This window comes from Salminus brasiliensis, chromosome 10, assembly GCF_030463535.1.
Source record: "Salminus brasiliensis chromosome 10, fSalBra1.hap2, whole genome shotgun sequence".
NCBI classification, from domain to species: Eukaryota; Metazoa; Chordata; class Actinopteri; order Characiformes; family Bryconidae; genus Salminus; species Salminus brasiliensis.
The window spans coordinates 29162719-29284614 of NC_132887.1; the positions used below are offsets into that span (position 1 = coordinate 29162719).

The following is a 121896-nucleotide window of genomic DNA, read 5'->3' on the forward strand; positions in this document are numbered from 1 at the left end:
ACAAGTACAATATGGACTGCAGTCAAGCATGTAAGGAGGTACTTAAAGGCTTCATCTGATCATGGACTGTTTTACCAGAAGAGTGGAGAGAAACTGAAACTTGAGCCACACAGTGATGCAGATTCGGCATCAAATACAGAAGACAGACGAAGAACAACAGACTTCAGTTTTAGTCCAACTAAAGACGGTCCTCTTACTCTCTGCTCGGTCTACATGTGAAGCAGAATATATGGCACTGGCAGTTACCACTCAGGAAAGCTTGCATCTTGCGCAGCTACTAAATGCCATGGACAGTAATTACCAATATGCTTGTGAAAATGCCTGAAGACAACCAAGACGCAATTGCTCTTTACAAGAACCCTGTATGATGACAAAGATGAAGAAACGTCCACATTAGACACCACTTAATTCAATCGTAAAATAACTGAACACTGACCCACAGCAAATACGGTTATGAGAAAGCCCAACTATGCGAACATGTGACCATCGAGTCTATAACGAACACCCTGAAAACAGGAGGATCATACTGATAATCTGGGTTGAGGATCTCATGATCTCAAAAGAGGTCAACAACATTCAAGATGAAGAATCTAGGAACACAGAACCATTTTCTAGGTACTGATGAGTCAAGGAGGAGTAAAGAGGAGTCAAAAGAAGTTCACATCAAAAGTACTAGAACAATTAGGTGTGTCTGCCAAGGTCAACCCCATGTGAACAGAAGTCACAGTGTAACAGGTAGTGATTCTGTTGATCCTACAAGATCTCACAAAGCAGCAGGCAGACTGACTTATGGGAAGAGACAAAAAAAAGGGGGGGGGCATTAGGTAGGTAGCAAGGTGGCTTAGTAATGTGGCTGAATTCAGGCCTCACTGTAATGAAGACTCTATTCGAGGAACTTACGGCTCATGAACTTGCTCCTCAGATGGACATTGGTATGAACTTTACACACAGAGGACTCAGTGGGACAAAGGCATCATTCCTGAATCAACTTACAGTAACTAAAACCAAGGACTTCCCTGGTTTAGACTTTCCTTTCAAAAGGAAACACCAAGGATTCATAAACGGTCTTCAGAAAGTGCGTTACTGAACACCAATCCCAGACTGACCAGTCAATAGCAGCGTATTTCCATGGGGAGATGTGTACCCCCCCTTGCAACAGCTAACCGTGTTGATCAGATTCCAGAAGAGATTCAAGTACATGGTACACACTATTCAAAGAGAGACAGGACAGCAGCTCAGTATTTAGCTGACTGTGGGTCAGATATTGAAGACCAGACACTGACCAATACTGACTACTAGAGGTCTGTAATGTACCACAGAGCTTCAAAGAAGAGTTCAACAAAATCACAGTTTTGAGTTGATGCAGATGACCTTGACCTCCACCAGATGGATGATACAACAGCCTACTTGCAGGCACCTACTGATGACAACTAAGGGTGCACCGATCCGATATTCCAGAGGTATACAGATGGTCAGGAATGGTATCGGGAATCGGCCAACATGCAAAGTTTATGTATTGGAACTGAAAAAGCCGGATCGGTGCTTCCCTAATGGTGACATGTACATGGATCAAACAGAGGGATTTGAAGGGAAATCAAATACAGGTGAAAAGGTTTTCTGTAAACTCAACAAGTTACTGTATGCTCTTAAACAGTCTGGACGAACATGGAACAACATGTTGCCTGATTATCCAGATGAAAATGGCTTTACACAGAACCTAGATGACCACCGGGTCTACAACAAACCCCCTGAACACAGGGTTAGATGGTCCTTCATGAAGTACAGTAAGCTAGCTGTGATGCTGTTGGTTATTATGATCAGGTGTGTATTTATTGTCTCAGGAACAGACTGACTCCTTTCCGAGTGTGTTGCTACAGTATCTGTACATAAAGGCTCTATATAACAACATGACATTGAGGTCAGAAGACCATCATGAACGCTAAAAGCCTCCACAAACTTCCAGAGGGGCTGATTCTATGTCCCCCACCAATGTGAAAATCACTCCTAGGCCCTTGATTCAGAGCTCTGTATTCACTAGGTTTTGATCAAGTTTCACAGGAACATCATGAATTAAGGAGCTGATCAGTCAGAACTTCACTGACCGTGACTTCTTTAGGGGCTAGAGATCCTATATTTAACAGCCTAAATTCAATACAGGAGCTGCTTGTATTCAGAAAGCTGAATGAATCTGGATCAATTCTAATAAAGTTGATAAAGAGGATTTTCTACTTTACGATTATAAATCATGCGGGGACACAGACACAGTCTCCATACTGCAGGTTAGTCTGAAACAATATGAGTGACTCTGATATATTACTGTTTAATACAAGCAGAGAAATCACAGAATTAATGCTTATAAAATGGAGGAAATCCTCTTAATCTAACCTGACTGGTGGGACTGGGAAGGGCCGGTCAGTCCTGGAGCAGCAGCTTCTCGATGTTCCCGAGAGAACGACGGACCCCAGGCAGCTCGGGTGAACCTCTCTGCGGAAGAGGACCTGCCGCTCCCCAAAGATCTCCCAGAAAAATCAGCGCCGACGCCCCTGTCCGACAGCCAGCAGTGGAGCGAAGAGCCGGTGAACCTCTCTCTTACTCGTTGGTAGGTGAGCCGAGGGCCGAAGACGATGATCCTGGAGTCTGTCTTTTTCCAAACGGGGCCGAAGCCGCGACGCTGCCGCTGAGGGATATCCAGGACACGGGCACCCGGAAAACAGGAGACCGTGGCGCTGCTCTTTGGGCTCCGATACTTTGAGGTGTTTTACAGTAGAGTCTCCAACAATGAGAGCACCGCCCTGAGGAGCTGTACTCTGCCGGAGCAGGTGAAGGAGAAGTCGAAGAGCTGTGGTGGTGGAGGAGCCGTCGACTTTCCCCAAACCACGCCGACGCTCCCAGACCCTCTCCGTGCGGGAGCGGATGTGACGAGCCTCGGTGTCTTCCGCTCCGGTAGCGCTGGAACTGAGACCGCCACGTTAGAGACGTCGCGGGCTGCCTCTGGCCTCGTCTTCCGTCGGTGGAACTCGGACTGCCGGTCCAGCTGGATGAGCTCCAAGCTGAGCGTCTGGAGAGCTCGTTCCTCCGCGGTCTCCATGTTCCCCCACAGTCAGACGACGGTCAGTGAGACAGAGGACTGTACAGTAACACAGCCAGCTGCTGTGATCCTCGAGCTCTCTGCTCCCTCAGATCAGTAAGACAGAGCTGAGAGTAACGACTATAAAGGAGAGTCGGTCGGTCGCTCGACGCTCTGAGTCGACTCACGTCTCGAACAGCGGTTCAGAGTCTCGCTCTAAATACCGGAGATCACGTGATCGGTGGAACCGAAGCTTCGTTACGTCACTGAAACGCAATCACGTGTCAAGGCGCGTCAGTTTCCCGGTCCCGCTGTAGACCCGAGCACAACGAGCTGAATATAACCTGAAATATGTACTTAAATAAAATATTAATGAATAAAATGAGTGAATCTGGTTAACTTTCATTTTAAGAGAAAATAAAACATGAAGATAGTTTTTGCTTTGATTTCTACTACAGTTTAGAAGTCGTCAGCCCTTAAACTCAGGTCTCTAAATGAGTTTAATGAAGTGGAGATTTGGAGTCAGATGAACTTCACACTGTGAGGTATGGCTGTGTCTAACAGTCCGACTGTGTGTCACTGTATTAATGCGCCACAGGAGGAGCGCTTTTTTAGAGACAACAAATGAGTAATATATTTGTCCTTTCTGGTACAATACATCATCTTACAGATATTCCACAAACAATACTAATTAAAAATATAGAGAGCTCTAAGTGAAACACTGAGATCTGCAGAAGAACAAGTAACCGAAAGGAACTAGACCAGGCGGCGGAGGACTACATTTTGAGGACCCGCTGATGAAGTTCAGCTCAATCAGGCTGGAGGGAGAAGGTCCGCTATCAGAGAGAGGAGAGTGAGGCTTTATCACCGGTGGAGGAAACTAGTCTGAATCCCAGCACTTCAGTGTATGTAGGCTACAATAATCACTTCCATGATATTAAAATATTAAATAGTAAGATAAAGCTCCCATTAGTTTATTGTTGTTGTAGATTGTTAGTTAATTAAGAAGGACGTTGGCAGATCTATCTAGAAAGTTAGGTAGCTCGGCTAATTAGCTGTTAGCTTTCCTTCCTCCACAGTTGATTCAGGTCAGAGAGCTTCTAGCCAACAAATCCTCGCCCTTCCTTCAGAGTTTTATACGAGTCTCTAAATGTAGATTTTGTCTCCTTCAGCAGCACTAACTCTTGATGAGTCTGTTTTTGTTCAGCAGTAAGAAGAAAGTAAATGAATGAAATTAAAACACATTTAGTTCAGAATAAACTGCTTTCAAATCGGTGCAAAGGGAACAAAACTATTGAACTTTTTTGTGAATAGAGGATAGAGGTAAGCTTTAGTGTTTTAGGATTCTCCGATATGTCCAAAGACATTTAGTTATTTCCAGCATTTTTCTGTATGATGGTGAAACAGTTGTTTCATTGGAGAAATGGAGCTGAGCTGCTAATGCAGGTGAGGGCTCTTCATCTCTGTGATAGCAGCTTAGCTTGAGGACTAGCTAGCTAGCTAACTACCATGTGTTCAGTGAAAGGTCAGCATTTTTATTAATGGAGACACAAATAACTAAATGTGACTCATACTAAGAGTATTACGGTAGGAGAAGAGCTGGTACCCCTTTCTAAGGCTTACCTGGTAGGAGGGGGGGCGCCTTTAAGACGCTCGGCTCGTTGTGGGCTCGTAGGAGCTCCGCCTACGAAGTCTCGTGATATTTGCCCAAATCTCGTTTGGTTCATTGTGTGGGGCGCGTGCAGGCAGCGTGAGGAGCTGTTTTGGCGCCGTTAAGACGCTTTGCGCGTGTAGGCGCTGCTTTAAAAGTCTCGCGATATTTGCCCAATTCTCGTTTGGTTCATTGTCAGGGACATGTGCAGGTAGCAGGAGGAGAGCTCTCCCTAAAGTTCAGCACAGCTTGGAAAACTTCATTCGGACGGTTTGGAGGATGTGGAGGAGTGAACTGCTGTACAGGTCAGGGAGTCCGGTATGCAGCATTGAAGGCCAGGTGCAGGTATTTACTGTTTGCTGGTTTTAGTAGTTGATGCTGTAACGTAGTCACAGTATACGGCTGCTGTTCAGCTTGTGTGAGAGCAGGTGTCTGTTGGTTCTAGTGTGCAGCAGCTTGGACTGCAGTTTTAGTGAGGCTTTGAGGGCTTCATTTAAAATGGATGTTGTTTGTGGCATTGAACCCTGTCTGCAACAGTGAGGCCGAGATACAGGTCCCTACTGTTTGTGTCCAAGTTAGCATGTAGCAAATGTAGAGTCTGCTCGCTAATGCACTTGTCTTTACAGCAAACTCTTACTGACTGCAGCTTGTAGCAGTGCCTGGGGTTTGGGACTGAGTCTGATAAAAGGATAAAGGTGCACGTATTTGTCACTGTACAGTGTGGACTGTACAGCGAAATGTGTCCTCCGCATTTAACCCATCTGGTAGTGAACACACACTTACACACACACATGTGTTAGGGGCAGTGAGTACACACACACCCAGAGCGGTGGGCAGCCAACTCCAGCGCCCGGGGAGCAGAGAGGGTAAAGGGCCTTGCTCAAGGGCCCAACAGTGGCAACTTGCCGAGCCCGGGAATCGAACCCACAACCCTGTTATCAATATCCCGGCGCTCTAACCGCTGAGCCACCACTGCGTCTGGGTTAGGCAGATGTACTAAAGCTTTGGTTACAGGTCTGTAACTGTATGTAATTGACTGGGGCATTAATGTAGTGTGTTTCCCCTTACAGGAGTCGAATCCCCTGCTAGTTTAAATGAATCACTGCTCTTTCCTTCACCTTTACATGCTTTTATAAATGAGTCTTAATCTCTGTTTTATTGAGTGCCAGTATCTTAGACCAGTGTTATATCTTTAGATTAGTTGTTTTAATGTACAACCGATTACTAAAGTCATCATCTTAATTCTCCTCTGGTAATTACATACCAAACCTGAGTGGGAACTGGTGGGATTGGTTAACCTTTGATGATCATTAGATGGTGTGGTAGCTCAAATGTGTTGTGTGGCCGGCCGGTAGCAGGGCCTACACAGGGCCTACGTTGAGCTCGGGTCTACAGCGGGACCGGGGAACTGACGCTCCTTGACACGTTTCAGTGACGTAACGAAGCTTCTGTAAGACTGTAAAACACTTTAGAGTATCGGGCCCAAAGAGCAACGCCACGGTCTCCTGTTTTCCAGCTGCGCGTGTCCTGGACGTCGTCAGGCGGCAGCGTGGCGGCTTCCCTCAGCGGCAGCGTCCGAGTTCTTTAGGTAAACTGCTCTCTACTAACATGTACCTTTCCAGATCAGATAAGGTTTTCCAATTTCTCTCTGCTGTATCATTTTGCCCCCTGAAAGCTGAGGCTTTTTGCATCATGATGGACTTTTGACCATGGAACCATGAAAAACTGTGCAATGAGTAATAGAACCGTAAGTTCCTCGAATAGGATCTTCATTACATTGAGGCCTGAATTTAGCCACTTTACTAAGCTTCCTTGCGACCTAATGCTCTAAGAAATTCCACAAGTCTGTGTTAGAGGACTTTTCCTGTATCTGGATAGTAGACTAGGTATCATGGCCTGTTCTTGTTGTACCCTTCAAAGATTCCCTTTAACACGTTTTGACTCTAGCTTCTATCTGTCATGTTTTGTAGTGTTGTATACTGATCCGAATACTCTCATCTTTGCATAGTTTGGCTTTCTCATAATCGTATCTGCTGTGGGTCAGTATTCAGTTATTACACTCATGGAGCGCTGATCAAATGAAGTGCTGTCTAATGTGGACGTGTCTTCATCTTTGTGGCAATACAGGGTTCATGTAAAGAACGATTGTGTCTTGGTTGTTTTCCAGTGTTTTCACAGGTGCATATTGGGGATCACTGCTCATAGCATTTAGTAGCTGTGTGAAGTACAAGCTTTCCTGAATGGTTGCAGCCAGTGCCATATATTCTCCTTCACATGTAGACCGAGCAGAGAGTAAGAGGACCGTCTTTAGTTGGACTAAAACCGGAGCCTGTTGTGCTTCGTCTGTCTTCTGTATTTGATGCTGAATCTGCATCACTGTGTTCCTCAAGTTTCAGTTTCTCTCCACTCTTCTGGAAACACAGTCCATAATCAGTGGAAGCCTATAAGTACCTCATTACAGGCTTGACTGCAGTCCAGTGTTGTGCTTGTCTGAGCAAAATGAACTATAACAATTTACTGATCAGGTCTTGTACACGTTGTAACGATTACGGCTTTGTAAGTCTTCTTGAATTCAAAAAGAAAGGAATGCAGAGAGAACCATCCACTAAGTGTTTTTGTTTGCTACACTACAAACCCACTGAAAACACAACAAAACATACAAACATCCACCAGTTCTTTTTTTTTTTTTTTAATAATTCTTTCATACTTTGTCTATTGGAACAATCCAAAAACAGGACTTGCATAGCTCTCACCCAGGTGTTTGTACCTTCTTTCTGAAGACCGTTTATAAATCCTTGGTGTTTCCTTGTGAAAGGAAAGTCTAAACCAGGGATATCTTTGGTTTGAGTTACTGTGAGTCGTCTGTATAAAGTTCATCTCAATGTCCATCAGCAGCAAGTTCATTGTACAGAGCAAAACCTTCACAAAACGTGGCTAAATATTAAAAAAAATGGATCCATGAAAAACTTGCAATGAGTAATAGAACCGTAAGTTCCTCGAATAGGGTCTTCATTACAATGAGGCCTTCTTGAATAAGTCATTGTCTCTGGCAGCAATGATGAGATCTTAAACCCAGATTATCAGTATTAACCTCCTGTTTTCAGTGTGTTTGTTGTAGACACGATGGTCAGCTGGATTCTGTGTAAAGCCATTTTCATCTGGATAATCAGGCAACATGTTTTCAGTTTCTTCCAGATGGTTTGAGAGCCTACAGTAACTTATACTGTTTACAGAAAACCTTTTCACCTGTGTTGTCTTTCCTTTAAATCCCTCTGGTTGCTCCATATACATCTCACCATCAGTCCTTGCATAGAAGTAGGCTGTTGTAACGTTTATCTTTTGGAGCTCAAGGTCCTCTGCATCTACCCAATACTGTGATTTTGTTGAACTCCTCTTTGAAGCTCTGTGGTACATTTACAGACCCTGCAACAGTAGTCTGTATTGGTCAGTATCTGGTCTTTAATATCTGACACAGTCAGCTAAGTACTGAGCTGCTTTCCTGTCTCTCTTTGAATAGTGTTTACCATGTCTTTAGCATCAGTTTGAGACTCTTGAACCTCTTCTGGAATCTGATCAACATGGTTAGCTGTTAGTTTCCTCTCTCTCTGCCTCTGTTTAAGCACCATCTTGAGCAGCTTGAAACTCTTGAACCTCTTCTGGGGTGGATCACCACATTTAGCATTTGGCTTGGGGGTACACATCTCTCCCTATGGAAATAATTAGCTGCTATTACCTGGTCAGTCTGGGTTTGGTGTTCTGTAACACTCTAAGACATTTCACCAGTCTGCGTTTAAGGACTTTCTCTGTGTCTGGAAAGGAGACTAGGTATGATGGACTGTTGTCACCCTACAAAAATTCCATTGAACACTTTGACTCTAGCTTCTATCTGTCATGTTTATAAGTGTTGTATACTGATCCAGATCCAAGTGATGGTGGAAATTTGCCTGGTGGGAGCGGTTGGCCCCCGCTCTCGCCCACGCATAGTTCCTCATTTTGTTAAAGATATAAGGGACGGGATCCCCTTTTTCTGGTGAGAGTCGGCTGAGTGGACTTGCAGGTCCAGCTCGGCGGTTTACTGAGACTGCTGTCTCTTACCAGGATCGAAAGGGCTCTCCCGATCCAGTGAGTGGTAAGTAACGGCAAGTCTCAGTGTGAAACTGAAAGCGTTCTGCCAGGTATGCTTTCGGTTTGCTTTTGTTGATTTATGAAATAAATTTTCAAAATCAAGATTCAAAATTTCACAAAACAGTTGTCTTCCAATATTTTCACTGTCTGTTTTCCTGTCTGTCTTTGGATGGTGTGTGCTATGTCTGTCTCCTTCTGTTTAAAAGCCTTCTTCTGGAGTCTGATCAACATGGTTAGCTGTTAGCATGGGGGTACACGCCTCTCTTCATAGTAGTCATCGGACATTGCCTGGTCAGTCTGGGTTTGGTGTTCTGTAACACGCACTAAGAAATTAGATTTGATATAGATCTGGATAGTAGACTGGATAGTCTACTATGTAGTAGACTATGTATGATGGACTGTTCTTGTCGCCCTACAAAGATTCGCTTTACCACTGAGTCATTTTGAGTTGCTTCTATCTGTCATGTTGTTTGTAAGTGTTGCATGATGATCCAAATACTCTCATCTTTAAAAGATTAGGCTTTCAGAGTACAAGCAGCTCCCACATTGAATTTAGGCTGTTAAACATACATATTCTCTAGACCTTTAAGAAGTCACTTTCAAGAGGGCATACAGTTTTACAGACAACCTTTTTACATCTGTTTGATTTTCCTTCAAATCCCTCTGGTTGCTCCACATACAGTTCACAATCTGCGCGAGCGGCTGTCGTAACGTCTGTATTGTGGAGCTGAAGGTCATACTCTGCTGTCATCTGCATCAACCTAAAACTGGTTTTGTTGAACTCCTTGCCTCTTTGAGGCTCTGTGGTACATAACAAACCTTCTAACGGAAGTCAGTATCTGTGATTATCTGGTCTTTTATTATCTGATCTGGTCTCATGTTGGACGTGTTGCATCGTGGTTAACATACAGGGTTCTTGGAAAGAGCAATTGCTTCTTGGTTGTCTTCAGGTATTTTCACAGGTGCATATTGGTGATCACTAGCTGTGTGAGGTACAAGATTTCCTGAATGGTTGCAGCCAGTGCCATATATTCTCCTTCACATGTAGACCGAGCAGAGAGTAAGAGGACCGTCTTTAGTTGGATTAAAACCGGAGCCTGTTGTGCTTCGTCTGTCTTCTGTATTTGATGCTGAATCTGCATCACTGTGTGCCTCAAATTTCAGTTTCTCTCCACTCTTCTGGAAACATGCTTGACTGCAGTCCAGTGTTGTACTTGTCTGAGCCAAATTAACTGTGATAATTTACTGAAGGTCCAACTTGGTTCAGGTCTTGTCAGTTGTAATGGTTACAGCTTTGTAAGTCATCTTGAAACTAAAAAGAAATGAATGCAGAGAGAACCATTCATGAAGTCTTATTTTGTTTACTGCACCACAAACCCACTGAAAACACAACAAAACATACAAACATCCACCAGTTCTTTTAACGGTTCTTTCATACTTTGTCTATTGGAACAATCTAAACAGGAGTTGGATAGCTCTCACCAGAGTGTATCTACAACCCTCTTTTGCACACTGGATCTGTAGGACCAGGTGGTATTTTGAGCAAGACTGTTTTGATGCTGTCCTGCCTTGAAAGCTTGTGATGTAATTGGATCCAGAGAGTCGAGCAGCTCTCCCTACTTTATAGTCTTAATATTAGCTTTGTCTTATTTGTCTTGTAATCCCTCTGCTGTCTGCTGCCTGTGTTACTGTACAGTACTTCTCACTAATCAACGTTTGCATTTCTGTCTGTGTTTACATTCTCGAGGAACATGGCGACCGCGGAGGAACAAGATCTCCAGACGCTCTGCATGGAGCTTGTCCTGCTTGAACGGCAGATCTAGTTGCTGTTGTAGAGGCAGTTCAAACTCCACAGATGGAAGACGAGGCTGGAGGCAGCCTGGGACGCCTCCAACATGGTCTTCAAAATACCAGAGTCATCGTCTCCGTTGTGTTGTCATTGTTGGAGATTCTCCTGTAAAACACTTACATTTTGGGCCCAAAGAGTAATGCCACGGTCTCCTGTTTTCTAGGTGCCGGTGTCCGTGATGTCTCCTGGCTTCCACTGGTGCTTCAGTAGCGTGACTCCTTCAGCGTCATCGTTCTCCTCTATTCTCCACCTGATGCAGCGAGGCCCTGAAGGAGCACTGCCGCACACTTCTGGACACCTTTTGGAAAAAGGCTGCCTCAGGTCCGTTGTTCATGCTTAGTGAATTGGATAGTTGGCAGGCAAGTCATTTAACGTGTGTGTGTGTGTGTGTGTGTGTGTGTGTGTGTGTGTGTAAGATTATTAGAATTATCCTCCTCACTTCAGTGTGTTTGTTTTGGATACAATGGTCATCTAGGTTCTGTTAAGCCATTTTCATCTAGATAACAATGCACCCTCGTTCCTGGTTCTTTCAGACTGTTTGAGAGCATACAGTGACTTGTTCAAACACTGGTGAAAAGGATGTCTTGTAAACTGATTTTCCCTTAAATCTCTCTGATTGCTCTATGTACATCTCACAATTAAAGCATTCAAGTAGGCGGTTGTAACCTCCATCTGCTAGAGCTGAAGATCGTACTTTGCTGTCATCTTCCTACTCCATGACATCTATGTGGCAGTATATCAGTGGTAGGGTAGGTTACAGGCCAAAAGATGTTTAGGCCTCACTGTAATAAAGACCCTTATTGGAGGAACTATATGGTTCTAATACTTGTACGTTTGTGATCATTTAATAGTTTATATATTGTCAAGCTTTGTGTGTTTGTGTTTTTCATATGTTTTGTGCTGTTCTTTTTCAGAGGAGTACTCGTTTGTTTTTGTTTGTTTGCTGTCTGACTCCGGACTGTTTTGGACTCTTCCTATGGACTTCAGGTATGTGCCGTTTAAAAGAACTGGTGGATGTTTGTTTGAATGTTAGGTTATTGATTGGGGGGTTGTGGTGTAGTAAACCAGCAGTAAACTCTTAGTGGATGGTTCTCTTCTCACTCTTTCTCTCTGTGGATGAGCTACAGAGCCATGATCGTTACAGTGTGATTGGAAAAGGGTTTATGGGTCTACACTACTGCATGCTTCCAGACACCATACGGAAGAAGACCGTTGCCAGGATCGTCGTCTCTAGCCCCATGCCCACCTACTGACGAGGGAGCAAGCTGTTCAGCTAACTCTTCGTGCTCCACTATGGCAGGACTGGCCCTACCCAGACATAGCAGTCAGGTAAGTGATTACATGATTTACTTTATTCCAATCATTCATTATGCCATTTCTCTGCTTGTATTAAAACATTTATGTCCCTAGCTCATAATATTTCTGACAAACCCTGCAGTATCTAACGTGTCTGTCCCTCACATTGTAACCAATCTTTATCAATGAAGTTATTGGTGATGGCCACCTTAGTTCACCATGTCTAATGAATCCATATCCCTGAATGAATCCACTCCCCTAGGTTTTAACTATGACAGTTTCCTTCGCAGGTCTGGTTGTGGCGGCAGTGTATCTTTATTTATTTCATCCCCAAAAGTGTGTTGTCTGTCTGTTCTTTGTCCAACTTTTTTTTTGTCCAACTTTTAATCAGAGGTAGCTCTCTCTACAAATAAGGCACATAATCTCCCTACCAACTAACCCTAAAGTTCTGATTCATGTAACAGATGATCTAGCCTGCACCACACTCCCTAACCACAGCTGTTTGTTAATGAATGGTGCACCAGCTCCAAAGCATACCTGCTTTAGATACTGAAAAGGACTTGTTTAGCACAGTTCCTTCAGTTTTTAAAACTCTTTTTTTTGCCTAGGCTCTTTCTCAATCCGTCTGTAACTCTGTGGCTGGCTGTCTTTTTGACTGTGCGTCTGCAACTATATTTGGCTGTGTCTATGTCCATGATCCATGCATGTGCAGTTCAGTGGCTTGTTGTCTAACCATGTGCAATGTCTGGCTGTCTTTCTGACTGTTTGGCAGTGTGTATGTCAATCTGCAACTCTGGTGGTCTGTCCATCTGCAACTGGTTGACTGGGTGGCTGTCCATTTTAAACTGTGTATGTCTGCAACTGTGTGTGGCACTGTCTACATGTGCAACTTTGTGGCTGGCTGGCTTTCTTTGCATGTGAAATTCTGTGGCTGGATTGGCTGTCCGTGTGCGGCTCGCTGGCTGCTTGTCGTTCTGCATCACTGTCTGTCTCCATCTAAAACTCTGCAATTCGTTCTGCTAACGCTCTGGCACCAATTCTGGCTTCCTTTCCATGTGCAACGCTGTCTATCCATGTGAAACTGTCTCACTATCTATCTGCAACTCTGGCTGACAATCTGTCTGCAACTGTGTGGCTGTCTACATGTCCATATGCATGTGCAATTCAATGGCTAACTTTCCATGTGCAATTCTGGCTGGCTGTTTATCTGACTATGCATCTGCAACTATATTTGGCTGTGTGTATGTTCCTCTGCAACTTTGTACACCTTTCTCTGGCTTCCTGTTCATCTGCAATTCATTCTGTTTAGACTGGCTGCAACTCTGACTGGCTGTCAGTCCATATGCAATGCTGTGGCTGGCATGGCTGTCTATCTATGTGAAACTGTCTGATTCTCCATCTGCAACGGTCTATCTATAAATCTGTTGCTCTATATTTGTTATTCAGTCCATCTGCAACTTGTTCTGTTTTACCTGTCTACAAGACTGTAGCTCTCACTCTGGCTGGCTGTCTCTCTGATGTGGTAGTGTGGCTTCACTAGATGGACACAGTCGAATACTTCCAGGCATGTTCCAGTAATGTTTATTTGCACCAACTGACCCTGGATTTCTTTTTACACAGTCCTTCTAAGCCAGGCGCTTGTCCTTAGCTCAGCTTGGAGTGAACCAAGTTCACACTAGGGGTGGTCATCTTAAAATGACAATACGCCGTTATTTACATGTCTTGTTTTTACATGTCTTGTTTTTACATGTCCATGCTGATGTATACTGGTAAGTTAAGCTAGATGTAATTATTTGTCTTATCCTAATGTTATTGGGGTGTTTTTTCCTCTTTATAGGTTAACTGTGCATCCTGCCGGTTCCTAGAAGACCCACTCACCAGCGCCCTCATTCCCCTAGGATCACCAGGTCAATAACCTGCTTAGTAATTGTCTCTAGGTACAGGCTGGTGAGCGGTCAGCTACCAGTGACTAAATCACACTGTCCTTCTGCAAATCTGCCTGCCTGGATGGCTGGCTGTCTATGGGCAACTCTGGTTGGCTGCCTGTTCTTTTTCATCTCTGGCTGCCTCTCTGTCTACAACTCTCAGGCAGACAGCCACACGGCAGATAGAAAGCCAATTAATGTGCAGCTCTGGCAGTTTTTCTGACTATGCGGCTGCAACCATGTTTGGCTATGTATGTCCCTTTGCAACTCTGTCTGGCATCAACACTGCAAGTCATTCTGTTTTGAATCTGGCAGCAACACTGACTGGCTATCTGTCCATGTAAAACTGACTATCTTTCTGCAACTGTTTTGACTGGCTCTCAGGTGCAATGATGGCTGTTTATCGGACTATGCGTCTGCATTTCTGTGGCTGTTAATCCATGTGCATCTTTATGGCTGTCTGGCTTTCGGAACTTCTGCATCTCTGGCTGTCTGTGAATCTATACCTCTCTGGCTATAAATCTGTAATTCATTCTGTTTAGACTCTGTCTGCAACGCTGTCGGTCTGTCCTTCTGCAACTGTGTGGCTGTCTGCATGTCCATATGCATGTGCAATTCAGTGGCTAACTTTTAGTGTGCAACTCTCTGACTGCCTGTCTTTCCATGTGCAGTTCTACTTGGCTGGCTGGCTGTTTTTCTGACCATGATATGCATCTGCAACTATGTTTGGCTGTGTGTATGTTCCTCTGCAACTCTGGCTGTCCATCTACACCTTTCTCTAGCTGCCTGTTCATCTGCAATTTATTCTGTTTAGACTGGCTGCAACTCTGACTGGCTGTCAGTCTATATGCAACGCTGTCTGTCTGTCTACCTATGTGAAACTGTAATTCTCCGTCTGCAACTATTTAGCTATAAATCTGTTGCTCTATATTTGTTCTTCAGTCCATCTGCAACTTGTTCTGTTTTACCTGTCTACAAGACTGTAGCTCGCACTCTGGCTGTCTGTCTGTGATGTGGTAGTGTGGCTTCACCAGAAGGACACAGCTGAATACTTCCAGGAATGTTCCAGTGATATTTATAGAATTTGTTCACATAAGGCCTCAGTGGCCTTCCTCTGAGGGCTGCAAAGCCTTACATCTACTATGATTTCAGCTTAATCTGCACGAACTAACCCCCTATTTCTTTCTACACAGTCCTACTAAGCCAGGCGTTTATCCTTTGCTTAGCCTGAAGTGAACCAAGTGCACACTATAGAGGTGGTCATCACATCCTAAAATGACAATGCAACATTATTTACATGTCTTGTTTACATGGGCTTGTTGAAGTATACTGGTAAATGAAGCTAGATGTAATTAATTGCTGTATCCTAATGTTACTGGTGTGTGTGTGTTTTTGTTTTTTTTTTTTTTTTTTTTTTTTGAGGGTTTTTTTCCCGCCCCTTATAGGTTAACTCTGCCAACTCAGCTAGGGGTCAGCTACCACTGACTGCATCACACTGTCCATCTGCAACTCGGACTGACAACCAGCCAACGAGCCAGGCAATGTGCAACTCCGGCCAGCTGTCTGCATGTCCATGTGCAACGCTCACTGCCTGGCTATCAATGTGTTTCTCTGTTTGGCTGCCTGCTCTTTTGCATCTCTGGCTGTTTCTCCATTTAAAACTCTTCTCTTCATCTGCAACTGGCTGCTCTGACTGGCTTTCTATCCATGTGAAACTGACTATCCGTCTTCATAATAATCCCTCTGCAACTGTGTTTGGCTGGCTGTTTGGTGCAATGATGGCTGTCTTTCTGACTATGCGTCTGCATTTCTGTGGCTGTGTGCTGCTCTGATTGTTTATGCATGTGCATCTCTGTGGCTGGCTGCCTTTCTATCCTTCTGCAACTGTGTCTGTCTTTAAATCTGCAGCTCTGTAGTTGTTTTTCTGTCCATCTGTAACTTGTTCTCGTTTACCCGTCTGGAGCTCGCCGTCTGTCCACCTGTAACCATGTATGACTTTCCTCTAGTCTCCTCTACAGCTGTAGGTGGTTTGACTGCCTCTAGTTCACGTCCAGTTTGGAAGCTTAAGGCCCAGCTGATTCACAAAATTCACCAGGCACCACTTCTGTGCAGGAGTGAATGCAGCTGGACTCTGAACTGGACTGTCTGCTTTGTTGGTGCTCCTGACTTGGCTGAAGTTCTAACTTCAGCAGATCTTTAGCTTCATTATCTGCTGAACAGCCTTCAGCAGTTCTGGGGCCGAGTTTGTGGAGGACCTGGACTTCCTGATTCAGTCTGTGAAACAGTCTCTGTGTGTGGTCTTAAGACTGGACTGGCTCTCCTCAGCAGGAGTAGCATCTCTGCAGACAGATCACCCTGAGCTCTGTTCTCCTCCTCCTTTCCTCTTTTTCACCTTCCTCTCACTGTCTGTCTCTCTCCTTCTCAGTATTCCTTTCCCTGTCTGTCTCTCTCCTTCTCTTCTTGCTCTTCTCACTGTCTGTTGCTCTTCTCACTGTCTGTCTCCCTTTCTCTCTTCTTGCTCTTCTCACTGTCTGTCTCTCTCCTTCTCAGTATTCCTTTCCCTGTCTGTCTCTCTCCGTCTCTCTTCTTGCTCTTCTCTTCTCATTGTTCTCACTGTCTGTCTATCTCTCACTCGTCCTACTGTCTTTGGCCTGAGCCGCTATCGTTGCCCTCAGTTGAGCTTCGAAGTTTCCTGGATCTTTCACATCAAAGCTGTATCCTGGCTTTTGCTAGCTGGCTGTCTGCCAGGATGGGGGGGGATGTACTCAAAGCTCATGTTTAAAGGAGCAGCTGATCTCCAACAGTAGAAAGCTGTGAATGAGCTGAGTGAAGATGCTCCTGCCATTTATACACTTCCAACCCTGTGATGTCATAATGTACCTGTCCATGCCCTTTGTTCTGTCGTTAGTAACTGTTGCTATGGTGGACAAGCTTTAAAGAACACTGGTAAAACTGCCTGTTCTCCTCACAGTATATTTATCTTACTACTGTTTCATATGTCTATAGTCTACATTACATTTCCACTGTCTCCACAGCACCAATGCTAAAGCAGTACAATAGATTTCTATATGAAATGTCTGCAGATTTCTGTGTTTTAAGTATGTAAGATAAGACAGTTGTCTCTGGTGAATATTTTATTTTAGTTTACTTTCTGACAAAAACAACTGAACAGTGTTGGGCTGTAAGCACAAGCCCTACTTGTTAACGTCAAGCCCTTATACCACCCTTGTGGAGTCTTTCTGACTCCTGGTGTACTGGCCTGTCTCCAGGTATCTGCTCCATGCTGTGGACACTGTGCTGACACACAGCAAACCTTAATGCACAAACTCAGCTTGCACTGATGTCCCATCCTGGATGAGCTGCACTACCTGAGCAACTTCTGTGGGTTGTAGACTCTGCCTCATGCTACCTCTAGGGGTGAGAGCCCTGACAAAATGCAAAAGTGACCAAAACATCAGCCAGAAGGGAAGAGAACAGGTCTGCCTGGTCTGTGGTCTCCACCTGCAGAACCACATCTTTATAAGTGTTCCCTTTTATCTTTAAGGAACCCAGTGGTTATCCTGTGGTACTGGAAATGGGGAGTCCCAAAGGTCATGCACTTATTAGTATCGAATGCTTCGTAGTGGCCAAACAACTCCAGAAGGCCTTTTCTTTGTCCATGTGATCAGCTACAAACTGCAACTTGGGTGAGCCTAAAGGTGTGGACTGTGGAGCAGGGGCTTCTTTTTTGGATGGTAGCCTCCCAGTCCATGGAAATGTAAAACTCACTTGACCATAGATAGTGACCCTGGTGTTCCAGAGGTTTCCAGTTCATGGCAGGGCCTGAGCCTGGGAGGCTCTTGAGTTGTTTAACAGTTCAAGTCTTCCTTAAAACCATGGCTAAGTGTCTCTGCCTCCCAAGAACGTGGATGTTGCAATCTGTTTGAGCAAATCTATAATGTCCTGGTTAAACCCTCATAAGCATTTGAGGTTATGCTCAAAAATTCTGAGGTAGTCCTCCTTCATTATTCCATCAACTTTGGGCAATGTATCCGGTCCAAAACAGCCCCAGTGCACGATGCTACCACCACCATGCTTAGCAGTTGCTCATCTTTTTCAGAACTGAAATTGCATTTACTAGATATCCTTCTGGTATAGACAGGAGAAGCCCCTAAATGCCGCATTAGCTTCTTTCATTATTAATTCATTATTAATTCCAAACTGTGTTACGTACTTATATACAAGCAAAATACAGTTTCTACCAACTTCTAAAGAAGCAGAGTACTTCATCCACGTGAGCTTGCCGTTGTCTCATTCGTTTAATTCCTTTTGTCACAATAAAAATAGCCACTAACAAAGACTTCATTTGGATTACAATATTTACAGATGCAGACAAAATAATCAGTCAACTCCTTCACCTCATATTGGCTCTTGTTCCAACCCCAGGAATGCACAAAAACATGGGCCTATTGCTGTCATAAACATTTCTGAGGTATAGAGGCTACTTCAAAGTATTAGTACACGAGCTCAGTTAATAAAAGTTCACCTTTATGATCATAAACCCCTCAGGAGGAGCAATAATTGTTCCAAAAAAAGTGCACAAGATCCATTGACCGGAAGAACTCATCAGAGAACGCACACCTTTCTCTAAAGTCAGTAGAATCCATGATGAGTTTCCACAGATTCCAGTGAACAAGTCGGAACAAAGAAACAGGTTTCTTATTCCGGTCAGCGTGAATGTCCATATGCCTTCGTCTCGTGTGTGGATATGGTCCCTGAGGGGATATTATGGAAGTGGTGTTGTATGTGCATGTGTTTTGAGTCCTGATGAAGTATGAGCAGGTTTGCTTGCCAGTCCACCGTCATGTTCTGTGTGCCATTGTATACAGTACCCGAATTCTCATTCATTATGTACCATTATATCAACTAGTAAATGTTCATTAGACTAGATGTTGGAAACACAGCAATTACACTATTGTAGGGTATTGTATGCTAAGTACACATACAACAGATGAAGCCAACACAGTTGTTGCATAAACAAAAAACAGTGAAAAAAATAAAAATAAAAAAAGGCAATCACATGTAGATCACAGCTTGAAACCACCAATACCTTACTGCATATACTGATGCAGATACTCTTGCATGAAGAACAGCTGTATTCCTGCAGTCCAGAACCTCAGAGTGGGAGCAGGATTAGAAATGTGAACAACAAATAGTGGCATTTACAGTCTTTTTGGTCTAGATGTGTGTAGATTTGTGCCAAAGTTCGAAGTTACTTTGAAAGTTAGAAGTGTAGATATTTGCTTGGTGTCCGATTCCTGCAGTCTATCTCTCTATTTGTCTCCCAAAACCTCTACCAAGGCTCTAATCCTGAGCAAACACACTGATCAGCCATAACATTGCTTTTCCTGTCACCTGACAATGTGACAATCTTCATCTACAGTGGCATCCATCAAGCCGTAGATATGGGCAGTCAGTTCTTGAAGGTGATGATGTGTTAAACGCATGAAAACTAGGCAAGCATAAGAATCTGAACCACTTTGTGATGCTTAGACGACTGGGTCAGAGCATCACCAAAACATCAGGCAGGTCCTGCAGGGTTTCTCCTGGTTTGCAGTGGTCAGTACCTACCAAACATGCTCCAAGAACAGACATCCGCTGAACCGCTGACAGGGTCATGGGCAACTCACTGATGCGATCCATGGATGCGCCACCTCACAACTCACAGGAATTAAAGGATCTTGCTGGCGGATACCACAGGACGACGTCTGAGGTCTTGTGGAGTCCATGCTTTGAATGGTCAGACCTCTTGTGGTGGGGGGGAAAAAAAAAAGGGAGGGGGGTACTTAATGTTATGGCTGACCTGATGTGTTCTGACTGAAGAACACACCACCCTCCACCTATTGAAGATAACGGTGCATGTGACGGCATGACCAGCTGACAGCTGTACCAAAAACCTGGCAATGTCTACGAACACTGGTGACCCAGATAAGCATTGAGGTCCAACATCACTACATTCTTCAGTGGAAATCTCGCACAGCTTTGTTCAAATCTACTGAGTGTACTACCCAAAGCGCATGAAATAAAAGAGCTGTGTACGGTTTAGAATATGTTGTGTCTATTACCTAAAAGAAATATTAATACAGGTTTCACCAATAAATACATTGTCACTGCATTATTTCAATTACAATGACCTTTACCCAATAGATTTATTGTAAGGTTGACATTGGTTGTTGCAGTGTGGGTTGTGCTAAGGTGCTTGATGAACCTGCAAAATGAAATTTGAGGTTTTGCTGGATTTTGAACTGCCAGACGGTACATGTAACTGCATTTTCCCCAGCCTACTCCTCGCTGGACTGCTGCACCTTAACAATCCTCATTTCACACATTCTGTTGCAAACCAACAGTAAGACTTGACTGTACAGTTCATCAACTGTGTGAGAGACATACACTCTTCGAGCACTTTGTCAGGAACACTTGTGCACCTACTCATTCATGCAATTATCTATTCAGCCAATCCTGTGGCAGAAATGCAAGGCGTAAAATCATGGGCCAACAGCTTACATTGACCTCAACCATCCGAACCAGCGGAAAACCACATCGGGTTTCACTACTGTCAGTCAAGAACAGAAAGCTGAGGCACAGGCAGTGTGCACAGTCTCATAGCCTGGTCTGATCAATCTTCTGCCAAGGTACACAGATGGTCGGGTCAGAATTCAGCACCAATTTAGATCCATAGATCTAACCAGCCACTTTAAGCACATTAGTACTAAGCATAGCTTTTACCCATATTTACCCATCTCCTAACTACTACTTCCAGCATGGTAATGCACCATGTCACAAAGCAGAAGCCATCTCAAACTGCTTTCATTATCATGATATTGAGGGATCCTGAATTCCTGAATAATCTGCAGGAACTGTGTTGCGCAGTCAAGTTGACATGTTTTGAGAGCAACAGGAGCACTTCCTAATTAAATGTTCGTAATAAAGTGCTCAGTAGGTGTAACTAAGCTTTTCAAAGTAGACAGTCTGAGTACACATACTGAGGTCCAAATAGTAGAAGGGTACTAGATATATCGTACATCAAATGGAGATGATTCTCTTACTGCAGGTCTCAAAACTGTCAACGGCCGATGATCTATACTCTGTGTTTGGAAGAATTTCGAGCGGTGGGTTTTTTTTCAGATATGGCTGTCAGGATCGTCTTCCCCTGAGAGACTTGGTTGAACACAGTGATTGCAGTGCCATCCACTGTGTCACTTCCAATTATTAGAACACATTAAAAAGTAAATTTGTGCAGCAGGGCCATGGGAAGAAATATTAGAGACATGTTCACACATTTGCAGAAAAACGCCTGTCGATGGACTTTTCAGTGTTGCATTAAATCACTGTGCCACAAAATGTCCAAAAATTACCATAAAAATACTTCTTAGTAAAGGCCAAAAGGGTAGATTAACTGCAATGGTGGAGGGCCATAGTTTGATGATTTTCCTGCGGACCCTTCAGGTTTAGTTTTAGCTCCAGGTGTGTCATGTCAGAAATCACCAAACTTTGGACTACCAACCCCTGCTGTGGATGAATACCAGCCATGCAATTAGGTAAAAGATAAACATGTCTAGAGCACCACCCTACCAATCAAAACAAACAAGATGTAGGTGTGGTCAAATTTAGCACAGCTAGACAACTGGCTTGATGGCTTTACACCTTCACTTACAGCTGGAGGACTTTGCTTATTCACTTGGGGTAGCAGCAGCTCATTTTTCCTCAAATGTGTGAATGCAGCAGCACATGGGTGGTGCTTCACACTCCATGTTTACACTTCACAGACATTGTACATTGTCTTTATATTCGGTTTCATTCTCTTTTTTCCTTTTACCCTTAAAGTGACGGTTCAACCCTTTCAACGGAGGCAGACACCGTAAAGCTATGACAAGTACTTCTCCTAGAACTGTGAGTCACTTCTCACAGGGATGGAAGGGTTCCATATGGCTCTAATCACTTAATCACAGTCTCAGATTCACGCTATTGACCACACAGGGGGGGCAGCAGCAGTCTGAGGAGGGGGGAGGGGGGCGTTGGGAAGGATCAACAGTTGTCCAAGAGTCTCAAACAGAGTCTGGTGTTTGTCTGGCTGAATTAAGGGTTCCTCAGTTTCACTGGGTCTGACATTCAGAAGACTGGATAGGTGAATTCGGGTTCTGGAACCACCTCCTAGTTTCCAGTAGCAGCACAGCTCTCCTGCTCCCTTTATCACAGCTCCTTCTCTCTGCTGTTGGGAGAATAGTTGAGCACAATTAGAAACCTCAATCATAAGAGACAGCCTGCAAACAGCAAAATTAGGATGAGATGCTTAAATAGTTCATAATTAAAAATGCCTATTACAAATCAGCTGCCCTTTTACAAATAAACAGGACATACACAAAATATGCTGATTCATTGTTTCTACTGAAATCAAGGGTATTACTGTTAACGTAATAAAGTAATAATAAAAATTATTATTAAAGTTGAGAGTTGGAGTATCTGTCCCTACTGTCCAAGGTAGGTTTTCTACTAGATAATGGATCATTGCTGCGAGGATCTGATTGGATTCAGCGACAAGAGTGTTAGTGAGGTCAGGATGTTGGATGATCACCACCCTACCTCATCCCAAAAATATTTTATAGAGCACCATCATTTCAGAGACCACAGATCCACTGCTCAACGCATTAGACATTATGTGAATAGGTTAATGTTTATCTGCTCCAGAGTGTCCTATTCTACTGGCAATACTTTTCTACAGGAACTAGACCAGCTGTGTCAGCAATGGGTTTATTAGAGGGGGTGTCTAATATGGTATATGATATATTTTTTTTACCTCCACAGGCAGAAATAATCCAAAACAGTCAAGCATGATGGAGGTTGCGTCATGACTTGAGCTTGCATGGCTGCATCAGGAACAGGCTCGTTATTATTGGTGATGTTGGCAGCAGCAGAATAACTTATAAAAGCCTACAGAAACATTCTGTCTGCCAATTTATTAAGAAATGAATCTAATAATCTAATAACAGAGGAACTGCAAAACAGAAACGTTGTGCCAACACATCAAAAGACTTTAGACTAGCCAAGTCGACCATTTTCAAACCAAAATAAGATTGTAATCCTTTTCAGACACCCTGTCCTTTGACTCCTCAACCCTTGTACTAACTATTAACATCCATGGGCTCCTCTAAGCAGCTTTAATTACATAATGAATAATGAAGAAATTAATGTTTCTAATGTAATTAAGAAATGGCCTACTTCAATGACAATCACACCCAACATGCAATAAGCTGGAGTCACATGTTGCACTTGTTAGCAAAAAATGAACAAAAGTCTAAAGTCAGAGTACTCTGTATTGTAGTATAACCGTTATTCAAGGCAAGGACAGACATTTTGGGGAGATGGGGAGTCTTACCTTTGTATCTCTGGTGTCGCAAACTTTTACAGTTGATTTACATCATCAGCAACTTTTTATCTGAGCAGGCCGACAGACAGACATCTGCTACTCCTCTCGTATTCCAACTCCAATTTGGCGCAGTCATAATCCGCAAGAGAAAGTATTGAGTTGACTTATTCAAGTTCTCACTTGCATCCTTGGCAATTCCAGTGACATAAAACGCTACCAAAAAAATTCATTATCCTCATTGCCTTTGCCTTTTTGCTGTAATCAAGCTAGGCTTTACATTTTTTTTTGTATTGTTTAGTTTTAAGTGTGAGTTCATTTTCCTGGAAAATAGTTTCCAAAGTAAGTCAGAAATTCATAACTGTCCGTTCCAGCGTTTGTAATATACGATCTTTTCCCCTCAAGGGGAAAAAAAACAAAATGAAGAGTAAAAAAAAAAAGGATAGAAGAAGAAAAAAAAAGGCTGTTCCTATTTACTCTCAATGCTTAAATAATAATAATAATAATAATAATAATAATAATAATAATCAGAATAACAACAACAATAATAATAATAATATTAGCATTAAACACATCTATAACTTATTAAATGGTGTAAGCTGTCCAAGAAAGTTAACACTTTCATATATCTTCTTTTTGATATAATGACTTGTGCTTTGCTTTCCAAAAAGGGAAAAAACAAACAAAAAGAAACTTCAAAAAGTAAAAAGAAGCAGCAGAATTTTTGCAGGGGGGGAGGGCTGTTCTTTAGATAACAGATTAAAAAGACCCGCAAGTTATTTTCTATCTGCACTTTGGGGAGGCTTCACTGCCGTTGGATAAAGGATCTTCCAACTCATCCTCCTCAAATCCATGAAATGTGGAAGTGTCGCTCTCGGAGGTTGTACCAAACAGCTCCTCAGCTCCAACGAAAGTCTTCTCATCTTTCTCCCCATCACGCTCACCTAGTAAATTCATTACATAGTTTTAAAAATACATAATATATAAAGCAAAGCAACAGACCAGGGTGCTTTCATTTATACTAAAATACACAAACATTTTAGTACATGCAGTTAAATGTAAACCGTGAACATGTACTTTCACACAGACCATATTTTATTTTTAGGATCATAAAACAAAGCAAAAGGCAAACAGGTCACAATTACATTAATATGTCATAAATAGAACAACAAAAGACACAAAGACTTTATTTAAACATTCAAAGCTTAAACCCTTCTAACTCCTGTACGTCATTTGAACACGCCAGTCAGATGGCAATCAACTTGAGCTAAGCTTAGCAAGGCATGGTTAACATCTGGTTCCGCATTATGTTAATCAATCTATTTACTTCAATAAACCTTGCAGAGCAAATAACAATAAGGATATTTTAGGTGTATAAATTTTAGTTTGGAGCACTAATGCTGCAATTTAATAAATGAAATGTATTTAGAAATTGTGGACATTTTAGATGTGCTGCGTGTGGAAGATTGAAATGAGACCAAACTGAATGGAAGACTTAAATATTAGTTATTAGATTAGATTAGATTAGGAATTGAAGAGGCTGAGACTGAGAGGAAGTAACAGAGCAGCATGCATGCACTAATAAAAAGCACACGTACCTGAGCGACCACATTTAAGGCACTTGCCTTCTTTCAGTTTGGAGCCTGGATTTACTTGACAGACATCACAGAAATTGTTGTGTGTATGACCTGCTTCTGAATTCTTTTGATCTAGGGGAGGAACAGAACAATTACAAGAAGACATTAGGAAAAAGTTGTATGTTTCAGTTGTTTTTGTGAGCGTCTAACAGCAACATTTGCATGTGGCCAAAAAAAATAAGCAGTCATTCAGAGTGCTTACGTTTGCGACTATGAGGACGGTGGTTCATGGGTGGGGACTGTGAGGGCTCAGAGTCTCTGGCCTGGGGCTCCTCCTTTTCAGCAATGTGGGTGTGGCCATAATGGTAGCTTAAGCCAGTGCGATTTCTATAGCGCTTCCCACATACTGAAACACAACAGAAAGAATATCACACCTACGGCACACCAGCACAGAATATTCAGCATATACAAAACCTGTAAGCCAATTTGTGAAACCTCTTAGGACTTTAAGAGACTAACTGCATTTACATGCACACCAAGGGTTTAATATTAGTCTGATAAGCTACGCTTATGGATCATAACATGGATCATAACAGTCTGACAAGTCTTAGTCGAGCAAAGCTTCGCCCAATTAAGGCTTTTAATTCTGACTGATATTGGCAGAAAGACAGGGCACAGGGTACACACGAGCGTATATCTGGTTATGTAAACACTTAAATTAGTTCATGATTTGCAAACTGAGCTTTGACATTTTGTAGTTGTTGTGGTAGTAATGCAAGTGAGATGGCAGCTTTTGTCATTCTTTCAGTACTGTTTTATATGCGCCCTCTTTAACATTTAAGAGGAATAGCCACATTGACATTTCTTAATCCTGTCTTTGAGTGTCAATTTCAAACATATAAAAACTTCAATTTCACATACCTGAGGCTCCAGCTTTGGAGTTATGCTTTTGTTTGTATCTGCCTAAAACAGAGCAAAGAATCATATAAAACAAGAGGCAACATTGAACAAACATGAGCAGAAATGTCACCCTGAACATGGAATTTTTGCACAATTTAGGCAAAGTAAGCATAGACGTGGCAGACACACATTTCATAAATATATTTTTCAAATAAATTTTTCTGTCATTTTTCCACAACAATGAATCTGAAATAAAGCAACCACTATGTTACTGAAGTGTAGACTTTCAGCTTTAATTCATTAGCCATATAGTGAAAAAAAGGAAGAGTTAATGGTCTACAGCACATCATCTGTCAAACACGGTGGAGGCAGTATTAAGGCCCCATGCTATAATATTTTCATTTATTGCTGCCAACAGAACTGGGCTACTGGTGTTTATTGCTGGTATGACGCCCAGAGGAGTAGAATGATGAATTCTGAAGTGTATAGAGCTGTGCAGAAATGGAACATCCCAACTGAGCAATGTTCTTCACTTACTGAGGACAGACCTGAAGGCAAAAGATCCACAAACAAAATGCAACTGAAGACAACTGCACTAAAGGCCTGGCAAAAATCTCAAGCGAAGAAACTCTTGAGGAAGCATGAATGGTGAATGGTCAATGGGTTGCAGACTTCAGGCACTCACTGACTGCAACATTTGTTTTTTTAAATACTTAGGTTTATGTTAGTCTGTCCAATTACTTTTAAACCTGTGAGATTATATAAATTTTTTATTTATGTCATTCCTAAATGGTTAATGAAATGTTTTTGGCATTGGCCTAGTGGGTCAACTGATTAATCCATTAAACCACTTTGGGATAATTGTCTGATGCCTGTGGTCATGCAATCAATAAACAAAAACTGTCTGCAGACACATCAGTGGGTGAACTTGCAGTCAGTGTGGCTGCAGTGGAATAATGTTAGAGCTCCCCCTTGTGTCAACTTCACCATTCTACAGGCTGAGAGCAGTGGATGCTGTTGAACTGTGATATAAATGCTTGCCTTCCTGAGGTACCACCTCTTCTAAATGTTCAAATGTTTGTCTTATCCTAAAGCACAGCAAATCTAACCTAAAACCATTAAAATAATAAATATTTATAAGTTATGCATAGAATAATGAATGGCGCCGCTTCTGACATACTGTACCCCGCATAGTTTAGTGTAGTTTTAGGTTACCTGTGAAGATTTATGTTGTTGATACTTATTTAAAATACCTGCACTGTAGGCAGAGTCTACTTAAGTAAACCGATAATGCAGACAATAACAGTGAGTTGTTGCATTTTATCAGATGCAAAAAAACAAAAAATTGTTTTTGTTGATCAGCTGTTCTGCTCTCTGAAAACTCACATTGATTGACCACTAGTGTTGGCATCACACTGTTTGTCCTTAATGGGTTAAACATTTGGGAAGGATTCTAGTACACTTCAATCACAATTCACTTTTTCCAAATCTTAGCACTAGGGGTGGGCAGCATGGTAAAAATATTCACATATTAAAATCTGCTGCAAAATCTCTTAAAATAAACAGCACTAATTACACTCTCTGTAATTAACCATGTCATTGTCCATATAACAAAAATGCATCATGATGTATTTGATAAAATATTATCTTATTGACCACTTCTATTTGGCACCTACTTTCATAGACGTATGGCTTGTCCTGGTCATCCAAGTCTGCCCTCCGACGTCCTACACCTCGACCCTGCCAAACATTTGTTGAAAACAATTGATTAAATATTTTTCACAATTAACAGAATTTTAAAAAATAATAATAATAAAAAATAAATCATTACTTACAAAAAAAAACAAAAAAAAAAAACAAAACAGACAGGGGACCATAAATACAGACAACAATTAGAAAATCATATAAAATAATGAAAATTTACTGAATTAAACATTTTAAATAATTATAACGAGTATGCAGGCACAATTGTACAAGTTCACAATTACCCTTTTTTGTTTTTATTGAATTTATACAACGGGTACCAGTAACTCACTCTGCCTTTGCCCCGATGTTTCCTTTTCGGTATGTCCACTTCAAAGTCCTCATCGTCATGGAAACCGTCTTCATTGGCATCAGCCTCCAAAACTCTCTGTAATTGATAATGAGGTGAGAGAGAGAGCAAGCGAGAGAGAGCCATGAAGAGAACAGTATTAATAGAGCCTAAACAAATATGCAGATTTATACTATGTCCAAATATTTGAGGACATCCCTTCTAATGAATGCATTTTGCTACTTTAAATTTAAGTAATAAATTTCACCTATTGATAACACAGATATGCAAATGCGCACACACACCTTGTCTAGTTCCTGTAGAGAAATATTACCAGGAAACAATAAATGAGCAGGTGTCCCAATACTTCTGACCATATGTTGTAAGTCAGGAGCATGTCTATAAGAATGTCTTTTGCTTGGTTTCTGATCAAATAATTAACAGCACCATTTACGAGGCATGAGAACAGCCCAAACACTAAAACAAGTACCACTCTATACAGCACTGAACACTACACGACTACCCCAAGATGCTTTAAAAACATCAGTTAGCTGAACTGGCCAGGCCTACAGTAGCTGCAAGTTTAGTGAACTGTTTGAGTCATTCCAAATAAAAGGGAGAATAAGCAAACCTGTTTGAAGCTGTGCCTGAAAATGCTCTCATGGTTGTAGCCAAAGATAAAAAACACATCCGATAAGCTTTCATGTAAAAAAAAAAAATTAAGCATTACGCTGGTTGTACGTCATACTGTCATTAGATGAGAATTGTCGAAGGCCAAAAAACTCAGTATTGGCAGTTAATCTGAGCCTCAGTTAGCTGGAACATAGTTAAGCTTTGTTAGCTGGTTAAACAGCACAGCGGAGACTAAGCTGAGCCTAGCTTTCTGGGTACAGGCTGCCTTTTAACTGTGTCACTCCAACACTGGCCAACACCAATAATACAAGCCAATGGTAGCTTTAGCGAGTGGGATACAGATCCATCGCTAAAGAAATGTGTTAGAATGAAACATAAATGTCTACTACCATGTAGTGTTTTCTCTGCAACTGTGGCCCATCCTAGCTAACCATACAGAACAGAATGCAGCCCATGCTCCTCCCAGGCTAATACTTCCAAGAGTAGTTCCTTACCTGAATCTCCAGCAGACTCTCCTCATCTCTGGAGTTGTTCCTCTTGTCCAAGCCATCCCCTCTTAGCAAAGCCTCCAGTGTAGTACTCGGTGTAGGCAACGCCTCTTTACCTGTCAGGTCCACACCAAAACAAAGGGACACAAAAGTGTAGTCAGAAGGGGCACACAATGCAAACGTCTCATCTGTGAGAAGATTAGTAGTAAACTTTGTGAACTGTGTAACTGTTAACATCATAAACATATGGGAATCCAATCTAAGATCAGACCTCTGACTCAGGACTTTCAAAATACTGAAATCATACAGACTTGTTTTAAAGTGAACAGCAGGAGCAGTCCCCGGCCTTACAAGTGATAATTCTCTTCCAAGCCACCACAAACAAAACTGAACAGCTATGTTTCTGTTGAGGCTCCTAATATAACAGTAGTAATGAAATCAGTTTTGCATGTTCAACTAACTGACTTTTTGAGCTACAAATGCTACACGTAATGATGCCAAATCCTCCACTGTAAATTATGTACCGTGAGCTTTCCTGTAATCTACTTATTAGAACATTATGAGAGTGTTTCTGTTGTTTTGAGCTGTTTGAGGTAGCATTCCTTTATAAAAACACTCATCTCCTCCTCAATCCAACAAAACCCTCCACCATGCTGGCTGTGTTTGTTCTGCTGCGTTCTAAACACTTCTATACCATGCACTATTTAGAGTTTGGGGTGCAACAGAGGGGATATGAGGTGAGGAATACCAACAAACAAAAACAATAATATTTAATAACGTTTTCACCTTTATTACCAGTCATTTCTGTTTTCCTGATTTCCTACTATTCCGTTACATATATTTTGCAAAATTACTGCCTCCATGCTTCAGATTTTTATGAAATGAGGGCTTTTCATTTGAAACGATGTATACAGGAAATGGAGACATATGATTACGCCCCAAGCCGGTCTTCCTATCTCTATTCACCCGAAAAGAGGGAGGGATAAATAAAGACAGGCAGAGGGGAGGAGAGAAAGGTAGAGAACACTAGCTAACGTTGAGTTAGTTAATGGAGAGATCACACGCCGGGGTACACAGGCACTTCATGACTCCCAGCATGTTTCAATTCCTCAGCACTACATTAAATTAAAGCCGTAGTGAGAACACAGATGACATTTGATTTGAAATTTACAAACAAAGACAGTCTTCAGATAAACAAATACATTACCAAATGACCATGTTGCTAGCCCTTTACAGCTTGTATCTTTCAGCCAGTTAACAGTTAGCAGTCTAGTTTCACCGTATTTCATTTCATCACTGAAGCTATATATTTTTCATGGTTTTAGAAGCCTTAAAACATCTGCTGTAATGGATGGAAATGTAATGTGCGTTACTGCATTCCTGCTGACAGTTCTGACCTTAAGTTACTTAACTGCACAACAAACTGACAGACTGTCATGGGAAACCTGCTCGCTCATCGTTTCCTTTAAAATCAAGGTATTCCACCAGAATTTGGAGCACTGCTGCGAGTATTTTATAGCATTCAGTGACAAGGGCGTTAGTGAGGTCAGGATGTTGGACAACCACCACCCCACCTCATCCCCAACTCATTCCAAAAGTATTGGCTGAAGCACCATCCATCATTCCAGAGAACAAAGTTCCACTGCTCCACAGCTTAATACTTGGGGTATTAGTCATGGTGCCAATAGGTTCCTGCTCCAGAGAGTTCTAGTCTATTGGCAATATTTCTCTACAGGGAGTAGACAATCTGTATGTGTGCACGCATTTGCACATCTGTGTCAGCAATGGGTGCAACCTAGTGACCACACTGAAACACAGCCGAAGCAGGGTCCACTTATCAACTCATAAATAACCGTAAAATAGTAAGCATTTTTCTGCAGGCACAACCTTTCCCCAATCTGTGACCCAAACCTCAAAGTGGTTTTTAGACTGGGCCAATCATACTGCGTTTTCCTACTGCCTGACCAAGTAGCACATCTGCATATATTTGTTTTAGCACAGTTTGTGTACCTGCTGAGAAAGGCATCAAATTACATAAAGACGTTTTTAAATCCTGCCCCCTAATCACCTTTTTAACGTGATATTTTATATTATTATAGGTTACAGAGAACCCTACATAACCATAGCAAATGACAGTCTACCTTAGGTTGTATATTCATTAACTGTGAAATCAGGCCGTCCCACATGACGCAGTGTATGCACCCACATCACAGAACCTCTGAGGTTACAAATGCTGTTTGGTGGTGGGGAGAAGGAGTAAGTTATGATCTCCATGCTCAACAAGACCTGACTAAAACAGCAGTAATTTCTTGGTAAAATAAATTAAATATCTGCCTTTTTAAATAGTCAACTTCAGTCTGGCGAGCCTACACTCTATCTGAAACTAAGCTGGAATGTCTCACACTAACATGGTGAAAAGGAAAAAATAAAAAGGCTGACCGCAAATAGACCTCTTAATGGCATTCTGGGGAACTTCTGCAAGGTGACAAAGGCATGCAAACGACAGAAATGAAAAAGCAACTGTGCTGGGTCTTTAACGGACACATAGAGATAGTAGAGAGCTGCATCGCAAGCCAGGGTGTGAATGTGTATCACACTAGGCTGCTAGCTGCCACTGAAGTATGGCAGCAGTTTTCTTTCTTAATATTATTTGAACGTTTACTCAGTCGTCATGTCCTTTGGCAGAAATGGAACCTAGACATACTGAATATTGTACTGTAAAGCACTCTGAATAACAATAGTGTTATTTCTGAGTAATTCTATTAAGATTTTAAGATTTATGAAGACTTATAATTATTTAAGACATATCAAGATGTTTCCATTGTCTCAGTCCTGCAAGCATAAACTGAATCAGAGCCGATTTCAACGTCTAATAGTGATACAGGGACAGACATTGATTTTAAAGGAGAAGCTCATCTTCTCATTATCTTTTCAAGTTTTCATTTTCATGTCTCGACTGACACAGACACAAATGTTCAGAAGTCATTACAATATACAAGGCACTCAATGAAAAGTCATTCTGAAACCCTGTAGCATACAGTTGTTTTAACTCCCTGTCTGCGGTACTACTATTAAATACATTCAGCGGCCATGTCGAGAGTAGTATCCGAGTTTTTATAGTTGGGCTTAGCTGAGACAAAACTAAGCAAATTCTGAGCATGATCAGCGTTCAAAATGGCTTCATTTTGACAAGCTACACATGGGAGGCAAATATGTGGTCATCCTTAACCTAGAAACATGGCTGGCAACTACAGGCCACCAGAGTTATCAAGCTGTACAGGTTTCTGATGAGACTGGTGCCTTTGTAATCAATTAATCAGAGTTGTGCTACGCCTACTCAATAAGCTAGATCTACTGAACAGTGAACAGAACACCACAAATAAAGCTAACCAGAAAGGTAGCTAACAAATCATCTTTTTATCAAATACCTCCAGAACAAATTAGCCTCAAAAAAGTGGAAATCTGTTCTGTATTCTAAGTCCAAACCCCTGGTAATCTGCTGCCACAATGTGATCACTGTACACTGTCCATTTGATTTAGTATTTCTTCAATATCAGTATTAATCTTTGTTTCACTGACTTTACACCCAAACAAACAGTGCACACACTGCTAAATCCCATATTAAGTCTTCTTTGGGTGCAGAAGCCCCTACTTCACATTATTTTGCACCACATATAGAAGAGTGAGCTGTCTGACCTTCTGCTCAGCGCGACAGGATAACATTAACCCGAAGCCACCTGAAGCCCTAGATTACAGGTAGACTCGCTACAATTTGGGCTGGCACTCAAATCTGTCCGGAATTAGAGCACTGATCTCAGATCAGTTTCCTCCATGTTTATGATGCACTACTCTGACTAACTAAGCAAAGTTCTCCCAGGCTCTGAACTCAGAATGTACCAGCTTCTGCACTGCGCTTCGCTCTCAAACCATGCAGTTTTAAGTGTTCCTATTCGTCTTTTTCGAGTATCTTCTTGAAAAATATTACTTCACACACTATTTCAGCAGCGCCTTTATACTTTCTGAGGGGTTTTCCTCAATCTCTTTCTGTAGCCTTGCGTTCACTGTTTATCTTACTCATTTGCTGTCAACAGGCTTTGTCCTGGTTGGTGGCATTTGTGTAACTGGGCAGATGGTCACATACAGAGGACCACTAGCATATGTGCACTGCACATATCTCCCAGTACATGCCTTTTGACCTGGGCGGTCTCCGTTTTGTGCAAGACTAGATCAGAAGTGACAATGCCACACCAAACACAAGTTTGAGTTTCTGCCTTTTTCATGCTTTTTTTAAAATGGCTGATAATCCAGAGTAGTCTAATTCACAGGGAACTAGCAGGGTGACTGCAGGGCACCTAATTGCGCTAACCAGCTAACCACAGACTGTAAACCATACAGAGTGTGCTTTCTGCTGACACTGCTGTAACTCCCTTTCTTAAAACCAATCAAAACACAGGAGAGCTTTGTGGGGCTATATAAATAAGGACCTGCATAAAACAACTCCGCATACAGAGAGAGATAAATCAATCTCTGCATATTTAATTGTAGCAAAACAAATTAAAACTTACATTCAGACAAAAATGGACATGATTGTGGGTAAACTCCCCCTTTAACCACTGCAAGAGTAAGATCCTCTTACCTATATGTAACCCATAGAGGTGAAGGCTTGAATCCATCGAAGTGTGCAACCTCCTCTTCTTTCTCCAGCAGCGGGCTGGGTATGTGTACATCTGGCCAGCTGCCAAACCTGCGCATGCAACCGCACAAAAACACACAGAGAAATATCATCAGGCTACTTGAGCTTTAATAGTAAGCCCACAAATAATTATCAAGATTTTTTCAATATCAATAACACTAATATATATATATGCAGGAATCACCCACACATAATTCCTGATTGAACAGTAAAAGAGAATAAAACAACATTAAGTGAAATAGCAAGTAAACTATAAGTAAACAAGAAAAAGAACTAGTAACCCACCAGGTCCGCGATGATGACGCTCCATCCAGATGTAGCAGTTGTTCTGGGCAACACCAGTTTGGGAGTCAAGGAAGGGCAAGCGGACGCTGCGCTCGGCACACAGTCGAGCATTATAGCTACGACAGTGCTCAATGGCCTCCCTGTAGAACTGGTCGCCCAACCTGAAGAGACATCAAGCGTGTCAGAGTCTGTCTTTTGGTATTCATGTGTCTAGCCAATGTTGATTCATAAAACTAAAATTAATCCTGTTTTATTTGGCACATCTGAGTTGATTCTTTAGGTGAAAAATTCACATCACAAATGACATTAACCGTGCTTGAAATGTCAAAATGACTGAAATGAACAGCGCTCAGTTCTTCTTCTGTGCCACTCTGTTTCAAACAAACATGAAGTAGCTCAGGATTACAGAACTACACTATGTAAATCAGTCAGCCAATATTACCATCCTCCAGCACTAACACTGTTCTTACACTGTGCTCCAGAAGTGCGTATGAAGTGGTTTGAAAATGAGACGAAGCCTGCGAGAACACGGTCATACAAAAGCCCCATGTACTTTTACCTGGTATTTATTGGTAATTAACTCCCGGTAGATGACCCGACAATTTACCTGCACAAGGCCCAGTGCAGTTACCGGGTAACTTTCAGAAATATTCTGGGTATTTTACCGGGAAATACAGTGACCTCTAAATTACAGTCAGCAAAGTGGAACGCACGAGTGAAAGTGCCACAGGAGTGTCTATGACTTAGTCAAGTTATCGTCTACAACCTACATTAAAATACCACAGCAAATCGATCAGACATTCTGGGGTTAAACTGACCAATGGAATGCATTGATTTTATCCTCATTTATCTCCTACAATAACAAAGTTCGGCTTGTTGCAACATGTAAATTCCAATGGTGTACTTTCGCTTTTACACACTGGGTATAATAAACCCATTTCTACCCTTCCTGATCGACGCAGTGGACGTTGTCAAAGTAGGGAAAACATCACATGTACAAAAGTGCTGTTCAGACGGGTTTAGTTTTACATGGGGAGGAGGAGTAATGTCATTTTACTACAGGACGTCTGATAAATTTATGACCGATTTGCACAAGCTAAGAAATCTCGGCATAAACAAAATGGCAGAGTCTACTCAATTTACACAATGCAGTCTCCAAATCTCCAATAAAACCTGATGACAACTAATCTTATTACCCACTTATAGTTTATAACATGTATGTAGACTATAGGCTTTGCTATAGAATGACTTGCCTAAAGCTGACAGAACCGGCACGCCTCTGAGGGGTCCTCTATATTTTACTGGGGTTTTCTACAGACCTGAACGAACCGAGGTATCTGTGCCATGAATGACAAAACTACTACATACATACAGCCACAGGTTATGATGTCCACAGAATATGACTGAATAGTTACCCACATGTCCATTCAAACAGGATTAATTTAAACACTGGTTATTTTTATGGCTCAGTTTACAGATGGTCTGTATAGATTGTCTGCTTATGAGCCTTCTCTCTCTTTCTCGTTGATCTGCAACACAGAGTTTGGTCTGTAATCTGCTGAACACTGTTCAACACAACATTAATTACATGTTCGATAGGGGGAAGAAAATCAAGTTAATAAGTAAGTAATGTTAAAGAAAATAATATGATCAAAACACAATGACCGACTATGCGCACAATATTAGTAAACAAAGGCTAGATGGCTAGAATTTAATGTTAGGTGACCTTGTGGGGTAACTCGGCATGAGAAGTTAACACTGCAGCCCTTGGCAAGATTGCGCCGCTCTACGAAACAAGGGTGTCTTTGGACAAAATGACATCACGACCTTAAAAGCGATAAAAACACCTTTCATGAACTCCACCCTTTGTGTAACATTTTCTTTACTGTGATGACTTTCGCCAGATCAGGAAGCATTAAAAAGATCTGCATTTTCTTAAACAAGGGTTCGGATTCCCGTGCATTTGAATAACCTCATCCATCTCTATTTCCTGCATTTTAATTATTCTTTTTAAATACATTTTTGATGTTTGTTCCTTTCTTCTTTGTGTACGTCTCCAGAAAGTGTAAAGTAAAATATCCAGGAGCGTTTTCTCTAAGAGTTCAGTGTGTTTGATCAAGTGTGAAAGCTGGGGGCAGCCAAGAGAAGCGACCTCCGGCCCTCCTGAAACCAGTGTTCTGGGGTTCGCTTCAAACCACTGGTGTGGTCTGCTGCATGTGTAGAAGCTACCTGCTCCCAGCGCCGTGTGTGGGGTTGTGTAATGAACTGGTTCATTTTGTCATGCCAATGCTTTGACTTATCACCTGCATGGCTAAAAACCTTCTCCTATGAGAACAGCTCCATGATTGCAGGTGTTGATGCACGGTGAAATGCCATGACTCCAGAGAGTGTTTGTATCCAAGGAAAATAAAGAAAATCAATAAATGGATGAACCTAGGTCCTAGCGTTTGCGAAATTGTGCAACTGATCCACGGTTTGTATGGAAGTCTTCTGTGTGAAAGCGAACACGTGATTAGGAGCCCCTCCCCCAAACAAGCCCAGAATCGGTCCTGGGTGTAACAGCTTTCCTGTAAATATGCTGAAATGCTTTTTGTAGGAAGTTGTCCAAAGTAAAGTTTTTTAAAGGCGAACTAGGGGTGGACTTTAGACTTGGGGGAGGTCATTACTCTTTAAAACAGTAAAAGTATTACATCTAATATAATCCATGTGCCAGCAACAAATTAGTCTGCATCAACCAAGTCAGTCATTCGCCAATTTCAGAAGACATGACAGACTAATAACGAAATCATATTCACAATCAGTTGTTTCTAAATTAATACTGATGCCCTGAGGTTCACTATTTTTATCATAGCAGCGCCAATCAGCCCTTAAATGAGTCAAGCATAAAGCTGGGCAACAAGACAATATTTTATCGTATCGTGATCAATTTTGTTATCGTGGTAAACAATACACTTTTAGGAGTGTATTGTGGATATCGTCAGTGCTTAAAGAGATTTCATTACAAAGAGTGTAATCAGTCTTATTTAATTCAATGGAGTGAAGCATATTTAAGCAGAAATCATGGTACTCAGTATGGAAGAGTATTTGGTGTTAGTGCTGTTGATGCATTGTCTCTACATGACCATATATTGCAATAAATATCGTATATCGTAAAAAAATGTCTTTAAATAATGTGATGTATATATTTTTTTCATATCGCCCAGCTCTAGTAAAGCATAAGATCCCTTTGCAATGCAAAACCCTGTAGCAACAATATTCGTAAAGGCACAAACAAATTCCCACAACATAACTAGAATGGCATAAGGTCAGGCTAACTGAAGAAACCCCAAGAAACAGACAGAGAGAAAGCACTATTCTGCACAGTGTTTTCACCCTGGGTTGAAGAAATGTGACATCCCTGGTCTAAACTGCTCGGATACCTGGACAAGCCAAGGGAAATCTCTTTAATAATAGAAACTTGGCCAGCTGAAGTGCAGACACTGTCCATTAATCTTTTCCACTGACCCTTCTTCCAAGAGCCATGGTCACTTTAGCGTCTGACAGATCCCTCAATGACTTGTTTTCTGAAGAAGCAGTGTGACAGCCAACAGGGGTTCATATGCTGCATTTCTCCTGGATGTGCATGATGACAGACAGGCTACATGAATGAGTTTGGCAAACTGAATGAGTGTGGTGGTTGGCTGGGGCCTCCACTAGCAGAGCATTCTTGTCAACTGTCTACTGCGTCACATGCCAGAGTCCAATCTCCCCATGCTGGAGTTACATAAATTTGTTTTGCATGTTTTGAGGCGTGCACACATCCACCCACCCTTCTGGACCATTCGTTTTCAACCACAGAACCACAAAGAACCGGTAGATAACACTTTCCTAGAAGAGGACGAGTCCTAAGAGTTCATAAGAATGCTCTGGTTTTTGACTATTTCTGGAACCACGTCAACCATGTCAACAACCAACTATGAGATAAAACAGAATACAGACTTTTGTAAAAGTACACCAAGACTTTTTCTGAGAGATTCAGGTTGGTCCAGCCTTGAATGATTTACCTACATGCTCATTGCTATTTGGTCCAAGTACTGTTACATGTTTGTTGTAGGGCTGGGCTATATGGTAAAAATACTATATCACGTTATTATTGCGATGCGCAATATTGATCATGATAAATGTAACCACAGACTAAATACATCACCATCAACAGATTCTTAAAAACTACTATACAGATACTCTCCCATACTGAATACAGTGATTTTTATTCTACATCTGCTGCGCTTTATCTAATAAACCTGTCTAATTACACTGTTGGTACTGAAACCTGCAGCTGATCAGTGTTTATTAAGCGCCAACAACATCCTCGATATACTTAGAAAATCATATTGTTATCACAATGTGATAAAATATCACCATGCTGCTCAGCAGATCCCAGCCATGTACATTTACATTTACGGCATTCAGCTGACGCTCTTATGCAGAGCGACTTCCAAGGTTACTCTTATTACAGAGGTGGGCCAATGTAGTGTTAGGAGTCTTGCCCAAGGACTCTTATTGGTGTAGCGCAGCATAGTCACCCAGACCAGGAATCGAACACCACTCTCCCACATGGTGTGGTAGCTCAGTGGCAGGTAGTGGTGTTCTGTTGCGCCACACCAACCTTGTATACAGTTTTGCAATATATCACCTATAATATTTTGAATATAAGAACCATATCGCCAGGATCTTTCCAATACACAGGCCCCAATTTTACAGTAATTTTCTTTCAAAACTGTCTGGTTGGATTTACATCTGTTCACATGGCAGGCAAAAGTGGCCAAAATCCGATCTATCCGATTTCAATTCTGATTTGGGCCACTTTCATATGTGGTGTTGAAATCCGACACATATCCGATACGTGATAAGACTCGGAAAAAGATTTAATGCGAATTTTACATCAGTCCAATTCAACATTTGCTGAGGACATGGGAAAATGGACGAAAGGCAGCAGTGAGGGACGTTTTCAATGGAGGCATAGCGAGATAACAGACCTCAAATACTTGGGCTGATGTCCTTTGAATTAATTATTTAATCTGAAGGCACATAACACAATCGCCCCATGTTTAATGCAGTTTCAAGGGAAATAGCTGAACGAGGCCCCAGGAGGACATGGCTGTAGTGTTAAAGGAAAATTAAAAGCTTAAAAGTGAAGCTTAAAGAAACCAATGACGCAAACCAAAGAAGTGGGCGTGGCCAAAAACATGCCCTTATTACAGCCACCTTGAGCACATTCTGTTGCACTATTGCACATGCGCAGTTTAGGAGCATAAACTGTTCAGACAAATCTGGGATGTAGGTTACATTAAAAAGATGCTGTGAGCAGCCTACACAATTTGGGATTTGGGGCACGTTCCCTGCTGTGTGAACATAATCAAGTTTCGTTATTGACCCTTTTAAATTTTCTTCGTTGTCGTTTGTGTTTACTGAATGCTTTCACTACTTTCTGACACGTCACGCTCGTAAGAGTAGCTTCTCTACTCTCCGACACATTGTGCATGTGGGTGAACTATTCAGTTTGTGGGAGATCCCGCTATGGTTTGCTGTTGCTATGGATACCGCCCTGCCGCCCTGATGCAAAGCACACATGGACTGACTGTGATTGACCAACAAGTTAGCGTGCTCTCCTTGAGGCTGTGATTGCTGGTCCAGAGTGTGTTTAATCAACGAGAAACGGAGCAGTAGTCAAATCCGTCTAAAGGATTTGAACGGAATATAGAGGTCGTTGAAAAATGTGTGAAAAATTGCAAGTGTGTCCTGAAAGCGTGAGATTAGCATACACACTGAACAAGCTGAACGCACCCACTGAAAGCACTGCTTAGGCACATGAGAAACTGACACTTTCTGTATCAGTGCAAGCAAATCTCCCACCAGTGAATTCAGTCGGGGCTGTGACACTCGGGCTGTCTGATCTCTTGAGACCGTGCAGGTGCACTCTAGCGTTTTAACAGGAAGTCGGTCTAGCTGCAGCAATGAAAGCTGACGGATAACGCATACAACGTCTCCAAATGTGCAACAGCCGGAGAGCTGAGGAAAAAGTGCAAAATGAATGAATAAAAGAGAAAGCAGTCTATAACAACTACTCAAACAACAGGGGGGGGTGAGATATTTAACTTGCAATGCTCCTCATTTAGCCCTGCACACCATAGAGCAACCTGGTAGCAGTGCAACCAGCGATTGTGATATGACTCAGCCAAACCCAGTGTGTCAGTGCAAAGACAATGTAACTAGCTTCAATCTGATAGTGTGAAGTCCATCCCCCACTCATACTAAAATAGAAAGCCAACAAATCTTCATAAGCACCCACTGCCCTGCATGTACGCTGAACGTTTGAACCGTATACATCTAAGATCAGTTAATAAGAACTGAACTTGCAGGTGGATCTGCAGATGCTTGAGCGAGGCTGGAAAAGAAACCAGAAAGCAAAGCTCTGAGTGCAAGAGGTCTGTGCTGCGGTGTGTTCTAGCTGAGGCCGTTATAAAGACAGATAAGCATTTAAATGTGTGACGGTTACAGGTATGCTGAAGAAACAGGGCCTACTTGACCACAGGCCTAGAGACCTCCTCAAGCATCAGGCCGAGCCATCTTGGCCTGCTTGCTTTCGTCTTTGCCTCTTCCTCCCTCTTGCTGACCGTCATTTTGAAAGTTGCTCCCACTCTCGCAACTTGTAGAGAACTCCTCCATTTTATAGGTTTCCATCACTGCAGTCAAACGGGCTGTTTACACCTTGTCCCAATATGCGATTCTGGGGATGGGATCAAGTTCAGATTTTTGTGCATTTTACTGCTTTGACACCACCAGGCCGCACTGTGATCGGATTACAATCAAACTCACATTTCTATGGAGGGCTTCTCAAACTCAAATTGATAAATAAATACATATAGATGGTGCAATAGTGCAAGGAACAAAGATTCAAATTAAAAGTGAACAATAAATGACATTAATGTCACAAATAATACATTTAATTACTGACTTTTTTATTCCATTCAGTGACGCAACCAGGAAAATTATAAACTATCACCTATCAAAACAGAGAGAGTCTGGTGATTGGCTGAGTACTGCCTTCAGTATCTGCAGTTTAAGAGGAGGAAGCTGCTGCTCAGTTCAGAGCGTTTAGAGGTTTAGCTTAAATAAAGTTCCTGTCTGGTTTGTTTACTTTAACTTCATTTTACTGACATTTACTGCCAACACTACACAATGAATTTCGCCAATAGCTCGGCTATCCTGTTAGCCTAAGCGGGTTAGCTTGTGTGCCTGGGAACAGTAGTTATGCTTGATGGATGTTGTCTGTGTAAACCTCACCTGATCATTTATGAGTGGGAATGTTTATGCTGTGCTATGGGTCAACCAATACATTTGTGTGTCATCCTCAGAGAGAAAAGTAAAACTGTAAACTGATCAACACCCTCAGCTTCTTCTGTGCTAGGAATGCCGTTCAGAGTTGCTGCTCGAACCACACTGCTAGCTGACTTTACACTAGCTTACTTGTTGGCTAGTTACGTCCATGTCCTTCACATTAGCGGGGTTGCTGTTTAAACTATTCAGCTACAGCTGCCATATCGGCGTTTAATTTTAGACACTCAGAAATAACCTAAAGATTAAGCCAAATCATGAGACAGAATTTCCTGGATTCTGCCTTCTTAGCGTTAATGGGCACTAGGGACAGTTCACTGGCACGTAATCATTTAAAATCATTTGTCCTAAAAACCCTCCATACAATAGGGGTTAGTCAGAGACGATTACATAAGTGGAAATGCACAACAGAAGAATGGATAAGGAAAGGCTAGGCTAAGTAAAAACTGGGTCTCGTCCGTTCACACTAGGGAAGAGTTTCACTGGAAAGGGCAAATGTAATCAGCCCAAAGAACATCCAGATACAATGCAAGCACAAAATACATGGCAGCTCAAGATGTAAACAAACTCAAAATCTCAATAAGTTGACTTGGTCAATGCAGAGGCCTCTGGTTCATGGTGCAAAAAGCAAAAACAATGGACTCTTGTACCAGAGCATGCAGTCAATACCAACTACACACTGTAGGCATCTCTTGTCACGAAATGAGGGGGGCAGGGGCCCAATTAAACACAATAGACGTGACTGATTCACATTTCTTAGTCATGGTTGTTAAAACACTACAACAGTACCATTTTACCAACCTTCTAATGTAACGCGATGGTGGCCCGATTAACCAGAGAGTGAGTGGCCTACAGCCACAGTTAAAGACATGGTAGGATGGCTCTCTATAGTTTTCACCATGCCACTCTATGGCATTCTCCTCCAAACACATTGAGCTTGAAGTTTGAAAAGATGTCCCAATGGCTTCATGTCATTCAGCAGAAGCCATGCGCAGCCTTACCCTGCCACCTTGTAACGTGGTGTCTTGTAGGAGGAAACCTAACTAGTGAGAGGACTTGGCAGTGTCTAAAACGGCAGAGAAAATAGGGTAAAAGTTCAAAAACTAGAAGAAAAATATAGAATTCTATGGACTTCTAATTGCTGTGAACCTTGTAAAAATAATTTTGAAGGAATTTCAAAAACAGTTCATCCACCGTCAAGCAGCATTTCACTCTTACACCACTCTAGGTTTTTGAGGCCAGTAGCTTTCAGACTGTCCTTACCCTCAGCTTCCCTTTATCTTTTTACTACAAGAGATGTTTAGGTCCCTACCCTGAGATCACATGATCATCACTTCACAGCTCTCATTCTGTCCAACTACAGAGTGCCTGGGGAATGCTGGCTAAATTCCAAACATCTACTCATTTGAGAAGTCCTGAATTCTGGACCTAGCACGGAGGACGCTCCTATAAGCTAGGGCCACCAAACTAAGCTAATCATATAATTCAAGACTGAAATATTAAAAGAGGAATACACTCCAGAATTCATTATGAATAAGGGTTTCAGATGAAGACAGTTTGAGAAGGTGAATGCTAGAGGAAGTCAGCACAACAGGAAGAGGAAGGAAGAAACAAAATAAAGTGAGTCAGTCCCCAATAACAAGTCTTAAGCATAGCTTTTTCCATTAACTAACCCAACTAACTCCCATCCTGTCCCAAAACACCTCTGCAAGCCCTGTACCACTACTGAATATAACGGGGAGAAGTGCAAATATTTACTCACTTATAATGCTGTTTGTAACACAATAGCCGGAATGAGAAACTCCCTCTGGAGCGTGCTGCAGGCTGCAGCGTTACTTCGCCTTCTTCTGTCCCACAGAGAAAATAGTCTGAATCGCACCATTAACATGATAAGCCTTGTGAGACCTAACTGACTCAGAAAGCTCAGAAAGGTGCTGGCAAACATTCATGAAATTTAGCAGAGGACCATACAACATACCTTAAACATACTAAGTGTCCAAATGTTTGTGGACACCCCTAGTATTGAATGCATTCAGCTATTTTAAGGTTGCACCGATTGCTGACATAGCTTGTCTTGTCCCGGTAGAGAAGTATTTGGAATAGAATAGGACTCTCTGGCGCAGATGGACATAAATCTATAGGCACCAAGATGTCTAATGCCAGGCTAGAGGGGTATAAATCCCCCCAGCACTGAGCTGTGTTCTCTGTAATGATGGATCGAGCTCCAGCTAATACTTTTAGGAACAGTTTGGTCAATATTTCGGTCCATAAAGTGTATCTAATGGGACACCACACAGTGACGTTAGCATAGAAATATTGGGGACTAAGCAAAAATAAATAAATAACGCACAGACATGGAAATTCCGGGCCACCACTGATATGCAACATTTTCCCGTGTGCATTTGCTGATGCATATGCATTCATTAAATATAGATGTTCAGACCACCTCCACCTGGATCAGCCTAATATACACACATGCTAAGTGTGTAGGCATAGAAAAACGCAGCAAAATCGATTAAATGTGGATAGTGTAGTGTGGCAGAATCAAATTTACACACGTTTTAGGACATCTGGCCTGTACGCAGATTTTTTTCATACATATATGTTTAAATACAACTCTCTGCTGATACTGAGACCACCTGATATCGTCTGATCTCATTGTGCAGATTGATGTTAGCCCTTTAAGCACTTAAGACACTTTTAGTTTACATTTATAAATATTCTTTGTGCTGTGCACATGTCTACTTCACCCGTAAACAAGACATGCCTCACCTCACACTACAGCTTATTCACATAGTAAAGCTTATCCACAGCAGACAGCAGCGTTCAGTTTCAGCAGTCCATCTCATCTCATCACCAGCATCATTACCATCAAGACGAAGGCAAAAGCACTGACACTGCTACTGACTTCAGGAATTAATACCGAGACTACATTTCCAAACTGGCTCATGTTGTTCTAATAATGCCTCAATCAACCTCAACCAGCCCTGTATTAGAACTGGAGAAGACCTCGCCTTCACTGGGAACATCAGACCGCAGAGCAGGGTTGACAGGGCTCTGGCCTTGTTGATCTGAAGCAGCCTGGTCCTCAGAGGGGTTTGGGACGTGTACTGGGGCTAATTGTGATTTTTAACAGATGGACCTCCTGCCTGCTCTCTGCCTCACCGGTGATGGCCACAGCTCCTCCACCTCCTCCACCACCTCCACCACTAAACGGTCATCTCTGGCTGTTTGCGCCAGTAATCTCATCCCAGCAGTCCAGTGATCATACTGAGGGGTTGAGTACACGACATGCCAAAACATTAAACATGACAGTCACCCCCTCCCCCCCCCCCCCCTCCTCCTCCTCCTCCTCCTCCTCCTCCTCGTCGTCTGTAGGTAGGTAGGTAACTAACTAGCCAGCTAGGTAGGTAAAACGGACCCCGGCGAGGTATAACAGCTAGGGGGCTAGTAACGTTAGTTAGTCTGTCCTTCTGAAAGCTCAAGCTAGGACCACGTCGGTATTCAGCCAACGTCTGAGCTGCTCTTTGGGCGACTATCAGAATGTAAATATCAGAAGAGATAGAGGAGACAGAGATTACAGCCACCATCGCGAGGAGAGGCTTCACCGAGCCGCCTACTCGCTTTGTGGGCAAATAAGACATAAACACAGCGTCGACAGCCGCGAGCTAGGCGAGCTAGGTGAGGTTAGCTGGGCTGCTAGCCGTGTGTACTAGCTAGCCGTGAACTTCTGAGGGAAAATAAGGAGCTAAACACTCGTGTCTGCACAAGCACATCACCGGAGAGACACGTTAGAGCCAAAAAAAGACATGTAGCTAGCCAAAGGTGAGCAGCAGCTACTGGCAGCAGTTCACGGGCGGTTTACCGGTGGGCTGCAAACACTTGCATGAAGCCCTAAAAGCGCCCTGTTTTACTGTCATTCCTCTGGAAGAAAGCTGCTAGCATGTCCTGTTAGCAACGGAACGGCTCCCTAGCCGTGTTGTAAGCTCGGCTTTTCAGGCATTAGACGTTTATTCTTTAAAGGGAAACTAAGAAACCAGCCACCAGACACCGACTGGACTTGACTGCTCCTCCACAACCCATAAACGAGCCCAGCTCGAGAAAGGGCTACGACAGCGAACGACGACGACAAGCGTTTGCCATTTTGCGCCGGACTCGCTTTTACTGTCTTCCCCGCGAACTCCAGAGAGTTGCGGCGACATGTGAAAAGCCTCCGCTGCATAAAACCATTTCTTAATTACTTACGCGTTTAGTGGATTCTGAATGACAGCCGCCATTTTGCCACACTGTAACGGAATAGCAGCGGTCTTGCGAGTCTCGCAGCGCTGAGGGAGGCGAGGGAGGGAGGCGGGGGAGGGGAGGGGGTGGGAGGGGGCGGGGTTTTGAAGACGGCACCCAATCAGAAGGCCGCTGGAGACGATCCAGCCAATCGGCGGGCGGATTTGGGGGTGAGGGGCGTGCCCTTCGGAGTGAACTGTCAGCCACAAAGCGGCGTTTCTGAGAGGTGTTTTTAAAGGGAATCTCCTTTGTGCAGTGAAACGGACCAGAGCGTGCGCAGCACTTCACTGAACAGCTTCATCTGTGGAAAAGACCCTACAGACAGCATATCCACAGAGTGCCCCCCTCCTAATACAGTCTACAGGCCACTATAACGAGGTATATCCTTAGCCTGAATAATAGAAATCTGCTCATTATTCAAACTTATTAACTTTTAATGGCATTAAAGTCAGACTAGGCCATTTTCACTACATGTTCAAGGTGCTAGCCTGCAAAAAAAAGGCCAGCTAACCTTAAATAAGGTAAATCATGCAAGGTTGTGGTTAAATAGCCTAATAATCAAATTTGATCATGTTATAATTCTTTCTATTGTAATTGGTGGTGCTTGGTTGTGTGGAGAGAGAGAGAGAGAGAGAGAGAGAGACATATCCAAAGACACCTACTGATCCAACGTTTCCTCTGGAATCAAGGGTATCAATAAGGGATATGCCCCCCGTTGCTGCAGTGTTGGCCTCTGACTTTCCTGAGAGGGCTTTAGACCGGACGTTGGAACATTGCTGTGATGAATTATGTGCATTCAGGCACAAGAGCATTACTGAAGTCAGGTACTGATGTTGATCGATTAGTTCTGGACCGCAACTCATCCCAAAAGTATAGTATTGGATGGAGCTCAATCACCGCAAAGAAAACTGGAGGCCTTCGTTTGGCTTCGGGCATAGTTGAACTTAGAAGCTTTATGTAAGGCTCCTCCACAAGGCCCCAGTCTATTGGCAGTGCCTTTCTATTGGGATTATATAAGATGCAGGTGAACGGTAGAACGTCTGTGTCAGCAACGGGTGTAAAGTAGCTGAAGCTGAATTCTATCTAAGAAACACCAAGAAAACTGTGCACTAATCATGTGGCATCATAAAACCTGAATATCACAACGCACTCTTCTCCACGTTCAATGGGTTTGATCTTAGATGGAATGTGGCAGAGTTGCAGTGGGAGGCTGTGCAGTGCTATCTCTCCTGAGAGGAACGTGGGTGACAGGAGAACAGCGAGATAATTCTCAAGAGAGAAAGCGCTAGGGAGACAAGTCTGGAATGGCAGAGTGGGGGAAAAAAGCTGGCTTTCTATTTGATGGCTTGTCTGAGGCTGATCCTGTGATGGGAAAGCCATACAGTGGCACGCAGAAGGTCACATTTCTTTTCTCAGCTAAGCCAGTAAAAATGAACGGATTTCTAAAAGCTAAAGTTGAAGATCACACTTTTCGGTATTGAATTTATTTATATTTGTACTGTTTCAGAATAACGGGAAAAGCACCCAAAGCAAAGGTCTAAGCACCCTGGTCAGTACCATTGACTGTAAAATACAGACAGCAAAATCACAGGTTTAGCTCCGCCCATCCCTAAATGTTTCAATGACAAAATAACCCAATCACCTGCTAGTTTTCCCCTGTGCGAATACTGGCCCATTTTTTTCATCCTCCAGAAATCAGTTAAAACTGCTTTATCGTAAGGAGGCGGGTTACACTTAGGAATTAAGTGATTGACAGCTTTGGCTGCAAAAGACCATCTGCAGGACCTGCATTGCATCCTTTCCATTCATTACATGGAGTAGCTAAGTTGTAGTGGAACTTACACTAACTGCACTTTTACTGTTGAAACCTTACACTTACCAGAGAAACTGAGTATCTAGGGGAAAATCCACTCTGCTTAAGCGTTGTACGCTCAGTGAAGGCGGTCTGAGATACGCTTGGTTTGGGAGAAGAGGGCGTGTCAGCCAAATGAGTAGGCGAGTCTGTCTGGCTCTGTTGCAAAGTGGACAACATGGTGGACAGTTTTGGCTGTATTTCTATAGAACAGAAGGGATTGGAACCACTGCGTCCATGTTTTCTACGATCGGTCATCGGTCAGTACTTAATAACACCCACTTTAGCAAGTATCAGCGCTTGTAAACACTAGTTTATAGCCAGCTAAGAGTCCTTCAGTTCTTGTTTAGGGGATTCTCACCCATTCTGCTGAACCAAAATGCATCAAGCCTGCTTAGATGTTCCTTTGAAAGCCTCTGATGCTGTGTTTTGTGGTGAAGATCCAGAAAAGGTTCTGCTCTGATGACTCTTCCTTGAAGGTCATATTTTTGCAGATGTTGCTGCAGAGTAGAACAGTGCACTGCCACTCAAGAGTATGCCAACTCATCCTGAAAGTCTTTTGCAGCAACATTGAGTTCTTTCAAAGTTTTCTTGGCTCTCTAGACATCAACAACCTAAGGAAAACTTCTTCTAACCTTCTTCAGCCTTGTGGGCAACAGTTATTATCATAATAAAATGTGCCTTCTGTAGATCAGTTTGTCTTCTACTCACTTCATTTCACTGTAGCAGAACATTTAACCAGGGGTGCCCAGGAGTTTGCATTCCACTGTATTCTAATATGTTTAAAGAAACCAAAATCAAATATATGGTGAACTTGGTGACTATGTGAAGAGCCTCATAGCCTTGAAACACTAAAAGCTGCCCACTCATACATCAACAGAGCAGATCTGCCTGGGCCAGTGGTTGGTTAAATGCTGTGCCCAATGGCACCTACTGCACCCAGTCAATTCTGTGGTTTGAACCAACAACTTTCTGGTGGCTTCTGGTGCGTCCCTCTCATACCACTATTTGTCTTACAACCTTTAGCTCAGGCATTCTCAAAGGGTACTTAATGAACACAATCTAATTGTTCAAATTTAGAAGCACAAGCTCTTCTCCAGTGATTGTTAGCAGGTCAGCGGACCAACAACATCTAAAAGCCACCAATGTCCAAACTCAGTCACCCCCCCCCCCCCATTTCTTGCATGTTGCATTTATTTAAATGTTGTTTTTTTTAAGCAAACCAAGAACCTTAAGGGCAGATTAAATTACAATGATTTGACGTTTGGGTCCACCGTCACTGTTCTCACCCAAACAATTTTGATGAAGTTCTTATTCACCATAAAATCAATAGAATTTTTTGAGAATCCCGAGTACAGTAATGTGCAACATTTGGTTGCTCATGTCAAAGTTCATATTGGCTCAGAAAAAAAGATGAATCAATTCTCCTCTTACAGCCACATCCAGGGAGGTTAGCTACAGTCCCAAAGACCTTAAACTTGTGGTGTGCGTGTGTGTGTGTCACATCATGATCCCAAACAGCATAATGACTACTTTGCACCCTAATTTCAGGACACATCCTAGTTTAACATGTCCCTATGTACCACCATTTTTGTCCAGGCAAGTTTTAAGCTTTTTTTAATGATTCTGTTGAGCCACAATTCAAATACAAGTCTGATTTTCATTAGTTGTATTTTTAGCACATTTTATTTTATTTATTATGTTTGTCAGTTTCAAGTTATTTCAGTAACCACTGTGTTTTTCTTGTGCTGCAACCACCTTCAAATCCCAGCAAAGATTTTTTGTGGGGCTCAAGAATCTTCCAGGACTTCTTCTGAAACCAAGCCTTGGTGGACTATGAGGTACGCTTGGGATAATCGTCCCGTGTCCAATGAAGGTTCATTGGGTCCCGTTGGAAGGTCCAGTGACGACCAAGCAGCCCATTTCGCTCCAGAATGCCTTGATGTCGTTGTACCCTGCACAGATTCCAGATCCTGCTTTGAGCCTGGGTATGATTCCGGGTACTCTCTCTCTCACACACACACACACACACACACACACACACCTCCAAAAAGTGCACACTTGAAACTGCACAAAATATTTTTGTTTAATGGAATAAATGTCTTTACACGTCAGATGTCGAGGGATATTACAACATGCTACAGCACGTCAAGGAAGAAGTTCCCAACAGGAAAGAGGAACTAGTCATGTCTGTAGAGAAAATGGAAGGTTCCAGACAATGGAAAATAAGCTCTCTAAGGAGAGCAACTCTGTCAGAAGTCAATTCTAAACCAAACGATCGTCTTGATGAAGCAGAAACCGCCTCAACAAGTACGTAAACAGGTTAAACTCCGCGAGAAACAACAACAACAAAAAAAAATTAAAAGTCAAACCATCCTGTTGGCATCTTGGAGAGTTGCAGCTTGGTTACAATACAAATGAATGAACAGATGTAAGCATTACAAAACGCCAGTTAGGAATGAACAGTCGCGTACAGTCCATTTCAACAGATGGCAGTCCTGTGCACATCCACACATCAAACTAAATAAAACCTTCCACATCGTCGCTACGAGTGATCGCACACAATGAGCTCTGCTGCACCTCCCTTGTCTGTAGACCTCACTTTTTTTTTAATATATTTAAAATGACTGTAACTAATAAATAAATCTTTTTTTTAAAATAGTTTTTCTTTTTGTGCGGGAAATGTACAAGGGATAGCCTGTTTTCTCTTTGAAGTTATACACAGCTTGATATAAATATTCACCTTTTGGCACCAAAGGATTATTTTTTTTGTGTCATCTTCCAGTAATATTCTTTCTTTACATCAAATACTCTAAAATCATGTACAGAAGGTCCTCTCGCAAACCTTACATCCCAGTGCTCAACTCCCACAGGCAGCAGACTCTGAAGCACCATCAAGTCTCACTGAGCACAGGTATCTCCACGTTGCTGACGTTCAACACAAACACACAGAAACACGTAAACTTGAAGGTGTTAAACTTGGAACTACTCCTCAGTCACACTTTACATCGCCAGAATCAGAACGGAATGAGGTTCGGCGAGTCTGGAGAACATTTGAGGGACTGTAGTTGATTCTTTGCAGAGAGAGAAAGGAGGACTCGTCCCTGAACTCAACCATTCTGTCTTTTCAATCATATTTCCTCTAGCAGAAATCCAAGAAGTCACATGAATGCACGTCCATAGTGCCCTGCTGGACTCCTAGTCTCAAGTCTCAAGTCCCACAATATGGCAAAAGGGACAGGAAGTGGTGGTCTATGATGCCTTTTACTGGCATGAGTTTGGCATCAAGTCCCAAACAACTCTCAGTTAACTTTAAGTGTAAACAAAACTCCTCAATGTATACAGTAGTATCCAAAAGCTTGAGCACCCGAGGTTAAATTACATGTCTTTTTGAGTGCCTCACTGATAACAGGTGAACAAATCATCTACAGGAAACAAATATAAAATTGGCACAATTTCTATTTTTCTGATTCATCAAAATTTTTAAAAACAGCAGCTGATGGCACATACTGTCCCTCCAAACAAGTCTTTTAACCGAGGGTGCCTAACCTTTGGCATACAACATGTATAGCTGCAGTCAGATGTTTTCATACACATTATGGACATGAATAACGTCATGGTAATGTTGGGCTTTCAATAATTTCTTTGAACTGTTCTTTTACTGGGGCACAATTTGGGGGAAAGGGGTGTAATTTTAAGGGAAATGTAAAATCTACACAGGGTCACAATTATTTAGTTAGACTACAGCTTAGTTTGTTTGATAGCACTCAATAGATTAACCAACACACAGTCCAAGTTGCAGCAACTTGCTTAGTACAGATCCGAGAAGGATCCCCCCCCCCCCACCCAAAAAAAACAAAAACAAAAACAAAAAAAAAACTAGTCACTGCAAAGCATGGTGGTGGTAGCATCATGCTCTGGGGCTGTTTTGGAACTGGTACATTGCACAAAGTGGATGAAATAATGAAGGAGGACTAACTAGATGACTGATTTTTGACACGGGTATCCAAAAACACATTAAAGGTAGTTGTGGAATGGATAAAACAGGCTAACATTAGGCTTTTAGAATGGCCTAATGTCCCAAAATGATTGCCTCCCATTTGTGGATTATGCCTAAAATTGGGGTCCAGGCCCAAGCAGTGGTCAAATATCCAAGAAAACTGCCAGAAGCTTCTTGGTGGATAGCAAAAATGTTTAAGATGCTAAGGGACATTAAAAAAAAGAAAAGAAAAGAAAACAATCTTAAATAAAATTACAATTGTGCACCAAATTCCTCTAGGAATGCGTTGTCACTCAATCTTCCCTAGAAAAAGAACAGCTCAACACAATCATTAAGAGCCAACAACTGCCATGACATTCATCTCCAACTGCACTAGACCCAACAGGAATCCTCACAAACCTTTGCTGTGGTGATGGACACCAGCTCGACTTCATGATTTTCTTATGATATTGGCATCCTGGGTCACCTTTGAGAGGCTAAGTAATATCACCTGGCATCAAGGCTATCCAATGAAAATTTTGTGATAGGACTATTAGGAGTACTAGGACCTGAAAAAGAGAGAAGGAACGCAACAACTTGAGATTAAGAAAGGAACCCCTCCTCGGGTGGGCAATCAGAACACAGAGGCATGCATGGATACCCCAGCAGATTTGAGGAGGCAGGGAGCACATGCAGGTCTCTCATCATGACTCGTGAGTCTTCTAAACGTTGTGGTTCGCTACTCCGAGACTGAGTTTGCACCTTTTGAATTGTACTTCGTTGTGGGTGAAGAGTCAGTTCATGTCAATGGTGTTAAAAACCCACTCTGTGAACTTCTTAAGTTTGGCTGAAGCATTATGAGATTCCTCCTGCAGTCGCTGATTGTCTGCCCTCAGGCTCTGAACCTGGGCCTGCAAGGAGGCTTTCGCGTCCTTCTCCTGAAAAAGAGAGCGTTTGAAAAAAGACAAGAAATGAAACTAGAACTTATATTGTGGAATCAAATATCTTATACCTTATATTCTTTTGAGTTATCAAAGAAAAACACAGAGCTACATTATATATATATATATATATATATATATATATATATATATATATATATTTATTTATTTTTTTATTTTATTTTTTTTTTAAGTCATTGTAGGATGCACTGGTCTGCTCTGGTCTAGACCAATGCATGCAATAGTCTGGATATTTCATTCCCTCACCTTTTGCAGGTTCTCTTGGAGTTGTTTCACCATAGACTCCAGCTCAGACACCTTCCCAATCAGGCAGGCAGGGCTCTCACTGAACAGCAGCCCAAAACAAGGAAAATATTCAACTACAATCAAACTAGTGATACATGCATTCTTGTGCAAAGGCAGACATTCAATATTTACCACATACAAATCTGCCGATGCCAATGCAGATATATAAATAATCACATGAAATACTGGCCTTCACTCTAACATACTGACAGACACACAATTCTTATACTGTCTGTAAAGCTTTGTGCGTATTTAACCTAGCGCATTAATGTTAGTGCTTAGCATGCTGAGGAAATGAACAGTTGCTGTCCCACGAAACACACATTTTGCAATGTGCAGTATGGTGTGCATGATCTCTGATGCCCAGAATACCACAGCAGAGAAGAAAATGTGAGGTGAGGACAGGCATGTACCTGGGTGAGACGTGCTGCTGAGGGGCAGTCTGCAGCTCGGCTTTCTGGGAGCTGGGGGCGAGCGCCTCGGACCTGGAACTGGCATCTTTGGCTGCCAAGAACGTAGCCCTCTGAACTACAGACACAATAGGATAAATAAATAAATAAACAAACTTCAGTTGCTGCGACAGATCTTTAGAATCCACAGCCTCTGCAACTGCCACCCCGGGAAAGACCACTTCTCTGCACACTTTTCCTTCAATGCAAATTTCTCCCTTTTTTTTTTTTTTATAAATATATGTATTACAATAGGATATAATAATTTATATATTATTACCGGCATCTGATGTGACAATTGACAATTTTCTAAAAATTACTGAGGACTCTTCTGGCACCAGCTGTGGAGGTCTTCCTTGGCCTACCAGTCCGTTCACAATGAAGAACTTGAAATGAGGAGTGTGTGTATTTCAACACGGCGAAGCAGAAATATAAGCAAATACCCTCAATTTAAACCTGGAATGCGTGCTTTAATCACGTCTGATTTGTTTGATCTTTGATTTCTTTTAGGTCTTCAGATGTCTTCAGAGTAAACGTGGAAAATGCCCGGTTACTGTCAAATTCCACAGAAGATTCTGCTGAAATGACTAAAAGCATGTTGAACAACTACATAAGAAAAATCATCACATGGTACATTTTACCCCCACATTTTACCGGGTTCTCCAAAATGGGCAAAGATGGACATTAGATGATTACCTTCAAAGGCCTTGGCTGCATCCACCAGGTCAGACCAGTCAAGTCCACTGTCTGTACTGGCGTCTGGAAGGGGGATGAGGGGGGGCTCCTGCAGGGGTGGTCTGCGAGGCTCCGGCTCGAAAACACTGCCATCTGTGGAGGTAAGGTCTCCTGGGGAGAGAGAGAAAGAGTAAGAAAACTGGCATTAGTGTGTGTAATCAACAGCTTCTACAACCACCCACATACTACAGTAGAAATGTGGTAGACTTCAATAATCCCAAATCCAGTGTTGATGTTAATGAACTAATGAACTTAATGAACTTAAGAGCAAGATTAAATGTGGCTCTTGAATTAGGATGCGAGCCCCAGTGCTAGGTGTGCTTCCACTGCCCAGCCATGATATTTATCACAGCTGGAATTACCTAAAGTGCTTGAGAGCTCAAATTGTGAAGGAGAACAAATGTAAATGCCAGAGTTTAAACTGTAATAAATATTTATGGGTGGGACTGTCAGTGAAAAGACATGCTACTCCAAGGCAATCTATGCTGATCTATGCTGGTCTTTGATTGGGAAGGGGTAGTTTTTTAGTTAATTTGTATATCATTTTCTTTATATGAATTTGGGGGGCACCCCCTCACACCCCCCACATCAAGCTAGTTCTGACACTAGTAGATTTAAACGAGTACATTTAAAGAGGTGTCTGTAGTTAAGTCGTCAGGCTAACAACAGCCACCACACCACATTTTAGCAGCAGGAGGAAATATGATTCCACTAATTTACAAAAACACTGAGTACTTTTACACAGCCAGCCAGGATTATAACGTTCATGTGAAAAAAATTCCCAGAAGCTGACAGAGCTGCCTCTAACCCACATAATCATTTCCATCATTCCAGTGTACTGCACTAAATCCCACAGTCCGACACTGTGCTTACAAAACCTCGACCCATACAAATCCAGTGTGTAGGTTTCTTATTGAAAACAATCCATACAGCAAACAAACACATATATATGTGAGTCTTTCACACTACAATGAAGAAACACTGGAGACTTCTGAAGCCGTTTAGTCATTCTGTAGTCGGCATCATGCCTATATCGGGAAGTCCTTTTCCAGGCAGCTTTTCTCTTTGGAAAAAATGAATGCTGTTTTCGAAAATAGCCACCACTTCCAAATCTGATATGGTTTTGCGCTATGCACATATCTTCCCTGAATTTCTGTCGAAATATGAATACTGCCAGACGCAAGCCAACAGGGCTGAGCAATGAACTGACAACACAAGACTGGCAGCCGCACCAAAATATCCGGAGCAGAAAATGGTGAGCTTTAGCAAGTGTGGTAGCAAAAGGAAAGTTTTCCCAATAGTTTTATATTTCTTCATATAAATCAAGTCTTTGAAACGTAAACAAAGGCCTTCAGAGTGGACTGATATGATACGATGCACTGTAGAGAAATTTACAATCAAATATGAATACAATCAAATCCTTACAGCAATGCTCCGAAATCTTTCGTTGGACAGTAGAAACCATTTTCACTTGCTGGAGGATGTGTGACTATGATGATTTTCATAAACATCATTTGTTTCCCCCCCAAATAGAGAAAAGCGGCTTATCCCAGTAAGTTGAGCTACCAAAATCAATAGCCTTCATCTAGTAGCTCACCCAGAGACTTGGCTCCCTGAGTGTAGGAGTTTTGCCGCAGGGGAGCGCCGCGTGTGGTGGGCGAGCGTGGCATGGTGGAGCGGCCGAACAAGCTGTCACTCTGCGTGCCGGACAGGGGCTCCCTCTGGACACTGAAGATGCTCTCGTCAGAAAAGGTGCGCTGCAGAGATCGGGGATATGGGGTGGATGCTGAGAATGAAGGCTGGGGAAAGATACCGGAGCAGGTCAGAAAATAGCTGGTGTGGGCGAGAAGATATGAATTTATGTTGATATAATCGAATGTGTCTTATATACAAAACCAGACACTCACACTGTATACAAAACCACAGCAACTATGCAAGGTCTATACGACTATATGTCAAATGTTTGTGGACACCCCTTCTAATGAATGCATTTAGCTACTTTAAGTTGCACTGATTGTTGACACAGATATGCAGAACTACAAGAACTGCACACACAGTTTGTCTAGTCACTGTAGAGAAGTACTGCCAATAGAATAGGACTCTCTGGAGCAGATAAACATGAACGTATTGGCACCATGTCTAATGCCAGAGGTGGGCTAAAGGGGTGTAAAGCCCTCCTGGCATTGAACTGTGGAGCAGTGGAACTGTTTTTTCTTATGGGGTTCACTTATGGGATTGGGGAATGAGGTGGGGTGGTGATCATTCAACATTTAACATTACTAATGCTCTTGTTGCTGAATGCAATCAAATCCTCATAGCAATGCTCCAAAATCTAGATAAAAAAGCCTTCCCTATACAGTAGAGACAAGTCACCTCAACAGAAGTGGAACTCGAGCTTGTGTCCCAGTACTTCCATCAATACAGTGTAATAAATGATAAACAATGTAATTATGCTCACCAGAATTATTTTGTAATTCTAGGTTACACAACTCATTGCCCTAATAACAGTGGCAACCCTGTCAGGTAAGAATTACACCAGTCTTGAGATCCTGCCAATTTCAGTCCACTCTTCATAATGTAACAGACTCCATAATGTCTGCTGAACCGAGCACATACAGATTTGGACGTGTACATCCAACTGTGGAACACGTCCTGTTCAGGTCCAACAGGTACTGCTCATTTTTGAACAGGGAGAGACAGAGAGAGAGGGACACAGACAGCGAGAGCGAGAATGAGACAGAGAGAGCGAGTCACAGAAAGCAAGGCAGAGAGCGCGGGTCAGAGAGAGAGCGTGAGAATGAGACAGAAAATGTGAGACACAGATAGAGAGAGAGCGCGCGAGACGAGACACAGATAGAGAGAGAGCGCGAGAACGAGATGCAGAGAGACGCAGAGAGAGCGCGAGAACGAGATGCAGAGAGACGTAGAGAGAGCGTGAGAATGAGACAGAGAGAGCGTGAGAATGAGACGCAGATAGAGAGAGAGCGCGAGAACGAGATGCAGAGAGACGCAGAGAGAGCGCGAGAACGAGACAGAGAGAGCGCGAGAACGAGACAGAGAGAGCGCGCGAGAACAAGACACAGAGAGAGCAAAAGGGCAGAATTCTTCACATACACTCAGGCAGTCTACTTACATCCTTAATCCTTTGAAAACAAGCCTGGTGCTGTGATTAAGGCAAGGGGATGCGTAACCAAGTTCTAGATAAATGATGCAGTGCTAATAAATGATGCATGCGGCTAATTTTGTCAGGGAAATGAACTCTAACATTTGTGCATATTTTTCAGATCCTTCCGCAGACCTGCACGGAGCAGTCAACCACCTCTACTACTAACACACTTACAAGAGATGCAGTAGCTGGTTATACAGGTGGCAGACATCCAAATATGAAAACTTGCTCTAGACAGGCTTTTTACCAGTCAGGGCATGCCCCCACCCCCCCTCTGGGGGTGCAGGGGGTGTGGATGAGGGGTTCTAGGTAAAGGTTATACAATTGCCTCCTTCTGATATGCTATAAATGGACTGCCTGCAGCACAGATGGGTCTGTACAGATGGCAAAGAGGCATGGAACAGTGTTTGGAACATGATCGTGCCAAACTTGAGCACAGTGCATTATACACAATATGACCAAAAGTATTGGGACACAAAATCAGAGGCATTTAAAATGTGTAATCATTTGAAATCATGTGAAATCATTCCAGATAACAGTTCTTCCACTGCTCCACAGCTCAATGCTCGGCGGCTTTATACCCCTCCAGCCCACGCCTGGCATTAGGCATGGTGCCAACAGGTTCATGGTAATATGCTCCAGAGCGGCCTATTCTATTGGCAATACTTCTCATCAGGGACCAGACTAGCTGTGTGTGTGCGCATTTGCACATCTGTGTCAGCAATGGGTGCAACCTAAAGTGGCTGACAAATCAAAAATACTGTGTTGACCCTAGTGACTGTGAGCTTGTGGGAGGCACTTGTGTGTGAGGCAGTTGTGTATGAGGCAGTACCTTAACATTGCTGCAGGTAGGTGGAGGGCTGTCCAGAGTGATAAGTTTCTTCAGGTCTTCCTCTATAGTGGATCTGGGCGCGTGCTGAGGGGACAGGTTCACCCTCATTGTGGCCCGCAGCTGGGGCTGCCCACCCAAATGCCCATCACTCTGATGCCGCCTGAATAAGAGAGGAGGAAAACCAAGCCATAAGCCACTTACTGAGTGACGTGCTTGCAGCGCTGCTGCAGTGCTTGACCACGTCAATAAACCCTAGTGGGTTTATCTTCCAGATTTTGATCCAGATGAAGTAGAGTGAGGTAGCAGTTTCTAATTTCGGAAGAGTCAGTGAAGGGAGATTAGGGGTTTCACTTCTGTGGGTCTTCAAGTCTTCTCTGTTCTTCTTGTTTTAAGGTAAGCTTAGTGTCTTTTAATTTAGTTAGTGTGCCATTTTCAATAGATATGCTCTATCAGTATTGACAACTATTGCTATAGGGTGGATTAATGTTCAAATAAACATGTCTTATTTTAAGCTCAACACTTTAAGACCAACTAAGCAGACTGGCACAACACATCAGTATTGGCACTGTAAAAGGGGAATCCATAACTAAGATATGAGAGATGCTCAAAATGCGTGTTAGCAAACAATGCAATGACACATCTGGCCACTAGAGGGAAACGTGACCGCTTTCTTAAAACTCCCATTCAAAATCTTCCCAGTACTTCAGCTCATAAAGTGTCAAGTGTTCTTAGTTTTAATCTGATCACCTCCAAGACTGGAGACTGATCTGTGACCAGACTGAAGCAGCTACCCTGTGGCAACACTACCCCTTTAAAGGCATATTACCTGTATTTCCCATTTGGCTCAAACTGAACCTCTCGCTTTCATGACCTGTGGAGGCAGAGGAGCTTGGGGACTCGGCACTGTCAATTTATAGTGGATCATCTCACTCTGCACAATATTGACAAAGCACCTGCATTGTGGCTCTAACACAATATATTGCAATATATACCAATGTACAGGTGAATCAACAATGTGATATGACTGTCCTACATTATTTTTTTATGCAAAAGCTGTATGACAGAAGCTATAGGGAAATAAGCACAGCACCTTTACAGAGAACAAACCTTAGCATGATTTCTACTGTATTTAACATCCACTTTTTATATCTCCCCAATATGTTAAATAAAGCATATATATATATATATATATATATATATATATATATAAACGGCTGTGCATGCAGAAGTGCAGAGAATTTGTTGTCTTAATTTCAATTGGATATATGCCCAGGGCTGCCCTAAGACACCTTATTAAAGGCCAAGATCATGGATCATCTTTCTAAATTGTCCATTTCCCAGTCCATGCAGTCAATGTATAGATATTCAGCTACAAAAACAGCCTGCTTCAAATCCACAGTTTCTGCAAGGTCACAAAACCCAAAATATCTGCATATATTTCAACCCAGTCAACCTACAGCAGCCTGGTCATGTCCATGCACACTGAAGCTATAAGCAGCATTTCTGTCCAGACTGCTTTCTGAAGGAGTGATAATACAAGCCGGCCAATCAGAACAGAGGTCATGTACATACATCTGTTCAGTTCTGACAGACAGAAGAGAAGTTGGGAAATGGACATGTAAAATGAAACTGCTCAAGCCTTTAATGTGATTAGCAAGCTGAGTATGAGCTGGGTTGACCGTGTAAGTGCAAGAAAACCACAGAAATGTGCAATGCACTAGGTTCTCATGACTTGGAGAACCACTGCCCTGCGAGGGAGATTCCAAATTGCAGTCTCACTCTGACTGTGTCCGGCTCCTCCTTTCAGACTTACTTGCGACTGTTACCAAAATCAACCGAGTTGATTGTGCTCCCGGGTTTTTTCCAGCCAATGAGGTACTTGCTGGTGGCTCCTTGCCGGGGGTAGAAGCTCTTGGGTCCGGGAGAGAGGGAGGGATGGGTGGGGGAGGAGGCGGAGGGGGCAGACTCCTCTTGGGTTGAGCTCAGCGGACTGCCCGAGTGTGCAGAACTCAGAGTGCTTTAAGGGAGTGAAAGAGAGAGCGAGAGAGCGAGAGGGTGACTAAGCACAAAGAAACATCAATACAATCACTCTCTTTCCTTCTGTAAAGCACAGACACACACACACACACACACACACACACACACACACACACACAGCAGAGTCTCTCAAAACAGCTGTAAAGAGTTCTCAGAGGCCGGCGGAGTACAACACGTACATCATCTATTTAAACGTAGGCATCTATCGGCTGGGTAACACAAACAGCAGGTAGGGTTCTCCACCAAGTGTGCTGAGCTGCCCAATGAATTCTAATAGAAGCACAGCGGAAGCACATGCTAGTCTTCACCCTGTGCTGGTGGCATAATGGCATAGAATGAGTCACAGCTAGTGGTTGGGAACTGGCAGTGACCGTATATTATTTTTATATATTTATATAACATTAAATATTTACCCAATTTTCTACCTAGTTTGACAGCCCAATTACCCAATCCCCATTCACGTGAACTAACAATGCCACTGAAGGTGAAAGCTAGCACGTCTTCTCAGATACATCACCACCTCTATACAAAGTGCCGCTGATGCAGCATCACTAGGTAGCCAGTGCGCTCGGAGGAAACCACGTATTCAACGCCTGTGCTGACCAACATCACACTGGGAGTGATGTGGGGAGTAGAAGCCATCAACCCACCCTGAAAGAGCAAGGCCAGTTGTGCTCTCTCAGACGCCGACTGCTGATGGCAAGCAGCATGACCAAATTTTTAAGCTTTTTAAATGTATTTTTTTTTACGCAAATATTAAAAAATTGCCAGTATCATCTGAGCTTGACCAAAACGATCACACAGTAAAAAAAAATAAAATAAAATAAAAATCTGTGATTTATAAGTGGACATATTTTCCATACCACTATAGCAAAGGCCAATTTGGAAATGACAAGTGATATACTGTGAAGCCCTGAAGCTCAATCACGGCAGTTTCTGAACCACAACCCTAAAAGCTTGCTTCAAAAGCAAAACATTAAAGTGAAATCAGTATTGACCCTTAAACCCTCGGACAGAACTGGCCTTTTTTTTCCCCTCTCTCTCTTTCAGCTGACAGATGCACAGGTCACTGGAGTTCAGGAAGGCTTCAGAAGACGAGTTTCTCTCATGCTGCACATTCCTGGGCAATTTGTGCAGTCTCTCCTCTCTCAGAGACAGAGGAAACATGCACATCCTGCCAAGAGCAAGCCAGTGCTTGTTGAGCATGGAAACGGCCTAACCGTAGTGCGCATGGGGAACTGATGTTGCACAGTGGGGGATATAAAGGAGACAATGGCAGCATTTTACTTGACAGTCAGCACTCAAGCCCTTCATAAAAACAAGCATAATCCTACAGTCAATAGCAGCTTTTATGGACGCTTGCGTCTCATTATGCGCCTATAACTGTTTACATAAGCATCAATAAATACGGCACTAATAATGAGTAATGTGCTATAGGCCTTTTTACTACTGTTAGTACTGTTAAATTACTGTATTGGTCACTTTCATCTTAATATTCTTGGCATAAAGGGGTTTAAAAAGAATAAAAGCTGATTTATAATGCAAACAAGTTCTCTAAACATGATATTAATGACAATATCGCACTGAAATCTCTAGTGTACGTTTAGCCTGCTTCCAAAAATATACATTGATATTTTTGCAGATTTCCTAAGTGAATACAAGTACAAATCCTCTACATCCCCACGCCTCTGCTCGCTTCTCTAATTTTAATTACTGTTGGTCTGCTGCATTTAACATATTGAAAAAATTTCAATATTTAATATACAAACAAAATATTGTTATATATTAATGTTAGGTTTTCTAATATGTTAAAGCCATACTATGTTTTCCCTGGTCTGGAGCACCAGCTACTGAACTGTAACTTTGGTGGAGCTGCAGGAGAGTTCTAATGAGAATTATGTAATGCTGCAAAAATAATTTTGTTTTGGTGTAAAAGCCTATAATAGTAGTCTCTAGGCCTGCACGATATTGGGGAAAAATTAACACTGCAATATTTTTTTGTGCTGCTATATATACACTGCGATATTTAAAAAATAAGAATTTTCAGCAGATATCTAACATGATCATGATACTAAAAATGCCCTCTGTGTATCTGGAAAATGTGAATCAGACAGATTTTCCTTCAATAAGCAGCAAAAAGCATGACGCATCTGATTTCATTTTGCTGCGGTGACATTGCACATCCTGCGATTTGACTACTGCACATACGCACAATGCGACGACCATTCTCAAACGATATATTGTGCAGGCCAAGTACTCGCAGCGAATAAACGCAATCATGCTGTAATATTAATCTTAACGTGCCGTTTGTCTTTATGGCAGTTGTGCAAAAAGGTTTTAAATTCTATAACTGCAGAGGGAACCTAGTAGTAAAAATACTAATTCTCGTATAATGCTGCTTTAAATCCAGCAAATTACCAAGATATTCTCTAAAATTTGCAGGAAAATGCCATATAATAAAATCTATTTAGTGTAGAGAATTTGTTCATTTATATTCAATAGAAAACGTCCTTTAACTTACTTCTATCTTAGACAGTACTGTAGAAATGGCCAACAACCAAATCACCGCTGAAATAAATAATTTGAAATGTTTTCTATGAGGGCGTTTTCAAACAGGTGTTTTTTCTGGACCCAGGAGCACTTGCTCTGAGAGTTCGGTACATTCGGTCAATGGGAAAGCTGTTTTCAAGCCAGGGAGCTGTCCAGAGAACCGATTTCTGGTCCTCCTGAAACTGGTGGTCTGGGATTCGCTTCGGAATCTCGTGTGGTTTGCTGCACGCGAGGAAGCTATTCGCTCCTGGTGTCGTGTGTGGGGCGGCATGATTTTGTCACGTGACTGATTTGACTCATTGCTTGCACGGCTTAACGGTACATTGTCTGCAGGTGTTGCTGCATGGTGAAATGCCCCGAGTCCAGATGGCGCTGTTCTTTGCTGCTTGAGTGTTTAAATATAACTAAAATGAGAAAAAGCAATACGGATGGAATTCTTTTGTGTGAAAGCAAGCCAGGGACAATGATCCTATCCCCCAAATAGGCAGAGAAGTGGTGCTGGGTGCGGACTAATGTGTTCAAGAGAAGTGTGAAAACGTCCCAAGACGTTCCTTGCTACTGTATATATTTATTATTATTTATTATTTCTTTATTTTTAAATCCAAGCCCAAGTTGCAGACCTAATTCTGTCACTGGTTCTATTTTGTTGCATTATGAAGTCCTCCAGCAATCAAGTTAACCTTAAATACAAACAAACCTTCATCCGTCTCATTATCCTTCATGCTGAACACATTTCCGGCTATTAAAGAACACAGACTCAAGTATGAAAATGTACCTGGAGTGAGAGGCTACATCACTGAGGGTATGGGAGCAGGCGTCTGGAGCCGGGGGGCTTTTAGCCCGGTTCTCAGTGATGTCTGTTTGAAGAGGAGACTCTGACGTATCGGGAGGAACCTCTGCAGCTGCTCGATCAGTAGCAGATGTGACCTCGCCCCAGTGAGCCGAGGCTTTCTCTTTAAGCTTGGCGGTAATGCTGACCGGAACACATTCCGAGCTTCTGGCCACGGGCCCGTAGGGCGAGGCTTCGACACCGCCATCAGTGGAAGCCCCCTGCAGGTAACTGACTGTGAATCCGTTGAGGTCCGACTCCGTCTGAGCCGCAGGCCTACCGCTCATTTCGTACCACTTCTCATCACTGTGGGCGGAGCTGGAGGCGTTGCTGGAGAGTGTGTTGCTGCTGGATGTAGCGTCATTCTGCAGTGTGGTAGAGAGGAGAGGTGTGAGAACCGAGTAATGTTTCATCCAATATGGGTCGGAGAATGTAGGTATAAAATGATCCAAAGACACACCTTAGAACTGCTGGGGTACAGAGCTGCGCTGTGGTCTTTACTGTGCTGATCAGGGTTTGTCAAGACTGGCTTTGCTTTTGTTGGGGGTGGGTCTAAATCATAAAGGACAGAAGCAGAAATAGAAAATATTCCATATTAGAGAAACACAAAGTAGTTAAATAACCATAGCATGTAAATATGTCAAAAGTTTCAATAGAAACCCAAAATAAGTCCCCAGTCCATGGATATTAAGCTACAAGTTTTAAAAGTTTTTTTCACTTTTGTGTCACAAAAATAAAAAACATCCAAAACAACCTCAAGGTTCCTTTAAACCTCACCTTAAAACAGTAAAGACTATGGGCTATTTGCAACAGAATGTCAGAATATAGATCAAATCTGCATGTTTGAAAAAACAAAAAACAACCAAAAAAAAAAAAACACACAAGACATCGGTACTTCTGGGTACTTCTCAAATTTGGTAAGCAGTGTAGCAGCTTACTTAAATAGGGAAATAGAGGCAGATTTTGAAGGCTGTGTTTAAAAACTGATAGTATTAAAGTGTAGCATGTGACCACTCGCATGTTGAGTGGCAGAAATTTGTTTTTAAATAATACATAAATAAACAAATAATTCTATTTTCTAGCTTTTAAAAGTAGTAGAGCTGCTGTAGTACTGAATCCGGTGCAAGATTTGCTCATTTCAATCAAAAAGATTTAGGCACAGATTCAGAGAGTTGAAGTTTTATTTAAAAAAAACTCTTCCCAGAATTGGTAAAAAAAAAAAAAAAAGTACTATTGTACCAAAATGCAGCTTTACTAGTGTTATTTGACCGGAAGCAGATTTATTGTTATTGTAACAACATTGATTTATCCCATAAAGGATTTCAAAAAGATGCAGTGTGGAAGAAAACCCAATAGTGTTTTTGATTACCTGAACTCCTGCTCGATCCTTCTCCCTCCACCACTCTGGCCCAAGTTGGCGGGACCCTCACACCGTCTTTCAGATTCTGCCGCTCAGCGATCAGTGGGGAGCTGCGGTTGGTATTAAACCTAAAGGTGGTGACAAGGCAAAACTAGATTAAAAAGGAGACATAGCAGACACAACCTTAGATTTGATTAAGTGTGCACGTGTCACCTGATGCCCTAACTATGAACGGTGTCACCGCTAACCTTATTCACTCTAAGAGAGAGCAAGGCAACTGTACATGCATTAGGTTTTAATGGAAGAATTAATCATAGTACAAATATAGCATGTTGGCTATATTTGTACCAATTCTTGGTTGGGGTTTAGGGTATTTTAGTGTGTATTAGGGTGAATTCTCAGATGACAGTAGCTGTAACACTGGGTATCTGTATGGGGTGGTCAGTGCATGCTACATGACCAGTAATATGCTAATAGTTGTACTGTTTAAAAGAAAAGAAGAACCCCCCCCCCCCCACACACACACACACACACACACACACACACACACTAGCAATCAGTAATCTTACATGAGGAATGCTAACTGGCCCTACTGCGGACACTTATGATTAGCAACATTAACACAACCATAAATTTCAGAAGTGCCCTCTGTAATAAACTTTCTAGAGCACTGGATTACAGCCCTGGACAAATCAAGTGGCATTTTAAAGCTAAACATCATATGAACAAACTTGAAACTTGTAACAAACTGTAAAGGTCTATATGTGGACATTTATATATGTATTTGTGGGCCTTTCTATATCCAGTATATCTCTCATTCATCAAACACACAACTATGTATCAAGACTGATTCTGACAGTGCGTCTCAGAGTGAAACTATATATAAAGTTGTGTTCCAGATTCCTTGATGGTCTTAATTCACTCTCCTTTACCTTCAACAACCCTGATCCAAGAGATTCATTAAGCTTTTGGAATGGATTCAGAATTCAAATTCATATTCCATAATTACATATGGAAATTCTCAACGTTACATTTCCGTAATTGCATATTAAAATTCTCACAAATCCTTATATTTCTGTAGTTGAATATCGGAATTCTTACAATTTGTTATGTTTGTGCAATTGCATATCAGATTCTCACAACTCGTTATATTTGTGTAGTTGCACATCAGAGTTCTCACAACTTCTTATATTTGTATAATTGCATATCGAAATTCTCACAATTTCTTACATTTCTGTAATTGCATATCAGAGTGCCACAACTTGTTACATTTGTACCATTGCATACTGGGATTTGACAATTTCTTACATTTCCAATTTCTTACAAACTGCAGACTGGAAGTGCAAAATTACAGCACTTTTCATAAACCAGCTCAAATGATTAAATTCTGTTGGCTGTCATTAGATTCCAGAGGTTTTGCTGGAAATATGTCCCATCAGGTCAAAACTAACCCATCAACTCTTATGTTGTATTAGTCTCATCATTGGACTCTTAACTATCTGCCACCTATAATATTATCAATATTATCCATCATTACTTCTACCATCACTGCCATGACTATATGAAGTTATACTAAACCATGATTATGAATATGTTGCACACCAGAGCAGTTCAACAGTATAGATGGTTTGGTAACTTTGATCAATAATTTATAAATAGTTCAGACCAGAGGAGGATGGGTTGGTTCCCCCTTGGTTCCTCCCAAGGTTTCCTCCTCCAGCTCCGAGGGAGTTTTTCCTCGCCACTGTCACTGTTGCTTGGCTTGCTCACTGGGGGTCTTTTCAGTCTTTTACTAATTACTGATAATTAAAGCTGCTTTGTGAAAAACAATTGTAAAAAGCGCTATACAAATAAATCTGACTTGACTATTAGTGACATTACATGTTCTTATAGGACAGAAATGTATATTCTAATATATATATGTATGTATGTATGTACAATGTATGTATGTACAATCAAATGCTTTTGTCAGCAGTGTTTTTTTTACTATATATATATATATATATATATATATATATATATATATAGTAAAAAAACACTGCTGACAAAAGCAATTGATTGTACATACACAGCTTTTATAATTGTGTAATTACATTGATCTTTAGAGTGTAAGACCACTTTAAAACTTTAAGTGTTTCTGAGAATTCAGCTACCAACTTAATTCAGCGTTCACCAACTGCTGACACAGGTGTTCAACTGTTCATATACAGCTTGTATAACCTCGATAGAAAGTTAATGGTAAAGCTCTGGAACAGAACCAAATTAAATGGACAAAATTGGGTGATTTAGCTCCATCAAATGGTTTTGGGTTGAGTTGGAATAGTGTTTGTGATGGAGAGCTAATGCGCCAACATCAGTACCTCGTCTCAGTGATGCAATTTAAAGAATTATATTCCAACATCTACTGTGAAGAGAAATAAATAAATAAAAATGCTGCTGCTTCACCAGGACTAAACTGACTGAGGTCTGCCTGTATTCACATGCCTTTTCTTTATTTGAACTTCTAAAATATCCCATCATGGTAGGGTGGTTAAGTGTGTCTGATAAATCATGTACTTTGAGAGTAAAATACAAGATTTGTACCAAACTTGTGAATGAAAGCACCAGGCAAGAAATGCTTCTAGACAAAGGTCCTTCACAACCACTTTCAGAAAGAACACTCTGCAGAGACCTGCATACCATGACCATATGGAGCAGAATGGCATGCAAGAGGTCTTTGCTCACTTCTGCTCAAGAATGACAAGAATGTCCTGTAGACTGGGATTTCTGCCACTGTTGGTAGCCCCGTATGGCCATACACTCCGATACACCTGCATATTCAGCTACTTCCTTCACACTGTGGCCTCGCAACTTACAGAATTTAAAGGATCTGCCAGATACCACAGGACACCTTTAGAGGTCTTGTGGAATCCAAGCCTTAATTGGTCAGATCCGTCGTGGCGGCACAAGGGGGACCAACTCAAAATTAGGCAGGTGCTGCTAATGTAATAGCTGATTGGTGTACATGCAGCTTGTGTAAAAGGTACCAAATTCTTCTACTTGCTATAAAAACATTTTGCTGGTACTATGAAGACAAAAATAATAAAATATTGTCAGTGTAAACCAACAGTTCTTAATTCCGTTTTTTAGCCTTGACTGTAGGACCTACCCATCTGGAATGGACTTCTGACGCCAGTGGGTGGAGCTGGAGCTTGAGTCACTGGAGTATGACTGGTTGTTGGGGGAGTTGCGGGTGTGGGGGGAACGGCCCATCACTATGGAGCAGGCTAGAGCGTAGTTATCAGAGCCTGGGGAGTACCTGGGAGAGAGCGGAATCATATAAGCCAAACTACAGGTACACAACAGAGAGATTACAGGAGTAGAGCAAAATGTCATCAATTGAAAACCACAACCCCCCTCTCCCCGAGCACAACAATCAAAAATGACGCCATTTACAAAAATCCGCCTAGGAAGTGCTTTAAAAGCCTTACCTCAAGAGCACAGTAACCGGGTTTATTACAGGGAGAGGAGCATTCATGAATAACTACAAAGCACAGGTTCACTAATTTAAAGGCTCGGTTTCATTAGAATGCCTTAACCTCTAATTTGTACATGAAAAGCTGAATCAGGGTTTCCCCCCAGTAAATAGCTAGGCAGGTGAACTTCTACTAAGCACCTGGAAGGTCTGTATTAAATCTAATATGCAGTGGGAAGCCCCCAGGGCTCACCTTTTGTTCATTTTTAGTTGACAGAATCATTATGCTTACTGTATTTAAACAAAGCAAGTTTTTAGTAATGCTGTCACAGTCATGTTTTGGTGGGAATTAAAGTTTAGAATCAGGATTTCCCACCCCCCCACCCCCGTGGTATCTAGGCAGATACAACCCAGCAAATTTTCCTATAGATTAGGACTTCAGAAGCTGGACTGAAAGACTGAAGTAAAGACTAAACATATAATACATATAAAAATGTCCCTCTAGGCCTCCTGGACTGTAAATCAGAGTGGTAGTCTAACCAGGTTTCAGTCAGTCATTAGCAATGAAATATAGATAAGAGCATGGGCAGCTCTGAGCCTGGAGTCACAGTAAAACTGCAACACAAGGTAAATATACATGTTTACTGTGTTGAAATGGTCCAAAAGGAAGCACCAACATTAGCTTAGTGTAAACATCCTCCTAGAAACTCCACTCAGACAGCAGCAGAAATTAGACCTCATCATAAAAGCCTCGCCATCAGTGTCACTGTCCAGCAATGATAAATATGATGCTAATAGACTACTTCATAACTTGGAGGAAGTCTAAATTATAGTTTGTAATATAGGTGTATAACATATACCCCTAGACACACCCGTAACGACTGGAACTGAAGCTAAAGAAGAAGACTTCACTTCTGATGGTACCTTTTAGGGTTCAGTGGGCGGCCGTCGCTGGAGACACTGCGTGGGATGATAGAACCCCGGGTTGCATAATCTGAGGTCTGGGCCTTGCTGAGCGTCGCCCCCTGGCTTACATTGCGGTTCTGGGAAGTGGAAGCCGCAGCCTGGGGAGCAGCGGTGGGCCGAGGCCACTTGCTGCTGTTGTTGTTGTTGCGAAAGGGGAACTTGTACTCGTAAGGCATCCCCTCCTTGTGGTTTTTGTAGTCCACCAGAGGCATGTGGTAGATCTCCGAACATCCTCTTTGCAACAAGAGCAAACAACAGTTCAGTGATCACCAACCACACACAGAGCACATGAGTAAGTTACTGCACACCACAGAAAGACAGGAAACATCAGATCACAGGAGATCAGGATCATTAAATGGCAATCAAATGTAATACACATAATACACCTACAAAACACTATTTTTTTCATTTGCTTTTTCACACATACCTGATTTGACATATCCGTTTGCATATGTGGCTTTTTACCGGGGGGGGAGTGATACATTCAGCTCACAATTCTCAATATTGTGAACAATATTTGAATGAGAAGAATGAGATGACTGTATCCAGTTGTTGCATAATCTACTTACAACACTGGAGCTGGAAGGTGGGAGGAGTGCAGCCCATGACAAGCTGGAGTGAGGTGGTAATTCATGTTTTTTAAGTCTTCAGGTACACAATCCAGCATATTTTTAGTAATATATATTCTTCACAAGGCACATAGTCAGGTTTTTGCGCTGGGAAAGAATGGCTTTATACAGTGTTCCAACCCTACTGTAGTAGAAATGTATTATTTTTCATTTATTTATTTTTGTTTAATTCAGTTTAGTCTAAGAAAAAATAAATAGCTTTAGGTTTTGTTATTTTGCCAAAAAAGCCAATTATTGCTTAATGCTAGTTGCTTTACTTTCAGTATCATTTTTTACTGTTAATGGTGAACATCTGAAATGTATGCAGGAAACTAGGGCTCATGCTGCTGTCATTTGCTTCTGATCAGTTAATATACAATAGTTTTGTTTCCATCTAAATCATCAGCACGTCAAATACACTAAACAGTAAGTGAGAGTGAATGAGTGGAGTGAGAAAGAGTGAGAGAGAGTGTGTGAGAGACACAGACACAGAGAGAGACAGTCTGCAGTTGTTCTAAATGGAAGGTTCTCTGAACACAGAGTCAATAAACAGAAAGTTCTGATCAGTACGCTATTGGGGATATCAAAAGCAAGCCAAGAGTACAAAACTTACGGCATGCATGAAATTTGCGATGTGAAGTATAGAATTCAGTACAAATGTGGGTCTCTAAGCCAGCAGAGCATTTTTGAAATAGTTGGAATATTATTTGCTGAACATTTTGTCTTTTAAATGATAAACAGACCTATGAACTAAAGGTAACTTTGATAATCAGTTTTTAAAGGTTCACCTGCGTGGTGTGGAGTCATCATGAGGAGGGATGATGACCACTCGGACTGTGACTGAGGTGCGCAGGAGGTCAATCATCTGCTCGTGGGAGAGAGTTGCCACAGCCACCTTGCAGATCTCCACCAGTCGGCTGCCTTGCCTCAGGCCTGCCTGCCAGGCGTAGCCATACGGCTCCACCTCAGCCACAATGCCCTCAAAGTTCACGTGGAAACCCAGCTGGCCCAGAGCGTTCCTCCTCAGGGTCATCTCCTTGGTCTGACTGCCTTTAGTCACAAGCTGAGAAACAAATAGAAAAATAGCAGAGATAAACGTTTCACTCCATGGGCTGCTGGTGGATGGCCAAACAACAACAACAACAACAACAACAACAACACTATAAATGAAATGATAAGCAAAACACACATTAGAGGTTGGTATTTTTTGATGGCGGCACAACAGTGCTGTCCAAAAATGATGAGCTCATGGGGAAGGTTTGTTGGTTAATGTAGTTTGCTTATTAATGTAAGTAACGGTAGAAAGATTTTATTCCAAGAATACTGGAACATTTCTTTTGATCCATTCATCATGTAGCATTAAAGCAATGTAAAATACAGTTGGTGTGATCAGTTTCTTTTCTAAACATATCTCTTGGACATATACAGTAGAAATTTTCAGTTGTCCCCATTGCAAATTATTATTTATTTATTTATTTATTTGAGCAAAATGTACACAGTTTCAGCTGTTTGCAATAAACCAATCAAACAAGATCAATTTGATCAACAAGCTCAATTTTCTTCTAATTCAACACAAAATACCACCTGACTACTCAACCTAACCATCTGACTATCCACCCTTCTTTTGAGCTATTCATCTTTCTCTCTATAGGCCAGCCACCCAGCTCCCGGGCCAGCCAGCCAGCTCTCAATCGCTTAACCCATTTCTCTTCCCATCTCTCAATCCTTTTTAGATCCACCTATTCATTCTATCCATTCAACTATCAACATACCATCCATCTACCCTGTTTTCAAGAAATCCATCATCTATCTCCTGAATTATCCCAAGCTGTCCATCCATCGTTCAATGCATCCATCCATCTATTTCTTGATCTACCCATCAGTCCAATCAGATAATTAATCTATCCATCTCTCCGACCTATCCATCCAGCTCTCCCTAATGTGACGGATTCTCAGTGATATCTATATCTGATGCAATTCCAGTACATATTTCAGGTAAACTGCACTGCACAGAAGGGTGCTATTCATCATACAAGGGACAGCACACACACTTACAAACAAGTGGTACTGTGGTGTTGGCCTTCAAAATTGCCTTTAATTAAAAGGTCTATGTAGACAGGCATCAAATGACACCACAGAGCCATTAAGCTGCACCAGTGCGAGACTGCTGATAAAACACTTTGCGTGCGTGTCTGTGTGTGTGTGTATATATTTATCAACCACACCATTATTGTGTTGCCATACACAGCAATCAAAGCTAGGCAGTGGCAGCAGCAACAAAGCCCATTTGAGCACACAGTGACAGACACAGTGTCTGTGTGAGTGTGTGTGAGAAACAGGTGACTATAACTGAGCATCAGCAGACACGACAGATAGGTGACTAATCTGAAACCACTACTGGGGAAAAAAAAAAGAAAAAATGTTATTTTGGTAAGGGCTGGGTCATCAGCGCATTACAAAACACAGGCCTGGGAAATTACAGCAAGCATAGGGAGCAGCTGCAGGGCTGTGTGTTTTTGGTCTGCAATGATGAAAGCACTTTTTTTTTTTTTTACACACCAATAATTAAAATATTTATCAAGAGTAATACAATGAATACACAAGCAGTAGCTCGGTGTTCACAATGATTCAATTCCATTGAGCACATATCATTTTATTTGATTATATTATGATGTTTGCAGTACTTTATACAGACAACAAAAACATTTTTTTATATGTTTGAAAAAAAAGCTAGTCTGAGAAATTCAACGTATCATTAATTATGGAATATGCATAATATTTGCCATAAAGAATTTCAAATCACCACCTTCATACTAATGATGCATCAATGCATTTATTTTTTTTAATATCCCATTCTATACAATTGGATGTTTTTCAACTGATAAAACATTTAATATTTCCTTTTTTGAAATAATAATATTCATACAATTTTCCCGGTTTTGGATAGCCATTAACCAACACTTCATTAGTACTCTCCCCCCATCACATGTAATGCTACTAACACTGAGAGGGTAAGGACTGACACATGCCTCCTCCAACACATGTGCAACCAGCCACCGTCGATGCAAAGTCACCAGGCAGCCACCCCATCCCTTTGCCCATCTAAGCCCATGTAAGCCCATCCCTCGGCCCATCTAACCCCCTCCCTCAGTCACTTAATCTATTTCTATGTTCTCCCTCCTGCCATCAGGAAGAAGGTACCGCAGCATCCGGTCCAACACGACCAGACTCTGCAACAGCTTCTTCCCCCAAGCCATCAGACTCCTCAACACAACTCAACTTCTGAACTGATATCTTTCTGGTACATGTACACTCTCCCTCTCTCTCTCTTTCCAACCATTTACCCCAGATAACATGGGAAGCATTTTTTTGCACAAGCATTTGCACTAATAACTTGACTACCTCACTGGACTCTATTTATTGCACATTGCACAACTTGCACACTACCGTCATTATTTATTATCCTCTGTCTGTACTGTGTTGTGTTGTCTGTCCGCACTTGTTTGTTTGTGTTGCACTTGTGTCTTGTATGCACTGTCTATGTTGCACCATGGTCCTGGAGGAACGTTGTTTCGTTTCACTGTGTACTCTGTATGTAGTACAGTATGAAATGACAATAAACCCACTTGACTTGACTTGACTATATCAGTTTCTTGAGTTACCTATTCATTCTATTCATTAATCTACCCCTCTTTCAAGATACCCCCCCAATCCATCTCCCCAACCCACTCATTAGTACTCCCAAAACTGGGAGGATGAGGACTGACATCCCTCCTCCGACACATTTGCAACCAGCCACCACTGATGCAACCAACACTCTCTTAAGAAAAGCGCAGCATCACACTGAAGCGATATGGGGAGAGAGATCGAGACATCTACCCACCCGGAGAGAGCAAGACCAACTGTGCTCTCTCGGGCTCTGGCTGCTGATGGCAGGCAGCACTATCCTGGGGTCATAGTGGCAGTGCATTAGCCCGTTGGACAACTCAGATTTCAAACGCTACAGATTTCGAATATGTTAAATCTGAATTTCTGCTTGATAAACTTGGATGACAATAGCATTTATTGCAATAATTCTGAAAACATTATGTTATCATAGTCTAAACTGAGTTAAAAACTAGGGGTGGGCAATATGATATTTTATTGTTTTGTGCTAAATGCTGTTATTGAATACGCTTTTCTAAGCATATCGAAGAGATCACCAGTGCTTAAAGAATGTTGATCAACTACACATTTCATTAAAAGCAGTGCAAGCAAGCAAGTTTGGAAGCACATTTTGAATGAACATCACTGTAATAAGTATGCTAACTGACCTCCAGGCGTTTGACCACCTCGCTGAAATCCTCTGTATTGTTGTTTATGGACCGTAGTGAGATGCTCTCGCCGCGCTCATAATAAATCTTCATAGAGGCAGGGCTTCCCAGCGACCAGCCGATTACGTCTCTCACAGAACAGTTAAACACCAGAACTTTGGCCTCCTGGTCCAGTATGAGCACAAACTCATTGGAGATGGCCAGAAGCCCCTCCCTCTCCGCCCCTGCGGTCTGGTCCTCCACATGTACCGCCCATGTGATGCCGCCCAGGCTGCGGAGCTCCGCCCCCCCATAGGGCCGGCTCCTCTCTTTTTTCTTGTGCGCCAGAGAGATGAAGGGAAACTTCCCAGAAGGTTCCACAGGGGTGCTGGTGACGTGGCGCTCGGCCAGGTCCCTTAAGTACTCCTGCCGTGTCCGAGTTGCCATGGCCCCAAATTTGTCCGACTTGTGAGCCGCGTTCTCCGCGTTGATGATTTTGGTCAGGAGGAAATCTCTGAAGACTGTGGATTTGGGTAAGGTCACGTCTTTAGGGATGGCAGGACCAAAAGAGGGCACATCACTCGAGCGACTGACCGCCACACTGCAGAGAAAAAAAATAAAATAAATAATAATAATAAAAAAACTTTTTTTTTTTTTAAGTAAAAACTAATTCGCTTAAAAGCTGATTTGAATGGTGCTCTAGAATAAGAAATTGTATTGAACTTGAGGAGTTGAGCAATATTGAGGGTTCAGTATGGACCAGACACATCATGAGCCTCAAACACTCCTAATTCTCATAACTTAATTGCAAATTATTCTTAAGAAAAACAGAGCTGTAACACGCATCAATTCCCAAACCCCAATACTTCTATATAACAGTCTTGACATTTTGTGCTCCCAATGTTCCATAAACCCAGCTTTCTTGCTCCAAGATGGTGGCGCAGCTGCAACGTATCGGCAGCTTTCTGAGAAGCCTTATTTATTTTTGTTATGGGTTTTCGGAGACAGTCTTTCCTTATAGGTCAATCGGTAACACTGCTAAGCATGAATATCACCACCAGACTCTGCTAGACATCGGAAAATATGCCACCAAATTGGGTTATGTGAACCGGGCCTCGTGACCATGGTCCTGGGTGGTACCAGTAGTCAGGAAGGGACACCGAAAGCTGTGCGCAAGGAAGCAAAAGCATGGAAAGCGAGCAGGTCTCCGAACTAGGCTAAAAGCTAACTCTAGCCGACTGACTTTAATTATTCCAGTCTTAAAGGATAGCACTGCTATATTAAGATAAGACTGGTGTTGTTATAGAGCTTAAAACAAGGGTATGCTAAGTGATTTAGTGTATTTTTGACTCTGCATACCTTCTTAAGTATTGTGATATGTTTTGTAATACTGTATCAGTTCTTAAACAGTATTGATTTCTAAAATAAGATTGGTGGCAGACAGTGGTTCATATAATCGCCTTGCTTACAGTTTCACAATATGTTGAATTGGAACCTCTGTAATGTGCTGCTGATCATATCGCCAGGTTCTTTCCAATACACAGTCTAAAACCTTATACTATAACATTTAAAATACTGATTAAATACTCGATGGTACCTTTAAAACGATACATTTTAACAAAAACAAGGCCAAGGACATAACTGGAAAGTCTTGAATACACAGGCTATGCACTGGCATGATGGTAACCCAGTTTCTCAATTGATACAGCAGCAATTTACACTTGATAAAAAGAAAGAAAAATCTATATAAATAAAAGTTATGCAAAGTTTTCGCAGAATAATAAGAACACAGTATGTGTGTAGAAGTTGTCTGTTTTTTATTTTTGATGACAATTTTGAATGCTTGGGTACTAATGCCCTCTTATTACCCTCCCTGCAAACACCATTTACTCAGGTTTCTTGTGTGGCATGCTTCGGAGCGGGACAAAAGAAGTAGGCTGAGTGGATTCGCCCTCAGGACAGGCAGATAGAAGTGCTAGAGAGGTCAGAGTGAGGAAAAGCAAAAAAATCCAGTGTTCTTAAGTGGAGACTTTTCCTTTAGCTATTGTTCTGGCTAAGCCCTTTCTTGACCAGAACACAAAAGGAGGGTGTGAGCTCTCCAGTGGCCAGGGTTCATCTTGGGTTACAACCCGTTCCTTCCCAAACCTAAGTTCAGCTACTGCCCCAGGGAGCAAAAGCAGTGAGACAGAGCAAAAATACACTTGTCAGGTTTCAGAATATAGCCAGCAGTTCCTCTAGAAAGATTCTGGGGAGAGAGCGAGAGAGATGATATATGGTGTACAGCTGTGAATCCCAGTCCCATCTTAAAATCCTGCTGCTCAGCACAGCTTCATGCTTTATTCTAGCTCCACTATAAGTGATTCAACTCATGCAAGGTTAGGACTACATGATCCCATTTTGAACAGGCCTTTTTCCCAAAACCCAGACTTGTATTTATGTCCCAAGAAATTTACATACACCCAGCCCACCAGTGAATGCCTTTTGAGGCTAAACATAATGGCTAAAACCTAATGCTAAACTGCTCTTATAAGGGTGAAGGGCTGAGCAGATGAAGCACCACTGCGGGTATTCACACTAGGAAGCTAGTGAGACACTGTGGCGCGCAAACGCAGCTTAAAAAACACTAGGCTAAATGGAGAAAGGCCGCCTAGAGGAAGGCAGAGAACCACCACGCACTGTGCAAAGCTGGGGAAGCGAGCTGGTGCTAGGCTACAAGCTATTCCAGCCGACTGGCTACAGTCTCTTCAGCTTGGTGTCCACCAAGACGACACTAAGAAGACAGCAACAATCTCTGGTACTGAGCTAAGCTAGGCTAGGCTAGACTCTACTCGGTACTTTTAAAAGCAAAGCATCTGATATGATCTATAACGAATCAACTTCCAGGATTTTTTAATAACAAAAATAGAAGCGATGTGGCAAGTCAGCTGGAAGGTTCTGCAGTGGGGCTGTGGGGGAATAACGCCTTGACACAGTGGGGAACTCCAGCGCTAACTGAGAAGCCTGGTTAGGCGTGTGAGTGTAGCATTTTACATGTAGAAATTTGACCCGGTTCATCAGCTACACCCATGGTAAAGTGTCATCAGTAACTCAGCCTAAATCTTTCTCAGTGATCTGACGTTCCTCTGCTACAATCATTAACAGCTCAGCCTCAGACCTGCACCCGTGTGGCTCTCATTCACTGCTCTTATTTAAAGCACATTAGAAGCTAGCTGCCATTTATTGCTGATAAAATGACATATGACTGTGTGGCCCTGAAAGTCCACTCATCATCATCCTTTATGCTGTTGGTCTCGTTGTACAGTTTGGGGAATCGCTGTATCATTAAAAAAATATCTGAGATGGGACGCTCCTGTATCCTGGCTTCAAAGTAAGCCCTGGTTCTCAGCAACTAAAAATACAGACTATGGCAGTAAAAGTTGCGAGTTTGTGCGGTGGAAGCTTCGCCATCACTTGTTGATGGTCCTCTGGTTTGCAGCAATCACAGCCCTGCATTTTTTGTTGTTGCCAACCAGAGGACCATCGAGCAAGTGACGTCAAAGCTTCCACCCATCTCGGGAGTTAGCTATGTATATATATATATATATTTTTGCCATGGGTTTGCGTCTGTATTCAGGAATTATGTGCATTATGTGCACTACTTTATCGTGTTTGCCGTGTCCCCAAAATATTTTAGTTAGCTTTTAAAGCTGGTAGGGTGCTGTTCGGATCGCCAGACTGTCCAGGCAGTGCATTTTCATACTTCTGAGCTCTGCCTTTTGCAATCGGTCAACATTAGGGCATTTGTAAACTGATTCAGAATCGGACACGTCTGCATCGAGATGCATCCTACTGAACACCTATATCGTCTGTAGTTAGGACTACATGATGCATCTCTTGCATAGGGAAAACTAGTGGCTAGTGACTGGAAACAAGAGAGATATAGATATGGTATAGAAAGACAGATGAGGTGCGAGGCAGAGCTGTAATATAATGCATTAAAAAAAAGCCTGACCTACTACAACAGCCACTCTACTCAGTCCATGAAGTCAAGTCAGCCATTCAAGAACTTTACTGCTACTGACATGTGCACTGAAACGGGCGATAGGCATTTGCAGGCAAACTAGCCTAGCATTGTAGAGAGCTTCAGTGCTGCACACTCCTCTGAATAGTGCTCAGATTATCTGTCAGGACAGTCATGCTGAATCAACATCCAACACTGCTGCCAGTCGCAAAGTACCATATTCATGAGGCTTTACAGACCTAACTAAATGGTAACATCATTAATTAAAGGGCATAAATAAAGCAATGACAACATGACTACTTTAGAGTAAATGAATTATAATTACTGCTATTTGCTGTTGTTTTATATTAAATCAAATTAAAATCTTAAAATCGTATTAATCTCTGATGGATAAGCAAAATCAAAGTAGGCTTTCCAACAAAAACAGAGCAAAGCATAAAACAACTCCCATCAGGCTGCTAGGAGCGAGGTCAGCTGAGCCAACGCAATAATCGAGGAATAAAAAGGGTTTATATCCAGTTGCAGTAGGTCCGGGTTAATCCGCACCTCCAGGAAGAGCCCAGTGATGGTTCAGGTTCAGCGGGACAAGTGAAGCCTCAGGGACAGCCACAGGACTGAAGCCAAGCCAAGGACGATTGCAGCTGGCAGACGACCGCAATTGTGTTCCTTTCTGCTAAAGCTGCCTCTACGACTCCAAGGTTATTTCAGAGCATGCCTTCACTTTTCCTCCTCCTCATTCTAGGCAGGAACAAATTCACTCAGAGATTCCCAAACAGAAAACCACCAGAAAAAACTGTAAGGTCGGTGGCTTTTCCAAAAATGAAAAAACTACAAATAAATAAAAGGTGCACTGAAAATTCCAAAAGGTCCCCGGCCCAGTCACGAGAATCCAATTAGCTCCACTGTGTATCCTGGGGAGTTTGCTCCAGCAGTGTGTTCAATACCTACAGGGAAGCAGAAGGGGGGGAGGAAGAAAAAAAAAAAACAAAAAAAAACTTCCAAAACAGTGTCTGCTGCTGACGAAGCCGCGCCTACTGCAACTCTCGCGCTCAAAGGAGAAAAGGAGGGGGTGCTTCCAAATAAATCAACCCTATTAAAGTGTGACGAGAGCCAAAGCAGAGTCCCAAAAGCAGGTGTGTGCGTGTGCGCGCGTGCGTGCACGTGTGTGTGCAGCATGGGAGAGAGACGAGCAGTAATGTGAGCAGGGAGCTCGATGCACTGGTGAAAAACTGTGTGAGCGCGAGCATGTTCGCGGTGGGGAGGGGGCTCCTGGAGAATCCTGCCACACTAACTTCTTCAGACTGCTCCATCTCAGCTGCCTGCAGGCAAACCAACGGAAAGTGCAGGAGCGCTGCATGTGTGTGCATCCACGCATGTGTGTGTGTGTGTGTGTGTGTGTGTGTGTGTGCGCGCACATGGGTACATGCACACGTGTCAAAGCCATTTTAGAGGTATTTTCTGCACAGAGACTCACCCCTTTTAAAACATCTTCAACCTTCGCACGTAACACAGAAGAGGAATAGAGAGGAAAAATACCAAATTAGGTCATTAATTTCTATGGGAAAAAAAAGAATAAATAAATAATCGTGATGAACTGAAGCATAAGAACGGAGGCTGAAACTCGAATTAGGTTGCAAGTCAAGGAGCAATCTCTCAGTCAAGCATCATCAGAATGGTACATAAACACACACAGTCCTGTACATCGCCTATGCAGTGCTTCTGAAGTGGGTTGTCATAGCCACACTTACTCTGAAGTGTACGTGCCAAGCAGAGCATGCCCTAGCCGTGGTGCTGAAATGTATAATAACCCCCTGCCCAAACAACACAGTGTAAAGGCCCAAACCGCCTGGAGTGCAGATTAATGAACTAGCAGTGCAGGTGCTTACCTGTACAGAACACAGGACGAGGTTACGTGAGTATTACTGTAAATTAGCTCTATGACCGTTCCAACCATAACCACCATTATTACTTCAACTGCGTGGAGGACTTTATTTTTTACAGAGCATCCACATTTACTATCAAACAGTTCAAAGTATCAGATATGTGGATACGAAAGAAGATTTAGACAACTAATGAGACTGAACCTGTAACAGGTGTTGTCAGAGCAGGGATTGTGGACTCGGACGATGATGAAGACATGCTGGAAATGCGAGCGGATGTTCTTGGGGGTGAAGGGATGAGCACCCGGCTCCTGGAAGACGATAGTGACGATATCGTTTCCGATGTGTCGTTTCCTCAACAACTGCATGAAAAAAAGATCAAAAGAACTGAATCAATTCAATAATAAAACAGAGACACAGTCGAGCAGACAATGACATTTCATTGAACGACTATAACCTCAATGACCATAGAAAAGACCATTACCTCACACATTGAAAATGTATAACCTCACACTGTTACCTCACATAGAAAAGACCATTTCCTCACAAATTGAAAGATTATTACCTCTCACCGTTACCTCATACATTCCCCTCACATAGAAAAGACCATTACCTCACACACTGAAAGATCATAACCTCACACATTCCCCTCACATAGAAAAGACCATTACCTCACACATTAAAAGATCATAACCTCACACTGTTACCTCACACTCCCCTTACATAGAAAAGACCATTACCTCACACATTGAAAGATCATAACCTCACACTGTTACCTCGCACATTCCCTTCACATAGAAAAAAAACATTACCTCACACATTAGCTCACATTGAAAGACTTTTCAACCTGGCAAATTTCAACTTGCTCACATAACTGAGGGAAAGCAAAATACTGAAATTTCTAAGTTTTATATTAAAATATGCACAGATTGGTGAGCAGTGACACACACACAGTATGGTACTTTAGAAAAGTCGCCCCACCTGCTGTTTGTTGTTTGGAGTGTAGGGCAACATCGTCGACACGTGAAACATGATCTCATAATCCTTGTATGCAGTGTATAGGGAGTGTGTTCCAGTGGAATCCGCTGCGGGAGAAGTAGCAGTGTGAGTGTCAACCATTGTCATACTGAGACGCTGTTTATTCACTTTAGCAACTGTATTGTGTTTGACCCAAAATAAGGCCACGCTCTGAAAGTATCGTATATGAGAGTTCAGGTGTAGGACAAACGATCAGTTTTCTGCTTTCTAACAAAAGTCAGATTTACTTGTGTAAATCAAGAGATAATACTGCAACACCCCAAATTTGGTCAATGAACTGGTTTTCCAGTCAAATCTTGGATAATTGTAGCAAAATATTATTTGTTAGCTGGACTGACATTCTTTATATAATTACAAATATCTCACTTATTAAAAAGCTACCATTTGTGTATCACAAGACTTAGACTAAATGCTGTGGGTATTTAACAGATCTGGTTCTGTTGCCCTTTGAAGCAGAAGTCTATTTAATCGGAGAGGGTAAACAAGTTCTGGAAGATAGGAAGGGCCATTTCAAAGGACAAACACAGACCTATAATTAAGAGCGTAGTTAGAATGATCTGCCATTTCTTGTTTTCATTAGGAACATAAAAGGCTCATTCATGTAACTGGAACATGTGTACATGTGGATATCCGTCTGCACTACTGAGGTTTATATTAAGGTCTTTGGGGCAAGAAGAAGAAGAGGAGAGAGAAAATGCAGCTGGAGAGGAAGAATCACATTAGAAAGAAAGAATGCAGGGTTGAGGGAAAGGACAGTGCCAGTTGAGAGGCGAGCTCATCCAAGCAGAAGAATTTTTATTTAATCATATTTAAAAAAAAACAAAAAATAAGAAAAACAATACTATTATCTAAAAGTTCCAATAAAAATCCATATTTATTTAAGATCTAGGCTCTCACATTCTTTTACTGTGAGGTAATGGGATGTTCATGAAAGCCCATTACCTCACACTGAAAGCCTATTACCTCACACTGAACGCCTATTACATTACCTCACATTGAAAGCCCATTACCTCACAGTGAAAGACTCTCACATTACCTCACAATGAAAGCCAATTACCTCACAGTGAAAGACTCAACAGTGAAAGACTCACATTACCTCACACTGAATGCCTATTACATTACCTCACACAGAAAGCCCATTACCTCACAGTGAAAGACTCTCACATTACCTCACAGTAAAAGCCAATTACCTCACAGGGAAAGATTCTCACATTACCTTACACTGAAAACCTATTACATTACCTCACACAGAAAGCCCATTACCTCACAGTGAAAGACTCTCACATTACCTCACAGTAAAAGCCAGTTACCTCACAGGGAAAGATTCTCACATTACCTTACACTGAAAACCTATTACATTACCTCACACAGAAAGCCCATTACCTCACAGTGAAAGACTCTCACATTACCTCACACTTAAAGTCCATTTCCTCACAGTGAAAGACTCTCACATTACCTCACACTTAAAGCCCATTTCCTCACAGTGAAAGACTCTCACATTACCTGACAGTGAAAGACTCACATTACCTCACACTGAATGCCTATTACATTACCTCACACAGAAAGCCCATTACCTCACAGTGAAAGACTCTCACATTAAATCATACTGAAAGCCTATTACCTCACACTGAAAAACTATTACCTCACAGTCAAAGACTAAAAGTCATATAGCATATATGGATATAGCACTAAAAATCAGACCACTGTTGATCAAGGGTAATTTGAAGGACAAGCAAACGGATCAACCACAGATTTGCTCTGCATCATGAGTATGAGTAGGCCATTGTCTAAATGGTGTTACAACAAAACAGACCTACATGAAAATGGTGTGTGTATTCCTGCTAAAATTGTTATTGAAGAACATTCCTCTGTTTGATGCTCAACCACTCCTGTGTTTGGGTTCACTGTGCTGCTGAAAGTAAGTTCCTTCCCAGCTTTAGCCTTTCGGCAGACTGAAGCAGGTTGTCTTGCATTATGCAACCTATATTGAACCATCCATCCATCCTCTAATTTTGTCAATATACCCAGTCCCCACCGAGCAAAGGCATTCCCATAACATGACGCCCTGCCCCATGCTTTTGGGGTGGTATTTGCTGGCGAATGGGCTGTCCTGGGTTTGAGTTACACATTGCGTTTAGAATTCCAGCAACTGAGCTATAATGAATTTTTCAAATACACTATACAGACAGAAGTATTGAGACACCTGCTCATTCATGGTTCCTTCAAAATCAAAGGATATTTATATAAAAAAAAAATGATTTTGTTGGAACACCACTCTCTACAGGGAAGGCTTTCTACTAGATTTCGCAGCCCTGCTGTGAGGATTTGATTGCATTTAGCTACAAGAGCGGTCGTAAGGTCAGGATGTTTGGCAATAACCACCCTACCTCATCCTCAACTCCCCAAATCATCTCAAAAGTAGGCGTTCCACCGCTCCATTTACACCCCTTTAGCCCACACCTGGCATTAGACAAGGTGCCAATACTTCTCTACAGGGAAGAAACAACCTAAAGTAGCTGAAGGCATTCATTAGAAGGGGTGTCGACAAAGTTTTATAGTGACGGTATAAGGTATATTTTCAGGTATTATAATATCACTTTGAATTGATTCAAGTTAAGAATATATATATTTTAAATGAAGTCACAGTGACTGATCTGATAAAGCACTTTCATTTGTAATCCAGCCAAAGACAATGACTTTAGGTGGATGCAAGGCATTGTACAAATGCCAGTATTCAATAATGATATCTTGCGATACTGAATTCACAATATTTTTACTAAGGACACTTCTGTCACTGCATTTTAGACAAATAAGCTGCCTTTAACACAGATATTTTTTATATCTTTTCTGAACAGTTCTGGTTTCGATGTGGTGTTTCATTGGAATCCCATACTTAATTTGATGTTTGTACATCAGTTTCTTTGCGTTATTGGTCTGAGCACCTTCACGGCCTTACGGGCCTCATGGTAAAAGGTGCAGTGTCAGCCTTTTATGTTTGATGATCATCTTAGCATGCAATAAATATCAAATGGTTCTTCTTCTATCTCTGAGGACTGGTTGGAAATTTGTGCTTACTCTTGGTATCCAGCTGGGCACGATACTTGGTAAACCCTTTCAGTCGTACTTTCTCCCCCAACAGCTGCAGGAACTCTTCGAAGGCAGGACCAGCTGTTTCGTTATTGTACATCTCCTCCTCGGTGCTCTGGCCTGCCCGGCAGTACATTACCCCCACCTTCACCTGAAAACTGAGCTGAATACAGTGAAAGGCAAGAAGAAAAGGATTAGGATTAGCAAGCCTACAACGACAAGATAAACTGTGCAGCAGCGATAAAATTGCAAGTCATTAATCTCAGACCATTTAATCGGGCCTTGCTGAGATCTGAGGATGAAGGACCAGCGAGAATGCTAATGCAGCTAACAACAACAAATCAAAGCTCATGGTGGCAGATGAGCTCACGCTCCATTACGTTTCGGTGGCAGTAAGTAAACGTTTACTAGGAGACGGTGCTTCTTTTGGCCTGCATACCCCTTGTTCATCCAGCTTCATCAGTTGATCCGTGACTTTGGGCGTATTGAGGGCAAGTCGCAGGCAGGAAATGTCCAGTTCCGGCAGCAGGTACTCCAGTACTTCTTTAAGAGGTAGCCCTCGAGTGGTACCATGCTTAGCGCTGGAGGGCACTACATCCTCGAGTATCGAGCCACGCAAGGTGGTCAGCTAAACAAAAATGAATAAATAAACAAAATGACTCATTAGCAGCACATAATCAGCACTGTCTGTCTATTACTGAGAGGTCACTTTATTATTCATTGTATATGAACTGCAATTTCACAAGGAGATAAAAATGCAAGCAAGGAATTCTGTTACTTATCTAGATTATTGATTGTGAGAGTGTTTAACTGGGTCCGAAAAAAGAATATAGGTCATGTGTTTCGTCCTGTACGGTAGCAGTGAGTTAGTAATAAGAAAAATCTAAACATTAAAAAATAGGTAATTATATTTCTATTTAAAAGTTCAAGTTAAGCTTTAATTTAAATGTTTAATTGTCTAAACTTGGGCAAAGTGTTGTATTTACCAATAAATAGAAAAAAATAATATTAAATTTAATGGTCAATAAGTACAATTGGTCATAAAGTACTAACTTCTTTTTGTGTCAACTTACTCACACAACGTACATGTAACACAATCCTGTTACATGTACGTTTCTTATGCTAAATCATGGCTTGGAGGGAAACATACTATTAATCAAAAAATGTGTTGTGTAAATGTAAATATTTTTAATATATACAGTGGGGAAAAAGTATTTAGTCAGTCACCAATTGTACGAGTTCTCCCACTTAAAAAGATGAGAGAGGCATCATTGACATCATAGGTAGACCTCAACTATGAGAGACAAAATGAGAAAAACAATTCTGAAAATCCCATTGTCTGATTTTTAAAGAATTTATTTGCAAATAAGTAACTTCTTCAAGAGGCTTCTCTGTCCTCCACTCATTACCTGTATTAATGGCACCTGTTTGAACTCGTTAACAGTATAAAAGACACCTGCCCACAACCTCAAACAGTCACACTCCACACTCCACTATGGTGAAGACCAAAGAGCTGTTGAAGGACACCAGAAACTGTATTGTAGACCTGCACCAGCCTGGAAAGACTGAATCTGCAATAGGCAAGCAGCTTGGTGTAAAGAAATATACTGTGGGAGCAATAATCAGAAAATGGGAGACCTACAAGACCACTGCTAATCTCCCTCAACCAGGGGCTCCACGCAAGATCTTAGCCCATGGGGTCAAAATGATCACAAGAATGGTGAGCAAAAATCCCAGAACCACACGGGGGGACCTAGTGAATGACCTGCAGAAAGCTGGGACCAACATTACAAAGGCCACCGTCAGTAACACACTACGCCGCCAGGGACTCAGATCTTGTAGTGCCAGACGTGTTCCCCTGCTTAAGCCAGTACATATCCGGGCGCGTCTGAAGTTTGCTAGAGAGCATTTGGATGTTCTGGAAGAGTATTGGGAGAATGTCTTATGGTCAGATGAAACCAAAGTAGAACTGTTTGGTACAAACACAACTCGTTGTGTTTGGAGGAGAGTGAATGCTGAGTTGCAGCCAAAGAACACCATACCAACTGTGAAGCATGGGGGTGGCAACATCATGCTTTGGGGCTGTTTCTCTGCAAAGAGACTAGGACAACTGGTCCGTGTACATGAAAGAATGAATGGGGTCATGTATTGAGTGCAAACCTCCTTCCATCAGCAAGGGCATTGAAGATGAAACATGGCTGGGTCTTTCAGCATGACCATGATCCCTTTTACCATGATAACTTTTGTTATTGACCAAATACTTATTTTCCACCATTATTTGCAAATAAATTCTTTAAAAATCAGACAATGTGATTTTCAGACTATTTTTTTCTCATTTTGTTTCTCATAGTTGAGGTCTACCTATGATGTCAATTACAGGCCTCTCTCATCTTTTTAAGTGGGAGAACTTGCACAATTGGTGACTGACTAAATACTTTTTTACATTAACTAACGTTTTTTTTTTTTATTTCTTTTAACTTTTGTTTTTATACTAACTAACTATTCAAGTTAAGAACATGCCATAAAAATAATAAAACATATATATATATATATATATATATATATATATATATAACATTTTACATTTAGACGACCAAAACACATTTACAAACGTGGATGATTTTATTTATTTGTGTTGTAAATGTGTTTTGGTCTTTGGTCTAAATGTAAAAATAAATATGTAGACATGGTAAACCACTAAAATCATTCATTTAAAACGCTTCATTTAAACAACAATTTATGATGGAAAACTGCAACATCAAAATCCTTCAGTAAAGCAACGTATTGGCCTCCAGGCAGCAAATTCATAACTATTCCATGTAGGAACTTTGAAACAATTCTGGTTCCCATCATCAGCACTGCAATCCATTCTGACTTTGTAACTTTCTCTAGAAAGTTGTACCGTGTCATCTCCCGCCAACACAGAGCTGAGAATTCCAACTGCAAACTGGTATCAAACATACTTATTATGCTGTAAACCACGACTGCACTTCACTCTACAATCATAAACAGTGAAGCGGATGGAGGGATCTCCAAAAGACACTAAAGCAGAGCTGAGGTTATAAAACTTCTGCCTCACAATTCTTGTGGTTGAACTTTCTCCGAGGTCAAGCTATATTTGCCTTAGTGTGCAGAGTACTGTATCATGAGGAAGTAGCAGCAGGTCTAGATTTCTTCCTTCTTCTTGACCCCAAGTGCCCTTTATAGTTACTGAATCAGTTACAGAGTAGATTTGCAACTCTTAAAAACATTTAGAGGAAGCTGACAACAGCCATAAAGTTTATAAGCCTGTTTTGTGGGTGTTTTTTTGCCCCTTTTGGTCTCACAGACTTACATTGGTCGTATTTAACCACTAAACACTTCACACATGTTGTAAAGCTATGAAATTCACACCAAAACCTGTCAAACAAATGAGACAAAAAGATCAGACCTGCTCATTTATTCATTGAGGAAAATAATCCAGTATTACATATCAGTAAGTGACAAAAGTATGTGGACCTTTAGGTGAAATTAGAGTCAGGTGTTTTCAAATGAACGGAATGTCGATTAGATGTGAGGGGGCGCCCTGTAGCATTTAAAGAACATGGATCTGTCAAAGTCTAATCTTCCTAACACAGGTTTGTGAAAGCGTATCATGGCATGGCGAACGAAGGAGATTCCGGAGGACCTCTGAAGGGGAGTCGTTGATGTTTATCAGGCTGGAAAAGGTTACAAAACCATCTCTAAAGAGTTTGGTCTCCACCAGTCCACAGTCAGGCAGATTGTGTACAAAGGGAGGAAATTTAAGACCGTTATTACCCTCCATAGGAGTGGTCGACCTACAAAGATTGAGCTTAGAGCAAGGCGTAGTCTGTGAGGTCACATAAGAACCCAAGGTAACTTCTGAGCGACTAAAGGCCTTTCTCACATTGGCCAATGTTAATGTTCAGGAGTCCACCATCAGGAGAACACTAAACAACAATGGTGAGAAAGGCAAGGAGAGGAGAAAGCCGCTGCTCTCCGAAAAGAACATTGCTGCCCGTCTGCAATCCAGAAGGCTGTTGGAATTTCTTTTTGTGTTTCAATAAGAAATGTTAAGTTTGGTGAAATTAAAACACTGAATTCCACCATGAAAAACCATCTATAAAACACAGTGGTGGTAGTATCAGATAAGATAAGATAAGATAATGCTTTATTAGTCCCGCAGTGGGGAAATTCTCAGTGTCACAGTGTCAATTTACACTATATACACAATATAAATCACGGTTTGAACCTGTTTTGCTGCATCTGGGCCAAGACTGCTTGCCATCATTGATGAAACAAACTCTAAATTTTAGTCTCAAATTCTAAAGGAAAATAGCAGGACATCTGTCTGTGGGCTGAATCTCAAGAGAACGTGGATCACGCAGCAAGACAATGACCCTAAGCACACAAGTCATTCTACCAAAGAATGGATAAATAAGGATAAAGTGGATGTTTTGGAATTGTCAAATCAAAGTCCTAACCTTATTTCCATAGAAATGTTGTGAAAAGCCACCAACATAAGCTCCATAAATTCCTCCAAGCCAATGTGTAGACTAATCAACAGCTACCGGAAACGTTTCATTACAGTTAATGCTGCACAAAAGGGGTCACACCACATACTGACAGCAAAGGTTCACATCATTCTGCCACTCACAGAAATGTAATATTGGATCATAGGTGACATTATGAACAGGAAATATATGAAAGTCTAATAATTTTGTCTCATTTGTTTATTTTAGGTCTTCTTATCTACTTTCAGGGCTTTAATCTGATGAAGTTATTTGTCAAATTTATGCAGAAACATAGAAAATTCTAAAGGGTTGACAAACTTTCAAGCACCACTCTATTCATCGCCATTCCAGATTCTGTCAAAAGCAAGATGTAAGGAGGTGGAATTATTTGCCTCATGTTTTTACCATCTATAATTCATCTAGATATAAATCTTTTATAGTCCCCATCATAACAAACTGCTCTTATACAATTGCAACAACCATAGAGCATATATTAAAAGGGCCTAGGTCACAGAAAAACAGAATTTTTTCTCTTCTTTAAAATAAAACAAGATGATGTAGAACACCTTGATAAAGGTTTAAAGCAGACTGTCCACACTCTTATCCATAAAGCTCATATCTGGATATGAATCTGCAAAAATGGCCTGTTGAATTCATTGTTTTTGAGATGTCACAAAAGCAAACGACATTGACATAAAGCAACCGACTCAGATTAGGTTAACTATTCACATTAAAGCTGTAAAAACTGCTTTTTGAACGATGCACAATGCAGGCCCGCCAATCATAAAAGACATAATTAACATGCAATAAGCCTGGTTGTCAGGCGACAATGTATTCCGAAGGTTTTTGCTACACTAAAATTCTATTATACCGGCCCTTTAAATGATAGTTAAACACTTAAAAAGTCTTTTAAAATAAACATTTACATAAAATCGCGTCTAAGCACTACTCTCACTGCTTCTCCTCTTTTTATTGAATCATTCCACTGTAAAAGGCAGCTCCAGAGTATTTAGATTTATTATGCAACAGCACTTAGTGCGTGCGCGTGTTAGTCTCCACCTCCAGCTCATGTTGCTCTCCGCCTGCCTTGCCAGGAGAGATAAATGCCCTGGAAAAGTCGCTTTACCAAACAGATCTGACAGCATCCCCACAGGAGCTGTACTGGATACATGCCTGGGACAGGAGTCAATAAGCAGGAAATTAAGGTGTTTTCTGAAAGACTAGAGGAGCAAAGATAGTCTCTAATTAGGTAGGAATCTAAAGGACCTAAGTTTGTAGGTCACGAGGTGACCCTCAAAAGCTATCCAGATCAATGCCAGCATCTCACATTGAGTGCGTATTAGCTGTAGTAGGACTAACAAAGTCCGACTACAAACAAAAAAGAAAAAAATCAACTGCTGCAAAAGCAGGAAACAAGCAAACAACACACAGACGTGAACAAGCACAGCTGCAGGAATAAGCTCACCTCGCTGGTTCTGAAGATAATACGGTAGTTGTACTGCTGGCCGTGCTCCTTGTGCTCTTCTAACTTCTCCCTCCTTATGCTTACCGCCACGGGGCCCAACGCCTCATCCAAGCCAAAATAGTTCCAGTGCTCTGAAAATGGCAAGGATGATGGACATAGATTGGAAAGAGTGAGACAAATCTTTTAACACCCATGACAGTCATGTCCCCTAGAGAAGACAAGTCCAGAAAGTCTCATACATACACTGTAAATAGTGGTTTATGCGTTCACACCCCCGCCCCGAAATAAAGAAATAAATAATAATCATCATCATAATAATAATAGTAATAATTATGTTGTAAAAATGCCATCTGTTGACATTTATTGGAATCATAAATTGTGCCATCATATTAATCTATTATACATAATAATAATAATAATAATAATAATAATAATAAGTTGTGAGCATGTTGTGGATATCGTCCATACTTCGAGGTCACTGGCCTGTACATTATAAACAGAGCATAATTAGTCCTGGTTCACTGGATTTAGTGCAGTGTGGGTTTTTTTTTGTTTTTTTTTAGTATTTGGGTATACAGCCATGTCCATAAGTATTTGGACAGCGACAATTTTTGTAATTTTGTTTTACACCAGTACAATACATTTAATTACAAGTACAATACAATGTAAATGAAGCAATCAAGATGTGACGTCCCTTCATTTTCACAGGCTCAAAAGTAACCGGACAACTCACTGATGAGCAGTTTCACAGCCAAGGTTTAAACAAATCTCGAGGGACTACAGACATTTTCTTAACATCGTCTCACATAGGCTTAAAAGCAATTGGACCGACTACAAATATAACATTTTTAATAGTTGAACGCAGATCATCTGTACTCAATGACTGCCTGAAGCCTGGGACCTGTGGACATCACCAAATAAAGAGTTTCCTGTATCATGATGTTATATCTCTGCCATGTAAATATTTTCACATATGATGAAAAGGCTTACCTCTAAGGTAGAAGAACCTTCTGTAGTAATACGCCCCGAGATCCACATGTTCAACAACATACTGCTTGTCCCGGTCATTGAGTAGGCTGGGTGCATCCTTGGGGCCTTCTACAACAGCAACCCCTGCATTGTTGCAGTGAGGGTTCACTGTAGGATCGTCACTCCCATGTACCCTAGAACTCCCACTGCCCGCCTCTCCAGGTAGAGAGAGTCCGAACTTGTGCCTGATGTCGCCTCCAGTTTCGGTGCGAAAGCAAGGACAACTCAGAACTAGGCCGTTGCCCTCGTCGTCAGCCGTATCAAAAGAGGGACTATCCCGAGCGTTCAGTTCCTCCTGGCTGCCACCGGGAGAACTGTAGGGGAGGCTGTGAGTTGAAGACAGAGTGGAGGTCGCTGAGGCAGAAAAGGCTGAGGCAGCGGAGGCACCGGACGTAGTGTTTTTGCGAATAGCTGCAGAGCTCTGTCTGTTCTGGATCACCTCATTCAGGTTAAACAGTGCACTCTGCACATCGTAGTGTGCAAAGCCTTTCTGGCACACCCAGGGCTTTAACGGAGGCTTGGAATCTTCAAGGCGCCCGTCCTCCGAATTGGAGCCCACCCTCGGAGAATCCACTTCTGCCCTCACGTTGCGAAGCTTCCTGAAAATGGACTCTCCCCCAGTCTCCGATTTGGACCGCCTCTTCGGCTGTTTGTCCCTCAGCCGATTGGAAGGTGGTCCATCTCTCACGTCCTCTCCTAAATCCGAACTAGCAGTCAGCAGTTCTGCCAGTCTTTCAGGGGCAGGACTACGCTGGTCTGGCTTCTCCGCTTGGTAGCTCATCAGCATCTCAAAGAAGCTGTTTCCGGAGATCGCAGATGACGAGATACCATGCTGATCAATGGACGAGGTGCTGCCATACTCCCGGTGCAGCGGGGACCACTTAGTCCCCACGGAGCTCCAGTCCTCCCCACTGTCCCCACTACCATCAAGCTCGCTAAGGGTCATGTCACTGTTGCTACGCTGTCGGATGCGCCTAGTACTCCTTTGCGAGGAGCCCCTGTGGTCGTCCACTGTGAGCAAGTGCGATTCTGTGGAGCTGCCAGAACTGGCTTGGTGCAACTTGCTCTGGAGGGTCCGGTGAATGCTGTGAAGCATGGTGGAATCCTCAGGGCTTAACAAGGTCCCATGTTTGGGGTGACCACCTGAGCCACCTCCAGGGTGGCTTGCGGTTTCACCGTCTGAACTGCCATGTCGCAAAGTTCCCCCATCTCTCCTAGGAGGCCAATCGGCGACCCGAGCCCGGACTCCCATTTTTGGCACTCCGAGCACGGCCCCTGTCTGATAAGGGTTCTCCGGCCGCAGACTGTGCGCCCCTCCATTGCTCAGGCGTATGGAGCGGGCGTAAAAGTCTTCAGAGGCATGGACTGCCCCCACCACAGGCCGATCAGAGGGCGAGTGTTTAAGGCTCGTCATGGTGACGCCTCACCAAGCGAGCGTCTTATGTATGGCACATTTTTGCAGATGGGGCAGAGACTGTAGGCTTCCATCCAACTGAGAGCAGCAAAAACCTCTTAATCCTTTGGTTCCAGTGCCTGCAGCTGTTAGCGCACTAGGTTTCAGGCCTGCACGGTGGTCTTTTAAAATGATGATGCCTCATCTTATTCCACACTCCTGCAACAGACAGAACAGGGTTAGAACTCCCAAACATGGAGCTTCCTCTAACAGTTTAAGCTGTCAAATAATAAAAAAAGAAAATAAATACACATTAATATTCAAAGTATGAATCTCGAATGACAAATCTTTCACAAATTCTCAGACCAATGGCTATTCAGCTAGGAAACGGGCTTAGATCTTACTGTTCAAACCGGAATCAGAACCACCGTTACAGTACGCCAGCGGTCACTGAGGCAGACTCTGCACCTTTGTGACCCTTGTTAAATCTGAAAGGATGAAGCTTGTTTTAGCCACTTAGCAACACCATAGCAACCATATGGGATACCATAGCAAACACCAAGCAACAGTACAGCAATCACCTCATAGTCTACCTCACAGTTCGGCTCTGGTTTAGTAACCTAGACTGAAGGGATAAGAATAATGTCTAAAGCTTAATAGATTAATAGACTCTTAGAATAGATTCTTTTGGAGGAAAACTTTAAAAAGAACATTAAAAAGAAACAAACTGCATAAGATCACAATACCTAAAATATCTAATCTCTTTAAAAACCACCGTAACAAAATAAAAATTTATATATATATATATATATATATATATATATATATATATATATATATATATATATATATATATATTTATATATAAAATACATGTGAAATACTGTGAGGCCTGCAGCAATTCCCCCCAGTGAGGTACATACAGGTATATGATATTTTCACAGTATGTGAAGTTTAAAGGGCGATATGGCACAAATACTATATCACGATATTGTTCATGTGTTTTTCACGATACACAATATTTATCACAATACATGTAAATCACAGGCTAAATACATCAGTAGTGACATATTCTAATAAACTACTAATTTATACTTAACACTGCTGCTCTTTATCTAATGAAACCAGTCTAGTTACACTGTTAGTAATGCAACCTGCAGCTGATCACGGGTTTATTAAGCACTAACAACATGCTCTATATGCTTAGAAAAGCTTGCAATCATGATTTTGAAATTAATCAAGATTCAATAAAATCTCGTCTAACTGCCCTTGGCCCTAACCAAGACCATTTAAAAGGATGTACACTACTCCGAGTATTGCCAAAAAGAGGGAGTAATATCTGACAGTTAAATAAATTACTGCTTAAGTACTGTGGTATCTGTGCTAAACCAAGCACTTTACAGAACCAACTGATGTTACATAGAGCTGTTTTATCCAATTTCATTCAGCAGAATGAAGTATTTCACTGCTGAAGCTCTCAGACCTTCCTCCTGGCTGTGCATATGGAAAAGACTGGGGTGTTCCAACCTAACGGATACATTTTTACATTTCAAGTCAAAAAAAGAATTCTCATTTTACGGCAGGGAAAAAAACAAAACAAAACAAAACAAAACAAAACACAGTAAGCCTCTTTCACTCTAGGCCTTTACAGAAATTGCAATCTTGCTTAAAATGCCATCTCTTAAAACATCAGACCTCAGGTGTGAGTTACTTTATCCAAAAACTGTCTACAGGATATTTCTGACTGGTATGGGTACCATACATTCAGGCTATTCCACTGAGCTGTAAGCATCAAGCATCAAGGTTACACAAACCGGTCTATATAGACGTATGAATAAATATATATGCATGTATGTATGTATGTATGTATGTATGTATCTCTGCATGCACTGCATGAAAGAAGTACATAAACAGTGTTGGTGAATTTGACTGGAGGACGTTTCCTCTGTTGGACAAGAGTTGGGTGGAACTACTCTGGAAGGTGGTGATCCCTCAAACCGATCAAAACTATGACCTTTTGCCAGCAGCTCCTTTCCAAACCCCGCCTCTTACGGACCAAAGTCTCTTTCGTGCGTGACAGACCACCAGTGAGCAACCCCCAAACTGAAGTCAAATTAATTCAACACATGGAACTAGAAAAGTGGGACACTGGTTTTGCTAGGTGGCTGCTATAGTGCAGCCACATGGCTATGCTCCTATGATATTTCAAGTGGCTGCTATGGTGTTGCAAGGTAGCTGCTATGGTGTTGCAAGGTAGCAGCTACAGTTTCTCAAGGAGATTGCTATAGTGTTGCTAAGAGGATGCTACATGGATGCTATGCTGTTGTTAAGTGGTTGCAAGATGGGTGCTTTAGTGTTGCAAGGTGACTGCTATGGTATTTTAGGTGGTTGCTCAGGTGTTGCCAAGAAGATTTCTGCGGTACCAAGGGGATATTAGCAGTGTTGGTCATCACTGTGACATAAAAAAGGTGCACAAAACATATGCATCCCATTTATTCCTATGGGGAAAAAATATTCTGTTAGGAAACCATACGTCCAATCAAAAAGCGGTATACAAACCCCAGCAGAAAAATGAGAATTAAAAAAAAAAAAAAAAAGGAAGCTGAAGAATTTTACACAGATTAAACTGGGGATCTGGAGGAGAGTCTCTCCCTCCTTCTTCTCTTCCTCCTCCTCCCTCTCACTCCCACGGTGGTGACTGAACATCTGAGCTGCTGATGCAGAGTGAAAGTAATTAGAGTTGTTACTGCAGAGTCTGTTGACTAATCTTACTTGACCAACAAATGCTGACATTGCTTGAATGATCTGGCATGATGAATGATCACAGCAACCTAGCCACACTGAAACACTGTAGCAAAGTCCACTTTCCTCAGCAGTTACTATAGTAACTCCTGGGTGAATGCATTCGCCTGTTTACACCGTGCATAAACATTTTTTTTTTTTTTTAATGTCTGGACCATTTCTGCATACGCTTTGACCTGATCCCTTTTCTACTTCCATTACTACCCTCTACAATATACTGTACACACTTGTACAAAATCCACAACACCACATACAGATACGCTTTCTGGACATAAGTACTGGGACACCATCAATGGCATGAATTGTTTCTTCCAAATTAAAAGGTATTCATCCTGCTGTTGTTGGAGTAACTGTCTCTACTGTCCAGGGACAGGTGTGAGATTTATAAGACAAGACAATCCTATTTACCATTTGTGATGAACACGGATGGAATCAGGATTCCGCTTGAAACACACACACGTTCCCAGAGCGGTGGGCAGCAATTGCTGCGGCGCCCAGGGAGCAGAGAGGTTGAAGGGCCTTGCTCAAGGGCCCAACAGTGGCAGCTTGCCTAGCCCGGGTATCGAACCCACAACCGGGTCATCAATCGCCTGGAGCTCTAACCTAGTTGCATTAAGCAACAAGAGTGTTCATAAGGTCAGGAGTCCTTAACTCATGCAAAAAGTATTGGGTGGAGCACAAACCATCATTCCAGAGAACACCGTTTCACTGCTCCACAGCTCAATGCTTGGGGGGGGCTTTATACCCCTCTAGTCCATGCCTGGCATTAGACATGGTGCCAACAGGTTCATGATTATCTGCTCCAGAGAGTCCTATTCTACTGGCAATACTTCTTTACAGGGACTAGACGAGGGACTAGACTAGACTAAAGTGCATTTGCTTTTTCACAGTCATATATCAAGCATAATTTTTTTTATCTATTTTTTTTTTACTTTTAAAAACATTGTGTCCCAATTTTATGATTATTAAAAATGAAATGTTGTTCCAATAAAATAAACGAGTCTCCATATTGGAGATACACACATTTTGTGTGCCAGCAGCCAGACATCACGGACATAGAAACCACATTCCATTCACATCAGTGTTGCATGTGGTCAATATACGTCTCTGACAGTATCTTGTTGGGGTTGTGTGTGGGTGTGTTTGCACCTGGCCTTTTGTGGAATGTTAAACCGGAATGAGATCCCATTACCAGAAAACACTCAATGCAGGTGTCAACAGCCTTTCTGTTTAACTCCAATCATCTGAAATCTCTCCCAGATTCAAAGTCCAACCTCTGCCAGAAAACAAAAACTTAGAAAAGGGAGATAGGGGAGTACAGCCTGTGGCCATGGGGCTGTTTACTTAACAACAATGCTGCTGCCAATCACTGTGTGACCTGAAATGGCCACACAGTCCTGATCACACAGAGAGGCTGAGTTTACTTGCATTTTACATTATTACATATTATTATATTTTTCGTTAAGCACAGCTGCAGTTCCGAAACGTGACTAACACAGCTTTGGCTCTTTACCAGTTTCTTTTTCACGGAATTTCTCATTCCACCTTAAATGGTGCAGAGGTTACAGGAACCAGGCTGTAACTATGGGAGAGTTTTTAGGTGGAAAGAGGTCAAATAAGATGATCTTTAGAACTTCAGCCTGGAGTGTGCGCCTAGTTTGTTTGCAGGGTCATAAATCACAAAGATAGTTGTACTGAGACCATATGTGAAGAGATGACCTCAAGTACCAGAAGCTGGGTTCGACAGCAGCAGAGCATTTCAGCAACGGAATGGGAGACGTTATTAGGGGTTCCTTAAAGCACACTTAGCAGGGCAGATTATGTTTGGTAAGACTCAGTGAGCCCTGCCATCTGTGCCAGCAGACCAATGTTGGGAATGTACTACATAGTGTGGGGAGGTGTGGTTGGTGTGGCACAACAGATAACACCACTACCGGCCAGTGAGCTACCACATCATGTGGGAAACTGGGGTTCGAGTCCTAGTCTGAGTGACTATGCTGCGCTACACCAATAAAAGTCCCTGGGTAAGTCTCCTAACACTACACTGGCCCTCCTCTGTAATATGAGTAACCTCGTAAGTCACTCTGGATAAGAGCGTCAGCTAAATACAGATAATGTAAATGTAAATGAGGACAATCAGCAGATGGATTTGATAATTAAAGCAGCATTATGCAAGAACTGGTATTTCTGCTCTTTGCTCCTAGCCCCTCCCCCCTTTTTGAACACACTGTACACATGCATTTGTTGACAAGCTTAAGGATACAGAAGTGAAAAAAAGCATGTGAACTAATGTTTGAGTATTTTTATGTCCTGGATACGTTGTTCTCATGAGGGGTTTTGTGCACCTCCACCGAAGTTACCAGCATTCCAGTCCCGGAGCGGGGATGACCGATAGCATTCCCCCTATTATAATAGGTCAGTGTCCCATCAAAATGATTTTGAAGCCGTTATTTTAAGGGTACAATTGCTACATTTTAAAGGAAAAGGAAAATAAATCCGTACCATAGAATTCAACCTCTGCATCTAACCCAGCCATGACAGGGAGCATGCCACCTCATCGCTTGGTGAGCAATTAGGGGGTTAATCCAAGGTGCCTTGATCAATGGCACCTTAGCCGTGAATGCCAAGAGAAGACAAGGCACTGTTCCTTCGCTCCCCTGCCTCCGCTTCCTGTCAGTCCAGGGGATCAAACCGGCAGTCATCTGGTCCCAAGTCCACTTCGCCAACCCCTAACAGTTGTCCTACCCGTCTCTGTTTGCCGGACTACCCCCTGGCTGATTGTAGGGTCAAATACAAGGCTGAACGTTCCATCCCGGATGCTCAAACTGCACTGGTGGGACTGTCCTGTAAGGGTTAATATATGCAAATCCAAATGACCGCCCCTTTGCGATTTTTGCACATGCAAGTCAACCCAGTTACTTCAGTGAAAGTCCCTCTCCTTTCGGGTTTACGTAACTAATTATGCTTGGCTAATAGCAGGTCTCAAGCTTCAAGCTGACTAGGACTTTGAACTTGCACTTGCAGCCTCTCTCAAGTCCCTTTTCCCAGAAAGCTGCGACACGCTCTCCTAATCAAAAACACTCTGCTGCAGTTTTCTGATATCAAAAGAAGCCCTGCACACATCAGAGCCAGCGGGGAAGTAACTGATGTGTGTGTGGAGCAGCGCTCGGGCTAAGTCAGCACACATGCACGCTCCCGAGTCATTAAGACCCTCCCTCAGAACAGCGGCAGCCGGGCTGTCATCAGATTAAGGCCTAAGCTGTCAGTGCGTCGCCTTCGGAAGCCTTCACGTTTGGCAGTGAGACGCAGCAGACATGATAGCAGCCAGGAATAATAAACATTGTGTGACCAATGATTGGGATAACAAGACCATCCACAACAGGCCACAAGCTTTAAAAGACTGAAAGCACTTGAAAGCAAGTCAATAAATAATGCCATAAAGAAATGTCATTAAAACAGCTGTGCCTGCCTCATCTGGAGTCATCGGAGTCAACCAAAGTATGCATGGGATTGATTATACGAGTATCGGAGGGAATACAAAGTTTGTACACATCCAGGAGACTAAGGGCAGCAACAAAAGCCACAACAGCAGCATGATCTGATCAGCATCTCTCTGGCTTTGGGGGACAAATCTGTCAAGATGCCAGCGTCCAGTAGAGCATTCCTCTCGCTGCACTTCTAATAGGATTCTGATCCGGTATTCTGTGCCCTTACAGAAGATTAAACAAACAGAGGCAAACAAACAAATACATAAACACGCGTAGTGGAATTACCCTGTGTTGCTAATCACAGATTCTCCACCACTTCACTAAATTTTACTTTGCAAAGTTCCAAAGCAGTGGGACCTACCCTAGTTTAAAGACGCCCTAGATGGGAAAACTACCTCTTGGCATAGTTGAACAACGAGAGTTTGATCCATTGAAGAGACACTGTAAACTTCAAGACTGTCTCTTCATTCAACAGAGCTATAAAAAGGAGCCTGTACTAACCAGGGTTCAGCCATGACAGATCCCACCAAGAAAACCATACATAAAGGGGTTAATATATGCAATCAAGTTGACTGTTCCCTTTTTTAGTTGGATGCATATTAAAGCATATCCTCTTCCTTAGGTTACTGTAGTTAATTATGCTTGGCTAATAGAAAGCTGCTAGCTGGTGGTAGTGGACTGTTATGGAACAGTCTGGCTCATGTTAATTACACCCCCAACATTACATGAGCCAGACTGTTCCGTAACAGTCCAGGGTTAGCAAAGCCCATCAGCCCCCAAGAGAAGCCCATCAGACCACTAGCAAAAGCCTCTCTACCACTAAAGCTGGGACACAGAAAATGACAAAGCCCACCTGGGGGGGATTATAGTGTTGCTGATATTCGCAAACAGTTCTCTCAGACAGTCTTTCTCCAGGATGCACATCACTACTAGACTCTGCTAGCTGCCATGGTCCAGAAAAGGGTAGCTGAAATTTGCTGAGAGGGGAAGCTTAAGCTGAAGAAGCTAATAGGTGCTACACTAAAAGCCAGAGGCACCTTTCGGAGAAGCCCAGTAATTAAACCGCCTCTCGTTAGAGCACAAGCTTTTGTTTCTAGCTAGAACAAAAGCGTTGTTTGTAGAAGCCCAATCAAGGAGAGCACACCTTGGGGAAAACGCAGCGGGTATGGGCTAAAAACTATTCCCGAGGTCAGTGGATCCCAAGTCTGATCCTGGAGGACCCCCTGCCCTGCACATTTTAGTGTTCACACTACTCCCAACACACCTGATCCGGCTAATCGTCTAATTAACAAGCCCTACCAGAGTTGGAGGTAGTTTGTTAGAGAGGGAAATCACTAAAATATGCAGGGCAGGGGGTCCTCCAGGACCAGAGTTGGGAACCACTGCCCAAAAAGGCAATCGGGTGGTCTTTTCATCTCACTGCACCAAGACAGCAACACTATACAGGCCCATGAATACTTAAGGGACTACTACTACTACTAATAATAATAATAAATAACTAAATAATAATAATAAAAAAAACCTACTCCAGTTACAGTTTAAAACAAAGCTATGCTCAGCTAAGCTAGGCTAGGCGCCTCCTCTGAGCTTCTGCAGTGCCGCAAACCAGCCAATAAAAGCTGCATGTTTTAATCCCCCCCACCATGAGCTCTTCATAAGATTTATAAAAGAAAAATGATTGTGTTTCATTCTGAGACAAAATAACAGGGTAAATAGGTTTGTAAAACGATATATGAGCATTTTCCCCCACAAACATCAAAACAACAAAAATAAAAAAAATAAAAAGATAAAAATAAATAAAAAGGTCAATGGCATCTTTAAAATGATTAAAATATCTGCACATTAGTCTGTTACACAATTACACAAAATACTATGGCTTCATAAAGATACTCATGCATTCAAAGTAGATTTTCTAGGTAAGACTAAGTGAGGAATTCCTTAGATACTGTAACCATGACATTTTTCTGGCCATGCTAGAGCATGATGTCTACTTATCTGCCAAATTGAACATATTGAAAGGTGCCCTAGAAGGGAAAACGACCTCTCGGCATAGTTGAATTATTAGAGTTTGGTGAACCTCAAACCCTGCTGTCTCTTCATTCAACAGAAAATCAGGGCCAATTCCAAAACCCTTCGCCAACCGAGGTGGGACTGTACTAACCAGGGTCCAGCCTTGGCAAATCCCACAATCAAAACTATACTTGGAAAAGGGTTAATATATGCAATCAAGTTGATTCACCTAAATTGCCCTTCCTTTAGTTGCTGGAGCTAATTATGCTTGGCTAATAGAAAGCCTCAAGCTGGCAGAACTTTGAACTTCTATTTATTTGCTGAATTGCACATATTGGGGGAAATACAGTAATTGTGTATTAATTACACAAACTTATACATACAGCTGTAGATGCAAATGGCCCTGAATTAAAGTCACTGAACCTCATGGTCCCTGTTTCACATTTCAAACCCACTGTGCCCTAGCACAGAGGCAAAGCAACAGAAACTGTGTCACATTCCAATTACTTACGGACTGTGCCGTACGACTGCTCACTGCAGTAGGCTGGAATTGACGTAGGGGTTTTAGAGGAGGAGTATTTACATCAGTGGTCATGAACACTCCTTTACCTTCCAGCAGGTTTCACCTCCAATCCAGATCAAATGCTGCTTGCGACAAGCAGTCATAACACGGAATTCATCAAAGGGAAAATCAAAGACCAAAAATAAATAAATAAACAAACAAATAAATAAAACTGGAAATTCCTACTCAGAAAGCTGGGATCGCAGTCTATGATGTGAACACTATGATGTGAAATTAGGATGGCATAGCAATAGTCCTTGCTGAGGTGTTTATTTACAGTGTGTTTATTAATGAACAATAATAAATAAATAAAGAAAGAAAATAAATAAATGGCCAAAAGTGACATGATTCACTGAAAAGGTTCAACTTCGGAGACGAGCTGGATATTGCCAGCAATGCATCACAACATGACTTTTGTTTTGTTGTTTTTGTTCATATTTATCATTACATTTGCTTTAAATGTGACTAAATAAGCCTTTGGGAATGATTATGGCTGAATTTATTAATGTTTATATTAATATATATAAAAATATGATGAATACCTAAAAAAACAATGCTGGAATAGCTTCTAACAACTACTAACGCTCAACTTCACAACTATTAATAATACAGGCCTTTACAGCAGGTACTAAAGGATGTACCGCATTTATGAAGACGACAGCAGGTGATTTACTAGTGAGTAAACTTTACTCTGTGCTTCTCAAGAGTTATACTGGAGTCAAATGCTTCCTTTAGATTCACTAAGGAACACTGAACTCACGGCCATGTTCATAAAACAAGTTGGGGACCAGCTTTGTGACATGATGCACCATCATGCTGGAAATAGCCAGCGGGTAAACCGTGGTCTCGAAGGGATTGTCAACTGCCATGAAGAGACGGACATTGAATTTCACAGCCTAACTGAGGATTGTGAAATTTCACCAATGCTGGATTGGTACTAACAGGCCCCCGAACCTCCACCTCCATCCACCATCCTGGATTGTTGACACAAGGCAACATGGTTGGGTCCATGGGTTCATGCTGTTGGCTCTGAATTCTGACCCTGCCATCTGTGTGCATCAGCAGAAATGAAGATCTCTCAGATCAGGCCAGCCTTACAGTCTGCAACTGTCCAGTTTTGGTGAGCCTGTGCCCACTGCAGCCTCAGCTTTCTGTTCTTGGCTGACAGAAGTAGAACCGGACATGGTTGTTTGCTAAGCATTCGGAGATGCTTTTCTTAATGAACCAGTCTGGTCATTCCTGGATGACCTCTCTATTACAAGGCTTCTGAAGTTGATCAGATTCAGGAGGGTGTCGATTAGGTTTGGAGCTGAACTCTGAGGGAGGGTGGATCTCCACTGGTTTCCACAGTGCTGCATGTGCTCCCAACCTCACCCCTCCTCCCACACCAGACTGACTTCATTAATATCCAAAATATCCAACATTCACCAGCTAGATTAGCCTGCTTACCAGAAACCGAGAGTAATGGGAAGAGAGAGACAGGGAGAGTTTTTTTGCCCTGGGAAGGTAGGGAGCATTTCTGCCCTAATGCTGACATGATTTCCAATATGGAGATCCTGCCTAATCCCCTGTTCTCCCTTGGTCATGCAGATTAGTAGTCGCCGAACGTGAAGCTGAAGAGGGCAGGGCGCCCATGGAAAGGTTAACTTCACGTAATCAGCTGGCCGTCCGCCCAGCATCTCAACGACGGCCAGCGGATTGATTAGGAGGCCGGCTACTGAGCAGCAGATGATCAGATCAGGATGGCTGCCTCTGGGGGCAGCGCTCTTGTGCTGTTGTTGCATCAGTCACAGAGGCGTACGTAATGCCCGAGCGTGGTACACTCGCAGGGTCCCAGGTGCTTTCGGCAGCATAATGAGGGGAATGTGCATGGGGTTGCCGGGCAACAAACATCATGGTGCCTCACAGGCCGAGGTACTAAAAGCAAAAGTGCAAAGTGCTACGTTTTCCCTGGACTCGGTTAGAGATTCACCAATAACAGCGGAGTGAGCTTCAGATATCCATTCTGTTATTATCTTTACAGGTGAGGTACGTACTTCTGAACACTGCTTTATCTCATGTAGAAATATGTATTTTACCTAAATGATATTTAAGTTGAGCAGTAATTGAGCAGGTAATCGGTTAAATGTGAGGAAAGGAAATATGAAAACCTTGTATCTCCCAAATACCAATTTTACAAGCAAATGGAAAGAAGGAAAAAAATATTATGTTCCAAGACATTTTGAAGCATTTCTATTGGTCCATTTCGAAAAAAAAAAAAGTAAATAAAAAATACAAATAAATAAGTAAACGAAAATATAATTTTAGATAAGGCAGCATGCAAACATCTAAGCACCTCTAGAAATCTGTGCTCTCCACTGTTACCCAGGTCTCAGACCTTACTTAACGTGTTAGGGCTATGGCTTGTTCTCGGCCATCGTTAGGAAAGGCAGGGTAACGCAAACTTCAAAGCTTATACATACTCTTAACTCTGGACTTCTTAAATCTTGCCCCAACAATCAGCATCCATGAGCTCCTCCAAGCAGCTGCCCAGCACTCTAAACAATAATCTAAATAATTGATCTCCAATAATTCGGGAGAAGACAATAAGACGACAGCAAAGCATCATCAAGTGGCTGTTTCCTCAGTTCGTAATGTAATTCAGAAAGCAGCTGTTAACAGGAACTCTGGAGATCCAGGCTGCGACCCAGAAAACCTTAAGAGAAAGGATTGCTGAGCAGGACTGCTGGAAAGGCAAACGTAAACTTTGTTTAACTGCAACAGATCTTCAGGAAGCTTTAGCAGACTAAAGCTGTTCTACGGTGCACAGACATCTTCACAAAGTTGACTCTAAGGGATGAAAAGCTTTCTTGTGTTTCCTTGCCACACAATTCAGCATCAGATGTTTTAAAGGAACATCTGAACAAGCTGTGGACTGATGAAGTTAAAACAGAACGTTCTGGCCACAATGACCAAAGATATGTGTAGAGAGAAAAACAGGTTCTTGGCAACATTCAGACACCAGTTTGCAGTTTCACTGAATAATCTGTGTGTGTGTGTGTGTATGTGTGTGTGTGTTTTCTCGGTCTCACTGTAATGAAATGTACTGGAGTACTGAAACACAGGTACCCTGAACACCCAAGTAATGGTGTGAGAATGTTGTGAGGCTCTGTAGCACTTTTATAATGTAAATCATATATTTTTTTTAATATATAATTAAATTAAACCAATAACCTTCATTTTTTAGTCATCTTTGATGAATTAAAAAAAATGCATCAAACTGAGACACCACTTTACTCTACTGTATCCCACTTTATCCTGACTGGTTTGAGCAGTCCACCTGCCAATACAAATAAATAATAACTAAATAAATAAGTTAGTATCTGGGGAAGAATTTAAATCTATAAAAGCCACCAGGTTCTCAAGGGCTCTATAAGAGAGTATAAGGAGTTTAATACACTAAAGCCTTTTGATTAGGGATGCACCAATCCGATACTAGGACCGGATATTGGTCTGGATATTTTGTCCCAAACAAAATTTGCTTGGATTGGGTATTGGATATTTAGGCCCATTCACGTGACCGATCTACTCACTGAACCAGAGAGCAATTCAAATCCCACATCACCATTTTTAAAAGCCACACCTTTGCAGTTTCTGCCGTTTTTTTCAGTGATGGAGAGAGACCAGAGCTGAACTGTCCGGTTGGAGACTTGCACCTGTAATGGTGGACAGCTGAGAGCGAGGGGGGGAGGGGGGAAATGACATCACTACCACAGCTGAACTACCACAGAATTTCAGAATACAATTCCTGCACCCAGACAACACTGTGCCGAGGTCCAGCACAATGATTCATTTTAGTGACCAATAAACAGCATTTTTCATTTGCTATAGTTTGTTTTACAAATTTAATAATGTATTGAAATGTACTCAATCCTGATGCTCTACGCATCTCCCACATGGTAAAGTATATGGTTTATTAATTCAACAATGGCATTGGATCAGTATAGAGTATCGTCAGTATAGAAAATGTATGTATCATATAGGCACAGAAAAAGACAGACCGGTGCGTCCCAAATTTTTAAGCGTGTTTTCTTTTCACAAGTATAGCGGGTTGGGCTGGATAACATCCGGAACCAAACCACAGACGCACTCCAAAAACCCACGTGCAATCTCTTCAGAAAGGACAGCTCCAGTTTAGCTGGGCAGCCTGAGTTGTGTGTGTGTCCGAAGCTAAAAGCAGCTCTTTAAAATACAAAGAGGGCTTTGTTTAATCCAGGCTTGCCTATTTAGAGTAGTTAATGATGCTTTTGGTCAGAGAATGCACGTGTGTGTGTGAGAGATAGTGGGAAGAAAATAGCGAGAATCACTGCATTCACAGTGTGGACATTGAACTAGGCTTTGCTGGTGTCTGGATTTTGTGTTCAGCGTTATGCAAGATCTCAAACATCAGCATGAAAGTATTACATAGTGAATCAATATGAAGCTCAGAACAATGGATTAGTGTGTCTGTTTTCTAACAGTGCGGACAGGAACGGCCGTCTTTCACATCATTTGTAATTTAGTGCCGGATCAAATTATTGACATTAATGATATTGATTTGCTGTATCAAATTAGTAATAAGGTATGCTTAGCCTGTAAAGGCCAGGCTTTGGATTTTACTGTATAAACACACACACACACACACACACACCATTAGCAACCAAGTGCAGACTGTTCTCGTCTCTCAATCAATTATTGATCCTCATCCAGCTTGTTTCCCAGTACTCACTTGCTTACTTTGTGCACTTACCCTCTTCACTATTGACATCAGCAATGAATAAACTCAATACAGCACTCCGACTGATATTTGGGCTGCCACTTAGAACTTCGGCTGCGTATACGAATACAGGCAGTGTCTCCAAATACCTTGGTCCCGTTCCAGTTCCTCGGGTTCCCGGAATAAATATTTTTGACTGTAATTCCCAGCCTGCACAACAGAGCGAGGAGCAGCTTTGTTCAGGAACAACCAAAGGACATTGATTTGGAGGCTGGCCAGCATCACTAAAGGCTATGGTGTGAACATCATGGCAAGAGTTGCAGAGATTTGCCTACGCTGCTTTAGTCAGCAGGCACGAGGCTGTTCCACACGTAGGGAGAGGAAGAAGGCACTCACTCAAAGTAAGGCCTGCCAATGTGACAATATGCTCAAACCCGGTTCAACCTGGTTCTGCTAAAGCCTGACTGGTCACCGGTGCACAAAGCGAGGTCCATAAAGGCATGGTTAGGTGGGTTTGGCGTGGGAAAACCTGACCTCAACCCCATCGAACATCTTAGCTAGACGGAGATTGCTGGCCTGGCCATCCTGTCCAACATCAATACCTGAGCTCTTCTGGATGAATAGGCAACAAGTCCTACAGACACACTATGAAATCTTGTAGCAAGCCTTCCCAATATGTGTCCCAATACTTTTCCTTTTAAAGTATATAGCCGCCAAAAGATTTCCACCATCGCTGAGGCAAACAAAAGTCCCTCATAGAAGCCCCTTTGCTAAGAGAGTAGAGGCTAAATCATAACCAATATTTGCAAAGGTCCATTCACATTTCTGATGAAATAATTCAGAAATCAATCTGATTGGTAATATTTACTTTGATTGTAAAGTAAGTTGACCTATTGACCCCCCCATTTATTTGTTCTCAATAAACATAAAGCAAGAATTAAAGCAAGAATTTATTTCTTGGTAAGCTACGCACTGCTGACCCCCTATCCCATCTTTGCAGCATATTGCTATGATCAGAACCATACATGTCTATATGTTATATGCCACACTAATGAATGCAGTGCTATTGGTGCAAAATGTATATGTACTATTTAGTATGGCACAGTTTTTTTTTTTTGGTGGGATTTATCCAAGTATGTGTTGGTCCAATCCCACCTACACTAGGCTGGGCAAACACCTGGTTATGCCACTGAAAATAAGCCACACTGTGAGATATCGTGATTGGCCTATTCTTCCTACTATTGATTAGCAATTATATGGACTTGATTGGACTGACTGGACGTTTATATGCTTACACTAAACTATACTGAATTCTATTTAACCAAGGATGCATTGTAATGGAAGTTGTGTGAGTCAACACATATCCAATATTTATGTACACATAAGCAATGCTTAATTTAATACAAATTAATTATGTATATTAAATATTCTTTTTAATTATAAAAATGTAAAACTATAAATATGTTTAAAAATGTGTAATATAATCTATTTCGGTGGTTCTCAAATTGGCTCTCAAGGCCCAGCAGACCATGCCTGGGGGACCCTGAATTCCACTGATCTAAGTTCTTCCTCTAATGTAACACATAAGATGGCAAAGCAGTTTACCAGCTAGCACAGAGCATTAATAATGCAAACAAAGCAATAACAACAGTAACCTGGCCTCCATTAGGCCTTTTCTTTGTTTCCCTAGTGACGCAACACTCCTTTGCCATGTACGGGACAGTGGTGCTGAAATGTGCTTGTGTTTAAGCTGGGAAAATACCTTTCTAATCTAGCGAGACCTGGCTGAGACTGAAGGTTGCTTCCTGTTTCTTCGAATGCTGTGAGGGCCATGTGAGCTGCGAGCCACTGCAGGCATTATTTGTACATGACACCATTCCTGAGGGTCAAGCTAGATGTGTAAAACTGACCAATAGGAGAATTCAAATAAAAGGACACATTAGTAAACAGAAATGTGCCCCCCTCCCCTTTCCAGAACACTCAATATCATTCCACAGGCACACAACAGCTCTGATGAAGACATGGATCCTGAAAGCAGCCCAATATGGTGAAGGCAAAACAGCTGTCTGTCTGAACAAACTGTGAATGTGACACCTCCTGGGGAACACGCACCACCCCCGGCTATGAGAAGTAGCCAGGGGTGAAACTGAGTGGAATGCGGAGGGCAGAGGAAGTAACTAACGAGGATGAGTAACTGGAGGTGGGGTCTGCAGGCCCAAACAAACTCTGCAAATGTCACAGGTGGAAAGATGTAGATCGTCTCATGCTTTCTGACTGGTGGAGCCAAAAGCAAACGGACCCTTTTTTCCGAGGAATGTCTCAGATCAATAACAAAGGCAGCTTCATTGTGCCATCTAAAACCTCTCTACCTTTAGACCAAGTTAAAGCAATACTGCAGCATTCGACAACCCTCCAGCGTCTTCAGCATGCCACTGTGTCAAAATCTTTGACGAATGGACTAAAAGAAAGGTTTTTACAAAGTTATGTATATGTGTGTGTGTGTGTGTGTGTACACTATATACCTATCTATGTTTATGTACTGTGTATGTACTGTATATCTGTGTATGTACTATCCATCTATCTATCTATGTGTACGTACTGTGTATGTACTATCTATATCTATATATATCTATCTATATCTATATCTATATCTATATATATGAGAGAGAGATAGATAGATAGATAGATAGATAGATAGATCGATCACACACATATGCACATATATATGTATTTATTAATATTAATGTATTTATTTCATTTATTTATTTATTAGTATTCTACATAAAAAGGTACAGTATTTGAAACAAAAGCTTTACTGGCTATACTAGCCCCCCCAGCATACACACACAAGCTTATAGGAACACACTAATATCGGAAAGGTAGGCCGATGCGGATATCCAACATTTAGAGAGCAGGACACGACATAATGCTTTCGGTCACTGAATTATATGGAGATGGGCGGAGCTACACATTATACTTCAACCACCCAGTAGAGGCGCAATACCTGTGGCACTTTGACTGTAGAAAGGTTGGACAGTGCAACGACTTTCCACAGTCACCGTCACCCTAGAGAAGCTTACATTTGAATCACGCCCAAAGACTCTTACTGGTGAAGTGTGGTGTACTTGTCCAGCCAGGGATTAGAGACTCCAGGAAACTCCAGGAATCCCAGCGTGCTATAGAGGCCAACTGCACAACTGCAGCCACGCCCACTGAGTGGCAGCAAATGGAAATTGGACTGGGATTAAAATAGCTGATACTCGATCCATTCAAATCTTTATCATAGACAGTCAGACAGGTTACGTATCGAACACACTAGTACACCATGTCTGTACACACACTGTGACGCGTCATCCGATACAATAATAAAAACTGAAAATCCAACTCAGCTAGAAGCAGCTGTGCTCAGGCTTATAAAATGTGACTGACTCCCGCTGCATTTATTTCCAGTATCAGCTTCTGCGGTTAGTGACAGATCACTGCCCGTGGCTAAAAGAATAGAGTGGCCAGTCGCTTAACTGGCTCCCACGAGAAAAGAGCTGTACGTGGGACCAGTGCCAAACAAAGACTAGTCCCTACTCCCCGTATCTCTTTCAGTGTTTCTTTACCTCCCACTCGTGCCCTCTCGCCCTTCCTGCTTCCCTGTGACCCAAGCCCTGTTAATACAAGCAATATGCAGTTTAAAGAGGTGACCATTCAAGTGAAGAAGGCTGGGAAAACAAAAACCTATCTTTAGGAGTGACCAAATCAACAATTTGGTAGATTCTTAAGAAGGAAGGACAGCACAGGTAAGCTCAGCATCACCAAAAGGCCTGGAGGACTAAAGAATACAACCAAAGAGAATGATGGCAGAATTCTTTCCTTGGTGAAGAAGTGATTCACAGGAAAAAATAAAAAAAATATATAAATAAAAGGTTTTAATGAACGGTTATCTGATTCATAATCATATCATTTGACTATCAAAGTAGTTGTTGCAGTTCTACTAACAAGTAACATGAAATCTAGCATAACCTTAACCTCACAAATGTTGACAAACTATGCATATGCACTTTATTCCTCCTCAACGAATGCAATGTCCACATCTCTGAACAGGGAGTATGACAGGTACACAGTACACAACCGTGTAGACTTTGGAATCGGTCACTTCAAAGGGAAAAACAAAGCAAAAAAAGTGACCGAGTGAAAAGCAAGTAGTGGAGGGTGGCACTGATAAAACTGTCACAATGTCTTTCAAATACATCACCATCACAACTGCATCTGGCTCTGTTCCCAACGCCATGTGAGAAACACACTCTCGTCACGTCTTTCACTCATGACTGAAATATGGCTGGTTAAAGGCAGATCTATCACATCGGCCTCAGCCCAGCCTATTCTGATCTGAAACCAAAAATAAAAATCTCATTCGCATTTAGGAAACTATGAAATGGTCATTTCACATAAGCAGTCCACAAAACAACTAAAGTTCAGAGCACGTACCACCATACACACACCAAATATGAGGCGATTTTACAGCAGTATTCTAAAGTAACAGGCAGCCAAATGATTATAGAGGCCAGTCTGATATTAGTCTGGTATTAGGTCCAGAATGTCGCATTAGAAATTCGCAGTATTCTTTGGCAGTATATCTATGTTTACGTACGTAAACAGAACCTGCAAATATCGTTTCGGTACTTACAAACTACCCTATTAAAAAAATTCTTAATAATAATAATAGTAGTAATACTAGAAGCTAATCCACAGATCTAAGTCTGAGTGTGAAGAAGGACAAGAAGGGCTCATGATTCAAAGCATACCACATCATCTGTCAAACATGACGGAGGCACTGTTATGTGAATGGCATGTATGGCTGCCATTAGAACTGGGTCCCTGGTGTTTACTGATGATGTGACAGCTGATAGGAGTAGCTGGATGCTGGATGGTTCAGTATTAACTAGCAGTATATCTTAACCAAGCAGTACGATCTGCAGATGTTCAATATTAACTAGGGGTGGGCAATATGACGATGTTTTATCAAAAGAAGACTTTGTGGAGACTGAGACTGTAGTTATTATTCTCATATTGGATTAATACTCCAACACATACAGAGATATAGAGTCATCGCACAACATTTACAGGGCTGGTTCAGCTATTTGGGTCTTTTTTTTTTTTTTTTTATTGGATCCCAGAGCTGAAACTAATTCCAGACAAACACTAAAACGCAGTCACTACTTCTGCAAGACCACCACTTCACAGAGCTCTGAAAACCCGGTTTACAGCTCATTTTATAGAATCAGACTTGTTTACATCTCTGTACGTGTTGTTTATTACTCGTTTATTCTGCTTGTATGATGCTTATTAAGCTCTGTAACAGCTCGTTCACGGCTGAGGTTTGGTTCAGTGTTTGTATAAAGGGTTTGATTTCCCAGGCGTGCGGCAATTACACGTGACTAACTTCGCGCTTCCGACTGCTAGCCTGAGATTCAGCACGAGCTAAAGCACAACAAATCAACTTCTGGCTCATGTGGGGGGAAAAAACTACTTTCTCTTCAGAGGTCGCCTGACTCTCCGGCTGAATTCCAGCCCATTCTCCAGTTCAGTTCACATTCCATGCTTCGCTGCCTCTTTTTCATCTTGCTGTTTTCCGGCATAAAGTGTAGCAAGTGGCAACACAGCCGCGTGCATTAAAGCAGAACCGCATGAACGAGTCTGTAATTAAGTCGGTGAGTGAGAAGATAAATGACTGTATGTGTGTGTGTGTGTGTGTGTGTTTACACACATTGTGTGTAGCCTCCCATAAAACTGTACATGTTTCAGAAGCTAAATGTTGCAGTCAGTTCAAGTGCCATCCGATCGCATCTCCTACACGTGGATTCCTCAGCGAGCACAACAACAGAGACTCACTCGCAGTCATGATGACCAGAGCTCCTCCGCACCTGCCGCATGAGTCTGCATGCGAGCAAAAGAGCCAAAAGATGAAAACAGGGGAACGCCAGAATGACCACTGCATGACCAAAATAGGGCGAATAATAAAAGGTCTCACTGAACAGGACAGTTTTTCCACCCACTATTTGAAAACATCACTTTGTTTGGCTTTAACTGAGGGTGCCAGGTGATCGCTGGCGATAAACTGACCCCTGAGCCAGAAGGTCATCCACATGGAATGTCAGAGCAGAGTGGATGTCGGTATGCTCATAAGCCTCCTAGTCTGTTAAACAGCAGCTAAGGGCAAGACCCCAAATGGACGAAAGCCAAGAAGACAAGAAGCAGCTTCAGAAAACACAACTGCAAGCTAATGCTGCAACCCACACTGTACTACTGCCCAAACGGTCATGAAATAGCACTAGATCCTATTACTAGACCAATTATGCATGCAGGTGCACACTGATTGGCCTAGAATTTTTTATTTTCTGAAACACAGCACCATGCATGGTCATATTTTACATGGACACTATACTTTTGATCAGGGATGGGCAATTCTGGTCCTGGTGGGCCGGACTCTGGCGGTTTTGTGCTTTTTGCTGCTCAAGCACACCTGATTCATTGAATTGCCAGCTTTAGTAGGTCTGTTAGAGCAGGGAAATCCACAAACCAAGCTGGACGCAGACCCCCGTTACCCACCCCTGCTTTAGATATTATTCTTCGTACATATTTGGCCAACCTTTGACTTACATAACACTAACCATCCATTAAATTCACTACAAAGCAGCATTAAGTGAGAATTAAATGTTGAATTTGCTCTTCAAATAGGACACATGCATTTCTGGACACGCTGAGAGATACAGAACTGGCACTGAAAGTGAAAGAATTGTGAAAGAATTTTTCTGCCAGCAGATTAGATTCTTTTTTTTATATTTATATTTATTTATCCAGTCTTGGATACACTAAAGGAATTATTAATATGAGTACATGTGGGATCACTGACTTCTGGAGATACCTGGTAAAAAATATCCTGTGTTTTTTAATATCCCTATATATATAATATACATCACAGAACAACAATATCTTGCAATGTCTGTTTCTTTCAAATTCTGTGCAACCCTAATCTTAACTTAAACCTCAAAACAACAGGTTTCAATAGGGGGCACACAGCCCCAATCCACCACAACCACCACTTTCCCCTGAGCACATTGGCTGCCCAGTGACGTTGCATTAGCAGAAGTTCAGAAAAAGAGGCATTTGCTGACTGTGCATGTTGTGTTGGAGGAGGAGCGTGTCGGTTTTCACCCTTCCAGTGTCGGGAGCACTGAACGGGATAGGGGGAGAACATGTTGGGTAAATGGAGATTAAATAAATAAATAAATCACTGGTTTCACCAGATAGTTTATTATAATTTGAAACATTTATAGATGTATTATAGATCTATATGGTGTATTATCGGAAAACAAAGGGAGACCCAGGGCATGGACATGGGGTAAAACTGCCTTGTACAGATACTGTAATGTGTTCAGCTTCAACTTAAAAACAACCATTTGTCCATCCTGGGGACGTCGTTTCACAAAGCAGGATAGCCAGGTAACAGACGTACACTCAAAGTCAAGTCTGCCTATTATATAAAGAGCCGGGGAGCATTCCTAAAGAGCAAACCTGAATACTGGAATTACTGGAGGAATCTTGCTTTGCGGTTTGACACATTTAAAAAGATACATATGAAAGGATTACAAAATTATTATTATTTTGTATTACTGTGTAAACAACAACAATAACAACACACCCTTAAAAAAATAAGGGTAATACAAAAGGTTCTGTGAGCGATACCATAGAAGAGCCATGCTTGCAAGGGGATGTGTAGAATTTTCACTTGATGTAAAGGTTCATTCCCAGTTTAGAGGATCTTCACACTCACATCTCTTTTGCAAGTGTGGTTGTTTATAGAACCAAAAGTGAAACCCTTTGTAGTGGGCTTATTTCTCAGCATACCACTGGCAATCAGAAATTATACAACTACTACTACTACTACTACTACTGCCGCCACCACTTCTCTACATTTTACAGAGGATAGTTATCTGTATCATGTTCGTGCCAAAAGAGCTCTGCCCCTACTTGCGCCCTTGCACAGTCTTCTGCCATCCCCTGGGACGACGGCTGTGAAGACACAAGGTGAACATGTTGGGACACATCTGCACGGAGGAGAGCACGCTGCTCTAAGAAAAAAAGGGGGATGCTTACACAGGCTCCGTCTTTTCCTTCTCCTAAGTCCCATGACACTTGTCTGGTTAGGCAGAGGTCTGCCAAGAGCTAACTATTTTCAGATCCACTAGGGTTCGGGAAAGCGTCCGAGACGAAGAAGCATGCTCCGTCTGGTCGCGCTGCGGTTTCCCCTCAGAGTCCACAAGGTTGAGATAATCATCTGGACGGCCTTTTCTCGGGTCAACGAAGATTTGAAAAACACCACCACCACCACCACAACCACTACCATATTCTTTGCGATTGAAAGTCCTGCCACCCTTGATTGTGCTTTGCTAACAACAGGGCAATTTGGACTAAAATTAGCAAGAGTCAGACACAGCTGTGTGTTAGCGCTCTTGTAATTTAACACTTCAGCACCTACATAACTCCGTTCTGAAGTCTGGTGGCAATTAATTATGTGGAGCAGCAGGTCACGCCAGGCTCTGAATCCCCCCCCTCACCCCCCCCCAGTCCTTTCTTACCATGACGCAAATAACCAAATAACCACTCATCATCATCATCATCACGGCCTGACAGATCAATGGAGAAACATGGCTCTTCCCATCGATTTACCTTCCCCTGACTTTTGGGGTTGGGGGACACAAAGACGGTAATGGTTAGGCTGGACTGGCAGGGACTGGGGAAGGGAATCAATTCAAGCAATTTCTGCCACTCAAAATCTCCGTCTCCCTCTCCGTCTACGGCCACAACAGGTTTTGTGAATGCGGACGAATCGCGACGGAGGGGGCAGTTTTCATTGTCCTGTGTGCTTTTTCCTTCCACGCGGCGCTCTGAAAAAAGATGACATCACCTCCACTAAGATCACAAGGCTCTGTTCCCTTTGCTCCATTGGCTGGCGTACAGTAGTTCTAGGTACACAAAGCTTTACCATTCCCAACAGTCCAACAGGAAGCACAGTCATGGGCATTATTAAAGAACACAGGCAAATTAATCAAACAATGGCCAGAGAGAGCGCAGCCAGGCCGCGTTACAGAAGGGCACATTGACTTGCAAATCCATTCTGCCACAGCGCTGGATGTGGCAGACCTGCCTTTTCCAAAAAGGCTAATATGCTGAGTCCGGGATTTCAATGCACTGGTATTCCAGAATTTCCCTTTACAATATGATCCCTATTTGAAAGGACAAAAATCACAGCATCCGTTCACAGCAATCCAGGGACATTTCTATCACAATGCTTCCCCTTCTAGCCTGCTGTTTGTTTAAACCCAGCTGGGCAAAGTTAGCAGCTTCCTCAGATCTTTCTCTCTCTCGGTTTAGGAGCGTTTTCACACTTGTCCCGAATACACAAATCCACACCCAGGACCGATCCCGGGCTCGTTTGGGGGGAGGGGTTCATTATCACTGGTTTGCCTTCACACAGAAGGACTCCATTCGAACCGTGGATTGACTGTGTGCAATTCAGCAAAATGGTATGGCCTACACTGCTTTTCCCTATTTCCCTTAAATACATGCACTCAGACGGCAAAGAACAGCGCTTCTTTGGAGTCATTGCATTTTACAGTGCAGGAACCCCTGCAAAGCAGGACATGTCCTCAAAGGAGAAGATTTTCAGCCATGCAGGCGATAAGCTGACCAGACCACAGACCACAGATCTCCGGAGGACCAGAGATCGGTCTCCTTCTACTGGAAGCAGGTTCAAAAACATAGCTAGCAGCTCATGCCACAAGCTAGGAAGACATCAGCTTGTGCTAGAATGATGTAAGCTCATTTCATGTGTATGCTTACTTCTTTTAAAGCAGCATTAGGCTCCCCCACAGTTGGGGCGTTTCACTTCTATACCACTGCAGTAAATACAAATCATGCTGTGAGCTCCACATCATGGACAACAAGCAAGCTAACAAACCAGCATCGAACCAGATGCAGACCCATGCGAGCAGCGTTACAGGTCTCACAAGATGTCTCATGCAACTCCACCATAGCAACAATCGAACCCCAGTCTCCCACATGGTGTGGTAGCTCACTGACCGGTAGTGGTGTTCTCTGTTGCGCCACACCAACCACTGCTCCTCCAGACACATCACAGTAATCCGATTCTGTGATTCAGTGAATCATTTCCTCCAGAACTGAATCGCTGTTCAGTCAAGGTGGTTACGCTCCTGGTACATTACCAACCTGTCTCCTAGCAACTCCAGAAAAGTCATTAACTTTTCAGCTGAGCAAACTTTCATGTTTGTTTCAATCCTGGGACAAATCTTCATCTCCATTTCCTTTGGCATGCGTGATTCGGGTGCCCCAGGGTCCCTGACGGAAGCCGTTCAACAGTTTAGATGCATAAGGAGGCTGTGAGCATCTCCTGCCCACTGCAAACCACACTTTAGCACTTTTAAGAACACGTCTAATCATCAGCCAGCTACACGCGTACTGCCTTCACACCTTCACCGAGGACTGCTGTTGCTGCAGGTGAAACTGTAGAGCTCCTCTCAAATCCTGATTAAAAATGACACAGCTTTTTCTAAAGGGTTAAGGCAAAGCTCTTCATTAGTAGCTTTGCATATCAAGCACTCCTGCCCCCTTTTCCGACTTCTAGTCTATTCTCTGGTCTTGCGCAACACACATACTGCTGTGGTTTTTCTTTTTCACAAACAACCCCTCCAACAAATCAACTGCACTTCTGTTTTGGCCAATGGAATTAATACTAAACACAAATCACCTAGCCTGCCATCGCTGCCTCAGCTGCTGAGATTTATTCAAAGATGATGTGGATATTAACATGGTTTATGGTTGTTTAGGGCCTGACCTGGTCATGAACGATGGGCTTCATTAGGCTTCACGAACAAAAACAGGCAGAACAAATAAGCTAACTAACTGATTTATGGCCATTTAACTGAGAAACGCATGCGCACAGAGGTCAATCGGTCATTAACGAACAAACCCTGGGTGTTCGTTCCTCCCGTTAAGCCTCAGCCAGAAAACCAGGAAAGCCCAAGATGCACAGATTCCTGCCCCTCCAGTCTCTTCCCACAAGCAGACTGGCCTTTAAATAGAGCCCTACTCCTAAATTAAGGCTTTAAAAAAAACTGGCACAGAGCGAGAGACTTGGGAACAATGGATTTTTCCATTCACATCCCGACTGCGCAGATGTCAGGCCTGCTCCTGAAACTTTGAACTCTTCCCAGTGACTGGGAGTCGTCATCAGTATGCAAGGCAGGTGCCTCGACCGAGGATGAGCGTAAAGCACTGAAATGCAAGTCATGCTCCTCACACAGGAAGAAGAACACCCAGCTGCAATCTGCTCGTCACTTAGCGCTGACTCCAGATCTCGGCGGTAAACACTTCATCTGTGATGCAGGCGTTATGTGACGTGAAAGGTATTTAGCAGCTGGCTTTGTTGTGAGCGCGTCGGAGGATGCTTTCCTAGGAAAACGACCTACGGAGCCTTAAGTGCACCGTGCCGATTTGTTCCACGTCTCACAACAAAGAGATCTCCGACTGGAGTGGAGTGGAGGGGTTTCAGAGAGATTCCGGCTTACTCAAACAGCGGGAAAGATGTTTGACAAGCAGCAGCAGGTCGCTACAGCTGCTGATTCTGCATTTGTTCAAATAACACAACACGTTTATTCTGAAACTGATCAAGGCTAGCTCAAAGGCAGCGAGAGCACGTTGTGAACCCAGGCTGGAAACTGCAGGCTAAAGGTGCCGGAATTCCGAGCCACTTCACTGAAAGACGAGGGATCGTGGAGAACGCTTGCTGATGTGTCTATTCACCGTCTCGGATTAATGTATTTGTTATGTTAGCTGTCAGCAAGCAGGCAAATGTTGTGCACTGGATATGAGTGTTCATTCCATATAACATACTCTCCTAAAAATAAAGGTGCTCAATAAAGGAGCTACGTTAGATGTGCGAGTCCAAGAACCTTGCCTTGATGTAAAGGTGCTTTACCGCTTTAAAGGTCCTTTCTACAAACAATTTTGGCTCCAAAAAGAACCATAAAAGGTTCTTCATGGTATCTCTATGGCCTCACTTAATAATAATGAGATGACTTTGGCATTGACCTGATGTTTAGATTTAAAAGGGTTTCCCCAAAACAACATTTAATGATGTACACTACATGGACAAAAGTATTGGGACACTTGCGCTAAACTTCGCTCGCCTATTACAACCGATAACAAGGTTATTAAAGAGAGTTTGTGATGCTTTTGGTTGGAGAAACTGTCTCTAACTTTACTGTCCAGAGAAGAAGGCTTTCTACTAGACTTTGCAGCACTGCTGTGAGGATTTGATTGCATTCAGCAACAAGAGTGCAAGTGAGGTCAGGATGATGGATCATCACCAACCTACCTCATCCCAAAAATAATGGATGGAGCACCATCATTCCACCCCCCCCTAGCCCATGCCTAGCATTAGGCATGGTGACTAACCATGTTTATTTGCCCTAGAGAGCACTATCCTATGCTACTTCTCTACAGGGACTAGACAACCTGTGTCAGCAATGGGTGCAGCTTACAGTAGCAGAACACATTCACTAGAAGGGGTGTCCACAAACATTTGAACATATCTATAACAGAAAGTACCAACATACCTACTGTGGCTGCGTGTCTGACTTAACGTGCCAGTTTCACGAGGACTTCCCATCACCAGTTTTCGTCCAGCTAACGGCATACAGCCGCGATGTACCTCACTGTACATAGTCTGAGAATTCCACAACCAGAAAGTTGGAAGAGCTAAACTGAGAGCTGAGCCGCCATTCCTCTTCCTGAAGCTTGCCTCGGTACAGTTAACGATGATGAGGTGGGATGCGGTGGTGATGCAGGGGTACTGTTATAATGTGGTGGACTCAACTTGTATGATGAATCATCACCACCACCACCAGCAACCTAATTCCACACTTTTCCACCAATATTCATGTATCCATGCTGGAATCTGCAGATTTGTAAGTTAACAATATTGAACATCGGCATCACAATTCCAATCCTGCTGCATTTCTACCGCACTGCGCTACATATCTGAAGTATTTAGACATGCTACCTAGTTTGCTGTAGGTTGTTTTTGGACACTTCCGTTATTTTATTGGAAGTGAGACGTCACATTATGTTTTTTTAGAGGATTTCACAACAAGAGCATGAGCACAAGACCTGATTAACTGGACCCAGAACAGTGCAGGATGTCAAACACTGTAATAATAATAATATAAATGGCGAATATTGGTGCCTTGCTGTCTTGTCCCACTCACAAAACCTTAGAAAAACAAAACAGGGTGCGATCATGGGAAAATCTCTTCAAATATGAGGAGATTATATATTTGTATATATTGTATTGATTTATTTTGGCCATATTTGCCACACCTCCCGCAGTGGATGCTGCCAGAAAGCTGGTCATGAGTTCCACCTGAGCTGCTACTCCAACTCCTGCAGCTCCAAGCCCCGAGAGGAGACCCTCGGCTCCTGCAAACTTCTCACAGCCGGTTAAGGGAGACTTCCCTGAGGTTGGCAAAAATGACAAATTCAAAAACACACATGACACAAAAACGTATATCAACATACAGATATGCGTGTTGGCACTGGAGAGCCTCTCCTAGGCTGGACACCAGCACTAGCTAGAGGTGTAAACAGCCTGTGACTAGAAGGTCCTGCGCTCCTCTCCTTCACACCAACACTGCCTGAACCAACATGGGGTTTCTTTTATTTCTGTAAAAACAGAAAAATGCCCTGCAGCTTGAGCAAGAGATTCCCCCGTGAATCAAGCCTTACTTTACCCCCTTGACTCTGGAAATGAGCAGAAGGGAACCTCTAGCCTGCCTCTAAACACTGAGGGGGGCTGTACTCGCAGCCAGTGGTGGTAGTAAACAGTAAGCAGAGGACTTGCTTTATAGGGTAGCTTTAGCTCCAGCTAACCTGGGCTCATTCCCCCAAAACACGACGACCACCACCACAAAGCTCCCAGCAAAGCGGTCGAGAGGCGTTGACTCTGAACACACTCTCTCTCTCTCTCTCTCTCTCTCTCTCTCTCTCTCTCTCTCTCTCAGTGTCCAGCCTATTTGAGCTCTACGGCGTTTTTGGGGGGGGAAGCTGGGCCCGGGTTGGACAACGCTGAAATTGTTAACACCTGAAACAACCTGACAGCCGCCTGAACCCCCACTTCAGAGGCTTTAGTGGAGCAGAGCTGGTTCGGCGACTGTCGTCAAGCCGTTTTCGTTTTTTTTGGTTGGAGGGGTAACAGCCTAGCCCTCGTTCCGCATAGGAACTCCACAACACACACGCACGCGCGCGCGCACACACACACACACACACTCGAGCTTCCAAAAAAAGCAAGTAAGAAAGACATGAAGGAAGGAAGGAAGGAAGGAATAAAGATGAGGCAGCTCCGACTGTACGATGAAAGGTTCGAGCTAACAGTTGAGAAAACATGTTGTTGTGAGGAGCCGAGCTCAGCCGAGTCGAGCTCCAGCTCCAGCTCCAGCTCCAGCTCCAGCTCCAGCTCCGCTCCACTCACCTTTCCCACTCCCCTCTTCCACCGCTGCCTGGCATGATCAAAATACTAAGCAGCGGCAGTTTCCCCCTGCCGTTCGCCTCCCGAGCCGAGAGCCAAACCAGCGGTGCTCCAGGCGCATTCGCCGCGCTCTCCTCCGCCACCGAGCGCCCTAAATCCCCGCTGTCTCGGTCGGGTAGGAGCTGAAAGTTTGCTTGAAAGTTGCGACTCCGTCCAGCTGCACGGCGCGGTCTCCGGAGCGGTGAGATCACCGCGATCCTCTGAGTCCTCCCCCTGCTGGAGTCTCGCGAGAAGCGGACGGGCCCGAGATGTAGGGAGAAGAGCGCGATGCTGTGGGAGAAAACATCCTGAAGTCCGGCTTTAATCAGGGATCCTCTCCCGATCTCCTCTCTGTACTGTGCTGCAGCACAGGCTAACGCCAGAGGGTCCTCAAAACACAACCTGTGACACGTCACGTTGTAGTGCTCCAGCAGCGCGCGTGAGTGAGTGAGTGAGTGAGTGTGTGCACTTGCTCACTAGCAGAAGGGTGTGGTGGAGAGAAGTGTGCTAAAACAGCTACAGCTTCAAACCTCACGAGTTCACTTGGAAGAAGGACTTCAACTAAAGTTACTTTAGTACATTTCCACACATCCCTCAACATGCATGGAGCTCAGATGCAGAGTTCAGATGTAAGGATTCACACAGTGAGAACAGTGAGGACATTCCCAGAACCTCCCAATAATTTAGGGGAATTACCTATATATATATATATATATATATATATATATATATATATATATATATATATATATATATATATATGTGTGTGTGTGTGTGTGTGTATGTATGTATGTATAAAACTGGTCTCTCGTTGAGACTCATATAATAAATATTTATACATGTGTGTGTGTGTATATATATATATATATATATATATATGTGTGTGTGTGTGTGTGTGTATATGTATGTATGTATAAAACTGGTCTCTTCTCATATAATACTCATATAATAAATATTTATACATGTGTGTGTATATATATATATATATATATATATAGAGAGAGAGAGAGAGAGAGAGATTTTTTTTATATCTCATGATTAAAAAAATGTCTGTAGCTCAAATGCAAAGTTCAGATGTAAGGAAACACACACTGAGAAAGTGAGGACATTCCCAAGCATCTGCTCCCAACCTCCCAACCTCCCAATAATCTAAGGGAATTACCAGAGAGACCATTTTATTATATATACCAGTTATATATATATATATATATATATATATATATATATATATATATATATATGTGTGTGTGTGTGTATATATATATATATATATATATATATATATATATATATAACTGGTATAACTGGTCTCTCTTTGAGACTCATATAATA

General features: G+C 42.3%; 2 protein-coding genes across 4 annotated transcripts; both read right to left on the minus strand.

Annotated features, from left to right (window-relative positions):
* Positions 1-18192: 18192 nt before the first annotated feature.
* Positions 18193-45604, minus strand: LOC140564353 (zinc finger protein DPF3-like). The gene is made up of 11 exons (XM_072689732.1): positions 45541-45604; positions 33922-34082; positions 33580-33687; positions 28950-29059; positions 27826-27921; positions 27467-27530; positions 25812-25853; positions 25153-25296; positions 24912-25022; positions 23326-24257; positions 18193-22161 (listed from the first exon to the last, which is right to left on the minus strand). Exons 1-10 carry the CDS (start codon positions 45570-45572, stop codon positions 24097-24099), a joined length of 1029 nt encoding a protein of 342 aa, XP_072545833.1. The 5' UTR covers positions 45573-45604; the 3' UTR covers positions 18193-22161; positions 23326-24096.
* A 5647-nt stretch (positions 45605-51251) lies between these two features.
* LOC140564354 (signal-induced proliferation-associated 1-like protein 1) lies at positions 51252-120769 on the minus strand. Of its 3 annotated transcripts, none has more exons than XM_072689735.1 (21): positions 120529-120769; positions 90904-92554; positions 89914-90044; positions 84374-84562; positions 83923-84097; positions 80791-80894; positions 80014-80171; positions 73951-74530; positions 70426-70700; positions 68988-69263; positions 67758-67907; positions 64619-64737; positions 63710-63801; positions 63196-63614; positions 59647-59850; positions 57834-57993; positions 55433-55592; positions 53797-53946; positions 53065-53179; positions 52613-52691; positions 51252-52342 (listed from the first exon to the last, which is right to left on the minus strand). In XM_072689735.1, the coding sequence occupies exons 2-21, from the start codon at positions 92354-92356 to the stop codon at positions 52199-52201; spliced, it is 5133 nt and encodes a 1710-aa protein (XP_072545836.1). In that variant the 5' UTR covers positions 92357-92554; positions 120529-120769; the 3' UTR covers positions 51252-52198. The 3 variants fall into 3 exon arrangements, with proteins under 3 accessions (XP_072545836.1, XP_072545834.1, XP_072545835.1); XM_072689733.1 differs by having other exon boundaries at positions 55433-55634; XM_072689734.1 differs by lacking the exon at positions 120529-120769 and adding an exon at positions 116064-116083 and having other exon boundaries at positions 55433-55634.
* Positions 120770-121896: the final 1127 nt, after the last annotated feature.

Coding starts and splice junctions, on each gene's coding strand:
- LOC140564354 (XM_072689733.1), bottom strand. CDS start 92,356: ATGACGAGCCTTAAACACTCGCCCTCTGATCGGCCTGTGGTGGGGGCA. Junction 53,947..55,432: donor TCAGGGAGCCAAGTCTCTGG/GTGAGCTACTAG, acceptor CTCTCTCCCCAG/GAGACCTTACCTCCACAGAT. Junction 53,180..53,796: donor TGCAGCCAAGGCCTTTGAAG/GTAATCATCTAA, acceptor TTGTGTCTGTAG/TTCAGAGGGCTACGTTCTTG.
- LOC140564353 (XM_072689732.1), bottom strand. CDS start 45,572: ATGGCGGCTGTCATTCAGAATCCACTAAACGC. Junction 33,688..33,921: donor GCGTCATCATCGCGGACCTG/GTGGGTTACTAG, acceptor TTGCATGCGCAG/GTTTGGCAGCTGGCCAGATG. Junction 29,060..33,579: donor CCTCTATGGGTTACATATAG/GTAAGAGGATCT, acceptor TGGACCTGACAG/GTAAAGAGGCGTTGCCTACA.